The following is a 144,179-nucleotide window of genomic DNA, read 5'->3' as shown; positions in this document are numbered from 1 at the left end:
TGCTTTTCACGTTCCACAATGCTTGCAGAAACCGCCTGCTTGACCTTTGGACCTTCCACTGGTCTCATCCGCATAATCCACCGGAATCTGTCTTCATATGCTGGGATAGACAAATCCCTATCTCACCAAGAGACAAAGACCCAATGGCTACCCTCACCTGATTTAGCCGGCCTGTTGAAACCGTTAACCGGGTTGTGGCCGCTGTCGCATGCAAACAACTATGGGGAGCCACAGTTGAGATCTGAGTGCCAGATGTGGACCAAAGGTGGACGAACCACCTCCTATAAACTAATGAACACAAGTAGCACATATGGCCACAAGCACAGGGGAAGTAATCAAAGGATAATCTGTATTTCAAACTCTGTCTAAATAACTGTTTGATTGGATTCAGCAGACAAGGTACGAGATGCATGCAGAGATTCTAAAGTTGAACAAAATGTTTCCTTATCCATGTTCCCTATCTGTCACTCACTCGACGTTGGTGTCGATGTAGTGACACTAGGGGTCACTCTTGGGAGCCCGAGACACCTCTGGTCTTTGATAAAAGGCCAATGAAAATTGGCGAGTGGTATTTGCATGCCACTCCCCCGAACATACGGGTATAAAAGGAGCTGGTATGCAACCACTCATTCAGATTTTCTCTTCGGAGCCGAACGGTCATGCTCATTGAGCTGAATACTACTGTTCATTCACCTCTGCTGGATCTGACGGCGCATTTCAGCGGCTTCTCCCTCCTCTGCACTGGTGCACTGCAGAGAACGCCCCTGGGCGCTTCGGCAGAAAAACTAGTATATTTTCTGAAAGAGCATTTTTCCCCTCTAAAAGAGTATATATTTCTCTAAAAGAGCGCACACACGGAACGTCTTTTTAAAGACGCGTCTTTTTAAAGATGCTTTTCCAATTGTGTGTTATTCCTGGTTGTGCTCGTTATCTCTCGCCTTCTAACGGTCACGATCACTGTCTTTCGTGTCTGAGCACTGCTCACGCGGAGACAGCGTTCGTGGATGGTCACATTCTCATTGCGAGAATGTGTCCATGGCAACGTTGCGGTCGCGGCTCGCCTTCGTAAGGAAGCGAGCCACCCCAGAGGCTCCCGCCTCGGTCCTTTTACCCACGGGTTTGAGGCCAGCGCGGCTAGCACTGGGGGCGATTTGGGGACCCCAATGGGACCGCCTCCGCCGGGTATCCCCCGCGGAACTCCCATTCCCCAGCACGCTCGTCTGCCCCGATCGGGCTTCCGGGTGAGTCCGCTGGCTCGTCTCACGGCGAGTTCGACCTCTTATTCGGAGCCCGCGAAAGTGATGAGCTCTCGAGCGCAGCATCGGAGAGCGGGCTCGTCCAGTCGGAAGCCTCGGCTGGGCTCCTCCCTTCGGGGTCGATCGCCCAGTCACAGGCTGACGCGGAGATGACGACATGCTTTCCCGGACAGCCGCGAGCGTCGGTTAGAGTGGATTTCACCGCTCTTCCCTGAACCCTCGCGGCTCTGTGATTGGTTCCTGGGCTCGCGGCGCCGCTCAAAGCCACGCCCCGCCCCGTTCCTTTCTTCCCGGAAGTGCATGAAGAGCTGACAAGATCGCGGGAGGCACCTTTTACTGCCCGGTCCCGATCTTTTCAGCTTTCCCGCTCTCACTACCCTCGATGGTGGGGCGGCCAAGGGTTATTCGGCAATCCCCCGGTGGATAAAGGCGCTCGCGGTGCACCTATGCCCGCAGAGTGCCGCCACCTGGCGTGGGTGCCCAAAGCCCCCGTCCAAGGCCTGTAGGTTTACGTCGTCTCTGACGGTCAAAGCCTACGGCGCTGCTGGACAAGCCGCCTCCGCCCTGCACGCCATGGCTCTCCTGCAAGTCTGCCAAGGCGCTAAAGGAACTGCACGAGGGTAGTTCCACCCCGGGATTGATGCAGGAACTGCGCTCGACGACCGACCTCGCTCTCCGAGCGACGGAGGTCACGGCGCGGTCTCCCGGGCGGACGATGGCCACACTAGTGGTCCAGGAGCACCACCTTTGGCTCAACCTGGTCGAGATGGGTGAGGCCGACAGGACACGATTCCTTGCTGCCCCCATTTTCCAGGCTGGCCTATTCGGCGACACTGTCGAGGACTTTGCCCAGCAGTTCTCGATGGTAGAGCAGTAGATGGATGCTAGCCGGCTTGTCCTGCCCCGGCGTGGCTCAAGATCCCCCCATCTACTCATCGCCGAAGGCGTCCCCCTGCGGTGACTGCACCGGCTCCGCCGCAGCCCGCCCCTCCGGCCCGGCCCCGGCGTGGAGCCCACCGCAGGAAGCCGACGCCACCCGTCTCACAGCCGGCACCGAAGAACCCACGGAGGTCTTCGAAGCGCCCCTGAGACGGGCGACCCAGGGACAACGAAACCCGCTGCTCTGGAGCTGGTAAGCAGATCTTCTTTTTGTTACCTTTTGCATTTAATTGCGCTGCATGCCCAAGTGGCTGCAGTACTCAAGAGCTCCGCAAGAGTGGTTTCCTTGTTCCCTGGGTCACATATTCGGTGTGTACGGCTGGCATCACGACCACCGTCCACCACTCCATTTGGCAGGTTGGCGCTCCAGCGGCGGTCTCCCGCCCTGAGCGCCCAGCTGTGGCACAAATCCGCCCCTGATGTGACAGTCTCCACGGGTCATGAGGACAGGCCTCTTCCTCCCCCGTCCCAGGCTGTTCCGGGGGTGGTCACAAGGAGCCAGGTAAGTGCTTCGATGTCCTCGGACTCAGCACGGCCACGATGGGGTGTGGCACCTCAAGCTCCGCCCCGCCGCGAGGCCCCACCCGCCGGTACATCCGATGACGTTGTCCCTTTGGTCCCCCTTGCGCGGAACTCGGGTGCATGGCTTGCGCTTTCCAGTCCGTCGCGAGGGCTGGTCCGGACTGTCCGACTCGGCTGCACGATTCACTTCGCTGGGCATCCGCCCAGGTCCAGCGGTGTCCACTTCACCTTGGTGAAAGATGGAAATGCTGCTACCTTGCGCGGAGATCGCTACCCTCCTACGGAAGGACGCGATAGAACCTGTCCCTCCAGCCGAGATGAAGAGGGGGTTTTACAGCCCCTACTTCATTGTACCGAAAAAAGGCGGTGGGTTGCGGCCAATATTGGACCTGCGAGTACTGAACCGGGCCTTACACAGACTCCCGTTCAAGATGCTGACGCAAAGACGCATTCTAGCGAGCGTCCGGCATCAAGATTGGTTCGCGGCGGTAGACTCGAAGGATGCGTACTTTCACGTCTCGATCCTTCCTCGACACAGACCCTTCCTGCGGTTTGCGTTCGAGGGTCAGGCGTATCGGTACAAGTCCTCCCTTTCGGCCTGTCCCTGTCTCCTCGCGTCTTTACGAAGATCGCAGAAGCTGCCCTTGCCCCGTTAAGGGAGGTGGGCATTCGCATTCTCAACTATCTCGACGACTGGCTAATCCTAGCTCACTCTCGAGACGGGTTATGCGCACACAGGGACCTGGTGCTCTCACACCTCAGCCGACTAGGGCTTCGGGTCAGCTGGGAAAAGAGCAAGCTCCTCCCGGTTCAGAGCATCTCTTTTCTTGGTTTGGAGTTGGACTCAGTCTCCTTGACGGCGCACCTTATGAACGAGCGTGCCCAGTCGGTGCTGGCCTGTTTGAAGGCGTTCAAACAGAAAACAGCGGTTCCACTGAAACATTTTCAGAGGCTCCTGGGGCATATGGCGTCCTCGGCGGTGGCCACCCCGCTCGGGTTGATGCATATGAGGCCGCTTCAGCACTGGCTCCAGGCTCGAGTCCCGAGACAGGCATGGTACCACGGGACACACCGCGTGGCCATTACGTCGGTCTGTCACCGTCTTTCAGCCCTTGGACTGACCTCTCGTTTCCACGAGCAGGTGTTCCGCTAGAACTGGTCTCCAGGCGCGTCGTGGTCACGACAGACGCCTCCAAAATGGGCTGGGGCGCTGTTGGCAACGGGCACGCAGCTGCCGGCCTCTAGACGGGTCCGCAGCTGCGTTGGCACATCAACTGCCTCGAGTTACTGGCAATTCTGCTCGCCCTGCGGAGGTTCCGGCCGTTGATCCAGGGCAAGCACGTGCTAGTTCGGACAGACAGCATGGCAGCGGTAGCATATGTTAACCGCCAAGGCGGTCTGCGCTCCCGCTGTATGTCATAACTCGCCCGCCGTCTCCTCCAACGGAGTTAGCAGCACCAAGTCGCTGCAAGCCACTCACATCCCGGGCAACCTCAACACTTCGGCGGACGTACCGTAACAACAGGTTACCCTCAAGGGAGAGTGGAGACTCCACCTTCAGGTGGTCCAGCTGATTTGGAGTCGATTCAGTCAGGCACAGGTGCACCTGTTCGCCTCCCAAGAATCCTCCCACTGCCCGCTCTGGTACGCCCTCACCGAGGCCTTCCTCGGCATAGATGCGCTGGCACAGCTGGTCCCCTGGCATTCGCAAATATGCGTTTTCCCCAGTGAGCCTGCTCGCACAGACCCTGTGCAAGGTCAGGGAGGACGAGGAGAAGGTCGTCCTGGTAAGCACCCTACTGGCCCGCCCAGACGTGGTGCTCGGACCTCACGCTCCTCGTGACAGCTCCCCCCGGGCAAATTCCCCTGAGAAAGGCCCTTCTTTCTCAGGGAAGGGGCACCATCTGGCACCCGCGCCCAGACCTCTGGATTCTCCATGTCTGGCCCCTGGACGGGACGCGGAAGACCTAAGCCGTCTCCCACCTGCGGTGGTAGACACATTCACTCAGGCTAGGGCTCCCTCTACGAGGCGCCTGTATGCCTTTTAAGTGGTGTCTGTTCGCTAAGTGGTGTTCTTCCCATCAGGAAGACCCCCAGAGGTGGGCAGTCAGATCAGTGCTTTCCTTCCTTCAAGAGAGGTTGGAAGGGAGGCTGTCCCCTTCCACCTTGAAGGTGTACGTTGCTGCCATAGCAGCACACCATGACGCAGTCGACGGTGAGTCCTTAGGGAAGCGTGATCTGATCATCAGGTTCCTAAGAGGCGCCAGGAGGCTGAATCCCTCCAGGCCACGCCTTGTTCCCTCATCGGACCTCTGTAGTTTTTCAGGGTCTACAGAGAGCCCCCTTTGAGTTTTGCAGTCAGCCAGGCTTAAGGCACTCTCCTTGAAGACTGCCCTCCTGACTGCGCTCACTTCCATCAAGAGGGTAGGTGACCTGCAAGCGTTCTCTGTCAGCGAAACGTGCCTGGAGTTCGGTCCGGGCTATTCTCATGTGATCCTGAGACCCCCGACCGGGCTATGTGCCCAAGGTTCCCACCACTCCTTTTAGAGACCAGGTGGTGAACCTGCAAGCACTGCCCCAGGAGGAGGCAGACCCAGCCCTGGCGTTGCTGTGTCCAGTGCGCGCTTTGCGCATCTATTTGGATCGCATGCAGAGCTTTAGACTCTCTGAGCAGCTCTTTGTCTGCTTCGGTGCACAGCGGAAAGGAAGCGCTGTCTCCAAGCAGAGGATCGCCCACTGGCTCATTGACGCCATAACTATGGCATGTCTCGCCCAAAACATGCCGCCCCCGGTAGGGCTACGAGCCCATTCTACTCGTGGTGTAGCGGCTTCTTGGGCCCTGGCCAGAGGTGCCTCTCTAACAGACATTGCAGAGCAGCGGGCTGGGCAACACCCAACACCTTTGCAAGGTTCTACAACCTCTGGGTGGAACCGGTTTCGTCCCAGGTAGTGGCACGCAACACAAGCGGATAAGCCCGGGATAGCCGGCCGGGTGTATCGCTTGCACATAGCGCCTTCCACCTCCTTTTGAGCTGAAGAACGTGCGCTGTTAATTCCCAGTAGTGTTCACAAAGGTTGTTCCCTGGTTGACTTCCTCCGAGCCCTGTGGCAGTCGAGTTTTCGGAGGGACTCGCTGCCGGCCCAGTACACGCGCTCACTAAGAGCCCGGTTCTGGGGTAGGTGCTCCGCATGTGGCGGTTCCCTGTAAGGCTAATCCCATGCAATCTATATCTTCCGCTAGTTCGTTTCCCTGCTGGCAAACTGCGTCTTCCTTGGGCAGAGCCCCTCAGTCTCCATGTTGTAGTAACTCCTCCCCCATTGGGTAGGATCTACCTTGAAGGCTCTCCACATGGTTGGAAAGACCATGTGATGTATTCTTCCACTTAAATATCCCCCCCTCTCTTGGGGCGAGGTGTGGTCTCCGCGGTGTCCTCCCCTTGGGAGGGACACCCCCCGACTAGACCTGGCGGCCCAGTCGGATAATCCCCCTTCTTTTTAGGGAGTGGAAAAAGAGAAGGGGAAAGAGGCCATGACTGGGTTAAGCCTGTCTCTATCTCTGGGTAGTCGACTTGTCCCCAAAAAGGGCCGTTCGACACTCATAACTGTGTTGGGGGAGGTTACGTGTCGACCTGGTGTGCTGGCTATGAGGCACACAGCAAGTCTGCCCACCACACACCGCCAGTTCACGTAACACAGTTCAGCCTTGTGGCGTTTTGTATAGGGACCCCTAGTGTCACTACATCGACACCAACGTCGAGTGAGTGACAGATAGGGAACGTCATGGTTACTGGTGTAACCTCCGTTCCCTGATGGAGGGAACGAGACGTTGGTCCCTCCTGCCACAACGCTGAACTACCCGCTGAAATGGCCGGACCTTATATCGGCTCCTCAGCGTAAAACCTGAATGAGTGGTTGCATACCAGCTCCTTTTATACCCGTATGTTCGGGGGAGTGGCATGCAAATACCACTCGCCAATTTTCATTGGCCTTTTATCAAAGACCAGAGGTGTCTCGGGCTCCCAAGAGTGACCCCTAGTGTCACTACATCGACACCAACGTCTCGTTCCCTCCATCAGGGAACGGAGGTTACACCAGTAACCATGACGTATTTTGTTGTTGTTATTGTAATCAGATTGGAATGTATTTAATTTGAGGCTCACAGGGTGAGCCAAATATGTTTTCATATAATTAATGCAGCTCCTGCCAAGCAGGACAGCACTGTGGATTCCTTATCCAGCTGTCTTTCAATGTGTATCCATCCATGTGTATACCTCTGGGCAAAAAAATAAAATAAAAAAATGCAGGGGATATTTAAGGGACATTGGCATTCCCAACCACTCATCCTTAGCAGAGTCTGAGCTCTGGAACATCCTCTAATTCTATCAAAACCCCAAACCATATGAGCTGCTTCCACACCAAGAATCATCTGGTCTACACGCAAACTACCCTGATGATTTAGCTTAAGTCAAGAGATGTGTATTGCTGTTCAGACTTTCTGTTCACGTGACAGTGCATTTATGTGAATGTTTAAAGACCCCATGAAATCAAAACTGGACTTATATGGCTTTTAGTCCATGTCTGTTAACTTTGAAACCATCTATGTGCTAGTGTACATCTAAATTAACATTTAGTTTAAATAGATAAACGCATTTAAGACCACATCCACACAAATATGTTTTCGTTTGAAAATGCTTCTTTTTCTTTAAGAGACTGCGTTTTTGTCCAGCGAAAACTGAGCTTTTCGAAAACACTCTCCCAAGTGGATAGATTTTAAAATGGCATCTTCGTATTGTAATGTGGACAGGAAAAACAGAGATATTCGAGAACGATGACGTATTTGTTGTCATGTGATCCATTCAACCCAAAATAATCAAGATGGTGGCCCACACTGTAGCACCATTGCCTGTAATCCACTTTGATAGCATTGTTAAAGGTAAATGTTACTTTGTACAAACTTCAAATTGCATTCCTTCGAAGGCGACTGGAGGTTTACTCTGAATTGCTATCTGGTGGCAGAACATGAGGACAATTTTGTTTTCAGACCTTACATGGACATGACCAGTGTTGGGTAAGTTACTCTAAAAAAGTCATTAATTACTAACTACTAATTACATCTTCTACAGTGTAATTAGATTACTGTACTAATTACTCTGTCTGAAAAGTAATTGCATTACTTATTACTAATTACTTTCTAAAAACCTTATCAAACTCGAACAGATGAAAAATACAAGGATAGACATGAAACTGTTCTTTTAATGCTTTCAAATAAATCAAATAAATTAGTCATGAACTGGTCAAAGAATTTAAGGGGGTAGCATTAAATTAGAAAACATATATTTTAACATTAGACATTAAATTTCTATTTTAAATTCACTATTGTTTTATATAGAATTGGTCTATTCAGTATTTAACGCAATTACATCAGAAGTAACTGTAATTACTGAATAATTCAGAGTAATCCCTTTTTTCAATGAAAAATTTATTTAATTACAGTAATTACTTAGTAATGCATTACACCCAACACTGTACAGTAAGGGGATTGAAGCATTTTCATATGGAAAATGTATGAAAATGGCAATGCGGACATAGGACATTTTGAAAACGAAAAGGCTGTTTTCAAATGTTTCAAATTCAAATTTTAAAAAAGAAAGAAAGAAATAAGAAAGAAAGAAGGAGAAGGCTTTCGATATGTCCTGCCCACACTTTCTTTAAATAGGAAATACGTCAACACAGGACAAAAAACTGTACTCATCAAGCGATTTCGTGTGGTCTTTAACAGACATTTTATGGTGTGGATCCTTGAATACAGGAGGAATACTCTAAACAAAGGCGTGTGGTGCATAAACCGGTTACCCCTTCAATCCTTTACAACCTGTCTAATCTATTGAGGCTGTCTATTCTGGACGAATGAAAGTGGATGTTATAAACCGTTCGTTTTTCTGGTCGGAAGAGGAGTATCGCCAGCACATGCAGTGCAAAATGGAATGGGGCATCCATTTACTGGCCGTTGACATGGAAATTATGAGAACAAAGATTCTTTGACATGGCAAAGTTGTCAATTAGTCCGTTTGTTTGAAGAAAATAATGTCATTTGGATTCTTCCCTGTAAATCATCCACGGAGGTAAGACTGCTTGCTCTGCCTGTAGCTGGAACATGTCCCACTGACTTGCGTTCAAAGCATAACACCTTCTCCTTGTAGCTGTGAAGGTGCAGATTGTTGACATCCTGGTTACTGGTGTAACCTCCGTTCCCTGATGGAGGGAACGAGACGTTGTGTCGATGTAGTGACACTAGGGGTCACTCTTGGGAGACCGAGACACCTCTGGTCTTTGATAAAAGGCCAATGAAAATTGGTGAGTGGTATTTGCATGCCACTCCCCCAGACATACGGGTATAAAAGGAGCTGGTATGCAACCACTCATTCAGATTTTATGCTGAGGAGCCGATATAAGGTCCGGCCATTTCAGCGGGTAGTTCCGCGTTGTGGCAGGAGGGACACAACGTCTCGTTCCTTACATCAGGGAATGGAGGTTACACCAGTAACCATGACGTTCCCTATCTGTCACTCACTCGATGTTGGTGTCGATGTAGTGACACTAGGGGTCCCTATACAAAACGCCACAAGGCTGAACTGTGTTACGTGAACTGGCGGTGTGTGGTGGGCAGACTTGCTGTGTGCCTCATAGCCAGCACACCAGGTCAACATGTAACCTCCCCCAACACAGTTATGAGTGTTGAACGGCCCTTTTTGGGGACAAGTCGACTGCCCAAAGATAAAGACAGGCTTAACCCAGTCGTGGCCTCTTTTCCCCTTCTATTTTTCCACTCCCTAAAAAAGAAGGGGGATTATCCGACTGGGCCGCCAGGTCTAGTCGGGGGGGTATCCCTCCCAAGGGGAAGACACCGCGGGGAACACACCTCGCCCCAAGAGAGGGGGGGATATTTAAGTGGAAGAATACGTCACATGGTCTTTCCAACCATGTGGAAAGCCTTCAAGGTAGATCCTGCCCAATGGGGGAGGAGTTACTACAGACATGGAGACTGGGGCAGAGGGGCTCTGTCCAAGGAAGACGCAGTTTGCCAGCAGGGAAACGAACTAGTGGAGGATATAGATCGTATGGGGTTAGCCTTAGAGGGAACCGCCACATGTGGAGCACCTACCCCAGAACCGGGCTCTTAGCGCGTGTACTGGGCTGGCAGTGAGTCTCTCCGAAAACTGGACTGCCACAGGGCTCGGAGGAAGTCAACCAGGGAACAAATTTTGTGAACACTACTGGGAATTAACGGCGCACGTCTTCAGCTCAAAAGGAGGTGGAAGGCGCTATGTGCAAGCGATACACCCAGCCAGCTATCCTGGGCTTATCCGCTTGTGTTGCGTGCCACTACCTGGGATGAAACCGGTTCCACCCGGAGGTTGTAGAACCTTGCTAAGGTGTTGGGTGTTGCCCAGCCCGCTGCTCTGCAATGTCTGTTAGAGAGGCACCTCTGGCCAGGGCCCAAGAAGCCGCTACACAACGGGTAGAATGGGCTCATTTCCCTACTGGGGGCGGCATATTTTTGGGCGAGATATGCCATAGTTATAGCGCCAACGAGCCAGTGGGTTATCCTCTGCTTGGAGACAGCGCTTCCTTTCCACTGTGCACCAAAGCAGACAAAGAGCTGCTCAGAGACTCTAAAGCTCTGCGTGCGATCCAAATAGATGCGTAAAGCACGCACCGGACACAGCAACGACAGGGCTGGGTCTGCCTCCTCCTGGGGCAATGCTTGCAGGTTCACCACCTGGTCCCTAAAAGGGGTGGTGGGAACCTTGGGCACATAGCCCGGTCGGGGTCTCAGGATCACTTGAGAATAACCCGGACCGAACTCCAGGCACGTTTCGCTGACAGAGAACGCTTACAGGTCACCTACCCTCTTGATGGAAGTGAGTGCAGTCAGGAGGGCAGTCTTCAAGGAGAGTGCCTTAAGCTCGGCTGACTGTGAAGGCTCAAAGGGGGCTCTCTATAGACCCTGAAGAACTACAGAGAGATCCATTGAGGGAACGAGGTGCGGTCTAGAGGGATTCAGCCTCCTGGTGCCTCTTAGGAACCCGATGATCAGGTCGTGCTTCCCTAAGGACTTACCGTCAACTGCGTCGTGGTGTGCTGCTATGGCGGCAACGTACACCTTCAAGGTGGAGGGGGACAGCCTCCCTTCCAGCCTCTCCTGCAGGAAGGAAAGCACTGATCCGACTGCGCATCTCTGGGGGTCTTCGTGTCAGGAAGAACACCACTTAGCGAATAGACGCCACTTAAAGGCATACAGGTGCCTCGTAGAGGGGACCCTAGCCTGAGTGATCGTGTCTACCACTGCAGGTGGTAGACCACTTAGGTCTTCCGCGTCCCATCCAGGGACCAGACATGGAGATTCCAGAGGTCTGGGCGTGGGTGCCAGAGGGTGCCCCGTCCCTGAGAAAGAAGGTCCTTCCTCAGGGGAATTCGCCAGGGGGGAGCTGTCGCGAGGAGCGTGAGGTCTGAGAACCACATCTGGGTGGGCCAGCAGGGTGTTACCAGGATGACCTGCTCCTCGTCCTCCCTGACCTTGCATAGAGTCTGTGTAAGTAGGCTCACTGGGGGAAATGCATATTTGCGTAGGCCATGGGGCCCAGCTGTGTGCCAGCGCGTCTATGCTGAGGGGAGCCTCGGTGAGGGCGTACCAGAGCAGGCAGTGGGAGGATTTTTGGGAGGCGAACAGGTCCATCTGTGGCCATCCGAATTGACTCCAAATCAGCTGGACCAACCTGAGGATGGAGTCTCCACTCTCCCCTGAGGGGAAACCTGCCGTGACAGCGCGTCAGCTGTAGTGTTGAGGTTGCCCGGGATGTGAGTGGCTCGCAGCGACTTGAAGTGCTGCTGACTCCAGAGGAGGAGACGGTGGGCGAGTTGTGACATACAGTGAGAGCGCAGACCGCCTTGGCGGTTGACATATGCTACCGCTGCCGTGCTGTCCATCCGAACTAACACATGCTTGCCCTGGATCAACGGCCGGAACCTCCGCAGGGCGAGCAGAATTGCCAGTAACTCGAGGCAGTTGATGTGCCAATGCAGTCGCGGACCTGTCCAGAGGCCGGCGGCTGCATGCCCATTGCAAACAGCGCCCCAACCTGTTTTGGAGGCATCTTTCGTGACCACAACGTGCCTGGAGACCAGTTCTAGGGGAACACTTGTTCGTAGAAACGAGAGGTCGGTCCAAGGGCTGAAAAGATGGTGACAGACCGACGTAATGGCCACGCGGTGTGTCCCGTGGTGCCATGCCGTCTCGGGACTCGAGTCTGGAGCCAGTGCTGAAGCGGCCTCATATGCATCAACCCGAGCGGGGTGGCCACCGCCAAGGATGCCATATGCCCCAGGAGCCTCTGAAAAATTTTCAGTGGAACCACTGTTCCCTGTCTGAACGCCTTCAAACAGGCCAGCACCGACTGGGTGCGCTCGTTCGTAAGGCGCCCCGTCAAGGAGACTGAGTCCAACTCCAAACCGAAAAAAGAGATGCTCTGAACCGGGAGGAGCTTGCTCTTTTCCCAGTTGACCCAAAGCCCTAGTTGGCTGAGGTGTGAGAGCACCAGGTTCCTGTGTGCACATAACACGTCTCGAGAGTGAGCTAGGATTAGCCAGTCGTTGAGATAGTTGAGAATGCGAATGCCCACCTCCCTTAACAGGGCAAGAGCAGCCTCTGCGATCTTCGTAAGACATGAGGAGACAGGGACAGGCCGTAAGGGAGGACTTTGTATTGATACGCCTCACCCTCGAATGCGAACTGCAGGAAGGGTCTGTGTCGAGGAAGGATCGAGATGTGAAAGTACGCATCCTTCAGGTCTACCGCCGCAAACCAATCTTGATGCCTGACGCTCGCCAGAATGCGTCTTTGCGTCAGCATCTTGAACGGGAGTCTGTGTAAAGCCCGGTTCAGTACTTGCAGGTCCAAGATTGGCCGCAATCCACCACCTTTTTTCGTTATGATGAAGTAGGGGCTGTAAAACCCCTTCTTCATCTCGGCTGGAGGGACAGGTTCTATCGCGTCGTTCCGTAGGATGGTAGCGATCTCCGCACGCAGGGTGGCAGCGTTTTAGCCCTTGACCAAGGTAAAGTGAATACCACTGAACCTGGGCAGGCGCCTGGCGAATTGAATCGTGTAGCAGAGTCGGACGGTCCAGCCCAGCCACCATGATGGATTGGAAAGCGCAAGCCACGCGTCCAAATTCCGCGTGAGGGGGACCAAGGGGACAACATCGTCGGACATACCGGCAGGTGGGGCCTCGCGGCGGGGCGGAGCGCTAGGTGCCACAGCACGTCGTGGCCGTGCTGAGTCTAGGGATATCGAAGCACTTACCTGGCTCCTTGTGACCACCCCCGGAACAGCCTGGGATGGGGGAGGAAGAGGCCTGTCCTCGTATCCCGTGGGGGCTGCCACATCGGGGGTGGCTGTGTGCCACAGCTGGGCACTCGGGTGGAAAGGGCACCGCTGGAGCGCCAATCCTGCAAGAAAAAGCCCGTGCACGGTAGTCGTTGTGATGACCGTACACACCGGGTATGTGACCCAGGGAGGAAGGAAGCAGCTCTTTTGCTGAACTATTGTGTACCGCAGCCACTTGGGCATGCAGCGAAATCAAACAAAAAGGCAACAAAAGATTTTCCACCCAGCCCTCCACCGGGGGATGGAGTGGTCTTCCTACCAGCTCCATGTGAGTGGGTTCCCTCGTCCCATCTCAGGGGTGCTTCGAGGACCTCCGTGGGTTCTTCGGCACCGGCTGTGAGACGGGTGGTGTCGGCTTCCTGCGGTGGGCTCCACGCCGGGGCCGGGCCGAAGAGGCGGGCTGCGGCGGAGCCAGTGCAGTCACCGCAGGGGGATGCCCTTGGCGACAAGCAGACGGGGTGCGGGATCTTGAGCAGCGCCGGGGCAAGATGTGCCAGATTGCCTCCGTCTGCTGCTTCACCATCGAGAACTGCTGGACAAGGTCCTCAACGGTGTCGCCGAATAGGCCCGCCTGGGAAATGGGGGCAGCAAGGAACTGTGTCTTGTCGGCCTCGCCCATCTTGACCAGGTTGAGCCACAGGTGGCGCTCCTGGACCACTAGTGTGGCCATTGTCCACCCGAGAGTCCACGCCGTGACCTTCGTCGCCCGGAGGGCGAGGCCGGTCGCCGAGTGCAGTTCGTGCATCAAATCTGGTGCGGAACTACCCTCGTGCAGTTCTTTCAGTGCCTTGGCTTGGTGGACCTGCAGGAGAGCCATGGCATGCAGGGCAGAGGCGGCTTGTCCAGCAGCACTGTAGGCTTTAGCCGTCAGGGACAACGTGAGCCTACAGGGCTTGGACAGGAGCTTAGGGAGTCCACGCCAGGTGGCGGCACTCTGCGGGCATAAGTGCACCGCGAGCGCCTTATCCACTGGGGGAATCACCGTATAGCCCTTGGCCCCCCCGCCATCGAGGGTAGTGAGAGCAGGAGTCGGGGCCGGGCAGTGAAAGGTGCCTCCCACGACTTCGTCAGCTCCTCATGCACTTCTGGGAAGAATGGCACTGGAGTGGGGTGCGGCTGTTTTGAGCGCCGCTGCGAGCCCAGAAACCAATCATCAAGCCACGAGGGTTCAGGGGAGAGCGGAGGGTTCCACTCTAGCCCGACACTCGCGGTCGCCCGGGAAAGCATGTCCATCATTTCGGCATTGGTCTGTGACTGGGCGATCGTCCCCGAAGGGGGAAGCCCAGCTGAGGCTTCTGCGTCCGACTGGACAAGCCCGCTCTCCAATGCTGCACTCGAGAGCTCATCATCTTCACGAGCTCCGAACAAGAAGCCAGACTCGCCATGCGACGAGCCGGCGAACTCATCCGGAAGCCCGACTGGGGCAGACGAGCGTGTTGGGGAATGGGAGGACCGCGGGGGGATACATGGCAGAGACAATCCCATTGGGGTCCCCAAATCGCCCCCAGTGCTAGCTGCACTGGCCTCATACCCGTAGGTAGAAGGACCGAGGCGCGACCGCAACGTTGCCATGGTCATGTTCTCGCAGTGAGAACTTGAACCATTCACAAAAGCTGCCTCCATGTGGGTCGCGCCCAGACACGAAAGACAGCGATCATGACCATCCGAAGTTGAGAGAAAACAACCGCAACCAGGAATAACACACAATCTGAAAGGCATCTTTAGAAAGATGCGTCTTTAAAAAGACGTTTCGTGTGTGCGCTCTTTTAGAGAAATATAATCTTTTAGAGGGGAAAAATGCTCTTTCAGAAAATATACTCTCTAGTTTTTCTGCCGAAGCGCCCAGGGGCGTTCTCTGCAGTGCACCAGTGCAGAGGAGGGAGAAGCTGCTGAAATGCGCCATCAGATCCAGCAGAGGTGAATGAACAGTGATACTCAGCTCAATGAGCATGACCGTTCGACTCTGAAGAGAAAATCTGAATGAGTGGTTGCATACTAGCTCCTTTTATACCCGTATGTCCGGGGGAGTGGCATGCAGTTACCATTCACCAATTTTCATTGGCCTTTTATCAAAGACCAGAGGTGTCTCGGGCTCCCAAGAGTGACCCCTAGTGTCACTACATCGACACAACGTCGAGTGAGTGACAGATAGGGAACAATGTCTGTTTCCCTCATGTTTGCTAGGAGTCTCTCGTTCTTTTCCATGCACTCCTGTCCAGAAAAGTAGGATTATGTCTCCACTGAAGCCAGTAAATTTCTAAATCTCAATTACTGCAGTACTTGGAGATTTATGGGTTTATTTTAATGACACATTAAAATGGAATTAGTATTACTGTCCAGAACAAACTGTGTGCATCCAGTGAAAATCCAGCACTGTAAATGACAGAGCCTCGCTCACTCTACATTGCTGATTGGCTGCTTGGCAGGGTGGATGGTGCTGTGTTTTGCCCGCTGGCTGCAATCAAACAACACTTAATGGCTGATCTCTTAAACCTATCAAGTTTTACTTTTTGGATGTTTTAGTGAGGAGGAGATAAGTTTGAGCCAAACCTAGTTTTTGTCAAGATTTGATTTTAATTTACATCCAATTTCACAGCTCTCTTTTGCTTACTGTAGGACAATATTACTTTTTAATGATTGATATTGAAGAATTAAAAAAATATATATTAGATAAATGTTGAAATACACTTCATAAACATAATAACCCTGCAGCCTTACACTGTGTCCTAACCAGAAATGCTATAAATTTGATTATTTAATTATTTGTATAGGGACAGTAGAACAACAATCTTGTATGCATAGTACATAGAGATCACAGCACATTTTTTTTTTTTTTTTGGCATTTCAGGATCCTAGAAAGCAACCTGGTCTAATAGAATCATGTTACTATACTGAAATTTTTACGTGGTTCATTGTTTTTTTGGTGAAATGAACAGTAGAGGCATGACAACAACAACTATTATTCACTTTCACACAAATCACAAGTAAAACGGCAGATTATCAGTGCATAAACACACTTTTTGCCCTGCTGCTCACACAATGTATCTTATGACATCAAAACACTTTTACTGTAGTGCATGACTTGCAAGGCAATATGTTTTAATGTTTGACTAGATAGAGCATTAACATAAAAAAACTCATCTGTTTGGGAGAAAATTTTAATCACTTTTAGCAACACAGAGTGGATATTTTACCTCGGAACTGCCGCAAGACATGCAAGGAAGCAATGATATCAGGCTGCTAGAAATGCTTTATTTTTATATATTAAAGTGACGAGCGATAAAAGTTTTTTTTTTTTTCATGTAATTCAGCAGTTATGTTGTTTTTGCAAACGAACCATAACTAGGACATTTGTTTTGCTTTGTTTCTATTTCTGCAGCATCACAAGTGTAGCACCGCCCACAGTGAAATTTCAGTGGTCCAAATTCCAGCTTCACACAACTATATTAATTAGTTGTTTTTTTATGATTATTTTGTGTGTGTGTGTGTGTGTGTGTGTGTGTGTGTGTGTGTGTGTGTGTGTGTGTGTGGCTGTTATTGTGTCATGTCATGCAGCAGTTTTGTGTTCAGTGTGGACAAACCAATTCCTTGTCTCTGGAAACTTGTCACATCACACCTGGTTAGCACTTAGAAGAAAAATTCAAAAGAACACACATCTCAATCTCAAACCGATCCATTGCTATTCTTAAACACAGAGGCAGAGATGTCCTTCAGCATTGACCTCTGAAATAGAGGAATTAGCTCTGGTTATGTACGAGGAAACGTTCTCTGACAATACCTCCTGTGACCTACAGATGCCAAACCAATGACTGTCTCTCCGCAGAACGATAGTCATCTTTACATGTGGCAACATACAGAAATAGCTCTGAGATCTGGCGATTGCATTATGAGATGCCCCACAGCATCCTGATTGCTATTCCCGAGCTCCTCTCTGAGAGAGATGAGTTCCCTCAGCGTAAACACAGGACTGCGAAATTAAAGCACGGTATGCAATGCAGAATGCCTTTCATCTCCGACATCTCATTGATTTTGCAATGTAAGAACATGCACGCAAAAATGTTTATGCACAAAAGGCCGGAGGGACTCATGAATGTTGCATTAAAATACATCACAATGATGCAACGATTGCCAAAAACAAATTCTATCCAAAACATGGTTTACTGCTTTTCCAATAATATTTTCTTTAACATTTAGCAGATTTGAATACCTTAGAATATACAGTATATGTAGCATTTTCTTTTACTGTGCAAGCAGAACAGGCACCCGATCTAACTTGAATGAATATAAATGACTGCATAATAAAATTGTCTCACAGTTCTAGTGAACTACTAATTTCTTAAAGGTGTTTATTTTTATTATTATTATTATTTGTCATGTTATATCAAAGGGCACCAAGTGACAGGACTGCCCCAGGTGCCTCCGCCAATGATATATATACATATATAACTGGATCGCTGGCACAACGTTAAACTGCTTGCATGAGGTGAAGCTACCGGAAGTGTTCAAACGGCCATCTTGGTATGCCCAAAATCTCATAGAGCATCACTGACTGACGGTAGAAAACGTCCCCGTTTCACTGTCTCCGACCTGCAGATACGACAGTTGCATTTCGCCCTCTAGTGACAATCAGGTTTAATTTTTAATTTGCTTGTTATGGATAATATTCGTTTCGAAGGGAGAATATATACGCTGATCGCGATGTCGGAGCATTCACCTGCCCCATTGGGCAGTACAGCACAACAATCACCAAAGGAAGCAGCAAAACTGTCCACAAGTTATAACGTAGGAAAATCTGTAATATCTTCTTGTTTAGGGTGACAATACGTCCTTACCTCCAAAAGGAACTTTAAAAAAGTCAGACAGGGATTTATATATTGCCTTAAATGCCCGGGATTTGCTGGTTTTCATGTTAAAGTGCTCTTTGTAGTCATATATGTATACATGACATAAACGTGTTAGTTTGCCATTTAAACCTAGCATATCAGTTTAATTTTAACCAACTTTGCGTGTCTCTCTCTCTCAGCATGCCAGCTGCGCACCTATGATAGAGGGAGAGAATGTGCGCTCTTATTCAAGTCACTTTTTGTTGAAACATAAAACAAGTAACTCTGAACAAACACTTAGATGTTCACAATAAATAAGTCTGAAAATGTCTGTTTGTATCTTTCCTCGGTTTCAGTGAACTGGTTTACATTCATCTGATCTGTTCGCCACTGAAGTTTGTTAGCGGTTGATACTGTTTGATATAGATATACATAACTCACTCAGCTTTCAAGAAACACAAGAAATTCCTGACTTTAAATAAATAAATAAATACATGTGTAGGACATTTGCGTTGTAGGAAAGTAAATGCAGATTTCAGATATTAAATCGGTGAATGAGTGATAATGTTTATGCGCTGAAATGAGTTGATTTCCTATTAATTCAATAGGGACACTAGAATATTTGGGCATAGCAATATAGTGGCGCAGTGGCTATACTGTTATGACCTCATGAGCAATCCAGTTCTATATTATATATCAGTGGCCTCCGCAAGTAGCAAGGTAGTGTTTTTTTAAAACCTCAAGCATGTATGTTTACGTCAGGATGGCTTCTTGGACAGCAAATTGTAAGCTTTTAGCAATTCTCTCTCCCCATCTCACTCTCGTAAACTTATTAACACACGAAGAATATATGGCCGCAAGCGCAGGGAAGTAATCATATGAAAATCTCTGTATTTTAAGGGTTTTATTTTGGCTGGGACACATGCCATGAAGCCTGTCAGTACAATGCAATAAGGAAATATGTTACACTGTGTATTTGTGTCCATGGAGACTGCAAAAAATATTAAATTATGCTTCTCTCTCTTCATGGATTAAATGCGTAGCCTTTGGATCATCTTCTTTATTTAGTGAGAATAGGAAACTATTTCGGCAGCCACTGCACTTCAGCATCATATACAGTATATAGTCATGTGCAACAAATAAGTGGCTGGTTTATTTCAGTGCATAATGAATGTGACAGTAAGTGCGACGCTCGCAACTGTTCAATTATCTCACTCATTTCTTTGAAAGATGTGTGAGTTCTTGATAAATCTCATCTGTAAGTGCTCTGCATACATCAAACTAAAATTCCTCTGTTATAAGAGCTGTGACAAAACCATTTGTATAATTTTCCAGAACATTCCTCCTTGCCATAATGCCTGTGCACGTACCCTGCCTCAACCCTATTTCCAACAGATGTATAATACTCACCACAACAGAATAAACAGCTATCACCAAAATCAAGGTTTCTTCTGAACAATTATTTCTGAATGGAGGCCAAGAGGTTAATTTACTGATCATGCAATCTGCATAAATGGGAGCTGTAATGAATTATGTAAACTGTTGGCGTTGTTCACCAAATTAAGAAAAAGTCTGGGAGGGAATGTTCAAGAGGGAATGTCTACAGTGTAACTGCTAGCCCATATGCATATTTAGACATAAATGTGGAAAATATATAACATAAAACAAGTAGGAGTTGAATTCTTTAAACATAAAATGGGCTCTATTTTCTACGCGTTAGCTCTACATGTAACAACCATGCGCTACGTCTTATCCAATTTTCGTGACAGTGCAAATTCTAAGTGCAATTTTTGTGCCAGTGCAAAGTGCAAGTGGCCGTGGGTGGGAGTGTTTGTGCTAACTGTGGGTGTATGTGCGCAAACTGTGGGTGTATTGCATGTAAATGAATTGGCGCAAAGCGCAATTTGCCATTTTCCTGAGAAATAGGTCACTGTGCTAAGATGTTTCAAAAGCAGGTCTGTTCTCAGTGCAAAGTCTAAATTCAGTTCCTGCATTTGCAGTGTGGAGATTCCAACAGCAGGTGGTAATAAAGTTCATGTCCGTACTCTAACTATATAGTGGAACATCAAATTAAGTTCCTATTTCTGTGTCCATATTTCTATTCTTCTAATTCATTGCATACAGTCCATTTACACTATCAACCTTTTATGAATGTGACGTCTTTGATTATATCGCTGGTGCTTGAGGGAATGGACCATATAATAGGACACAGACACTGCAATAACCAGAGAAGAACCTCCAAATTAAATTGCACTTGACCCAGCCATTAGCACGTTCCAACCCAGTTGCGCCAAGACTTAGCGCATGCTTGCACGAAAATACCAAAACTTCATGGCTGTGCACACTGACTTTGTGCTTATGATTATGGTATAGTGCTGCGCTTAGTGCTAGCACTCTTAAAATAGGACCAATGAGTCACACCCAAAATATAGGCTAAGAATTTGCCTTTTCTAAAATAATGTTATAGCTTTCACGGTTCTAAATACAAAGTGTGTGTAACGGGGGTTAAAATGGGTAGCGAGCCCCACCACCCCTGGCAGCAGCTCCACCGCTCCAGGCGGCCGGCAGCGAGCCCCTCCTCCCCTCACAGACAGCGGCCATTCCTCCGACCCCTCCACGTTCTGGTGGCCGGTAGCGAGCTCCTCCGCCCCTGGCAGCGGCTCCACCGCTCCAGATGGCCGGCAGCGAGCCTCTCCTCCCCTCGCGGATGGCGGCCGTTCCTCTGCATCCAGGTGGCCGGCAGCGACTCCTCTGTCCCCCAGCGGATGGCCGCGGCTCCTCCTTCCCAGGTTTCGGCACCAATGTAACAGAGGGGTTAAAATGGGAAAGGAGGAGGAGGGAACCGGCTGAAAAATAGAGGTAATATTTAATGAAAACTTAAAAAGACACAAACATAAACACACACACAAAGCAGCTGTGTGTGGCTCTCTCTCTTGAACTGTCACAACCGGTTCATTTTTATCCCTTTCCTCGGCTGATTAGCCCGATTGGGGGCCGGGCCGTGAGTGCTCCTCCTCATCACAGCATAGTCATCATTGCTTGATTATTTCTTATCTGTTTCCTCCCAAGGATGCAAGTAGACCATGTTTTCACTGATCAGTTAGATGTACTGTAACTGTATTGCTCAGGTCATGTTTTAATGCTAGACTCAGAACATCATAAGCTTTGTTCAAGGGGGATATTATTTCCCATGATCCTTATCTTAACGTGCAATGCTCCACAGGTAAAGGTGACAGTAAGCTAACCCAGTTTACAATGAACACACTACATAAGTTTAGGAGGGGATATGTACCCCATATATCATCAAGGCAGTTTTTCAAAGGGGACAATACACTAGAGGTCGACTAAGCACAATGCAGGCACGAATGCTCTTTATTTTGATGTGGAAGTTTAGAAACAGAATGTCAGAAAGCCAAACTAAAATGTAATGCAATTCTGGTAAATGCACTTTTTTCTTTGTTTGTTTTCATAGTCTGTAGACCTTTATTAAAAGGACAGTTCATATAAAAATAAAATTTTGTCATCATTCACTCACCTTCACCCTCATTAAATTCCTTGCTTAACTTTTCTTTATTCCATGGAAAACAAGAGGAGACATTTTGAGGGATGTTGACAATTACAATATAAGTGAATGGAGACTGAAGGGGGTCGCACACCGGACGCATCTGGTGGATGACATAACGCGTTCTAAAATTAAAAACAATAGTTTTCTATGAAAGTAAGCACACCGGCGTCGACCCCTCGGCATCTGTCAGCAGCGCCCATCTACGACTAAGGAGGTTGCTCAAATTTCTGCAGCGCCATTGAGCGCAACTCACATATTTTCCATAAAATCTGACCTTGAAAAAACCTTGGTAACTTTGTGTGTACTGTCTGCCACCTGAACCGCATCAAAGTGCCCTGTGTTTGATACCTGTGCCTTGCCCTAGTCGTGACGTGGCACTTCTCGTCCAGTGTGCGACCGCCTCGAGGCTGTCAGTCGCTAATATTTAGCCAAATATCTCCTTTTGTGCCATACACTGATAAATTATTTTTGTACCTATATATTTTTTTGTCTTGTTTTTCCAGTTAAAACATCTAAACATCTTTAAAGCAATATAAAATAACTTAAGAAGCAGAATTACATTAGATATTAAGTCTTGTTTTCAGAGAAATCTAATAAAAATTTGTAGGGTTCATATGCTTAAAAAAAAAAGAAAAATTGCCAAAGGGTAAGAAAACTATACTTGTTTTTCCTTTGAAACAAGTTTTTAATTTCTTACCCCATTGGCATATATTTTGTTATTATTATTATTATTATTATTATTATTGAAATAAGCATAAACGTTACAAAATTTTGTATTTTTGTAAGTAAGAATTTTGTTTTACTCAGTGTATGGGTTTGGAACAGTATGAGGGTGAGTAAATAATGATACAATCTTCATTTTTGGGGGGTTACCTACCCCTTTAAGTATAAAGAGGCTTTCATTATCTTTCAAACCACATGTGTGCTCATTCTCAAAACATTATGACAATAGAACCAGCACAGACATAATGCACACTCACAAAGTAATTCGTTTGGATTTAGATACCTAAGGATAAAATAATTTTTTGCACCGACAACTACAGCTTATCACTTAGTCAAAGCACTCCCTTACCTATTACCTATAACAGGAAAACACTTATTCCTAACAACAATGAGGGCTAAATTTGTAGAATAACACACCAGCCCTGAAAGCTATAATAGTCCTCTCTTGATTTTTGAAGATAGCTCAATTTAGAAGAATTTTATGGCAAATTCCCTCGTGCTGTTGTGGGATTACACATCCTCATACCCCTGGGAGTAATCAATACTTCATCTCTGTTGTTGCCTCTTAGAACTCCACTTCCCTTCTTAAAGTTCAGCTATGTTCCCATTTAAACACATCAGTAACAGACTGGGGCCCAATCAATGGCTTCAGTATCACTACCCCCTACAGAGGCTTCAGGGTATCGACCCATGCTGCTCACCGGGTGGTGAACTGCTACAGCCTCAGTTTTCTCTCTTTTTCTTTCTTCCTCTCTCTCTCTCGCTGTGTCCCACCTCCTCACTCCATCTATCTTTGCTCCTCTCATATCCAAGCCCCCTCAAAACATACTAGCCTAATGACTGCCTCTTATTCATATGAGTGGGTGACTGTACGTTAAGCCTTGATTATTTGCCGCAGTTGAGTTGTTGTCAGCTGGGTTTATCTGAACCTGCCATCTTACCAAAGCATCAGCCAAACATCTGTTACTAACATGACTACTGCCTCGCAGTGCTGCCGTGTAGATGATTCACTGCATATTAGAGAGTTGCAACTTATGTCTCTGTCTTTTTCCTCTGTTACGCATTCAGGCTGATTGTTGTGCGGTTGGCAATGTGTAATTACTGAAATGAGTAAAAACAAGGCAAATTGCACCAGGATAGCAATAGCAATGAGAAACTGTCAAACAGTTCAGTGTTCATGTACCAGATCCTTCTCAGTGCTATTCATGTCTGCTGTTTAGTGGAATGAAATTAATCTGTTTGGGCTTTCATCCATCAAGTTCACATGGATGTTTGGTAAAATTCAAAGAATACGATTGCCAAGCCAGATTTACAATCGAAGGAATTGATTAAAAAAAAACAATCACAGAGTATGTGCTTAGTGCATAATCAGTATTGTGACAAGTGTTTGGTTAAGCTGTTTGGGTTATGCATCAATAGCTGACTGAATGTGTTAACAATTAAAAGCCTGAACATACAGTATGAATGTCAGAATAATGGGGCATGACATTTATTTTGAGTTTACAAGGCTATATATATATATATATATATATATATATATATATATATATATATATATATATATATATTTTTTTTTTTTTTTTTATTGAAATGAATGCAACACAACCTTGTCCACATTCTTGCCTGACTGTGTATACATCTACATATGAAGCTATGTATGTATTCATGGTCACACTTCGTATAACAGTTTTCAAATTACAGTTTAATTGCATTTACTGAGCTGAAAAATATAATAAACAACATTTACGTAATATGTAAATAGTTTGTACAGCAGCTTGTAATTATAAATGTATTATATTGTTATTACAATTGTAATTAAAGCTGAAGTATGTAACATTTTAGTGTTAAAATACTTCTATCCAAGCTCAATATGCAGAGACAACTATAAGTAAGCCATTCATAGGTTCATTTTCTAAAAACAACTGTCAACACTGTCTCTGTGGCACTATAAAAACTGTATGTTTGTTTAGAATTGACCCACTTAGACCCGCCCAAACAACGTTACTCAACCAATGGTGTGAGTTGGGAATATCTGATGGTTCGAACAACAGCAGACGATGGGCGTACTCTGAAAGCTGTTTTGAAAATATTGTTTATTTTTGCAGTTCCATTCGGTGGTGCTAGTGGCGCAGAAATGACATACTTTAAGTTAAATTATATTATTATGTTTACATTTATGCATTTGGCAGATGCTTTTATCCAAAGCGACTTACAGTGCACTTATTACAGGGACAATCCCCCTGGAGCAACCTGGAGTTAAGTGCCTTGCTCAAGGACACAATGGTGATGGCTGTGGGGATTGAACCAGCAGCCTTCTGATTACCAGTTATGTGCTTTAGTCCACTATACCACCACCACACCAGGTTAGGTGTGTAACATGGTGAGCATAATGTAAAGTGTGACCATATTTATTTATTGTCTACATTCTTATTACTGTAACTGGGACCTGTGGTCAGTTGTTTAAATAGTGTGTTTTGGTGATCAGATGGCACTGAGATTGGCAGATTTTCACTATTTCATTTTATATCCCAGATCATCAAAGCCTCTGGGATTCTCCATACTCTGCCCATTATTATGAGTAATATCCCACATCTTTTGTGAGATGAACTGATAATGGTGTCACAATGCTGTTACACATCCTTCCCTGAGCCCTATCCACAATGGGCTATTCTCCCATCTGTTGAGCATTTCGTGCCTTGCATTACTGTCTGGTGAAATCTAAGGCCAGGCAGACACTTGCGTGGCCACTATCTCTGACCCTTCATATTCAGAAAGCCCACGCAGATCCAGCAATTTGACATGTGCATATTGCGAATGTCAGATATTCTAGATTTCTTTTCCTCTCCAACCACTGCTATTTAAAAAAAAAAAAAAAAAAAAATTGTTTTGGAGGATGGGATTTTAAGATGCCATGCATCTATTTTAATGTGCAATTATTAAACCATATTGCACACTTTGATTATCATTTTACTTTGTTTTCTCTTTCTGAAAAGTACTCTAGCTCAGTGGTTCTCAACACAGCACCCAAAGTTGGTTATCGTACAAAGTTGGTTATCGTACAAAAGTCACAGAAATGTCCTTAAAATTTATATGAAATTTAATACACTCTAAAAAGTGGTAACCTGCAAGAGTTACTTTAAGGATCTATTTCTACCTGATCTAACCCTTACAATTATCTTTGCTGGTGTAACATAATGTATTCAGGTAAATTCATTGATGTTTAAAAATATTTTTGACTTGAATAAAATCAGTTAATTTAGATTTTACCACATGAAGCAAATTTTTTTTTTCAAGGGCACAAAGATGTCATAACAGGAAAATTAATAAATAAATGCATAAAGAACAAACACTGGCCTAAATATTGTACTACACTGAAAACTAAAAATCTACTTCATGTGGTAACATCTAAACTGTTTGTAGTCAAGTTACGTTTGGAGGTTACCACTTTTTAGAGTGCCATACTATCAACTGACAGATGAATTTGCACCAAAATACTGTTTGATTGGATTGCACAGCCTTTAAAGTCATCAGTAAAAAAAAATTGCATTTTCTCCACCCTCATAAAAGTTGATATACCTAGTTATTTTTTCTATCCTACACTGGAAAAAAACAAAAACAAAAAAACAACAACAGTTAACTTTAAAAATATGCTTTTGTGATAACATCTAAATTAACTGGTTTGATTCAAGACAGAAATCATATTTAACATCACTGAATCAGTTTGAATACACCAGGTTACATTAACAAAACTAATTTTAAGGGCTAGATCATGTAGAAATAGCTCCTTAAGGTAACAATTTCATGTTACCACTTTTTATCATTAACATTTAATCATTGTTTTTTCCTGCTTTCCACAACCCTCTCAGAACAAAATATTAGGTGGGTCGCACCCTACCAGTTGAGAACCAATAATCTAGCTTTTGTATTAACAGCAGTGTGGTTCAATATACAGGAAAGGACAATAATATTTAATATTTTCACATGAAAATATGTTTCCAAAGTCTAAAATTGACAAGGACCTATTTTGTTTCTTGGTTTTGGAAATGTAATGCTGATCCATTTATCTTTGAAATCCCTTTGGGTCTCAGATGATACAAGTGCCATTGTAATTTTTACTTCCATTCACACCTGCGGTCAATTTACCATTACAAATGAAATCTCTGTCCTTCCAAATATGAGCTGTCTGTTCCACAGGCTGGCTAATGGTGGCAACCTTATTACTCATCCCAATCCTCTGTGCCTTTGAGGTACCCATCATATCTGCCAGATCCATCAGAGATCCACAGGCATCAGGCAGCCTGTGAAATTGATCATCTGCTCAGGAGATGCGAGAGGATGGCAGAGAGGGAATACATATTTTACTGGCTCCTTTAAATACTTAATGTCATAAGGTGCCATGAGGCTGGCCATAAAAAAGGAAATGTGTGGATCCTTGGCACTTAAATCCTTCAGACTGAAATTGTCTTGGTGTAGCAGCGATACGATAAGACCATCTAAAAGGCTTTTAATAAACAATACAATCAGTCCAGTCACGCTATCGCTCTCCATTCACTGTTAAACTCTTGGATATATAAAAGAGTAAAAGCCATAATATTGACTTGAAATTCCACTCGGGGAAACATAGCATTTGCATTTGTAAATGGAGATGTTGGTTATATCTGCGTATGCCTTGAGCTGAGTGTCTTCGTTCAACACATAAGATATATCCTTTCACCATGTTGATATGAATGGCTGATTATTAATGTCATTATAAGAGGAATGCTGAATCCCCTGGCAATGAAAGGACTCTGCTATCATTATTGCATCACAGTGCATGCGGATGGTAATTACACAGAAACTTTTCTGCACCTTTCCAATTATATGGTTCATCACATTCACATGAGTATTGTATAACCAGCAAAGAATGAGTATATTAAAAATTGGGGGAAAAAATAATAAAAGGAGAAAGGACAGTTCACACAATTTATACACATTTATCAAACTGTAGTGTAGCTGGATCTGTTGTATTCCAATGACAATACAATTGCATTCATGAAACTGAATGACCATTGATTAATTTAATTGTTCTCAGTAAAATGTGCAATTAGCTACTCCTAGTATATTACAACTTTAAATGCCTTTGTGTTGTGTTGTAGAGCTAGGTTAGATTGAATCTCTAAGGAAACATTAAGCAGGTTTCATGCTGAGCTATTTTCATTAGTGAAAGCTGACATATGAATGCGTTCAAGTCATGTAGCACTTGCACACCTGACAGTATGAACAGTTTATGACAGCTACCTCATTCATTAATGTCAAACACACACACACACACACACACACCTCATTTCTATGCTCTAGAGCTGTAAGAAGTGTCTAATACATAGCCTCTCATTCTCACCTTTATACAGATGCCAGAACAATGTAATAATGCATACATTGGCAAAAGACCCACAGACCAAGTTTTTAATTAGCACTTTGTTGAAGACACAGAGTGTGATGTGTGATATGTGGGAGAGAATATGGCTCAGACGAGTGTTCAATCTCTGGTAAAGTGAATATATTAATGAAGATTGGACCTGCCACCTGGCAATTTTTTTCACTATCAGAAAAAAATCAGCAGGAGCAAAATAGTACAAAGGACTGTGAAAAACAAAGCAAAAGCTTGTTATCGGAAAACTGTGATCTCTAAAAGCTATTTCCCCCACCCCATTATTGAGTAAATTATTTGTTCAGAAGTCCACTTTTGAAACTATAGCCCATTGTCCAATGGCCCAGTCCCCTCCTACATGAATGACTATACAGATAAATCAAAAAGTAGCGTGCCCAACCAAACTTGCCATTTCCTTAAGAGTCTTGCTTACGCTGTTGTTTTAAACTCCATAGACTTTACAAAGGAAAAGCAGCATTAGTTTCCAGTCAGACTGTACAAACACAGACAGCAGTGTACAAGATAAAGAAATTTGAGACAGACTGTTGTACACTTTGAAGAATGTGAAATTGGACAGAACACAAACAAGAATCCAGATGTGAGACTTAAAGCAACAGCTGGGCAACATCTCGCCTTGACACTCACATGACTTGCTATCAAAAATTGCCTATCAAGTTCCTCCGCTACAGTACATCAAATTGTCCCTTACATGTGGAGTAATTTGCAGAAAATGTCCACAGGTTACCTGGTATTTACCTTGCCAGAGTTCCCCAAATACCCAATCTAATAAACAGCCCAACTGTTATCTAAATCAGGGGTCTGTGATATTTTATTCCGCAGATTGAAAAGAGAAATGAATTAAGGCTTGACAGGGTTTCTAAGTATTTTCCAGACAATTTTAGCTTTAAGAATTATGTCTGATTGTTGAGGGTTTGATTAGATGTACATTGCAGGATAATGATTTGATTGTTCAAGCTTGGGCACATTCAATTTTTTTTTAAGTATGATTTTTTTGAGGATAAATGGCTGTTCACACAAAATGCTTATTGGTTACATTTGCACTGTATTTTTTAAATAGTTTTTCAATGTTAACATGTTCTAGACGGATATCTTTTGCCATTGCATTGCAATTCCTTTTTTTTTTAGAGTCTTGCGTGGGAGCACAGCATTTTTAAGAAATTCAACATTTAAAAACGTGTCTCGAGACACCTGCATTCCATGCCATTCACTGTGTCTCCCTTTTTCAGCGCAAAGATGTGTTTGGCCCCTAAATCTTGATCTGGTGCAGCCTTTCGTTTTGTTCAATGAAGGCAAGAGAAGATCTGGATGTAGAATCTTAAGAGCAAACACTGAACTGAAAATGTCATGGAATCAGTTGCACTGTTTCAAAAGAGTAAACAGCCTGGTAATGCTTGATAGATGAAAGATTAGCCGGGATTAGGGATGGGCTGTTGTCGGAGAAACAGCTCCACTTGTCCTCCCTCTGTTGAAAGTGTAAGAACTTGTACCAAAGACTCTTTGCAACCATGTATACAGTATGTTTAAGCACTGTTTTCCCTTGGCTTTTTGGACAAGATGAGCTCAAGATTCTCTTTGAGTTAATAAAATAAATACCAGAATATCTGCAGAGATATACTCTTCAAGAATCCATTAGGGCCTCTTTGTTTAACTCCCAAAGGGGCCATGGCTTAATTTTCCCCCTATTAGAGACTTTGGGTAATGTCTTTTTTGTGACCTCATCCAGGATCCTGTCATGAGCAGGGTCATCAAACAAATGTCTCTCCCTCTCTTCCTTCATCTTTCTTTTTCCTTTCTGTCTTTTTCTTTTCATTTATGCTTATACACGTGGATCATATACAGTCACAAATATATTATTATGCATTTAACATGCAAACGTGTGAATCCCAAAGTCAATACGTAATATGTGAATATTTAAGTCAGAGAGGTTTTAGCAGGGAAGGAAAAAATCTCTAGTAGTATATTAGCCTTTTGAAATGTTTTTCGGTACTCGTTGAAATCAAATATGGCCCAAAATGTAAAAATGCAGTCTTTACATCATCACTGAGAGCAATTAAAGGCACAGACACAGCTATAGAGATTGCATTATATTTCAAAAAATATATGTACAGTCTATTACAAAGGTTACAAAGAAAAAAAAAGAAAGAAAAAAATGGTAACAAGAAATTGTCTAGGTAAATGACCATATAGTTTCTCAGTTGGGGAAAAATTTTTGACCAACAAATACTTCCATACTCTTGTCACAGAAAAAATAAATAAATAATACATTGAAAAATTCATTTTTACTGTACATTTTCAACTTAAGAGAAAATAGTAAAAAAACAAACAAAAAAAAAAAAAAAAAAAAAACATAATATTCTTAAATGGAAACCTATTAGCTCTCTTTGGTCCTAAATGAGAAAATATGTACAACTGAAATTGTGTCTGCATGTGAGATAGAAAAATATAGTGCATTTTCAATGAGCTCACTACAGAGTGCAAGTGTGAAAAAAAGGAAAGAAACAACAATTATAAATAAAATGTACAAGTTTTACAATTAGAACAAATACAATTGTCTTCTGGTTTTGTGATTACTCTGACACAATCAACAGTGCTGAACTCTTTGGAATATTCCATTTCAGTTTCTTCTAGGTGGGGTCTCTGTATATTCTTACTGTTTTTAAGCCATCAATACGATACCCTGGTGTACCATGAACTCAATCAATCCACAGCACAAACTGTCTTGACAAAAATTCTGCTACTGTCAAACCAGAAAAGTTAAAAATAGCACAAAGCAGAAAAAGAAGGAAAAATTGACAGAATTTCACTGACCCGTATGATGGCCTCTTTGTGGGATTGATTGAATCCAGGCGATAATCTCAAATTGGCTCAAATTGCTATCTCTACAGGGGCCCTGGATCCTAAAGGAGAGGATAAGGGGCTGCATGGGCCCCAGAGAGGCCCGGAGTGTGAGATCAGAGCATGGGGAGAGCGATCTGAGTGGCTGCAGCTACCACTGAAGCTCAGGAGGTTTGTGCTGACCGAGGCCTTTACGCTCGCATTCGATTCAAAGGCCTGGCATGGACTCAATACTGAGGTTAGCAAGATGGATGGAGAGTGGATCGTAGTTAGGTCTCTAACCAGGGTATGATATGATCTGTGAGAGACACACATAAACCAGCTGGTTTCAGACCTTACCACTTGCTCATGACAGCATATTAGATGATGGCTTCTCAGAAGAGCCAAACATTCAGCTAAATCCTCCAGTGACTGTGACAATTTCACAGTATTGACTTTCGTTCTAATCAAGAAAAATGCCACAGGTTGGCATGAAAAGACTGGCATACTCTAGCCAATAATACTGAAAAACATTCCAGTGTGCTCTGTATGTTTAAAATGTGTCACATTTTTATAGTAAAAAACACACTTTTGTGCACCAAGATGAGTAAATAGGAGAATTTAACGTCAGCCCAGCAAATCAAACCTAAAAGTGTCAACAGTATACAACTGAAAGACCAGACGAATTCAATGCAACATTCAGTTGTAAGAGTGGCAGGTTGTTATGGCACTATAAGTTTCGCTTAAACACATATTCGAGGTGGAAAAAAAGCCTGTTTCTCATCTTTGAGCTCAACACAACAGAAGAACAGGTAAAGCTGAAGGTAGAAGAAATACACAAACAGAACAGCCTGGGTGAAGAAAACCTACTGTATATAGGTTCAACATTTCTAACTTGCCAAATTCCACAGCACTGCTGCTGATTAGTAACTTCAAAGCAGTGCATGAGTAAAAGTCTATACAGAACCTCAAATCAATCCCAGCCTTGAGTAATTATTGCTCATATGTGTCAGTCTCTCCTTGACTCAGCCATGATCTCACAAAGAACCTAAGTACCTAAAAATAAGAGCAATAGTTTGCTTTTTTTAAGGCATTATTACTACACCACAACATTATGATTTTAAAAGTCAGTCTTCCACTAGGAATAAACTAACTGATACTAAACAAAAATGAAATAAAATACTAAACTCCTTACTGAAACTGAAAATTTTGGTTCTAAATTAAAATAGCCTAAACATTTTTTGTTTGTTTGTTTGTTTTCATCTGTCTTTATGGAAACATGCGTTTATGGTAAATAAAATCATTATTAAAAAAGGACACATTCAACAACAGCACTGATAAGATCAAATTCATGTGGTAAATATAAACTTATAAAGAATATTGCCACCATAATAATTTTGGTAGTACATAAAAAAAGAATCCACCTGAAGTGGTTCTCAGTTGTCTTTGTACTAATTCATATCTGAATTGTCAAAACACCCACAGGAGCTTCATATAACCATGTGTGTATAAAGTGGTGGTATATTTCTACTTGATATAAAAGACTAGGTCTCACTGCCACTGCTTCCGTCTGGAAAAAGCTTCACGTAAATAGTGCTGGCTGGAGAAGGCAAACCTCCTCTGTTGACATTCAGCCTCTGGTTTTGTCTCTTTCCCTCCACATGAGACAATTTACCCTGCTGTCAATTTCATACCAATCCAGGAACACAAGCGAACACTAATTGAGTAAGAAGAGTAATGCACCACATCAACTTAATGTGGTTATTACAAATCAAAACAAATGTAATCTCTCCAATTGGATTTGCTTATTTTTCTATTCACCCTTTTGATTAAAAAAATAATAAAATAAAATAAAATGTATACCAGCTATGAGCAAATCAACCAATTGTGACAATAAAAGATAGTCCATACAAAGCATAAAAATCCTCTAAAATGCTTCATCTCAATGTGATGTGATGAGTTCGTCAGAGCATTGAGAGTTTACTGTCCATGTAGAATTCTCTCTCGCCTGATCTCTCCATCTCTTGGTTTCCAGCACCTTCACCAGAATCCTTCGCAAAAACAAAGGAATGATTCGCCAGTTCTGGAAGGTTGAGCACACCGAAAGTGTTTTTTCTTTGTTGTTGATTTGTTTTATCATATTTTTGCTGTGGTAATCACTGGTCACACACTTTGCGGTGCTGTCCTGGAGAGTTCGGATTCAATGGATCCGGAGGTCTGTTGACACCCATCATACCTGAACACCCGTTCCATGAAGATGCAGCATCTGGGCTCTCATAGTCTGTATACTGCTCATGATCTTCTTCTGATGGCCCACCAATGAGATTCCCAAACTCATTACATCCCTAAAGGAGAAACACAACGTTCATAAATCACAGCAATGGAGCATGAAGCGCCTGAGAGGTATTTCATTAATGGAGCAAAAGGAAACAGAGAAAAGGCCATATTAACTAAAAACATGACAAGTCTGAGTATGACTCAAAGTGCACTGATTAAAATTCTGTGCATAGTCAGAATCACATTGTGAATGAGCTGAGTGCTGAATTACTCATAGGCGGTTCACTTGAGGTGAGAGAAAGCATGTCTATGGTGCTCCAGTCTGTGCAGGAAAGATCAAAACAATGTTCTCTTACTCGATAGTCATTCTAGCGACTGATTCAAGTGAGCTGTATCCAGCAGCTGTGAAGTTGTCTATGTATCTCTCCATCTTAATGGCTTCCAACCACTCGCTGACCAATCTGAAAGCAGTGAAATCTGGAGAGTTCTGGTCTAGCAGTGGGCTTATGGGTCTGAAGAGCAGGAAGAGACAAATATTAATATATTTTTTTCAGAACAGACTTTCCATTTTTGCAATTAATTTTAACCATCTAGCACCAAGGTCATTCTCTCAAGTTCACACATGTGCCCTACACCTAGCAGAGTAACAGCAGATGTAGTTCATCACATTAACATTATGTGCTATACATTAAGTGTTCATATACTGTATGTCTACTGTTTTATAATTTAAAAACTTACAAGTGTACTTGTGCTACCTTTCTTTAAAATAAATGCCACCTGATTTAATGTGCAATTGGCAATGACATTCATTCATTTCTTAAGGGTGCCTTATGTGTCCAAAATACTTTTTTGGGTCACTGCATTCAAGTGACCCATAACCTTAAGGTCTTGTGTAATCATAGTTTACTTGTTAGTTAGTTAGTTTGAACAAAGGATTGCTCTGGGTTGAATACAGGTTAAGCTGAATTGATATAATTTGTGTCATAATGTTGATCAACGCACACAAAAAAGAAAAATACTCGTCTCTCATTTATATATATAAAAAATACAAATAAAAATAAAAAAGCAGAAAACGTGCTTACAGTAAGGCACTTAGAATGGAAGTAAATGGGGCCAGTCCATAAACATTAAAATATGCACTTTTTCGAGTATAGCCACAAGGTGTACACATTATACATGCTAACATGTTTTTAGTCTGATTAAATAGCTTACTTATCTTTGTAAAGTTATTTCCCATATTACAATTTACTTGTCATGAAGACATAACACAGGTAAAACCTGCAATCTGAATGCAGGTAAATCCCTTTTATCATAGTAAAGTCACAATAACATGTATAATGTTTAGGTCTTGTGGCTATACAACAGTGTGTACTTTAATGTTAATGGACTGGCCTTATTAACTTTCATTCTAAAAGCTTTACTGTAAACATAACTTTTGCTTTTTTTTTTTTTTTTTTCAATAAATGGGGGATGAGTCAAAATCAATTTTTGTGGTAGTCAACATTATGCCACAAATGCTGTCGGTTGAGCTTAACTTGTATTGAACCTGGAACATTGCTTTAAATGGACCAGGGGTCCTTTCCCAAGTTTTAAAAGGTGATATCCTTAATGTGAGACCAGGATCCTTTTGTGACTGTAAGCACACTTTCTTTCACTAATACCACACTAGGGGCTGCAGTTCCCACAAGGCCTTAAAGTCTCAAACACTCATTATAACAATTGATTTAAAGTCCTTGTTATCGAACATGAAGGCTGTTTCGCTTTATTGATTCCCCAGGATTTATCTTTCATCTGTAACCCTAGCGGATAAATCAAGTACAGGACAGATGGAATTGTTCGCAAATTTAATCGTGAACCTATAAAAAGGACCGAAAGAAATTGCAGTCAGGTGCATAGAGCATAAAACATAACAAGCAAACTTCCAAACATCATAAAAGCAAAGCCGGTCTGTAAACAGCCTTGAAATGGATAATGGTGGGCAGTAAAACTTGAATGGGTGCCCTCACCGTGTACACGTTCCCATTGCCGTTTTTAATGTGTTGGGGTTGCGGATCATTTTGTCCAGGATGCCAACGATTTGGTCGAATTTGGGCCGGTCTGCTCTGTCTTTCTGCCAGCAGTCCAGCATGAGCTGATGGAGGCCAGAAGGGCAGTCCATGGGGGCAGGAAGACGATATCCCTCCTCAATAGCCTTTATGACCTACAAGATCAGAGTGAGAGATGGAGAATTAGAAAAGGTGTAATAGAAAAAAAAAATAAGTGGGAAGAGACTGAGATTGAGAGACAGGAAGAGAAAGGACACAAGACAAAACAAAAGAAGAATTTGAAAACTGCTTCCGCTGTTTATTTTCGAGTTTAATTTGATAAAGGTATTACAATATGAAATGAAGCAACAGTGCAAACATGCTAACAAACAAGTGCTGAACGTAATTTGTAACATGCTATTCCTGATCTTGTTGGTCGTTTCTGAGTGCTTAGTTGCGGAGGATGCAAAAGACTCTACTCCAGTGCAATCCAAGAACCTGAATCGTCTCTTTTAATGCCGAAAGTGCGCTTGACTAAACCGCGGTCCGTGGGTCTGGATTTATGCCCAGTTATAACGCTCTTCAATGCAGAAAGCAGGCAATAACAATGCAACGTTAACACTGTATGGAAAATAGCACCGAGTTTTGTGAATAAAGCACAATCTATAATGATCCTAATTTATATTAAAAGGACAGTTTTTATGATGAAAAAAATGATAATGACTCTTATAATATTATAATTAAATTATAATACTTATGGCATTTAATTACTTATTTCAGCACATTTAGCACCTGGACTGTGGGTGTTAAGTCATTAAGACGCAGGTTTTTGAGCTGAAATACAAGCACACTCATCCTAGAGGTTAAAAGATATGTTGAGAGAATACGCGAGATAAAACAAAAGACAGAGAGAACACAAAAAGACAAGAACAATTTCAAACAAGCAGCTTAGCCATTAGTATCCAAAAAAAAAAAAAAAGACATACACAAAGGCACAGCCCTGCCTGCACCTCAAGCTCTCTCTTAATTTCCTCTCTCCATTTGTTCATCCTTTAATCAGGATGCTGTAAACAGCAGCTTTGCTGGCTAAAATTTTTGCGGTTTACCTCCAGCATCACAAGCTTTGACAGAGGAAAGGAAGGTAATCAGATGTGATTATTCTCACACTGGTTATTAGAGATGACTGAGCGCCTGGAAAGGGCACCAAATGCTGAAACTGGATATGAATAAAGACAGCACACTAAAAAGGGTCTGTTCAACAGCTGCCCTTGACTGTCATGCCATTATGAGTCTGTGTAATTAACTAAGCTAACAGGGGTACAGTTTAAACCAAGGATGATCGCATTTTTGCTTGGACATCTATGCAGTTGACTAGCTCCACATGTCTGGGTTTATGAGCGTAGGGGGACCATAAAATAATAAATCCACCTGTTCTCTCACTCAGCATGCTGGGCCTAAACTGACTGAACACCTTGAATCTCAGTCAACTAAATGGAATTGGCTTGTCCAGTGCTAGCATTTTTCTGATATCCTCCCAAGGAATAGTGGAAGCAGACTGTTTGTTTTCTCCAAAACCTCATCTGATATTCTTGCCATGTCTCTCCAAACAAGGCTTGGGATTTGGAAGGCAAAGTGTCAAAATAGAAAGAGTTGAAGAAATGTAAATATTTCCTTCTTTTTTGCAGCCTGCAAGGACATGTTTGCCTCCCCACTGACTGGGTATAAGAACATATGACGATGAAGCCTGACAAGTATCAACACTCCACCAAAGGTAAATCTTAGAACGCAAAATAATAACATTTACAATTGATCCAAGCTAGTTGCTACTGTGGACGGCTAACATTGCTAATGGGTGGGGAATTATAAGTCATCATTAGTCTCACTGATAAGGGTTGTTTACCTTCTCTGAGGATGTTCAAGCTTGTGTAAGTTTGACAAAGAATCTGCCTAACAGTGCAGCGTAAACAAGAAAAGTGCCTATGTACAGCAAGGGATTAACAACACTTCTCTTCATACATATCATTAACTGCTACCATATCTGAATTTCTCGAAAACCCTGAACGGCTGTGAGCAGAATGATGAACAGCACTTTGCTCTCCCAATTTCTCTGAGACAAAAGCTTGGCCCCTGGATCGTTTCAAAGGTTTTGCATGGATAAGCAGATATCTTTGAATTGATTGAGCTTTGCTAATGATAAATTTGGCACACATTATCATTTCTCATTATAAAGGTTGAAAGTGTACTGGAATACAAAAAGGCATTCTACATGCAAAACACATTTTCTGTTGCACAGATCCATTAAACCTTTTTATTCTCGAAATGTATCATTGATACAAGGTTATTCCTGACAATTGTGTTGATATCTACCTTGAAATTTCAAAACGTCAGACCTGCTTGGAAAACTGTCCCAGTACTCAAATACCAATTAATTACTTCCTTGTTAAGGTTTGTGGCCTGTGAAAACACTGTTGTAAGTGATTATAATTTTGATGCGACTAAGTAGAAGCACTAGGGTTTTACAAGACTATAAATTAAGCTGAACCAACAAGAGACTTCACTTATTTGCTAAAATGCCCCTTTTTTGGCAAATAAGGGAAAGGGCCTGGAACAGATTGCAGTTGCCCAGTTTTCTTTGTTTACACAGCATAAGAGATGGAGAGACCACAACTTTAAACTTAGAAAAAATGTATAATTGAACTACAATAAATAAATGTGTATGAATTAATGTAGCAGGAAACCTACATGGGCCTTTCAGTGATGACTCTGATGATTTGGTGAATTGATATAGACCTGATTTGACTGACTTGGAACAAAACTATCAAGACAATAATTACTGCTATATCCCTGATGTAAACTGCATTAATAAGTAAAAATTTGCATAACCCTTCATTTCCACTCTATGCCTACAACTTTCCATTTCCAGAATCACATTTAATCTGTATGTGGCAGTATGAAGACAGTAACTTACATCTTGATTGGACATGTCCCAGTATGGTCGCTCGCCGTAGGACATGACCTCCCACATGACAATCCCGTAGCTCCACACATCACTAGCTGATGTGAATTTACGGTATTGGATGGCTTCCATTGCTGTCCACCGAACTGGGATTTTTCCACCCTGTTCAGTAAAGTGCAGATGAGAGTCTTCAGTAAAAATCCCATTCATTACACCCCGTAGCTTACTCTAAACAAAGATTTTCAAAAGCTCCAGCTATATTTCTGATATATCTATAGATTGTATGATGCTCTGATGGAGTTTATACAGGTAAAATTACTGTCATATAGGGCTTCAACTAATGATTATTTTGATAATCGACTAATCTAACGATTATTAGAACGATTATTCGACTATTCAGGCGATTATTGCAACAATTAATCATTAGCTCTAAACCGACTATTCAGCTTGTGCCCCGACTTAAAAGGTTGTATTAAACGTGCTTGCTAACAATAAAGAGGACAAAATCATCTTTTAAAAATACCTCTAAATGACATTCACTGAATTAAAGGGAAAAAATACTTTTTATTATGTTTAATTCAGTAAAAAATTTCACTACAAAAAAATCCTATTATCAAGTGTATTTGTCTTTTTTTCCATTTAAAATTGTCTAAAAATCCTTAAAACAAGATACATTTACTTGGGAAGTAACATATAAGATATTTAGACTTGCTTTAAGAGAATGTATCTTAAATATAAGTGTATTTTGTATATAAGTGTATTTTTTCACTTGGTTATACTTCTGCGAGTGCAGTAAAGACAAAATATACTTATATTCAAGATCTATTCTCTAAAAGCAAGTCTAAAAATCTTATATGTTGCTGCTCAGGTGAATGCATTTTTTTTTTAAAGGATTTTTAGATATTTTAAAATATTTGTATTTTTAATATTATATTCAACATTCTCAGATAAAAAAAATAAAAATAAAAAAAGATATTCTGCAGTATAGCTGCTAAAGTAAATATACATTGTTTTAAAGGAGTTTTAGATATTTATATAGGAAAACAAGCCAAAACAAAAACAAATAAAAAATATATATTTTTGCAGTGTATAATGGGGCTCACCTTTTTGTTCACTTCAATCCATCTTTAACTCACACAAAAAAAAAAAAAAAAACTCTCTCTTATTAATAAAGCTGCGTTTTGCCAATTGTCTTCACGATAAGAAATGCACAGTGACATATATTATGATTCAATAAGTTGCCATTGCGTTATAATCTATCTGCATTAAGCGCGTGCACTCGAGGGATGAGCGTCCCCGCAACAGTGTACCTCAGCCGGGTGCAGTTTCAATCTTTCCCCCTTAGATCGGGACACTTCGCACAACTCATAGAAGAGGCGCTGACCGCACAGAGAAATGCCAGTTTCCTTATTATTTTAACTTTAATAAAGCTATAACGTATTAAATAGAACTGCATTAAATATGTAACGCCGGGGTGTTTCCTTTAAAGACGCTCGACATGCAAGTTTTGCTTAAGCTGAGCGTCAGCTCCAGCTCTGCTTATTCCACAACAAGAGTGCTTCTGTATTTACTTATTTCGTATTTTTGCATTATAATTCCCTCATACTTTGCGATCTACATCACCTGAAGCTGTTTGGAAAGTTTAGAGTGGGTCTGGACTGTAAGATGTGTTTTCTTCCTCTCCTCAGTCAGGCGCGAGCTACAGTGCTGCTCTTGTGTGCAATCATTAGTTTCATATGATCTTATGTTACGTTAAGATCAAACGACTATTCGACAACGAAAATTTTTGTCGACAATTTTTTATTGTTGCCGTTGTCGATAACGTCGACTAATCGTTTTAGCCCTACTGTCATAGTACTTACACTTTACAAATGTCAGTTGAATGTACATGATTTCAGCATTTATGTGATTTAAGTGTATTCAGTATTGATTTATATGTTGATATTGCAATATTTACAGTTTAAAGGAACCGTTTACTCAAAAATGAAAATGCGTTATTTACTCAACCTCATGTTGTTCCAAACCTGGATGACAATTAAATTGAATGGTGACTGATGCAAACATTCTGCCGAACATCTAGTGTTCCACAGAACAAAGAAAGTCATACGTGTTTAGAACATGAGGAATATTTTGGATGAACTATTCCTATAAGGTCAGTTGCAGAGCATAGTGTATGACCTGCAGTTGTATTACCACGGGAAATCTGGCTCTAAAAGCATCAATCAGAGAAGAGATATTCAATAGCTGTCTAAGCAGATCTACCATCACAGTGCACAAAGAGCTGCCATAGACACGCACAAAGCTGTATCTATATTTGTATCTTCTCTGATGCACGGCTTTATTTGTTTATTCTGACAGCGCCGTGGGTTTCTAAGACAGGTATGGTGAGTCAACAGCAGCTTACTTGACTCACCGTCGTTGTATAGACAGCTTCAGGATCCTCATCAATCACTCTGGACAGGCCGAAGTCGGACACTTTACATACAAGATTGCTGTTGACAAGGATGTTTCGTGCAGCCAGATCGCGGTGAACATAGCCCATGTCTGAAAGGTATCTCATCCCTGCTGCAATACCACGCAACATTCCCACCAGCTGAATCACAGTGAACTGCCCATCATGTTTCTGTGCAAGAACAAACAGAGAAATGCAATTGTCTATCCATCTCCAACGCACACCAGACACGCTCAATCCACCACATGTTGGGGGGGGGGTTGACCGTAATACGACACAAGAATGAGCAATGGAATGGTAAATTGCAGTGGGAACAGAACAGATATTGTATTCACTGACCAGATTTTCAAGGGTGGTTTATACGTACCCTGAGGAAGGCATCTAATGAGCCATTTTCCATGTATTCAATTACTATCATGACTGGTTTTCCTGAAAGAGCAAAGAACAGACTCTATTAAAGTGAAGTGCAGCCAACATACACTGTATGAAAGCAGTAATGAGAAACAATTCACAGACAATTGTACAACAGTGGATTCTTTTTATTCTGAGCTATTCATAAACAGTTCTGGACTTTATAACATAAAAAATAAAAGCCACAAATAATATTATCCTAATTACAAGATGAAATTGTAACAATATGAGTTCCCAAACAGTATTAACTTATAGAAAGTTGTTCACCCAATTTTTGGCCAATAATCATAATATTTTAAGATCTTTGCATTGCTGGTCACAAAAATTACAGCTTTGACACTAAGCAGATGCCTCTGTGAAACCAGCTAAAACTGCAGTCAATCGAACAAACTAACATGCACGCACTTACCTACTTTTCAATAAATCAGTTAAAACTACTGGGCGAATGTTATATCTCCTAATTAATATAATGTTTCCCCTCCAATTTCCGTATTAATTATACACCTCTGTTCACAACTGACCTTAGAATAACTCTCCTGTTTAATGTCAGAGAAAGCCTTGGAAAACAAATACGAACAAACAAAAAAACTGAAGTTATGAACTGCTCACCTCTGGTGACTACACCCTCCAGATGGACCACATTCGGATGATCAAACTGGCCCATTATGCTGGCCTCACACAGGAAGTCCCGCCTTTGTTTCTCAGTGTAGCCTACTTTCAGCGTTTTAATGGCCACTGACACGTCCCTCTTTCCTGGCAGCTTCAGCCGTCCGCTGCACACCTCTCCAAACTCTCCTGTGATGCACACAAACCACCCCCAAGCTAAATTAAAGAGATCCGCACCGAGTTTAACACCATTACCCGTACCTATGGAACTTAATACACATCAGTCATGCTAACAGCAGGATTCAGCATTATATGATGCTATGCATCAGTACACAGGGGAGTGCAACCAAGAGAGCAGATAATTGGATATGCTATATAGATGACACGCTAACACACTTATGTGGTCTGTAACTAAAAGGGATGCGGCGGAAATTCATCAATGGCGATACATTTATGTGCATCCTGGCCATAAGAGAAGACATATTAATTATAAACCAATCCTACAGTAGCACTATCCATAACCAGGGGCCAGAGAGATGTTCTGGCTTCTATCGAGAGTGTAAATATTTGACTGTCATTGTGATAAATGAGAGAGGCGTGTGACTAAAATGAGGCAGGAGAAGAAGACAGGAGAAGTGCTCACCTGCACCGATAACCCTCTCAATCTTAATGCAAGACGCATCCAGCTCCTTGGCAAACTGATGGACAGCCCTGTTTGGATCCTCGTAGGTTTCAGGGTCAATGTAGGTTTTTGTGCCTGGAAATTTAACTGTAGAAGGGTAAGAGAATTACTGTTATGGTTAAATATGCATGCCACACACAAAGAGAGAGCTCTTGATGGACGGATGCGATTACTGGAGGGTAGACACAAGGGTTGTGGGCTAAACAGCCCACTGTGATGGAAGATAGCATGTCAAAAGGTCTCTTTCATCAAATAATAAAACCTATGCTTTTATTTCCCGCACATATTTTATGAAAACAGTATTACATTTTCTTGGTAACCTTCTAATATTAGATCCGAAAAGGTTTTATGCATGTAGCATGGCAGGCAGCATTCGAAGCTATCACTCACTGGATATTGTATTTCATACAGTAAGTCTGAGCTATTGTTTGAATGCAGCAAAAGTTTGATATTTCACTGCAACTCACCATGAGGCAAAGAGCGAGACAAATTGAATACTAATAATATTGTTAAAGGGATAGTTCACCAGAAAATAAAAAATTAGATCTTCATTTACTCACCCTCATGTTCTTCCAAATCCTATTGACTTTCTTCCATGGAACACTCAAGGAGATGTTAAACAGATGTTAGCCTCAGTCACCATTCACTTTAATTGCATCTTTTTCCATACAATGAAAATGAATGGTTTCTGAGGCTAAAATTTTGCCTAACCTTTTCTGTTCTACGGAAGTAAGTCAGTCATATGATGAGGGTGAATAAATGATGACAGAATTTGATAAACCATATGTGGCAATGAGGAGGGTGGGGCCGGGCCGTGATGACGCAAGCCCGGCCCCTAATCAGGCTAATCAAGCCAACGAGAGGGATAAAGGTTCGGGAAAGAGAGAGAGCTACAGGCAGCTGCCCTGTATGTGCACGGTCCGGCCCAGCCCTCCTCCTTGCCACACCATATAGCCCAGGTAGCAATATTTTACTTAATGTTGTCCATATGCAACATCAACACTTTCTATCTCTTTAGCCCCAATTAATGTGTTCACCCAGTCTTACTATGTAATCAAATACAATTACAGTGCTACCTGTCAACTTCAAGATTAAGCTACATTTAATGAGATGCAAAAACGAATAGTCTACATCATGCTGCAATGAAAATGATTAAAATTGACTGTTGTTAACGAGTAATTAAATTACTAATTTGCAACAAAAGCAATGCCGAGGATCAGAGAGTCCCCCAGCTCTTCAAAGCTGTGTTGGCCTACACAATGACATCAGCACACGGACCGCATTGTGCTCAAGCCATACGCAATGGCAGCTGATATTTCCCTTCATCTTGCCTGCCATAATTGCTTCGTCCTTCTAGGCTGTAAATGTGATAGAATATTTTTATCACTGCTTCCCGCACAATACGATTGTCGAATTGGGCTTACAAGGCAGGTGCACGTCTTAACTGCCTTTTGTCAACCTAGCTAGCATCTTGTGGTTGTGTGTTGCAGAGCAGGCTCTCTTCATAAGATTCGACAGATGTTGTCTGGAGCTTTTGGTGCTGTTTTTGGCAGTGTTTTGCGAGGAAATGGCAGTGCTTGTCTTAGCGTGTGGGCCAGCATGCTAGTGAGGTTGAGCTGCCCCAGTACAAGCATGCTGTGCCACCTTGAACCTTTGTTTCCAAATCAGCAGTTTGCCTATGGCACTGATCATTAGCAGAGCAAATCTAGGGAGGCTGTCGCTAGTGCTATCTCCAGGGGCTTCATTAGGGACTGCTGAGAGAAAAACTTCCTACTGGCCGAGAGGCCTGGGAGCAGGGAATCAAAAAGAGTCAAACACCTAGAGGAACATCTTAACGCAGAAAGGTCTGAGAGCTCTCTTTAGCTGAAGATCTGGAGTGAGGTGGGTGTAGTGGTTCAATATCTGTTAATGGCCTGTTTCTATAAGGGTTGTAGCCTAGCTTTTCACCATAGGTGATTCTTGGCCCTATTTAGAAGGACATCAGCCCCCGTGTAAGCCCCCCTAAAAATCTGTGATTATGTAATAGATTGGAACAACTATTATAGCTATATTGGCTGTGTCTCGTTTTGAAGGCAGCACGCTAGCTAGGACGTGTCCTTTGAAGGCTACAGTATATGGAGCGTCCTCCTTTAAACAAGCCTCGTTTAAACGAGACGGCCTTTGTAGGACAAACGGAAACAGAAGTTATCATGGTTGCTATGACAGCATGCCACTCTTTAACAAGCGCGAGCACTTTGAGTAATAAGAGAACAAAGTCCCTTTGGAAGGGAATGTATGAGGTAAATTTTAGGAGAGTTATAATGATGTAGCGAGAAAAGAAAATAGATTTTACAGGTGTACTTTTAGTCTATAATACATTGTTTTAATTATATATTACTATAATTATACATATTATATACTCTGCACTCATCTACTGAGGTACTTCAACTTGGGAATTAACATTAATTGTGTTTGAGCATCATATTTTCGGGCAAATTGGCATAATTTTTTTTTAGACATTTCCGTTGAAGCAAAGAATTGTGGGTTGTGAGTGCCCACGAAGAATACACCTCAAGTATCCTCCGAATTCCCGTGAAAGAAGGTCGCATTCGAAGGCTGCATTCGGAGTGTCCTACTTGCTTTTCTGAAATGAGACAGCCTCGATGATGTATGCGGCTGACAAATGCGACCTCTGGAGGACACAGCCTTCGAAACGAGACACAGCCATTGTCATTGGTTTCTTTAAGGTTCATGGATTTTATGCAATGTTCCAGTAGTTAAACTGGGCCGGAATCGAGTTCCAACACATTCGGTTGAAATATGAAAAAAAAAAAATATTTCTCATAAAAAAATAAATAATTAAAAAAGAATAATAAAGTTGGTTAAATGAAATATTATTCATCCCTCTAATACTAAAGCATAAGCGAGAGCAACACTGCTCTCTAGAGCACAGTTATACAGCAGCTAAATAAAGAAATAATATGCAATCAAATGCTCCCATTCCAGATAAAATATTGCAATTTTGACTGGTTTACTAAAAAATAGATTTTTTTAAGAGGCAAGACTTAAACCTGTAACCTCTCACTCTCAAAGCAAAATAAATACTAACACTACCCATACCTCCAATCCTACACTATACTACACTATACTATTATACTATACATCACACTTTAAAAAGTGGTAACCTGTAAGAAGCTATTTCTACATGATTTAACCTTAAAAATTAGCTTTGTTGGTGTAACCTAATGTATTCAAATTGATTCAGTGATGTAAAATACTATTTTTGACTTGAATTAACCCTCTGGGGTTGACGGACGCGCCGGCGCGTCCTGCTGGATTTTTTCCGCATAACAGCGGAAACAACTACTCCGTCATTTTTGGGCATACAGATAAGTGTAAGACATCATTAGAAACTATAAAGGGTCTACTTTTATTTGTGTACACTCACAATAACAACAAAACCTTGTGCTTTTGTAAAATAAAGAAATTAAACAGGGTGCGCTTTCAGCCGTCTCTGTGTCCGCGAGCATCTTTCTGAAACACGTCACAAAAATGAAGTGAAACTCCGCGAATACTTATCACACAAACATGAAACATATGTCAGAAAGAAAGCTTAAAATGTCTAAACAAAACAATTCAAATTTAAAACAAATATTCTCCTGCAATGTAATCTGTATGAAACAAAGCGATGTACAGTTTCTCCTGGCTCAGCTCATTATCTCTAATGAGATCACACCCACCAGCAGAGCGCACTATTCATATGGTAATGTGCTGAGGCGATCAATGCAAATGGTAAACGCCCCCAAAAATGCCTTAAAACACATCAAGTTCATTCACTTTTCTGTGCGTTTGGAAGATGGCACGCTACACAGGTGAGGAATCTCTACAGATGGTACTGGATAGTGACGAAGAGTCTACATTTTCCTCAGAAGAAGAGCGGGACTCCGACGATGAATGTTTACATTTTGAAGAGCGATTTGATCCTGCCGAGGATACAATTCCGGATGAGTAAGTCATTTAGTTTTACTTACATTAGTTGACATGCTATTTTATATAAACATGTACATATTTTACTAGTTGGACTATTTCCAGACTTGCCAGCCAGTATTCAGAGTATTGACATTTGAACCTAATAGGCAAGTTTTATTTACATTTAAATGTTGTTTCGACTAAAGCAGGTATTTAAATTGTATGCTGTATGATATAAATATGATATGTAATATGATATAAAAATAATATTAATGTTTAGATAATATTTTAACTAGTGTTTATGCTGCCTCATTATCATCAACGAAGCTTGTGCTTGCAAATATCTGTTTGGGTGTAAATGTGTAAAATGTGCTGTAAATATGCCCATATTAGAAAATCAAGCAAAATTCAGCTTTGATCACAGGAATAAATTGCATTTGACAATATATTCAAATAGAAAACAGTTATTTTAAATTGCAAAAATATTTCACAATATCACTGTTTTTGCTGTATTTTGGATCAAATAAATGCAGCCTTGGTGAGCAGAAGAGACTTCTTTTAAAAACATAAAAAAAATCTTTCAGATCTATAAACTTTTAAACGGTAGTGTAGGTCTAAAGTTTTTAAGTGAAGTCTTTATGTAAAGAAAATGTATAGTCAGATCATACATTCAATCATTAAGTCTCCTCACATTCATTCTCTCTCAGGGGAGGGGTCTTTGTCTCCTCAGGTGTGAATCACATCATTATTCATGATCATCCACGCCTCCTCGCATATGGCCTTTCTAACACTATAAGAGTCTTACAAAAGTTAAATGACTATATTGTTTTGTATGAATGAGTGATCAGGATGGTTTCACATCATTTTTGCAGCAAAAACTCTAGGCTACAAGATCCAGTTCTCAAAAGTCTTGCGAACAAATGTTTAGTATGTGTTATATGGCCTTATTTCAGTGACTTACAATTTTTGTTTTTTCAAAAACCACGCATAAATTTTATTTTCTCAAAAAAACAAACATGTACATACATGTTGCTCACATATTATTGTAGCCCAGTTTGTGCTGAAAACAGGGTGCCTGTTCCAACTTCACTGAACTTTTTGTGTGTGAGGATTAAAAGGAAAATGTTTAGATATTCCATCAAACTGTAGCCTTTTTGAGAGTGTACATCTATAATGGCTAACCTGAACATGGTCAATGATGTCTAGCACGTCAGTTCAGTCTTGCTCCAACCTTCCTATAGAGTTTAGTTCCAGCCTTGCCTGTAATTTTTGAGAGTGAGCCCAAAGACCTCGATTAACTGGTTCAGGTGTTTGATTAGAGTTGGAACTAAACTCTGCAGGATGGTCAATCTCCAGGAGCACCACTGAATTGTATGTGTATAATGAGCTGATGAAAGCTGGCACTCACATTGAAAGTAGAGCTCCTCGTCCCCTTCCTGATCTGCCTTACTATAGCCACAGTGCCTACAGAAGAAACAAAGTGAAATTCATTAATGGCATGCAGTGACCAGACATATGATTTCAAGCATCAAAACGCTACGGTGTGCAATGTGTCTCTGCTCAATCTCAACCTGCGAAGAAATCCTGAAAAAATTTGGATTTTACCAGAATACCTTTCTTGACACAGAATAGAAATACCTTGAATTTCTGTTCTGTGTTCCATTCTGTTTCATGCTATGAGCTTTGAGATAAATGAATTACAGTAGATGCCAAATATTTGCATTGCATATGTTGACGCATTGTCTATCAGAAAGGCTTGAATGCAAAGGCTTTGGAAAAATAAACTTCAGGAATCAGTAACATTTGCCTAGAGCTGGAAATTATCCTGCCTTATTGTTGGGAATAACTCAGTAATGAATTTAACTGACATTGAATGCCGAAGCATTTAGAGCATTCAGTGCTGATGGTCATGCAGGGAAGCAATATAGCTTTGTTCACACTGCAGGGGAAATCAGTTTTCTTTTTTCTTAAATCCGATTTTTAGAATTTAGACCAATGTTTTTCTTTCTTTTTTCTTTTTTTTTTTTTTTTTTTTGTCATAGTACACTGAAAAAAATGTCAACCTAAAAAATTTGATTATGTGCATCTAAATTCTATGTTTTAGTGCCACGTCAAAATAAAAATTTATGATTTCAAGGATTAGGTCATAGAGAATAAAGTCGAAAAGTTTTCAGAATAAGTCGTGAGGAAAGTTACATCAAAGTGATGTGGTGGACAACATCAAAGTGGAGCATCTTGGTTTTTACATACAGTAAACACCACTAATGGGTGAAAACATTGGCTGTGCAACTTTGTTGTCAATTTAGCCAAGCTGAATTTGTGGGAAGTCTTTGCGAGCTCTCAGTTCAGGAATGAGGTGTGCATTAGTACAGGAGTTTTCAATCTGTAGACACCTGTCAAGGGAGGTGCAAGGTGCTTACACAAATGAATAAAAGAAATAACGGGAACTGCTGTGAATTATACAGGCCCATTTCAAGACATTACATGTGGTAACATCCTCTCAGTTCTACTATTGTTTTGAGAGCAAAATACAACAAAAAAGCAGAATGCATCACCCATGCCAAGCAGTACTGCACGAATGTCTGGTTCTTTCTCCTAAATAAATGTAATTTCAAATAAAACCGCTGCAGTGTCCGGATACTAATATCTCTGAGCTTATGTGCCAAAAGACCAAGGATTTTTTTATTGCTAAATCCTATCCCAAAGTATGATTTAACTAAATCCTCCACATTCATTTCTTGCATTAACGAAGCTGCTGATTCTATCGTTGTGATAATGACGCACTATTTAATCTTGTGTTTTTTTTTTTTTCTTTTATTCACACAATATGCTACTTTATTCTCATAATTTTGACTTTATGATCAAAATATTAAGACTTTAATCTCATAAAGTTACTTGAAACTTTATGAATTTAGTCTTGTAAAAGGCATGAAATGAGATTATTCTCAAAACATTTTGACTTTATTCTTGTAATACTATGACTTTAGGTGGTAGCTCTTGTAATACTATGACTTTAGGGGGGCAGTGGTAGCTCAGCGGTTAAGGCTCTGGGTTACTGATCAGAAGGTCGGGGGTTCAAGCCCTAGCACTGCCAAGATGCCACTGTTGGGCCCTTGAGCAAGGCCCTTGACCCTATCTGCTCCAGGGGCGCCGTATCATGGCTGACCCTGCACTCTGACCCCAGCTTAGCTGGGATATGTGAAAAAGAAGAATTTCACTGTATATGTGCAAATGTATAATGTGTGATAAATAAAGAAAATTATTATATTATTAAAAAATTTTATTATTATTAATTATTTAAAAAAAAATTATTAATTATTAATTATAATTATTAATAATGGCAGGTTACCACTTTTTACAGAGTAGCCTTTTGAATAGGTTCACCATGCATGAAAATTTAGCAATATGGATGCTTCGCCAGTGATTATGTTTTCATGAGAGCAGTATCAAACAGACAGCATAAAAAAATGGGATAGGGTGATATATGCAATGACATATGACAGAGGTCTTCTTGTTGCAACACCTGACATAACAAACCGTTGCACAACAAATGATGGAACAAAAAAAACCCCACGAGAAATCCGATCTGATCGTTCAGACTGAGACGCATTAACAAAAATCAGATTTTAATCAGATTTCATACCAACAACAAAGATGGTCTGAATCGGGATTGTGAAAATCGGATTCAAGGATTCATGTCAATTAGCATTCTCCAATGATAATAACATAATAACATAATGAGTGATTTTTTTTAGATAGGAAAACACTGACATTTCTGGTTTAGCAATAAGTAACAGGTAAAAAGTTGTGACTTTTCAGAAGGAAGGATTCATAGTTCTGAATTCTATTCTGGGTGTATGCTGTCACGGTACAGCGTAACCACACACAATCCGGTGTAACAGCATGGGCTTGTGACAAGGGGTAATTGCATTTGAGGTCATTCCCACAGTGTACTACATAATGGTGGGTGAGGGTGTGATCACACGCAGGTGGATGAGGGTGTGAGAAGTGAACTTCACAGCTTGTGGCCTTTGAGGGAGACAACAGGCAAACTGAGACAGAGCGTATGAGACTCACAGTAGCGGAGAGTCAATGGGGGCCGCGAGAGCGTACCTTCTCCCTATGATGAAACCAAAAACCATGAAGACCAGGATGATGGTACCAGCCACCGCCACCACCGCAATGATGATGACCGGGTTCTGCTCACTCGAAATGACTGTTGCTGCAAATCAAACACAAATAATCATAGAAGATATTACTGAACAAGAACAAGCTGTCAGCTGAAATCCTATAAACTTAGTTTACAATATGTTTAAAAAAAAGGATACAGCAGGATAGCTGAAAGGGATAGTTCTCCCAAAAATGAAATTTCTGAATTAATTGTTGACAATTAAATGATGACAGAATTTTAAATTTTGGGTGAACTATCCATTTATAGCAAAACTAAAACTATTTTAAATGTGTTGTGCTCAATTGAAAAGAGTAATGTAGCCATTCAAAAAGCATGGGACTGTTTGTAACCCCCTTTTTGAGGGGCTGGCTCTATTTTAGGGTCTTGCTGAGTGGACGGTTCTACTGTTTCTGAAAGTGGGCTTAATAGTTCCAGATGGAAATACACTGCCCTGCATTTGACACAATGACACATTCAGGTAAGTTTTTTTTGTTTGTATCCCAGATTCTAAAATACTGCACTCTTTGACAAACTGCAGAAAGAACAGAACATCTTATCAAATAAAATACAGTGTCTTAGGCAGAGTTTTATCTGGAAGAAAGTGGATATTTGCGCATTTGGAAGACACTTTTTTATCCAAAGCAACTTACAGCGTATTCAAGGTCTTCATCAGTATATGCGTCATTTTGTTATTCAAAATGTTTGTCTTGTTTTCCAGAAAATAAAATATTAAACATCCTTAAAAACGAGGTAAATTTACTTGAGAAGCAAAATGACAAGATATTAAGTCTTGCTTTCAGAGAGATCCAACAAAATGTTTTGATTTTTATTGTGATGTTTAGTGGTGTTTGGTGGTGTTCAGTAGCTGGACGAGCATGGTGTTAGCAATGGCAAAGTATAGTTTTCTTACTAAAGGCATCGATATACTTCCTACGAAATAAAAAAAAACGAATGGGTGTGATGTCATTTAGAACAAAATCTGTCCAAAAAGAGGTTTTTTTTGCGTTCGTTTCGGTGGTTCATAACAGCTCGCTGGGGCAATCTTTTAGGAAAAATTATTATCGGCTGCAAAGCACCTTCTTACTGTCATTGGTCCACATCATTGGTAGGTGTGACCTAGAGCTCCACCTACCTTGAGGCCGAAAGCTCATTCTGTGTGCAGTAGGTCAAAATCAGTCAACAGGAACACATCGGCGTGTAGAGTTATTAGCAAGCTGGTGCGAATTTACCTACATCTGTACGATCGTTTGCTTAGAGACATTTTCCAAGACTGTATCATGCTATTTTTTGTTTTGTTTAATTCGTCTAAAGGAATCAAATCTTCTCAAATACTCTCAAGTGCCCATTCACTCATGTGTCATTTGCAGCGAAAGCCATTCACACATCTGTCTGAAGTAAGATATGCCTCTATCATTATTCTTTTTTCTTTATTCTGCACATTAACACTTTTATACAGTCATATTTGCAGTTGTATCAGTGTCAACATAAATCACAATAACAGAGTTTAACCGGCGCATATTATGGCCACATATAGAGTGTTGGCGCATTAGCGTCATGAATTCATAATACAAAAAAGACAAATTAAACATTTTCTTTTGCATATATATTACTTTAAATCATCATTGAGTGGTTAAAAAAGCTTCTTTTACTGACCTCATGTGAATTCTACTCATAGATTGATAACACATTTTAATGTCTCATTAGTTAGGTTTTACTGAGCGTCCTCATATTTAAATGTACTTCTAAACGCCTCTCACAGCAGTGTGGCAGGTGTCTGAATGTTCGGAAATAGTATATTGTTGCTCGGCCACTTAGAACTTCTTTTTACCCCTAAATGAAGAAAGAATAAGAACTTCTCCGGAAATATATCGGGGCCTTTAGTCTTTTGGTCTTGTTTATTTATTTTTCATTTCATAATTTTACATTTATTTGGCAAGTTTTTTTTTTTTTTTTTTTTTTTTAAGCGTAAACCTTACCACGTTTTGTTAGATTTTTCCTGAAAACAAGACAAGTCTTGCAGTTTACTTCTCAAGTAAATGTATTTTGTTTTAGGGATGTTTAGACATTTCACTGGAAAACAAGTCCAAAATACTGAGTAAGAAAATCATTTTTGCAGAGTGGGAATCTAATCCACAACCTTGGAGCTGTTAGTACCATGTTGAGGTACAGAAACACCATGGCAATTACTTTTAATCGGATGGAATGTAAAGCAAAACCTAACTAAACTGGAGCCAAATTTGCAGAATTAGCGCTTGCTAAATTTTAAGAAAAAATTAAAAAAATAAAATTAAGATAATAATAGCTTCAAAATAGCCGTTTCACATACTGGTTTGCTCACCAGATCCAGTGGATTCTTCCTTGGTGGTGACTTCTAGTCTGGGACAGAATGCGCCGTATCCTGCGGCGGTAAACGCCCGGATTTGAAAGACATACACTGTGCTTGGCTTCAGATTGTTGACTGTGGCTGAAGTCGACTTTGTCTTAATGGTGGAGTAAATGCGATTCTTCTGGTCCTTCAGGTAAAAAAAGAACAAAAAAAATAGCAGTCTTGTCAAAGGCTATCAAAAGCACAACATTTAAAAAAATTTTACAGAGAGGGGTGGTTACGCTCAAGTGTTTGGCAGCCAATACTGGAGCATTTGGCCCTTTTCACATGTAAAGAGTTCAAGCAGAGGCAATATCACAGAATTTTACCCATAACCTAGGTAACCAGAAGCAAGCTGTTTTTGATGAGCGGGCACTTCATTTACAAATGGAATGTCAAAGAGAGCTTTCGAAAAAACACATGCACACCCACACACAGTGTAAGGGGCAGTTCATACCGAACATGCCTGAGCATCTTTCTGCATCCTGCAAGTTATTATTATTATTCTTTTTTTTTTTATGTAAATATACATTAGCTGGATGTTTTAGATTGTTGTGCCACGTTTCACTTGCGCAGCGTCTTGCACAGAAGTGACATTGTTTTAGAAGCCATATCAAGTTAAAAACAGCTTTTAGATTTTAAAAAAAGTGTATAAAGACACCTGTGTCCTGTTCTATTCGTTGCTCGGCATCTAGATTTTTTTGGTGCAAATTCGCATTCAATATGTGCAGTCCCTGGCTTAATCCAAATTCGTATACTATCCATTTTATATTGGCAGGATTAGTGCATCAACAATCATAGCATGTTGAAATTAGTATGTTGTAAATTTTTGGTGGATTTTGGTTGTTAAACTTTTTCATTTGTAAAAAAATGGAGAAGAATGGCAGATAATTTTTCTAAAGTTGGAGTTTTGTGGCTTTTAGTCCATGTCTATTAGATTTGAAGCCATCATCTACATTTAGCAGATATATAAACTTACAATGTACATGCTTAGTTATCTTGAATAAATAACTAAAAATATTGATGACTCATGCTGCACTGCACTGATTTCTGTCTAATCTGCTTTCAAGAATGAGAATGTCCCTCCCGCTAATACCATGTGCAACCAACTAGCAAATAGCAAATCATAGCTCAGTACTGTGATGCAATTAAAAACTATTGGCAATTTAAAAAAGAAAAGGGACGTACCCTTCAATAAACAGTATCTCACCCAAACTTCCTGTTTCAATAGGAAATACATCAACACAGGAAACAAAACTGTGCATATCAAGACATGTAATGCAGTCTTTAAGTGTATGGATTTAGCTGTGTGTTAACACATCTGTGACATCATGACACAACAAAGCTCCATCAGTAACAAATATTTTTCCACAGATCAGTAAATTATTTCTCCTGGACATCAGCAGAAAAAAAGTTGAATTAAATGCCACAGGCTGTTAAGAGTGAAGTCAAGCTTGCTTCTAATTTTCAAACTGGACACACTACATGCAGGGAGAGCTGCTCAGCAGACTGGTCCTGCTTTCACATTGCCTAAGAGACTGGAACCCAACCGGCCAAGCACTGAGGCCCACTAAGCGAATGTACTGGACCTTTCTGCTCATGCTTGGCTAGCTGACATATGAGTTTGAGTGTAGACACTATGAAGCTCTGCTTTATAATGGATTTGAGGGGATTCAGCAAGAGGCGGCCAATGTAGGAGAGCTGGCTGAGGTTAGGTGAAGGAAATTAAATGTGTGTGTGTGTGTTTGGGACTACACTCCTGATTAATGTTTTAGTGACAGAGCGTGCATGCCTGCAAGGGATTGTGGGTTGTTTTTCAATTGAACAGATGCTCAGGTAAAATCTCAGGCATTAAGAAGTTGGTGTGCCTGTTTGCGTGTTTCTGTCTAAAGTGGTCTTAGATGTGCATGAGAGCAGCTGTAGTAATCTAAGCTGAACCTGTATATGTTAATGTATATGTTTGCATGGGCTCAGTGAAAGACCTCAGTCTAATTAAAATCTTATGAGTGTCTAATTCATTATAACAATTAGAGGGTAAGGATCCAGAGCGTTTGACCGCAAGCTATATGCACTGAGAATGCAAATCACCATGCAGGAGAGGACGGGTTGCATGAGTATTGGGATGCTTACAGGCAGGTAGACACACAGTCATTCTCTCTTTACCACCCGTCTCTCAATTTCTGAATCACACACACACACACATACATTCATGAATAGCTTGTGCTCTGGGGCGGGTGGTGTGTACTCACTTTCTCATAGTACTTGATCTCATATTCGGTGATGACGCCATTGGGCTGCTCTGGCTCCTGCCAGGAGAGCTGAACGCTGTGCTGCTGGACTCGCTCCTTTATTACCTCGCTCACCTGAGATGGGGCTAAGAGAAATAAATAATAATTATTACTTTTTTACTCTTTATACTTAATTACTCTTTATAATTACTCTGTGATTTATTACTCTGTCAAGTGACTATATTTTGTATATACCATATTTTGTACATAATTCTCCCCCCATTATATTTTGTTTTCTCATAATGTATTTATTTTTACCTTCCCTTTATTTTCTCTTTTATTTCCTATACGTAGCATTATTTATTTATTTTCGACATATTTCAGCACATTTACTTTAACGGTACAAATGTTTTTGGTAATATTGTCATTCAGAAGTTCGGTCAGAAGTTCTGTTGGAAGGAAGGAAGATTGGAAGAAAGTTTGGAAGGAAGGACATTTGTTTGTTTGTCTGTTTGTGTTTGTTTGTAAGAAAGAAAGATATTGTTTGCATATGTAGAAATATTACAAATAAAAAAGTATGACATGACAGTCAACCCCTTACTGTGCCAACATCTTATATCTTATATATTCATATACACATGAACAAAATACGCTATTCCACTGCATTAATGCAAATTCAGTGCCTGCTTGACAAATACACACAAACACACACTTTTATGTGTCTCAGTCACTACTGCAGCTCTGATGAATATTTACTTGGTGGCTCCTAAATGTTTACACCTCATAATGGAAATTTCAATTACCGAGCAAACAGCGGAAGACAGCCTTATCCCAGTCAGAGTAAAACTGCAACGTCTGGCTTATGAATGTCAGTTAAGTCAAATTAATTCTGCCGACGCAGACGGAAGCGTCTCTTAAATCCCGCAGATGGGTGAGCCCTTCCAAATGCTTTTTAGAGACAAATGTACTTGTAACCCAGCCATCGTGTTCCCCGGCATCTCATTTTTTCCCTCCCTTTAGCGTCACTTCCCAAACAGTCTGTATATTCTTTTTATTTATTTATTTATTTATTTTTTGCCAGTGTGCTGTAATTGTCAATCAATTACAAAGTTATTGTACTCTGTACATTGGCTTGGTATTATATTTCTAACTGCTGTATTAATTTAAAATGAGAAGCTTGTGGGAAGCTGAAATTAAATTTCTTGTTTTTAATAACCTCAGAAATAAGATCCATTAAAATCTCACAAGGTAACCTTTGGCTGAGGACATTTTGGAATATGTGTATGGAAATGTAGCACTGATGCATATAAACCATAATGAGTGTCCACTCTCACTGGACATCTGTTAATGTAGGAAAAGAGAGAATTCCCTTAAGTAGATGGAATGGAAAAAGAGAATTAGTCTTTGAGAGGAATTTGCTGATCCGTGTGTGTGAGCAAAAGAAAGTCAGAGACACAGAGTGATAGATACGGGGATGTCTCCATATCATGCTGCGTGATCTAGGATCACAAAGGATCCAGGGTCACGACCCTGTTTGACCCAGGATTTTGTTTCGAAGCTGACCTCATGATAATGAGTGATTAATGATTAAAACCTCATTACGGGCTATCGCAGTGGCTGATGGTACCATGGATGGAAGCACAGGCCCAAAACTGCAACAGTTAAATTGTGTTTTGACATATATAGTGTAATCCATCTAAAACAATCTAATTTGCCATCGAGAACTGAAGGTAAGCCGTACTAACTCTCTCTCTCTCACACACACTCACACACTCAGAAGTGACTACAGCAGCCAAATTCCTCAGACCTCCCTAAGAGCCTATTCACTGAAAACTATTAGCTACCATTTAACATGCAATCATGGAGATGTATTTAGGAGTCTGTTACATGCACAAAATCTTTTTGAACTCTATTCTGTTGCTCAGTTGGAAACTACTGTATTGGGCTGATGGAGAAACTGGCTATTGTATGGGAGTGATTTCCTATTTTCAGCTGTAGTCAAAGGAGTTTGAATATCTCTGAATATATGTTTGTTTTCCACCTCTGTCCACATTCATTGTATGCAGAGGGTGTCAATTACCCATGAGGAGTGGGGCAATGCAGGCAGAACACAGCCATTTAAAGAGCACACTTGTACACCACAGAACCAGTTGTACTGGAATAATTGGATCTTTTGCCCCTTTTAAGTGACTGCTCTTTCCATAGTGGTTCGTAGGAGATGCTAAACTGTCTCTCGGAGTAATAGCCGCAGCCCTCTTAACATAATATGGGACATAAAAGTTGCTGCTATTTCTATAGTATTACTTCTCCTGTAGAGCCTTGAACATGAAGTGTTTCCTTGTTATTCTAAGACTCTACTAATCAGCACACACTCCTTTTGAATATACACTATATAAACAAACATACACTTCTCTCAGGATCTCTGAGGTACATTTCTGTTGACAAGTAAATCTGTTAGTCACTTGTATTTACTTGTTCTCATGAAAGGACTCAACTCTGGCCATAAGCAAACAAACAAACATTTGCTAGTTTTGACAAGAATGATTGCCACTTGTTAACATGTAATCGATTGTTGTCTTGTTGAAATAAGAGCAGTGAGTCATTGTAACTTCACAAAACCACAAAATCTGATTCAACATTTTCCAGGCTCTGTTCTTTGCTATAAAGAGGCTAAATTTTGAGACACCAAATTCCACTTTTCAGATGTTCCTCAGTTCCTTCTTTAGTACATCAGATGTGTTAGTGTAGAAACCAAAGCAGAAAGAAATTTAAATTACGAGATCGATCTATCTGTCCGTCCATCCATCCATCCGTCCGTCCATCCACCCATCCATCCATCCATCCATCCAAAATGTCACACATGGAAGTGACAATCTAAATATCTAACAACTGATTGAATTAAACTCCTTTTCACATTTGACATCATATATGACAGAGATCAAACTTTCATAATAAACAGCAACCAGGAATGGCCGGCATCCCTTCTCCACTGAGAACTCGCTGGGTAATTGAGAATCGAGCGGGGTGACAGCCCTCATATCGACTCAAATCTGCTAGCTGGAAGAGAGACCCTGAGTTCAGTGTTAATATGGAGGAAATGTGTCCCTCACTGCCTCGCCGTTGCACCTTCCCCGCGGTATGTTTAACCACTGCCCTATAACAATCATTAATGACATGCTTACCTCAGAGCGAGTCAACCCACTCCCCCTTTTATCGCACGTAAGGGCCTAGCGCAGCAGAAAATTTTATAATTGTTTCATCTGTCCTAAAGCGAAAGTGTGAGAGGGAAAATGTTTTGTGTGCAGTGGCTGGGTGACATAAAAGCAGATATTAGTGACCTTCTTCAGATTCATTATGCATAAGTTAATTCAAACAGAAGCAAGCTTCTATCATGTTCTGCATTAGAATACATTAGGGATACATTATGCCTGTATGTTTTTATATACTTTTGGCTCCTTTTATCTCTCTCTCCCTTCCTCTGTTAGCTGGCTGTGGAGCTTCTAGAATACATAAAAGTGAAAAGCACTAGAATGCCATTTCATTATGTAAGAGAAGTTATTTCCCTCTCTGCCTTGCTTGCACAGTTTTAACTTTGAAGTATTTTAATTATCTAGCCACTTAAGTCAAGGCTGACACTCTCACGTCCATGATTTCTTTTCATCCAGCTCAAAACTATCAAAGAACTCAGCTGCTAAGCGCTTATCAAGAGACCCAGAATGAAACGACTCTACAAACATGCTCTGGACTGCTGCATTGCAGTTTTCTTTCTTTGAGGGAATACAGGTGAAGGAAGAACAGAAGTTTCATTTTTGCAATATGATGTGTGAGACTGATTATAGTTTGATGCATGACTAAAGAAAAACTGCACACACCGGGTGGGGCTTTAGGGCGGTGAGTGGGTTGTCCTCTCTGAGGATTCCAGTCTTTAGATGGATTTTTTATATATCTCTCGGCTGGAGCATGGGTCTTTATTAGAGCTGGGCCTCCCGCAGACGGCTTTTCCAGAGGCCTATGAAAACATCACGATCTGCGATAGAGCTCTCGCTGGATGGACACTAACGAGGGCTGACGTAATCGACATTACTTAGTGTGACATTTTGACTCTGAAGAGGAAAAGAAAAAAAGGACCCACATTCAATGTTTGGCATCTCCCAAGAAAGAGAAGGGGTGTGTGTATGAATGGGTGTGAAAATGAATATGTGAAAGGAGAGACAGAAAGTGCTGGAGTTAGATCTGCCTCATTATTGCCCCAGGCTACCACAAAGAGTGTGCACGTTTGAGTGTGTGTGTGTGTGTGTGTGTGTGTGTGAGAGAGAGAGAGAGAGAGAGAGAGAGAGAGAGAGACTGATGCTGCTAGCTTCATAAGCAAGGAGAGGAGAATTCATTCCATCAGCAGAGGCTCAGTGATTCTGAAAATAAAGCAAGCAGAAGATGATGGCCCGCCGTTTTGATGAATGTTGAGGGAACTGGCAGAATTGGCGTGACAAGGTTTTCTCTTATGCTGTCTTGTGCTCTCGCTCTCTCTACCCCTGTCTGTCCCTCGACCCCTGGCCCAGGCATCCTCCCGCTCCACACAACCAAACAGAAATGTGCTTTCCCAACCACCGTTAGTGAGAGCTTTGTCACTTTCAGTTAGAGCGGGACCAGAGGGACGCTCTGATTCGGTGCTCCACACAGGAACCGCTCAAGCTGCTAAGTAAAGCTTTTATTTCTCTCAGGGATCAAAGCCCAAGCATTTTGGCAAACCGTGAGATGATTTAGAAGTGAAAAGGCCAGTGAAACTCACTCTTACAACTAAATGTGAGTCTAGTCTGCTTGGTGTTTCCTTTAAATTAAGTAAATGTTAGTAACAGATACAAATTGTTTGTTTTTGTCCTACAACCTTTTGAAATACTGTGTACAGATTGGCTGTAATATTTGAAGAGCTTAAAAACTCCCATATCTCCAGGGCCGCATTTAAGTACTTCGAGGCCCTAGGGCTTACAGTTTTGCTGGGCCCAGCCAGTCGTCCTGACCATGTGCTACACTGTTGTGCACAGTCTCCATGTTTACATCAGCGTCTCCCTCCAACGACTGTCATTCCTTATGTCCCTTTTGGTCTTCTGCCCATTATGACAACCTTTTAAAAAAGGTGTTTTTGTTATGAGGAAAGTTTTGTCTTAGGATTTTAAACTTTCTTGAAGGGCTTTAGAGAGAAGTAGAATCCACACTTCACAAGCAGCCAGCCAGGCAGAATCTGAGACCAAAATCTGTTCATTCATTGGCAGATCTGATCGATAAAAATAATTAATCTTAATCAATCTTACTGTACGTGAGCCTCTAAAACATGCAAAACACCTCTGTATGATGTGAAAATCATGCCGGCTTCTTTCAATATTGTGACTGCCCACTGATAGCATATCTTCAGCCCCGGGTTCATATAAACAGCCCAGCTGTCCCATGCTGTGAGCTCTGTCATGAGTTTGGAATGGCATTCACTTGTGCAGCCAATGGAATGCCTGGTACCTAATGGGGAGCTGCTGAAGACCCACTCCAGACTTCCTCACACAAATAAGAGTCCAGCGTCGGCAGCCTATTATCATCCATTACTGCTCCCACTGCACCCTCTGACCTATACATGCAGAGCCACGTGACCCTATCAGATCCATTCATTTACTTGCATATAATCATACAGTGTTGCTTTCGCAAAATTGGCACTGTGCATATATCATATTGCCATGGTTCCCAACTGGTTTTGATTTTGACCCAAACAGTCCCAAAACTGTTTATCATACAGAAGTAAACAAAAATGTACTTCAAACACTTTATTAATATATTAGTTAATTTATCGTGATTACTTTTATGGAAATTAACATTTTTATTTAATTAAAATAATGATTTTACTTATTATCTACTAAATTGTCCTTATTTGGAGGTCTTTCTCAGTAAATATTAATAAGTGATTAATTTAATTAATTGGCACATAATGTGACTAATTTGATATCAAATTTTAATTGACTGACTGCCTTAATATTAATCAGTATTACTGTGAGCTGCATACACCTCAAAAATGTTAAACTAAAAATGTTACTTAAAAAAACTTGTGTTTTTTATTCAAATCAAAAACGTTTTTTACATCACTGACACACCAACTGAAGAGAGCAGAATCAAGTAGAAACTTCTTAAGGTAAAAATTGCAGGTTACCACTTTTTACAGTGTATGCCCAACAATATGCAAAATTATTAATGCAACATAGGCATAATAGAAAGGTTTAGTATTTTATTTTATTTTACTTCATATAGTTTTGTTCATTGTTTTCAAGGATGAGGGCATGTCACACAACCTGTCCATGTTAGCAACTGTCAAATGTGGCTAGCTTTCACCAAGTAACAGATTATTCTGCAGCAAATAAAACGTAATGTGCAGCCTTTTGACGTCAACATTTTATTATTTCTATTTAGCATAGTTTTTCCCCTGCTTTTCACGATCCTATCCCATTTTGGGTCTCGATCCCCACTGCTGAGAGACACTGTTAAATAGGATGCATGCAGCACACACTGTATAAAATGCCTGTGGTTTCATGCAGTATGTTGTCTTTGTGATAATTTTTCTACTACATTACAAAGAACATACTTTTTTGTATTACAAACACACAGACATCTGGTCAATAACTTCTAATATTAAAGCAAAAACGATTTGAAGGGTAACATACATAAATATTATGAGAAATCATTCTCAACAAAGAGATGGCAGAATTACGTTCTAATTTTCTAGATGAGGAATCATTAAGGAAGAGAATGAGTGATGTCCTCGCACATCCCTTAGTCTCTGCTGTGGGTAAAGAGAGACGAAATAGAAATTGCGTGATTATGACAAGATTCCCATGTGCTGGATAAGACAGCGTTCTGGATTTTAACAGGCTACTCGGCATCCCCTCCACTCAAGCATGATGGCCTCAGCCATAAGCACCTCATCATCTCCACAATACACACATCAGCACTCCCATGTTCAATTCCCAACTCCACCACAGCATCCATTCGAGAAAACCCTCAGACCACTTCTGATATTATGTGGCCCACCTGCTGCCAAGAGCCGCCCAAGTGACTTGCCAACAAGTCACCAATCAAAATCAATCTTCTGATTAACAACTGGCCAACAGATAAAGAAGCGAATGTAAATTTGCTCTAGATTTGAGAGCGATTTCTGCATGCTCGTTTTGGAAATAAATTACAAGATCTAAAATACGAGACTGAGGCTTGGGGGAAATGTGATTTCTTGAGAATTATTCATGTTTTATTTTAGCTGTACTTCACTGGAAGTTCACTCGTGCTGAGACTGGCCTCTGCTTTGAGTGTGTACACACACATATACACAAATGTGCATGCCTCACTCTAATTACAGACTTTGCAGCGAAACACAGACAACAGTGGTGGGGTTATGGGGTTGTGATGTAATCATAAAAATATGCCAGAGTCCTTCACGACCCCTCTCACTGGCCGTTTTATACAATGACTCCCAAACACACAGACCATTGGAGCGAATACCCAACCCTGAGAGATGCAACTGAAATGAGGGATGAACATCCCGGGATGGAGGCCAATTTTGCCCTATTCTTCCAGCTTATCTGCTGCCAACCTGACTTTTGGCTATACAATAAGCTACAAGACTACAAGACATTCTCTGAGCCACGCAGCGAGCCCACACTTGTTAAAATCCTGTGTGCTTTTTATCGTTCGTCTTAATAAAACAGAGGTTATGTGACGATTCACAATTGAAGCGCTCACTAAACAGGCAGAAGGACCCCAACCTTCTCATCTCAGTGAAATGCCAAAGTAATGCCTGAGGCCCATGCAATTTACACACACACACACACACACACACACACCGGTGCGCTGGTTGCATATCTGAGCCCCAGCAGAACTGAAATGCTAAGATTATTCACAAAACAAGCTGTGCTTTAAACTGATGTTTTTTTTTTTTTTTTCAGGGTCAGAGAAATATTGCAAAAGCTAATATTTTAGATTTTGCATGTGTTCCAAGGCCAATTATCTATCTATCAAGCTGTCTATCTGTCTCGATGTCTCTTGACTCTTTTCTTGTGCTGAATAAATCTTACGTTTGGCACCTGAGTGATGAATATTAAAATCTCAAACTAAAACTGCATGAGCGTTTCCAAGAATGATGGTATCATAAAAAGCCATTTATTATTCCAAAACCTCTGTCATCAAGAATACAATCATATTAATCAGACCTCATATGCTCTTTAATCACAGTCTGGATGCTGTCCACTTTGGTGGAACCCAATCCAGAGACCAAATCTGAGCGGGGGAACCGTGTTTTTTGTATTTTCACTAGTTACATGCTTTCCTTTGATTAGGGCTTGTGTGAGCGCCAAGTTTTAGTCACTCACAGAGAGTTGACTAAACTGAAAATCAGGGTCATTGATCTTTCTTAAAAGAACATGTAGCCTAGAAAGACTTATCACATGAAAAAGTTATCTTATGCATATGGAAATATGACCACATAGGCTGATCAGACCTTTTTGCATTCACAGATTCTTACACTCCCTGATGGGAGGTGGAATTAGAATCACACAAAACAAGCATGTGCAATTATTGGATGGCCTTGCCTGCATGCCTGCTTTCTAAGACAGTGAGTGATGAAGAGAAAGGGAAGAAATGGAAAAGAGAGGTAGGTCTGTATGTGATGTTTTATTTGGCCTAAACACAGCAATCAGAGGCAGAGAGAGGGACACATCTGCAAAGACCTGGGCATGCTCGGTTAAAGCCAAATTGGCATCAAAGGGAGCGAGGTAGGTAGAGAAAATAGGAGAGAGAGACAGATGAGAGATTGAAGGGTAAGAGAGGACTGCTTGTTCAACAAACACTCAAATTCTGCTTGTAGACAGAGAAAATATTAAATGAAAAACAGAGGAGGCTGTCTGGGCCTTAAAACCAAACAAAGAAAATACTTTTTTACTTTCACAAAGCAGGCAAATTTATTTTCCACCCTACGGAGTGGACCCATACTCCTGTCCTCCCTCTCACTTTTTAATGACCTCTTGTTATCCTGCAAGTGATGGAGATATTTTTTTTTTTTTTTTTTTTTTTGCTAAGGTTGTTGTCACGTTTACTTCACACAGATGCATGGTGACACTCACTCAGGTCTCGTGGTTAACATATCTGCTCACGGACATTCAATACAGGCACTCATTCAGGCGAACACACCTGGAAACATATAGATACAGCCACACATCATATGATATTTATGAATTTTGTGCAGGTGTGTGTGTTTCTGGTAAGTAACTGTATGCTACAAGGTGCCCAAGGTTAGTAGTTTTGAATTTTAATTTATATTTTTTAGTTATATTGTCTAGAATCTTTTTTATCCTCGTAGGGAAATTTTCTTTCAGTGGATTTGAGCATGGGCATTCTTTAGAATAGAAAGACATGAAAAAAATGAAAGATCTCAACATCTATGAAATTTCAACAAGAGCACTAAGATATTAGATATGTATATTAGATATGTATTTATAATTTAAAAAATGTATTTTCAAATACACTGAGCTCTATGGAGTGAAGCTTCAGCGCTACCCCCAGCACCGTGTCCCATCAAGCGTTGTAACAGGTGCTCAAAGTTCAAAGAATTTCAACTTTGTATCGTTGCCTTTGGCCTTTAGAAGCGTCAACCAATGGTTAACGGACAATTTACATAATGTACACAAAGTTTGTCTTTGTAATGACAGGTCTGACTATCCGACTAATTTTTACACATGCTTTAACCTCAATGATGATGATTTTTGATGAATACAAAGCAACAAGAAATATTTTAAAACAGCCGAACATTATTAAGAGATATTGAATGTCTCATAATTTATTTCTATTCATTAATAGGCTTTTTATGATATTGTTACAGAGCATCCCAAAACATCTTTAATTACTTTATATCCACCACGAGAATCCCAAGAAGCTCTATAAGTCTGAAGTATGTATATTGCAATGAATGTATCATTTTGTCAGGACTTTTTAGTTTTACACCAAAATACACATTTTCAATGTTTACTCTGTACACCTCCCGCTTTCCTTGCCAAGCCAACTTTTAAAATCACCATTCCGTTACACTATCTGTAACACTTTCATGTGGAGTTCAAAGTGGCCCTTCGGTTTTTCCGGTATATTTAGTTTTTATTTTAGGTTTAGTATTCTTTACGGCTACCAAATTAACATGTTAATTAAGATTATTTAAATATTTATCTAATCTGAAATAATGGCTCAGGAATTCTCAAACTTTTGATCTGAGACCCATTTCTTAGCTTAATTTTTTATGACCCCACAACCCCACCCCACCCACGTAACTTAATTAAGCTTTACACTTTAGACAAACTGCATGCTGTGCTCAGCTGAGTAAACCTTGCTCATATTTGTTCTGGCTATTCCAGCTAACATGCCCAATAAATTCCACAATCACATAAATGTCATGGACATGCATTACAACAAATTTGTAAACTTCACAATGGGCTTGCTTTGTGATGAGTCTGGCTTTGTTCATCCCGGCTGCAGTGAGCAGACTTTGATGGATGGTCATCTTGACAAACGGCAAACTAATTCCAGACATGCTCACAGACCATCTCCCACCAGCTGTTCGTCTACCACTGTGGCTAACGTTGTGCAAGACTTCTGCCTGAGTCAAGCGGATGTGAAATGTGTTTGTTTGCATGTATCTGTCATCGCAGGTGAACAGCCCTATGATTTTTACGTCTCATCTGGACTTGACATCTTCTTTACAAACGCATTGTGACAAAAAACACAGCGTGAAGGAATCACTTCGATGACACACAGCTGTGTATGAAGAGCTGCCACATAGCTCTTTTAACTTTGTTTAGACAAAGCCCTGTCGGTACTTGCAGATGTACTGTCTCTCAGAATTTATTCCAAACGCTCTTGCTTCTGTTGGCCTGTGATATTACTGTGTGCTGATGGTCCATCAGATTACAAATAATGAGGTCCAGAAAGAGCCGCTACTCTGTTCTGTTAGCGCACATAAACTTGCGTTGATTGTGATTAATGTCGAGATGAAATGGAACCAGAAACAGATTTGTTAATGAGACTTCCCACTGAAAAAAAAAAAAAAAAAACGATACAGTGCAACTCTGTGGATTTTCAGTGGTTAGTCCATAGATCGTGATTCCTAAAACAATCTGTTTTGATCGCACCTGTAATGATGATTTGTTATCAATTAACAGGATGTTTATAATACTCTGAATGTGATGATTCATGGCCCAATTAACTTTGGCTCTGGGAAACAGACTTTTTGAGGGAACTGTACAATGTAACGGTCGCTCAAAGTTCAAGCTGATTTCAGTGCCTTTATTCTTCCCTTTGGTTTTGTTCTCGCTGGCCTGAGAATAGGGTGATCAGAATGAGAAAAAGCTGATTATTCTCTCTGAAGAGAGGAAGATTCTCGTATCCATCAGGCTCACTTTAGTGTGAGAACCTGTGAGTTGCTGACGGATCCTCTACAAGCTAAAACAAAGCTCTCTCTCTACTTACTCAACCGTGGTTTATCAAAACACTCCTCTTTCACTCTTTCTCACTAAATGAGTCAAACCAAAAAACATGAGAGCCTTTGCCAACTTTTTACATGTTCTCTCAGCTAACCTGAAACCTGGAACCTGTACTAGTCAGGTCCAGAAGTCAGAGACCACTAGTTAAAATGATTCTATTGTGCATACTCCTAATTTATTATCAATGATAGAATGCACTCAAGCTGGCATGGACTCCACAAGTTTGTGCAAAACCTGTTATGTTTTCCCAGCATGATTTGAGAATGTTCCAAAATACATCTTTTGTACATCAGTGGAAGCAAGGAAACTTAACCTTTCATTCAAAGGAGTTAACATGGTCAATGTCACACATTTGCTATTTGATTAGTGACCTAAAATAGTGTAGAATCTTAAATATTCTTTACTAATTTTACATCATAACATTTCTTTCTTTATTTTTTTTTTATTTTTTTATCCTAAAACATTTTGTTGATTTCTGTGTTACAATTAAGACTCTGAATTCCACATTTTCAATGAGGACTTTTGGACCCAAATGTATAAACCTAAGACCTTTTTCTCTCTCATCCATGTCTCCATGTATTCTCAGCTTTCTAGGCCAAAACATTATGCTAAGAAACTCAAACCTGGCTTACAGTTGACAAACGTCAGAGTAAATTCCCCTGTCTCTCTCTTGATTTCCTCTTTCCCTTCATATCTCCATATCTCGCTTTGTGCGTTGCAGATTCTGTCGACTTAATCGCTACAATTCAAAGTGCCTGTAAGCAATCCAAGCACCCAACACACAGTGCAGAGATAAAAGAGAGGGCCAGTCGACTCTCATCCCTCAGGACAGCTGGTCCCTAATCCTATTTTCTGTACTTTTATGAAATGAGAATAACAATATTCTGATGGATAAAACAGAATGCATTTCATAGCTGTAAGGGGCCACTCTTAAGCTGGTGTGCTCCTGGTGGCCTGAACCCTGACCTATACGTGATAGAAAGCAATAGTCCTGAGGTAAACACATCTGCTTTTTTCAGAAAATGGTTTGAGTTCCAGGGCTGAGAAAAAAATGTTATAAGTAACATTGCTAACACTGTTCTACATTACAGAGAAATATTAAACTGGAACAATGAGCCTTTACAAGCGCATGCACGAAACGAGCTGCAGTGACACCGGGAAAAGCTGTAATGATCCTGAATGTGTCGGAAAAACCAGCAAGGAGACTGTTTGAACATTTTGTTCATTTATAGAGTGAAATGCACATTAGGGTTGTGCCAACAGATGCTGATCTCGGGGATCAACTATGGTCAGAGTGATCGCCAATAGCTGATGCCTTTGATGATGTCAAGACGATATTTGGTTCGTTTTCCCATGTATTACATTTTTATTATTATTATCATTATTATTAGGCTATTATTATCAAATTAATATTACAAATAATTTGCCCGTAGACACACAGACATGTGCTTGAAGAAACACTTTATTATATTATTAAGAAAAGATGACAGAAAAGCCGTCTAAGCGCATGTATGATGCGCTGATACAGAGGTGTTCAGTCTTGTGGAACACACATGTAAAAGGTTCTCACTCTTTGATTCAGTCTTCTGAAAATGTTTTTTACAAGAAAGGTATTGTCTATGAGTGCTGCAAATGACCTCAGACATCTCAGCTCAGGAGGTGCTTTGAGTTCAGTTCCCTTTATTTCCACAGAGCAGTTCATACTCTGCAGCCTATACATCTGTGATTAAAACATAAAATAATAGAAAAACACGTTCACCTCGAACCATGATTTATATTTCAGTGATTATTATCATCATTATAATTATTATTCTTACATTTATAATTGTTTTTATGTCTTCATTTGTGTAAGTAATTTTCCGCCATGATGTTAAGATGGATTCTTGCCTGACGGTAAATGGAATGGTGAATATGGTGGCCTTTAGATAACATGCCTTGTGTCTTTAAGTAATTACTGAGGGTACTTGTTGAAATTGCTCCATTAAATGGATAATGTTTTCTAATTTAGGATCAAATCCAGTCTCTCTTACTGGCCAGTGGAGGATGTTATTGTGTGTTGCTTACAACAGCAAAACTATGAAGTAGCCAAATAAAAATCTGATTGGTGTGTAATATGAATCTAGCTCCCTCACCCATTACCTTATCCCTCTTTCCCTAGCCCCCCTCTCTCTCTTTGCCTTTTTTCTCTAACAGTGTTGATATTGGTAATAAAAACCACAACAAAAACTTTTTTTTACATCTTTAATTTTGTTTAACTGTGTTTTCGGTTTCCTAACGTCATCGTTTTCTAAAGTATGCGGTAAAAGAGAGTGTTTTCTAAATTTAAATGTTGCGAAATTAATGTGTTTTCATAATGTATAAAATGTATTGGTGTATTAGTGCGTAGACGTGGCCTATTATAATTGGAAAAACTAAAATTAAACAAAAAGAAATTTTCAAGACTCCAAAATTATCAAATAAAAATGTTCACTAATGAAATATATTTTTAGTTTATAATACACAGTTTATTATGACATTTTAAACCTCTACAACCTACCTTTTTATGAAACATGTAAATGCCACTAGACAGCCATGAGAAATTTAACAACGTTGAACAAATTGAAAATATATCAGTTAATGCATTACCTTTGGCAACTCCAAAACACTAAAACTAAAATAAAAACTAAATTGAAACTTGAAAACTCTGAAAGATATAAAATTAAACTATAACTAATAATCATAGATTGAAAACTAACAAAACTCAATTGAAATCACAAAGTAAAAAAAAATAGAAATAAAAAAAAATACAATTAATTTAGTTTTTTAATCCAAAGCTACCATATAATATCCCTTCTCTATAGGTCTATAAAAAGGCCAAAGTATACTTCGGATTTCCGTGTGCCGTCATGTCTCGCGCGCAGGGCATGCAACGTGAATTTTGTTATCTGCACAGTATGCACAGACCGTCCACATGTAGCCTTGTTTATCAAGACATGCACACAGTACAGAGTCTTTACGCATCATAGGTGCAGCTTTTAAAGGCTAAACACTTGAACATGTACAAGACAGAATGACACACACACACACACAAAGGTATTCCCTAGTCTCACAGCAAGCGAAAAGTATTGTGATGTGAGGGGGTAGAAATCATAGAGGTCTTACAGATCCTTTGAAGTCCCCTGGCTGATTAAAGTCTGGAGCATAGCCAAATTCAAATGCCCCAATTCAGCTTCATTAAAAATTCAGCTTTTCGTCTAGTTGTCCCTCAGGAAAAGATGGACAATACATAAAAATGCAAACGCTGAGAACACAACACACATAACAAAGATGTCTGCCACTGAATTTTCGGTCAAGTGGACTCTCCATCCATATGGAACTAATCAGTACCCGATGCCTTGAATCACTCTTAATGGCGCTGTCTCCTAAAGTGGCCGGCCTAACACAAGCACCATTAATCAAAGTACACAGCTTTAAAAAATCTGCTCTTGTCTGGTCTTTGTTTATTGGCCTGAATTACTCTAATCCCTCACTATTAAACCAGACCAATAGCCATCCAACTCTATAATCCCTCCCCCTGTTTTAGACTGAGCCAATCCAATCAAGGCACAGGCACAGGCACAGGAGAGTCTATGATGAGAGGAGACCGAACTGAAGACCACCATCACTGTAGCTGGCACAGACACAGGCCTCATAACAATAGACACAGCCTAGATAATGGATCAGGGTAAAAACCCAGTGACAAGCCAAAGATCTTGCCACTTCTTGGCAACAACTAAACAGGTGTTACTATTTTCTCAGTCAGTTGAATAGCTTTTGAGCTTTACTGTAATTGGCGATTTTGCATGTTCAAGTCTAGTCATGAGTGGGGGACCGGGCCACTGTTTGCTTTAAAGGTGCTGAATAAATTGTCACCAAGCCCACCCCTGACTTCACCAAACACAAAGGTCTGTCTTTGGCCTGTCTTTGTGTTCCAGACTTGTTTTCTTAAGGGAACCAAATCCACTTTGTCAGCAGTTAATTAGAGGCTGCTGCTTTTGTATTATGCAAATGCAAAAGTTTTCACTTCATTTAAACTGAGCCAACTCTTCCGTTAGTTAAAAGGTAAAAGAGTAAGGAAAGCCATTCAGTGGCTTCCTCTGTTCCCACACCTGCCCAAAAAGGCATTGTAAATTATATGTCTATTAATGATGCCCAGACTGAGTGGTCACAATGTCTTGTCAGGGTCATGCAGTCATGGTATCCAAGTTGATAAGCTGTTGGAAAGCCATTTTTCTTTTTTTTTTTTTTTGCTATGATGTTAAGAGTTTATTTCCCCTGAAGTGGAGGATGCTAGTTAAGAGAGACATGTTCATAACATCATATGTCATAGGGAGCTTGAGAAAAGTTTCCCATTTTGTTTTCCTTTCTTCAGAGGTGACTTTTAGCTTTTATTATATAGGCCTACTTTCAACTACAAAACAAGAAATCATTTTAAATAATTTATGCAAAGCCTATATTACTTTGAGGGGCAATTCATTAAACAATCAAAACCAATATTCACAGAAAAAAAATATATATATTTAATGTTTGTCACTGTGAGTTGGAGTAATGGCTAAACCTGTTTACAGACTGTGATCTTTCTAAAACAGAAACACACCTGTCTAGACCATGCTCGATCTCACTTTCTCTCTTTTCTACAGAGAGAGGGGAAAGGTCAGCAAAAATAGACAATGCAACACAAAGACAGCAGCTCATATTTTGTTTTGTTTTGTTTTTTTGTTTTAACAGCATGTGAAAGTGGGCACCCACTTTGCTCTAAAGCAGAAACAAAGTACAGTATGCTCTACATTTTCTCAATTTTAGGTTTTTCCTCTGAAATGTCAAAGAAGAAAAATCACATTCTTCCTGCAAAGGAAGGTACAAAGGGAAAGAGTCCTATAAATAAACCAGAATAAAAAGTAGAAACATAACAAAAGAGCAAACAACTGAGCATTCCCATCGGGTCTGAAATGGTTATTTTCCTCAGACATTGTGGTGTTGTCAAAGCTCCTGGCTTGGTACCATTTACAAATTCAAGCATAAGGCTAAATATTTAGGCACAGCTCTCTGGCTTAAGAAAGTACCGGTAATCCAAAAGGACACAAATGGGTAAAAAAAAAAACAAACAAAAAAAAACAAGCAAATGCTTCTCTGCATATATACAGTAGTGACCCCAAATATGTATTTGGACACGTTTAAATTACACTTAAAATGTATGAATGCTTGCAGTTAAGAACATTTCAAGCCAGTCCGCTTCTGCTAAAATATGATGCTAGGCATTTATTCTAACTTTTCTGAGCCTTGTACTTCAATTACTTTTAAAGGGACAGTTCACCCAAAAATGACAATTCTCTTATCATTTACTCACCCTCATGCCATCCCATATGTGTGACTTTCTTCTGCTGAACACAAATTAAGATTTTAAGAATATTTAAGCTCTGTAGGTGCAAGTTGATGGTGAATACCACTTTAAAGCTCCAAAAAGCACAGACAATCATAGTAAAAACAATCCATACGATTCCAGTGGTTAAATTGCTCTCCGATGACCTTCCACGCAAGCATGCTGGCATGTTCAAATGAAAGCAAAAACAGTGAAGCTTGTGAACAGCGTTCTCTTGTAAACAATTTGAGCTGAACTTCCGGTTGAATCACGTCAGTTCTCGCTTGAACATGCCAACGTGCTTACGTCACTTGAGAGGCGGAGGGAACCAAGTCCTGTTGTGGACAGGCATCGGAGACTGATCGGAAGAAAACAATTATAGTGAAAAGGACTTAAATATTTATCTGCTTCTCACCTAAGACATTAAATTAGAAGACATTAATTTAACCATTGGAGTTGTATGGATTGCTTTTACATACAGAGCTCAAATATTCTTCTAAAAATCTTCATTTGTGTTCAGTAGAAAAAGAAAGTCAAAGAAAGTCATACACATCTGGGATGGCATGAGGTTACATGATGGGAGAATTTAAATGTTTGGGTGAACTAACCCTTTAACCCACTTAACTCAAAGTGACAAGTTATTTTACAAGGTTGTAAGTGGAAATAGTATTTTTACACAAATGTCCTATACATTAACCAAAGTTCATATCCTATGGACATGTTAAAGGGTTAGTTCACCCAAAAATGAAAATTCTCTCATCATTTACTACTCTCATGCCATCCAAAATGTGTATGACTTTCCTTCATCTGCTGAACACAAACAAAGATTTTTAGTAGAATATTTCAGCTCTGTAGGTCCCTATAATACAAGTGAATGGGTGCCAAAACTGTGAAGCTCCGAAATCCAAAAAGGCAACATAAAAGTACTCCAGACAACTATGGTGGTTAAATCAATGTCTTCAGAAGCTATATAATAGGTGTGGGTGAAAATCAGATCAATATTTAACTTTTTTACTATAAATTCTCCACCCAGCTCAGTCAATCTCCACTTCCCTTCAACTTTCACATTCTTCTTCTTGTATTTTGGGACCCGTTCACTTGCATTGTATGGACCGACAGAGCTGAAATATTCTTCTAAAAATCTTCATTTGTGTTCTGCAGAAGAAAGTCAGACACATGACAGAAGGGTGAGTAAATTCTGAGAATATGTTAATATTGGGGTGAACTATCAATTTAAATCTTTTAAATTAAAACCATTTATATCTAATATATCTATTTAAATGTTTAGCTTGAAAATTTAACATTTGCTATACTTCAAAATAAATGCCACTTGGTTTGATATTTGTTAAATAATGCAAATATATTTATGCATTTAAGTGTAGCGTAAGTGTCCAAATACTTTTTGGGGCCACTGCATATCATGCGTGACTGATTCATGAGATTAAAGCTAATCAAAGCTTGTCCAAAACAAAAGGCAGCATGTCTTTCCTGTCCACTGCAATGACAGAACACCTGGTGTTGGATAAGACATACATTTTTCAAAGCTGATGGTCACTCTCCGCTGTCCCAGCATCCTCTCTTCCTCCTGTTACCCTTTTACGGTGTCGATTCCAGCTGTGTTTTCCATCTGTCTGCAGAATAGATGTCTCGCTCTCTCTGAGTGTTTGTGTGTGTCTGTGGATGCTGTAATCTTTTTATTGTTGTTTTATACTACAAACATTAAAAGTCAGGAGACCAGATGGCCCTCATATCGTCCAGCAGCTTTGATGAAAAGGCACTGGAGCAAAATGGCTGAAGGCAAGGAATGTGTGTGTGTGCGTTTATGTATGTGTCAGTGTCACGTATAGCTTACGACAACTAGCAGGTGTTTCAGTTGAAAAAAATTTAGGGTCACACTATGTTTATGAAACAGCTAAAAGTTGTCAGAAAAGTTGATAATTCTGTGCAGGTGCCAATCAGGGAGGAGTTTTTTTTTTTTTTTTCTTGTACACTTATTCCCAAGCCAAAAGAAGTTGGACTAAACTCATTAGAATTTCTATGGCTAATGGAGAGAATAGGAGAAGGTGACAACAGGGATGAAGACATAATTAGTTTCCTTCTCCGCAGGAGATGGTGCGTTGATGAGACAATGAACAACAGTATAATGAGAAAAAGGAGAACTTTCCCATCATCTTGTGCCTTTTCATCATGAAACAAAGTACATTGCCCTAAAATAGGGATATTATGATGTTTTGTACCATTATGATGTTTTGGCTTTATGTCAATAACCAAAAGTGTCAAACACACAAACAGTATGACTGGAAGTATAAATAGACCGCCTTACTTCAGTTTCATTCTAGGACATTACTGATGTAAACTTTAAAAAAAGTCATTTTTGATCAAATCTAGACAGTCCCCATTTCCAGCAGCCATCACTCCAACACCTTATCCTTGAGTAATCATGCTAAATTGCTAATTTGGTACTAGAAAATAACTTGCCATTATATCCAACACTGCTGAAAGCTATTTGGTTCGTTAAATAAAGCTTAACATTGTCTTTGTATTTGTTTTTGAGTTGGCACAGTATGCAATAGACTGGCATGTCTTAAGGTCAATATTAGGTCAAAAATGGCAAAAAAGAAACAGCTTTCTCTAGAAACTCATCAGTCAATCATTGTTTTGAGGAATGAAGGTTATAAAATGCTTGAAATTGCCAAAAAAATGAAAATGTAATACAAAGGTGTACACTACAGTCTTCAAAGACAAAGGACAACTGGCTCTAACAAGGACAGAAAGAGATGTGGAAGGCCAGATGTGCAACTAAACAAGAGGATAAGTACATCAGAGTCTCTAGTTTGACAGATTCATTGAATTCTACCCGCTCAACAACAGTTGCATGTACAACAATAAAGAGAAGACTCAGGGGTTCAGGCCTTATGGGAAGAATTGCAAAGAAATAGCCACTTTTGAAACAGAAAAACCAAAAGAAAAGGTTAGAGTGGCCAAAGAAACACAGCTATTGGACAACAGATAATTGGAAATGAGTGTTATTGATCTTAACCCCACTGAGCTTTTGTGGGATCAGCTAGACTGTAAGGTGTGAGAAGTGCCCTACAAGACATTATATATATATTCATTACTTTTTCTTCATTTTGGTTTTAAAAATGATTTCATTTTTAAAGCTAAAACACTAGCTTTTTAAAATATTCATGCATTTGAAAAGTCCATGCATTCCATCAATACATATCATGTTTTAAAATTGCATATATTAACACACACACACACACACACACATATATAGATATATATATACAGTGCTGTTGGTGCTGTTTTGGTATTAGGCTGGTGGTTTTAATACACAATATTAGGCAGGTGGTTTTAATGATGTGGCTGATCGGTGTGTATATATATATACACACACACACACACACATTAGAGCCTGACCGATATGGGATTTGTGAGACCGATACCGATTTTAGAGAGGGAAAATTCACCGATTACCGATATGGTGACCGATATAGCTACTTTTTGAGCTGGGATGAAAACAGACCTTTTCTATGTGGATTGTGCACCGATTTTGCACCGCTATGACTATGCAAAGGTACTCAGAAGGCTGCTTTCTTAAACAAATATTTTTATCAAAGAACATTTGACATTATTTTTATACATTGTCAACAAATTCTAGAAATGAACACTGAGAAAATAAAGAATAAATAAATATACAATAAATAGCTTAATAAACATTAGTACTATATGTTTAGTATCAGTCAAATACTGACCATTAAAATAAAGAATAATAAAAATAAAATAAATAGCTAAATAAACATCAGTAGTACTGTTTAGTATCAGTCAGCTGCTGACCATTTAAATACAGAATAAATTAAAATAAAATAAACAGCTAAATAAACATCAGGGGCCGGTTGCACCAGCTATACGTATGTTACAACTTAGCCTAGTTGTGGCGTAAATGGGCGCTAAGTCACAATTTACTTTCTACTAAATATCTGAGCGTTGCACCATTAAATTTATGTAGAACGTAACCCTACGTATAAACTATATATATATATATATATATATATATATATATATATATATATATATATATATATACACGTATAATATATAACCAGGAGTAACTGATGGAATAAAAAAGCAGACTCACTTCATGACATCAATGAGCTCATGTTTTGCATGACAGGCTTCAATCCTTTCGACATATATGATGATGTTGGCATTTACACTCATTTACATTTACGAGAGGAAAAAAAAAAACTTACTTTTAAGCGGCTCTTCAGTACGAAACCGTTCTAACGGTGCCGTTTTTAGGGTGCGTCGCCCGGTGTCAAGTTTCAACACATTCAAAATATATATATATATAGGATATTAAAATGAATAAATGTCTATTTTTCCAGCCTGCTGTATTAGTATGTATCACCCCTCATTTATTTTAGATACAGTTCCTATATATTATTATTTACACAGGGCAAATATACTATTTATTAAATCTACTTTTATTACGTATCCTATTTTAATGTCTGGAAAACCAGACATTTAAATATTACATTTTATAAATGCAACGACTGGAATTGTTCGGTTGAAGGGGGTCCCAAACTGTGAATCCTGAACAAAACAGTTTGGTGAATACATGTTTACACATTAGCTTCCACTCAGCTGACAAGCAATGAAATTAGCTATGTCATTAGCTGGTTAGCTATAAGCTCATTGCCACGGAGAGTAAAAGATGGACGTTGTTTATTTTACTTTCCAGCATTGTGTCTCACCAATTAGGTAACAGCAAAGCATGAAATCAACACTCACCACACACAATCCACCACCGCACCGTTGTCTGCTGAGCTGCAAAAAGATGCTCTGATGTTTACCTTTCAATCTGCTGCATTACTGACTGCACTGTCAAACTATAGCTGGCTAACATAGCAAACAGATGTGATAAACATGAGCAACATGGTTGTCAGGGACAGGGTTAACGTTATATTAGTTATATAAAACGATGGGGTCATTTTTAAAAAAAAAAAAGTTTTCATATCGGGGGAATATCGGTAAAATATACGCCGATACCGATATATCGGTGAAAGGCTAATATCAGCCGGGCACTAATACACATACATACAGTACATACAGTATCTGTATACATGCCTAATTTGTACTATTTACAAGTATTTACATTAATATTATGTACAACAAGTGCTAAAACGGTACTATCTCTTTAAAACTAGCTGCAAAGGCTTTGACATAAGTTTTGGTGGAATGGCATAACAGCATCCGTGCTATGTGATTAGAAGAATTAAACGTTTAATTTTTTATCAATAACTGGTTGTAATGAACAGAATGGGTATTAAAATAGACATTATTCAATGACAAAAGAATACCATCTTTGGACACACATTGCACGCATTAAACGTTTACTCTCAGCGCACAGTGAAAAGATCTAACTGCTGAACTTCTTGATACTGGTGAGTGAAATATCACATACATTTTAAGTCGCATATGCAAGTGATTTTCAGGACGTGCATTGTAGAGGGTTAGAAAAGAGTTAGCAAAGAGTATAGTATAGTATATAGCATAGTATAAAAGAGTGATCTTGGGATTTTAAGAATCGACATAGAGATTGTTCAAATGAAGATTACGATTATTTAGAAAATCAATATGTTTGCCCAGCCCTCGTGCCAGACACGTGAGAGAGTTCCGGCTTGTCCTCAAGAAAAACTGGCTCAGTTTCAGTCTCTCCCACACCTCATAAAAGTGCCTCTGACAGCACTGAGGAATGGCACTCTGAGTTTGCACCTATTTAGATTACCTTCTTCTTCTTTATTAAAATGCTGGACACACGTAAATAAACAAATAGTTGAACATAAATATTGGTACATGGATCTAAAGTATCAATACAATATTGGGAGAAAAAGTATCACGATATATCGATTTGATTGTATTGACATCCCTATTCCTAACCCGTATGACCTTCTTTCGTGGAACACAAAAAAGATGTTAGGCAGAATTTTACCCTAATTCACTGTCATTGCATGAAAAAAAAATGAAATGAATGTGAATGGTGACTGAGGCTAACTTTCTGCCTTACATCTCCTTTTATGTTTCACAGATGAATGAAAGTCATACAGTTTGGAACAACATGAAGGTGAGAAGATTAAATAATTTTAATTTTAAGCTGAACTATCTCTTTAACACTTTACTTTACTACCTGTGTATGAATGTGTGTGTACAAATCTGATGCCTTCACTTTGAATTTTTCTGAGGTTTGAAAAAGCTGTTATAGAGAAGTACCATATTAGACTGGCCAAACATTAGAAGGCTGGCGATGCTGTTCAGTTTGGCACTTAAATTTGTGCTTGTCACACTGGCAACAGACTGGGTTAAAGAATTCGCTCTACAGCTGTATTTCACATGCATGGCACACACACTCACTCATTTACACACTTTTAAACACATACACACTCCCCTATCCTCTTAACGCACACATGCACAAACAATTTCTCTTTTACACTAAGTGTGAGCTGTCAAGGCGTTGAGTTGGCTCTCGAGTGGGGTAGATGTGGCAGCTGGTCTAGGGCACCAGCGATACATATCTCGATTTAGTCTCACTTTGCCACAGTACCTCCCTCTATTTGAACTCTTCTGCTGCAGGAAATGAAACACTCTAACCCCAGAACGGCAAGCAGGAGAAACATGTTGCATGTAAACATTAAGACCGAGCCGCACAGGTGCATTTGTCTGTATGTGTTCAATGTTCCCCCAAGGATCATAAAACTTAAAACTAGCCAATGGTCCCCACAAGGATAACTGCTTACTAAAGAAAACAAATAATGTCTTAATAAAAATATAAAAAGGCACAATGGTTTGTGTGAAGTAAAGTTAAGGGCAAAATCAGTAGCTCAAAACAATAGAAATCAATAGAAAGTTCCTTCCATGATAGAAAAACAAACATGTAAGCGTGAGCGCCTTTGCAAAAATTTCAAATCATGAATCACATGCTCTGACATGGTCTTGATTTTCATGCAAGCGATGAAAGTTAAAATCCAGCTTGTGTCGGTTCTGTTCCTCCTCTTTTACCGCCACCTCCTGTCTTCTCTCTACTAGGGGTGTATAGTTTAATAAAATAAATAAATAAATAAAAAAAACGATAGATGGACAGAGGGATGGATGGACGGATGGATGGATGGATGGACAGATGGATAGGCTACATATCAAGCCTCTTGTATTCAGTCTCAACACAGGCTAGAAAAAACATTTGTTCTTCTATGGACCATACTGTGCAGTGTCTGATGCAACTGACTGTGTCTGGGTTTAAAAATATCCCCATAACGTCGTTATCAGACTCATTTCCTGCTGAAACAGTTTTCAAAAAGCCTCTATGAATTATCCAGTCAGACTATTCAATTAACGCCTGTCAGTTAGAACTGTCCATTAATAACCACCCACTGTGATGGCAACCAGCATTATGTGAAGCTTTCATTTTTATTCCAATGTACACTACCAGTCAAAAGTTTTGAAACACTTGACTGAAATGCTTCTCATGATCTTAAAAATCTTTTGAGCTGAAGGCGCATGCTTAAATGTTTGAAATTAGTTTTGTAGACAAAAATATAATTGTGCCACCATATTAATTTATTTCATTATAAAACTAAAATTTCATTTAAAAAAATTTTTTTTTGAAATTGATGACTTGGACCAAATAATAAAGAAAAGCAGCCAATAAGTGCCCAACATAGATGGGAACTCCTTCAATACTGTTTAAAAATCATCCCAGGGTGATTTCTCAAGAAGATGGTTGAGAAAATGTCAAGAGTACATGTCTGCAAATTCTAGGCAAAGGGTGACTACTTTGAAGATGCTAAAATATAACACAGTTTTGATTTATTTTGGATTTTGTTTAGTCACAACATAATTCCCATAGTTCCATTTATGTTATTCCATAGTTTTGATGACTTTACTATTATTCTAAAATGTGGGAAAAAAAAAAAAAAAAAAAAAAAATTATAAAGAATGAGTAAGTGTTTCAAAACTTTTGACCGGTAGTGTATGTTTCCTCCCTAACAACAAATCTGTGACAGTTCAGGTGAAAAGATTTGGAAATCAGAAGGTGGTGACAATTACATGGAGACTTTTGTGCCTGATCTGCACCTGTAACAAAAATATTGAATTAAATTTCGATGTATCTGATACTTGCTTTACTAAAAGAGAGACTATGGACTTCATGGCAAAAGCAGAGGGAGAGGAGGTGAGGGGGAAGAACTTTGTCTGCAAACTTTGTTGCTGCCTCACAGGAATCTAAATAATTGAACGAGTTGGTATCCGCTCTTCAGACGGAGAGAAAAGATGAGCTGTAGAGGGGAGGAAGGGGAATGAAACTGAATACTATAAGTGATGCATTTCATACCTGACACAATCCCTGTTGAGCATGACATCATTATTACAGCAGTCACTGCTTTGTACAGTAGATCTGACATACAGTAAAAAAACGAAATACCATTCCTGTCCACAACTTTTCAGCCTCAAGGTGGCTGGTAAGAACTTCTTACTGGGTTCGCATTTATTTTAAACAATTAATTACCTTGACTTCAATATTAATTTTCTAGTCGTTCCTCATAAATGGATTTTTCAATTATTTTATAGAGATAGAAAAAGCAATTTCTATCCGATGAACTATTGTAAAGCTGAGCATAAATAGAAAAAATATATATATTCACTATAGAAATTTCTATTCTTTTTTAAAGATTAAATTTCTGAATCTTTACCAGGCTTGGAAAACACTTTTTTAAATTCCCAGGTATTTCCAGATTTTTTAGTGACTGTAGGATCCCTGAATGTATCTTGAAAGAGACATATTCCCTGCACAAACAAAGGCCACGTCAACAACAATACGCTTTCATTCGAAAACACATGATTTTGCGGCATTTATGCCTCTCATCCACACTGGGAAGGCGTTTTCCTCCATCAAAAATGGACACTTTCGAAAATGTTCTATTGTCACATAATTTTGAAAACAATAATGCTAGGAAACAAACATGAATTAGTATGGATTTGGCCAAATATCTTGAAAGGCACATATACCTGCACATACAAAGGCCACATCAACAATAAAACGTTTACACATGATATCATTACGTTTACACCTTTCATCCACACTGGAACTGCGTTTTTTGTTTTTTAACTGAAAAGCAGATGCTCGGAAACTGTGTCCTAAATGACAGAAATAAAAATTTAGTATAAGCAGTCTGAACATGTAGATTGAACAGGAAAATCTATAAACAGACCATAACTGTGCTTGAATCCACTTGTTGGGCATTGAAAAGTCACGCACACACTCAATCCAACAGGTCAAGGTGGCTGGCAGACTTTCTCCTTCTTGCTCATGCTGAGAGACAAAAGTAGTCCTCTATACCTCTCACTTCCGTGCGGCCAGTTCAAAAGGACACACTGAAGCACTGGCTGCTGGGAGACACTTGACTGCACTCAGTCAAGCAGAGCAGATTCTGGGGGATTTGGGGGGCTTCATTTGCCAGCAATAAAGGGCTTGCAACTGGATCCTCACTGAGATTAATGACATAGATAGGCCACCGCAATGCCACTTAAATGGGAAAGTAATTAAAGTGCACCTTCCATGAAAATTATTCATTGCTGACGGATTGGGTTACGGACGAATCAGGAGGCATTCTGCACAATGCCACAGGTTAAGTGCCCATGGCCGCTGAGGCCAGTGTGAGCCAGACCACCAGCGATTTAACCACATCTGTTGAATTGTGGTGAGTGGTCCAGCTCTTATCAACTTACCACAGATGGAATTACCAAAAGAGGGAAGAGAGAGAGAAAGAGTGGCAAAGGACGAGAAAGAAGAAGGGAGAAAGTGCTCTCAAGTAACATAAAATGGCATACAAGTGCTACAAAAGAGGCTTGAGGGATCCGTTTAACTAGAAAATTACACCACCTTGCACTGGCTGACTGGGAATCGCGGGAAGCAATCAATCCATTCTGTTTAACGTCCCTGCCACAGATTAGGACTTTGCAGAGATCAATCAATGGCTTTATTGTTCCCCAAAGTGCGATTCTTCTCAGGGGTATTGAAAAGGTATCCATTTTACACTGATAACGTGTCGAAAAGTGGCCATATTAATTACAGATGAGTTGCCGGGGGTATAATCTTTAAGTCCGGGGCATGAGAATGGTTTTACGCACTTTAAGATGGTTTGTGCAACACATTTAGACATCGGTTAAAAAATGTTTCATGTGAAATATGAGATTAAATCAGCCACATTTGGATTCTCTGAGCTCAGCTTTATTTAAAACACTGGCATGGATTGACTAGTCCTTGCTAATGTCAACCAGACTTGAACAGGGCCTGAACATGAAAGAACATCCTGTGTGTTATTTACCTCATTCTCACAGCTCAAAGCGCAAAGGTTTTTGAGATCAAAGTACAACGCTCGATCTGAGGCATGCTACAGAGTGAATCTCTCTGAGAGATGAGAGGGAAGAGCCCATGTAAAGTTCTGCATGTCTCAAGCACTTTGAGATAAGCTAAAAATAGTCCTAAATGAATAAATAATTGCCTCATATTTATACCATTGGTACTGATTGAAAAACTGAGCTGAATACAAAGACTTATGTGACCCATTAAAGAATAAAATTTCTTATGTAAAGGGTTAGTTCACCCAAAAATGAAACTTCTGTCGTCATTCACTGACCCTCAGTGCTGTTTTGAAGCTGTATAACAAACTGTTTTTCTGTGGAACATATGGGGAGAAATTTTGAAGAACATTCATGCTGCTCTGTTTTCCATGTAATGAAAGTGAATTGTGACTGAGGCTGACATTCTGCCGAACATCTCCTATTGTGTTCCACGAAAGAAAGACATAAGTCATATACGTGACAGATTTTTTCATTTTTGGGTGAACTATCCCTTTTTTCTCTCTCTTTCTCTTAGGCAGCAGATAAGAGCAGCATGGCAGAGTACTGGGTTAATGTGCTTCCCTATCAAACACTTAATACAACTTTGCAACACTCTGCAACATCCTAGACGGAGCGGTCCACAGTCAGAGGCAGCAATCAGCAGGCAACATGCATATCATGCTCCTATGACATGTAACCTAAGCATTAAAAATCCATTTCCACAGCTTCTCGCCCTCCCTCGCTTTGAATCTGTTTACAGCGCATGCTGTTTGCATCTAAACCACGCATCTCCGCGTACCCAGGCGCTCGCTCACATCTGCCGCTGAATTTGCCGCCATGGCAGGGCTGTTCGGCGCCTGATTCCACACTGTTCTCCTCTGAAGCCCTATCTAGAATAAATATTAATGGTTATTCTGCAAGCTATTTCTGCTCAAGACTATCAGGAAGAACAATAGGTGTTGTTTAGAAAAACAGAGAGAATGATAGAGTGAGAAAGAAGAAGAGAGCAAGAGAGATCCGAGGGCATCTCTACAGAGATGTCAAGTAACAATAGAAGGCTGATTAAAATGCTCTTCACCAAACTTCCCATGCAGTCCTCCAGAAAGAGAAAAAAAAAAAGAATACAAAGATTGTGATTAAAAAAAGGGAGAAAGAGAGAGAGGGGATAATTCACAATCGTCTGCAGGGGGAATGGCAAGGGGCGTCAAAGGAGGAAAAATGTGTGAAAGGAGAAAGAAAAAAGAAATGATGATGATGAACCTGCCGATGCAGAAGCAGTTGCTATTTAAACCCATTTCAAGGAGAACAGGGAAGTAATTAGGCTTTGGAGGAACAATGACTACTTCGAGTAGCTTCTCTCTCATGTGGACAGATCTCTTTGGCTCTTGTTCTTCTGCTCTCTTTTTCCACTTTCTCTCTCTCACTCTCTCTCTCTCTCTCTCTCTCAGTATAATTAAGGAGAGGTGTGAATTCCACATCAGATGCGTAGCCATCTGGATTCGGGTTCCGCACCTTTGCATTCTGCTCTCCTTACTGTTTTCACTCCTACGCTTGGCGCCTGGAGCGCAGACTATTCACATGCAGATGGAGACGAGCGATGAGAGGGTCTCGCTCCCCCTCAATTTCTCTCCCTCTTTCATCCATCCCACTTTTTTCTCACAGCCTTGCCTCCATTTTGCTGCTTTACTGCTGTTAAACGTACTGCATATTTAACAGAACATATCTTCATAGATGGCTAATATTATTATTTTTTAAATAATTTAAATATTTCACTTCCACAATGACATATATTTTAAGACCAAGATATACGTTGGCTTTCCGCCTACCGCCACTTTACGTCTCTCGCAACAGTGCGAGTGAAGCAAATTTCATTATCAGCACAATATACACGTAATGTCCGTGTGCACCCAAATTTTTCTAGACATGTCCTCTGCACATGTGCCTGCCTTTGACTGTACTAAAGTGTACCACAAGTCGTAGTGCGCATTCGGCGAACGTGGTAGTATGGGCTTGTGGTAAAAAAAATATAGAACATTCAAATGTGCACGGGATGTAACAGTACATGGAAAAACAAAGTACTTTATACCCTAGCCTTTGGGGTAAAATAATAATAATAATAATAATTATAATAATAAAAAATAAAAAAAATTATATATATATATAATTATTAATAAAATAAAAAATAATTACCCTTTTCAAACAGGTTTCCCGTACACTCCCCCATCTACCATTTATCATAGTCCCACCCTAAACTCAAGCCTTTTTCTGAACCATTGTTGCTATGTTGAGCTGGTCGGAATGCTCAAACAAACACAGCAATATAGCGCTACAGACCCATACATAGGCTCATTATTAATTTAGTTTTGTCTTGAATTATTTTCCTCATTCCTGACCAGCCGCAAGCTTATTGTTTCAGGAAGCTCCATTCTCACCTATTATGAGGTAGTCAGCCACTGCCGTGGTAACCCAGGAGTAAAACTGTGTCTGTGAGGCTCTGGGCTCTGGTGGGCTGAGAATTGAGCACGCTCAGATAGGGTTACATTGTTCCATCTCTACTCTAAACAAGGAGCTGATTGTCTAGGAGTCCTATCATTTTGTCATCATAGTAGCCTGCTGTATTCAAATTAATCCTGGGCTTAATATTAAAGGTGATTAATTAAACCTAATAGTAACAGAGTGGGCAGCTATTTCATTTTCAAACAAATGTAGATATTTGCAAAGCTAGAATCTGTTCCATGGTCGTTGCCAGAACATATTGAGTGTGTATGTATGTGTGTGTGTGTGTGTGTGTGTGTGTGCAGGGGGGGGGGGGGGGGTGGAGATAGACCAAAACAATGTCCACACCACAATACAAGACAACCCAGTCAGTAGTTATAGTCGAAATAGACCAACATTTATAATAAAACATCAAATAACACCAAAACTCCATACAAAATATTCCAGCCTACAACAATTGTGATAAAACTACACCACAGCCTATCTGCATTTACGTATCAAATAAAACTATACACTTAGTAAACATGCATCGTCACATCAAAAGTTCTTCAATTCCAACAACACAATAATCCATATTCCACAACCAAAATCATGAAACACCAATAAAAACAACACTAATTACAACTCCACTATTGTTAGTATTCGCATACCATTGATGAAGACTTGAGTATTTAACTCGTGTTCTTATATATACGCTGCTACTACTCAGAATCACAGAATGCATTAGTGCGCACTGGAATCACGTGTTACGTAAGGTTTGGACTGCTGTTGTTGATTATGCTTGGGGACTAGTCATTGGCTGTTGAATTCAAATAATTAATGAGGTAGATCTGTGCAAGGTTTGAGGACTATTTTTGGATGCTATTAACTAGGGATGTGCCCAAAGCTGAATACCTTATTCGGAAAGGCACGAATAATGACTTCAAAATGAAAAAAGGTTTCATCCGAATAATATAAAAAATATTTGAATGACTGATTATCCAAAAAGCACAAGGATAAAGAATTTTAAATAAACATATCCAAAATTAGAACAAATTTATGAATCTGTGCAGCCAATATTTCTAAAGTGTAATCCTTATGAATGAAAATGTGCATGTTGTGATTTCAGATCGGATGGGCATGGCCTTGACTCCTTTTGTGGTCTCTGTTAATTGTACGCATCTGGAGCTTGTCAAGTGTTACATTAACTAAGATACGACATTACAGTGCATCTAAGTTAGTCATCTTTTGCTGGAATGGTTTCAGCCGAACTTTTTTCTCCCGAGCTATGAACAGAGAGCAGAGGCTTACTCCCGGTTAGTGGGCAAGTTATCCGTGGACTACTGTGGATAGCGGCCGTAACATTACAGCTTGTAATTATATAATTATATAATCTCTTGAGATCGACCATTTTGTTACACAGTTTTAGGTAAAAGCTGGCCCACAGCTGAATAGTAAACCTTCACAATAGTAAATCTTGAGCAGTATTGTCTGTGGGACAGAATAACTCCCTTTTGCATGGACTTTGTGCTTTATGACTTTGCAGACCTTTTACATGCACAAACAGCTATATTACACACAGAATTAAAGGTAAAATCCCAAAAAGCATAATAGGGCCTCTTTAAGTGTTTCTGAACTCTGGTAAGGTGCTATATAAATGTAAAATTCTATTATTATTATTATTATTATTATTATTATTATTTAACTAAATAATGGTGTCCTATTGTAAAAAAACCTGTTTGTAGGCTATATTGATTTTATTTAAATTTATTTTAATGTTTGAATTTGTATTTATTATTCACTGCAAAATGTGTGCTTGACATCTCACATTTTGCTTGACACCTCCTGCCTCCAGAATAATGTTGTTATACATGCACAGACAAACAAAAATTCTGTTTCATGCAGACATTAATATCTGAAATACCAGGAGAAACCACAACATATTCAACAGTTAATGTAGCCTACAAATTCAGCTTCATCTGGTAAGAAAAAAGAATAATAAATTTATATTTATTATAGGCTTTTATTATGAAAAGGCATATACAAGACATTTTTATTAATATAAACTATAAATGTAAGAGTAACACTTAAAAATGTGTGTTTAATTTACTTTTGATGCACTTCCGGTTGAAACCCCGCCCACACCCGGTTTTATCCAAATACAGAGACAGATACAGATCATTTTGTCATATGAACAGATACAGATACAAATACAGATAATTGCTTCACTACACACCCCTACTATTAACTGCAATGTATATGTAATTTGGGGTTATAAGTCTGTTTTAAGTTCAATTTCATGTTAAATAAGCAGTTTTATGTTAAATGACAATGTATTATTTAAAGTTACTCTTGGAGAGATCAGTGTTCCTTTGAGTTAGGTTTGATCCAGTTGCTGTGCAGTGGTCGTGCTATGAGCAAATACTGACATGACATAGCGGAGAGAGAGAAAATAATTACCAAAGGCTAGTGTGCAAAATGACAATTCTTTGCTTTGGGGGGCACAGTGTGTCAATTGGGGGGGGGGGGTCAAGCCCTAATCCCCGCCCTTGGCAATAGGCCTGATCTGTTCACTCTTGCAAGGGAAATTTTAACCCTACTCTCCATTTGGCCCATTCTGCAATTTAATAGACATGAAAAATGAAACCGGCAACTACTGCCACTACAGAAAACAGGGCTTTACTAATATATTTTCTCAATCTGACAATAACTAATGACTAAATATTGCCCAGGGTGGCTGGTGTAATTGTCTGTTGTCAGTATGCCAGACATAATTACGCTTGGCTCCCACCCTGAGACAAGGGTCTTTTCCCTTCCTTTCCCTGTCCCTTTCTCTCTCTCTTTTGCTCATTCCTAACCTTCTTAGGTATCCGTGTGTCCTTGAGGCTCCTTACTCCAGCGTGTGTCCCTGTCACGATCCCTGTCATGAAACACACATCATCCCCTCTCCCCCCCTTACTCCTCGACTCCATTCCTCCATTTTACTGCTTGCTGGTCATTATCCTGTCTCTCTCCTTGTCTTTTTTCTCAACTCTCTATGAACACATTGATGCTCCTCATGTTATCCTGTCCCTGACCTTTTTTTTCTTTTTTTTTTGCAAACCATTTAAAAACAACAAAAATGCAAATGAGAGTTTGAGGTTTACATGCAGGTTGGGTAATATGTCAGTGAGGGTGGGATCTCTTTTCTAAACAACACGGAACTAGTCAAATAGTGTTTGAGTTTGTGTGTCTGCACGTTAGGGGGGTTATTGCAATATTTCACCTCATAATACTGCACTGGTATTTTAATTCCAAATATCAATATTTTACATTTAATTTTTGACAATATTTTTGGGAAAAAAAGAGACTGGCCGCCACTCAGGACAAGTGTGTGAGAAGGTGAAACATATGGTTATATGGATACAAGTCCAGCCATATTCCTTGACAGACTGCAAAGGCTTCTGTGATATAATAAAAACACTGGAACCAATATGGCTCTACATTGAAACAGGATGTTCTGCACTCAATGCAAAAAGTACCAAAGTCAAAGTTAAATATTGCAATACAGTATACACTGATCAGCAACAACATTAAAACCACCTGCCTAATATTGTGCAGGTCCCCCTCGTGCCGCCAAAATAGCGCCAACAGGCATCTCAGAATAGCATTCTGGGATGCTATTCTTCTCACCACAATTGTACAGAGTGGTTATCTGAGTTACCGTAGACTTTGTCAGACTGAACCAGTCTGGCCATTCTCTGTTGACCTCTCTCATCAACAAGGCATTTCCATGCACAGAACTGCCACTCACTGGATGTTTTTTTTATTTTTTGGACACCATTCAGAGTAAATTCTAGAGATAGTTGTGCATGAAAATCCCAGGAGATCAGCAGTTACAGAAATACACAAACCAGCCCATCTGGCACCAACAATCATGCCATGGTCCAAATCACTGAGATCACATTTTTTCCCCATTCTAATGGTTGATGTGAACATTAACTGAAGCTCCTGACCCGTATCTGCATGACTTTATGCACTGCACTGCTGCCACACGATTGGCTGATTAAATAATCGCATGGATGATTGTTGGTGCCAGGCGGTTTGTAACTGCTGATCTCCTGGGATTTTCACACACAACAGTCTCTAGAAATTACTCAGAATGGTGCCAAAAACAAAACAAAAAACATGCAGTACGGGGTAGTTCTGCGGATGGAAACGCCTTGTTTATGAGAGAGGTCAACAGAGAATGGCCAGACTGGTTTGAACTGACAAAGTTACGGTAACTCAGATACCCACTCTGTACAATTGTGGTGAGAAGAATAGGCGCTGAATAGGATGCGGTTTGGCGCTGTTTTGGCGGCACGACGGGGACCTACACAATATTAGTCAGGTGGTTTTAATGTTGTGGCTGATTGGTGTATATCAAAATTTTGGATCAAAATGGACTAAACTAATTGCAATATTATTAAATAGTGACTCAGAAAAAAATATAATATTGTATTTACAGGCCCCTGCTGATTTCCACCCAAGTGAATGTGCACCAACAATGCATACTAAGCACTAGTTTGCCGAAGCACATTGTTAAGCAATCAGTGTCTGCTAACCTCTTGTTAATGACCATAGCCAGTATGCATTCTAAATCAAATTGTATTTCATGGATGCTTGGGCATGAAAGAGAAATCTTGTTTTGTAGATCCATTAAAATAGTTCATTAAAAGGCAAAAAAAAAGAACTCTCGTGTGGCATTTCTCTGGCATGTACAGTCTCAGAAACAGTTCTTAAATTACAACCAAGTCCCCCGAGAAAGAGCGAGAGAAAGAGAGAAAGGCAAAGACAGACGGAGAGAAAGAGGGACACACTCTATTTCCGACTCTCCAACCACAAGAGAGCTTGTCGAGCTAATAATATTTGCAGCTAAGACTTCAGCACCAATCCAAGTGTTTGCCACCCATTTCATTACTGTGACTCAAGTGATAGCTCATATAATTTATCACAAATGCAACAAAGACTCTTGCAGAAATGTCAACCTTGGCGACTGTAAGTGATATTTAAAGGTGGTGGCTCTCTTGGCAGACAATAAAAATGAAAGGGGAAACACAAAAGGTTCAACACTGTATCACCACCAGCAAACCACAAATTATGAACTGCAGGAAAACTGTTGCCATATAATTTGTTAAATTATCTCAATGGTGGTAAGTAAGTATTTTCTGCTGGAAAATATGCTAGCTCGTAATGAGATTGTTATTCCACCCCAGAAATAAAACATAAAGAAAACATCCTGGTTACTTTCGTAACCTCCGTTCCCTGATGGAGGGAATGAGACATTGTGTCGATGTAGTGACACTAGGGGTCACAGTTGGGAGCCCCAAACACCTCTGCTTTTTTTTTAAAAAGGCCAATGGAATTTGCATGCCACTCCCCCGGACATACGGGAATAAAAGGAGCTGGTATGCAACCACTCATTCAGGTTTTGTGCTGAGGAGCCGAGACCAGGTCCCAGCCATTTCAGCGGGTAGTTCAGCGTTGTGGCAAGAGGGACACAACGTCTTGTTCCCTCCATCAGGGAACGGAGGTTACAAAAGTAACCAGGATGTTCCCTATCTGACACTAGGGGTCCCTATACAAAACACCACAACTAGCTGAACTGTGTTACGTGAACTGGCGGTGTGTGACGGGCAGACTGCTGTGTGCCTTGTAGCCAGCGCACCAGGCCATCACGTAACCTCCCCCAACACTCTCATGAGCGTCGAACGGTCCATCAGGAACAAGTCGACTGCCCAACTACAGGGACAGGCTAGCCCAGCGGATGCCTCTTTTCCCTTTTCAAACTCAACTGCCAGAGGGCTAGGAGGAAAGTCATCCAGGGATCAAAGTCTGTGAACACAAATGGGAGTCAAGAGCACACATCTTCACCTCAAGGGAGGGGAAAGGCACTATGCGCAAGCGGTACACCCGGCCAGTTGTCCCGGAACTTACCTGCTCGTGCCTGCCAATACACGGGATGAGACCGGCTCAACCCGGAGATTGTAGAACCTCGCAAAGGTGTTGTGTGTTGCCCAGCCCGCTGCTCTGCAGATGTCTGCCAAAGAGGTGCCACTGGCCAGGGCCCAGGAGTCCGCCACACTCCTGGTGGATTGGGCTCTTAACCCCGCAGGGGGTGGCACGTCCTGAGTCTGATATGCCATCGTGATGGCGTTGATGACCCAGTGGGCGATCCTCTGTTTGGAGACAGCGCTTCCTTTCCGCTGTCCACCAAAGCAAACAAAGAGCTGTTCGGAGCTTCTAAGGCTCTGCGTGCGATTCAAATAGATGTGTAAAGCTCACACCGGACACAGCAACGCCAAGGCTGGGTCTGCCTCCTCCTGGGGCAGTGCTTGCAGGTTCACCACCTGATCCCTAAAAGGAGTCATGGGAACCTTGGGCACATAGCCCAGTCGGGGTCTCAGGATCATGTGAGAGTAACCCGGACCGAACTCCAGGCACAATTCCCTAACAGAGAACGCCTGCAGGTCCCTTACCCTTTGATGGAAGTGAGCGCAGTCAGGAGGGCAGTCTTCAAAGAGAGTGCCTTAAGATCAGCTGACTCCAAGGGCTCAAAGGGAGCTCCCTGTAGACCCCGAAGGACTACGGAGGGGTCCCATGAGGGGACGAGGCGCAGTATGGAGGGATTCAACCTCCTAGCAGCTCTCAGGAACGTGATGATCAAGTCATGCTTCCCCAAGTACTTACCATCTACTGCATCGTGATGAGCCGAAATAGCGGCTACATACACCTTCAGGGTGGAGGGGGACAGCCGCCCCTCCAGCCTTTCCTGCAGGAAGAAAAGCACTGATCTCTGGGGTCTTCACGTCGGGAAGAACAGCACTTAACGAACAGACGCCACTTCAAGGCATACAGGCGTCTCGTCTTGGGAGCCCTAGCCTGAGTGATCGTGTCTACCACAGCGGGTGGTAGGCCACTTAGGTCTTCCGCGTCCCATCCAGGGGCCAGACGGTGCCCCGTCCCTGAGAAAGAAGGTCCTTTCTCACGTGAGATCCGAGAACCACGTCTGGGTGGGCCAGGAGGGTGCTAGAATGATCTCCCTGACCTTGCACAGGGTCTGTGCAAGTAGGCTCACTGGGGGAAATGTGTATTTGCGTAGTCCAGGAGGTCAGCTGTGTGCCAGTGCATCTATACCAAGGGGTGCTTCGGTCAGGGCGTACCAAAGCGAGCAGAGGGAGGATTCCCGGGAAGCAAACAGGTCTACCTGTGCTCGACCGAATCGACTCCAAATCAGCTGGACCACCTGAGGGTGGAGTCTCCACTCTCCCCTGAGGGTAACCTGACATGACAGGGCATCCGCTGCAGTGCTGAGGTCACCAAGGATGTGAGTGGTTCGTAGCGACTTGAGGCGCTGCTGACTCCAGAGGAGGAGACGGTGGGCGAGTTGTGACATGCAATAGACCGCCTTGGCGGTTGATGTACGCTACCGATACTGTGTTGTCCGTCCAGACCAAAAAGTGCTTGCCCTGGATCAACGACCGAAACCTCCGCAGGGCGAGCAGAACTGCCAACAACTCTAGGCAGTTGATGTGCCAACGCAGCCGCGGGCCAGTCCAGGAGCCGGCGGCTGTGTGCCCATTGCATACGGCGCCCCAGCCCATCTTGGAGGCATCTGTTGTAACCTGGAGACCTGCTCTAGGGAAACCCCTGCCCGTAGAAATGCAAGGTCGGTCCAAGGGCTGAAGAGGTGACAGATTGGCGTGATGGCCACGTGATGTGTCTCGGGACTTGAGTCTGAAGCCAATGCTGAAGTGGTCTCATATGCATCAACCCAAGCAGTGTGGCCACCGCTGAGGATGCCATATGCCCCAGGAGCCTCTGAAAAATTTTCAGTGGAACCACTGTTCTCCATCTGAATGCCTTCAGACAGTTCAGCACCGACTGTGCGCGCTTGTTCGTGAGGCGCGCTGTCATCGAGACTGAGTCCAACTCCAAACCGAGAAAAGAGATGCTCTGAACTGGGGAGAGCTTGCTCTTTTCCCAGTTGACCTGAAGCCCCAGTCGGCTGAGGTGCCGGAGCACAAGGTCCCTGTGTGCGCACAGCAACTCTCGAGAGTGAGCTAGGATTAGCCATTCATCGAGACAGTTGAGGATGCGGACGCCCACTTCCCTTAGCGGGGCAAGGGCAGCCTCTGTGACCTTCGTAAAGACGCGAGGGGACAGGGGCAGGCCGAAGGGGAGGACCTTGTACTGGTACGCCTGGCCTTCGAAGGCAAACTGCAGGAAGGGTCTGTGTCGAGGTAAGACCGAGACGTGAAAGTACGTGTCCTTCAGGTCTACCGCCGCGAACCAATCTTGATACCAGACAATCACTAGAATGCATTTTTGCATCAGCATCTTGAACGGGAGTCTGTGAAAAGCCTGGTTCAGTACTCGCAGGTCTAGGATTGGTCACAACCCACAACCTTTCTTTGGGTTGTAGAACCCTTTCTTCATCTCAGCTGGAGGGACAGGCTCTATTACGCTCTTGCGCAGAAGGGTAGCGATCTCCGCACGCAAGGTAGCGGCGTTCTCGCGCTTCACCGAGGTGAAGCGGACACCGCTGAACCTGGGCAGGCGCCTGGTGAATTGAATCGCGTAGCCGAGTAGGACAGTCCGGGTCAGCCACTGCGATGGGTTGGAAAGCAAGAGCCACGCGCCCAAACTCCAGGCGAGGGGGACCAAGGGAATGATCACGTCAGACCGACGGGTGGGGCCTCACGGCGGGGCGGAGCTTGAGGTGCCACGTCGAGGGGATTCGAGCCCCGTGGCCGTGCTGAGTCCAGGGACATCAAAGCACTTACCTGGCTCCTGCAGCCCACCATAAGATTGGCCGAGGAGGGGGGAGGAGGAGTCTTGTCCCCGTAGTCCACCGGACCAATCCTGTGTGGGCGTGTTTGTGCCACAGCTGGGCGCACAGGGGCGGGGGGACAGCCGCTGGAGTGCCATACCTGCAAAGATGGGACGGTGGACGGTGGTCGTGACAACGGCCATGCGCACTGAATATGTGACCCAGGGAACAAGAAAACCGCTCTTTTGTTGAATTTTTGGGTACCGCAGCCTCTTGGACATGCGGCAAAATTAAATGAAAACTAAACAAAAGATTCTCCTCCCGGCCCTCCACCGGGGGATGGAGTGGTCTGCTCACCAGCTCCGGAGAAGTGGGTCTCCTTTTCGAAGCATTCTTCGGGTTGTTGGCGGCCAGCCTTGAGACGGGTGACGTCTGCTTCCTACGCTTGGCTCCACGCCACGCCACAGGGGCGGGCTGCAGTGAAGCCGGTGTTGTAGTTGCAGGAGGACGCCCTTGGTGACGAGCAGAGCCACGGCGTGCAGGGTGGAGGCGGCTTGTCCAGCGGCACCGTAGGCTCTAGCCGTCAGGGACAACGTGAACCTACAGGCCCTGGACGGGAGTCTCGGGCACCCACGCCAGGTGGTGGTGCTCTACAGACGCAAGTGCCTTATCCACCTGGGGGATCACCGAATACCCCCTAGCCGCTCCGCCATCGAGGGTAGCAAGAGCGGGGGAGCTGAAAGACCGGGACCAGGCAGTAAAAGGTGCCTCCCACAATTCCCACAAGGAATGGGGGCGGTGTCCCCGAGCCCAGGAACAAATCGTTGAGCCGCGAGGGTTCAGGGGAGAGTGGAAGGTTCCACTCTAGCCCGACGCTCGTGGCCACCCGGGAAAGCATGTCCATCATTTCCGCATCGGCCTGGGACTGGGCGACCATTCCCAAAGGAGGAAGCCCAGTCGAAGCCTCTGCACTCTCCGATGCTGCGCTCGATAACTTGTCTTCTTCCCAGGCTCCGAACGAGATGTCGAACTCGCCCTGAGACGAGCCGGTGATCTCGTCCGAGCGCCCAACCGGGGCAAGTGAGCATGCTGGGGAATGGGAGGTCCGTGAGGGGATACCCAGCGGAGGTGGTCCCATTGAGGTCCCCAAATCGCCCCCAGTGCTAACCGGCACGGCCTCATGGGGTGGCTTGCTTTCTTACGAATGCATGCTGTGACTGCAACGTTGCCATGGTCATGTTCTCGCAATGAGGACAAGACCCATCCACGAACAATGTCTCCGCGTGGGCAGCGCCCAGACACGTAAGACAGCGATCGTGGCCGCCAGAAGCGGAGAGATATCGACCAGAACCAGGAATAACACACAAACGGAAAGGCATCTTTAAAAAGACGTTCCGTGTGTGCCGCTCTTTTAGAAAGAAAATATACTCTTTTTAGAATATACTCTTTTAGTTGTTTCTGCCGAAGCGCCCAGGGGTGTTCTCTGCACTCCATGGGTGCAGAGGGGGAGAAGCCGCTGAAATGCGCCGTAGAATCCAGCAGATGAGGTGAATGAACTTCGCGGATGATTTCAGCTTCAATGAATAGAACTGCTCGGCTCGGCTCGGAAAATCTGAATGAGTGGTTGCATACCAGCTCCTTTTATACCCGTATGTCCGGGGGAGTGGCATGCAAATTCCACTCACCAATTCTCATTGGCCTTTTTTCAAAAAAGCAGAGGTGTTTGCGGCTCCCAAGAGTGACCCCTAGTGTCACTACATCGACACAATGTCGAGTGAGTGACAGATTGGGAACCAAAGTATTTACTACATACTGAACTTTGGAAATTCCTTGTAGCCTATAACATGCCTTTAAAGCACATATGTGCAGTGCAGATGATATACAGTAAGTGAAATGCAGTTTTGGCTCTACATGGATAAACCAGATCTCCACTGCCCTACAAAAGCAAAATACATTAACTATGCCAGCACTGAAACTGAGAAGAATGGCTTCAAAGTTTTTTGACTGTCCAGCTAAATGTGGATTATAAAAATGTCACACTCTGTTTTCTCTGAATCCGATCATAGTTGAGCCGAACCCATCTGTCACAGGACAGATCATAGGCTAAGAGACTATTCCATTTAAATTCCTGTCATAATCCAATTTTGACCGAATGTGTAGTAACGTCTTACCTGCTTGGCTCGTGGCGATGCTGACAGCAGCAAACAGTCGCTGGGTACGACTGAGATCGGACACGCCGTTCACGGCCTCCACCTCAAAGGTGTAGTTCGCGTGAGCTAAGAGTTCAGTGATGGTGACGTAGGTGTCCATTAATCCACTCTGCTGTGGCGAGAAGCCAACATTGCTGCCACAAGGGAAGCACTCTTCTGGCTCCCAGGTGCATCGCCGGCATATAATCCTGTATGTCACGTCATTACGACCACCTGTGTCGGCTGGTGGGGTCCATTCCAGGCTGACAATAGTGTGGTTGATGTTGTAAAGCAGGTTCTGAGGAGCTGATGGTGGCCCTGCAGTGGGAAATTAGAATATTGTTAGATAAACATGTGACTAGTACATGAATGTTAATGGCACTCCAGACATTTGTGGATTTTTCCTATTCTTTATTTCCTCAGACAAAAACTCCAAGGGGATACAAGTAATCCAATCCCCTGGAAAATCCTGACATGCAATTTTACTGTAACCTAGATATATAAAGATGTTATGTTCAAGAATGCTGGAGAGTCGAACCTGAGTGCTGCCAAGGTCAGTGTAGACCAGGAAGTGATTTGCCAGTGAAACGATGCAATAATGAACACGGGATACTGTTTAAAACCACAACAAGGTCTTCCTCCTACTGTTGGAAGTCCTCCTACATCTTCAAAGGAGTATTTCATTAGTGGGCCAATGGGTAATGAGTGCCCAAGCAGTGTTATTATCATTAAATTAAAACATTTTCATTAAGTAAAATAAAAATAAAATAAAACTAACAGCTGGAAAAACAGAATCTTAACTAATAGGGGTGTGATAATTTGCTCTGACAACGATTCGATTAAATTATGATTCTCTACCTAATGATTACGATGCAGGAAGATACAATCCAGGTTTTAATCTAGGAGGGTCATAGAATGAAAAACTGTCTGTAAGTAGCATGTAAAGGCAGTAACACTGGATATGTCCTAACCGTGAGTTCCCTATTCATTTTGGGATAGGCCAGGTGGCTAAACGGAAACGCCTCCGCTTGTCAAGCCCGTTTACGAGAATTCAATCGCACTGTCGTGCAGGACTGTTTGCGGCACACACTGCAAAATATATATTTTTTTATCTTTTCATGGCTGCCGTGTGTCATTGACCAATCACAGGTGACTGTAACCAACACCCTTCAGAACAGTCTAAAAAAAATTCAAGCTACGAAAGTTTCAACGAGACACCTTGGATTACAAGGAAAGTAAAGTCTACAAATGGATGTTCAGTACACCCTATAGAAAATATCACAACACAAGATGGGCCGAACATCGCCAATACTCGGAATCGAATTAATCCAATTCATCCATGTCTTCTGCAACAACTACCTCCAGCATTGCTTCCACCTCAAGGAAACCTTTTTTGGAACCGACTCAAAAATCAGACTGTACATAAACAAAGAAAGGAAACCAACTAGAAGAGGGTCATGGGGGCAGAAGATACATCAGGTAAATTCGTGTTGAATTTGTGTAAAAGCATGTTCACTCCTCAAATAACTAATCCCTCGGTTAATACCTTCTGCAGATTGGTGGAAAATTACATGGGGGGATTATTAAAAAGTGGAAACACAAATCAAAGACATGCATTACAAGAGCTAGCTCAAGATGAATCTATTGTTATTCAAAAAGCAGACAAATGAGGGGGTACAGTGATACAAAATAAATACAAATATGTAAGGAAGGTTAAAGGTATGTTAAAGGATGAAAGATGTTACACTAAATTACTGTTCAATCCAACATCGAATTATAAATCAGAACTTGATGCATTATTGAATAAAGCTGTCAAAAATAAATGGATAACCGAGAAGGAATTTAAGTTCTTGATAAATGATCACCCAGTGATACCAGTGTTGTATGCTCTTCCAAAAATCCACAAATGCAATACTGATCCTCCATACCGCTCAATAGTTTCAAGTATTGGTTCTTTAACAGAAAAGGTTTCTCAATTTGTTGATTATCAATTGCAACCTTATGTAAAATGTATTCCATCATTTATAAAAGACACTACTGAATCTTTGACTAAAATACAATCTGTACAGTTAGAAGCAAAAGATTGGCTGGTAACAACAGATATCTCCTCATTATATACATCCATTCCCCATAAAGAAGGTTTGGAATAAATTTAATTCTTTATAACATCTGAAAACTCAGATAGATCAGTAGAGTTCATTACAGAACTAACCAAGTTTGTTTTGACAATTAAATATTTTCTATTTGAAAATGATTTTTATTTACAAATACATGGAACCGCCATGGGAACACTGTTAGCTTCGAATTATGCCCATCTTTTTATGGGAAAATTTGAGTTGAACTGTATGTTCACAACAATAATCCTTTCATAGAAAATATAAAATTATGGATGAGGTACATTGATGATTTCTTCCTAATTTGGACAGGGACAGAGAAGACACTATTTGAATTTGTAGATTTCTTAAATTCAAGACTGGAATCTATTTCGTTTTCTATGGAAAGGGATCAAAATACAATTCATTTCCTTGATGTTAGTTTTAAAGCAGAATAACACATTAAATACCACGTTTTTTTGGAAGTCTACGGACAGAAACACAATACTGTCAGTTGACAGTTATCACCCTCTCTTGTTAAAAAAAGTTTTACCGCTTAGCCAATTCCACCGGCTATGTCGGATCTGTGATTCAGAGGAGAAGTTTGAAGAACAGTCCCACATAGTGTTTAATCAGTTTAAATCAAGGGGATATCCATACAATTGGCTTCAATCGGTGAATAATAAGGTAAAAGGGTTGGATAGGCAACAATTACTAAATCAGAATTATAAAAGAAAGAGTAAATAATTTTCTGTTAATTATGTACTGACAATAAATCTTGTCAGGAAATTAAAAATATTATTCAAAAATATTGGTATATTCTTTCCACAGACCCTTCGTTACAGGACATTTTTAAACATTCTCCCTTATTCATTCACAAATGATCCCGTAATTTAGCAAATAAACTGGTCAAATCTGATGCAGTTACAGAAAAGAAACATGCATTCATGAAAGGTTGCTATCCATGCAAGAACTGTAATCTCTATAAAAAAGAACCAAGGGTGAATTATATGCATCTTATATGATTGTATTAACTCAGTCCTATCTTGTAAACTCTTTATGTGATTCTAGGTGATGATATGGACCTATGAAAGGCACTAGTTGCTAGGGCTGCCCCCTAATAGTCGACCAAACGTTAGTCGATGAGAAGAGTCTTGGTCGACCAAGTTTTGATTGGTCGGTTGGTCGCAGAAAAACAAACTCCACAGGAAGTGGCGAAGTCACGCAGTCACTGACGGTCAGATATGATCGTTTACATGGCTGGTCCATGCGGTAATTAATTATGTTAGGCAGGAAATCCAAAGTGTGGGATAATTTTGAGAGGGCAAAGGATGACCTCAAGAAGGTGACATGCAAACTCTGAGGGCTGACATTCGCCTATCATTCATCAACCTCAAACATGGCTTATTATTTGAAACATGTAAGTAGCCTAACGTTAGCCACCTAGCATGGCCGCTCACTCTAACGTTAGATATCCTAGGTAAATATGCGCTATTAGGCTTATCCAAGTGTTCGTGGGGAGTGGGGAAGCTAAATAAGTACCTTGCTTACTGCATGTTTAACTTAATGTGCATTTCTCTCTATAAATTAACAAAATGTTCAGACAGTCTCCTTGCTGGTTTTTCCGACACATTCAGAATCATTACCGCTTTTGTCGGTGTTGCTGCGGCTCGCTTCGTGTGTGCGCTTGTAAAATTTATATTTTAAAGGCTCATTATTATGGTTTAGTATTTCTCTGTAATGTAGAACAGTGTTAGCAATGTTACTTATAACATTCTTTCTCATTCCTGGAACTCTATTTTCTGATGCCCCCCAAAAAATATATATTTAAGTAATTAAATTAATATCATAAACGTGTGACAACTAGCTTGGTTTAAACTAACGACTACTAGTCGACTAGGAAAATCTTTGGTTGGGGGCAGCCCTACAAGTTGCTTAACATATTGGATCACTTCACACATGCACTAAGATGTCCGCTCTAATTAACGAGCTTGTTAAGTAATTAAGGAGAGAATCATGTTTGTTGAGTGTTCCAATTACCTGTAATTAGAAGTTGATGCCCACACCAGGGAAACCATTGGACTTAATTAAAAAAAAAACTCTGTGCAGTTGTATAATAAAATTACATACTGAAGAAGGCCGTGAGGCCGAAACATCTGAATTCTCCTGTACTGTGAGATATGAATAAAATATAAGAAATTGAGAAAAAGGAGTGTGGATCACACACCCTGAACTGGTAGAGTACAGTGATTCCATTTCTTTGACTTCAGAACAGGCTGCAATCGCTCCCTATTTGTAGTATTCACTATAAAGAGAATTAATTAACGAGTGAGTGTTTTCGTTCACAGCCAATGTCTGCCCACCAGTCACATTTATTTAAGCCAAGTTCTATTTGTGGTTAAACTGTTTTATGGAGAAATTACACATTTTATGTAAGATAAAAAGCAATATTAACATAATATATCATAATCGGGGTAGAAGGCAACAACAAATTGCGTTGGTCAAATGGATGCAAACAGTTTTGAATAATGACACAGAAAGCCGAACTCAGCAGTATGAATCCATCTATCTATCTACCTATCTGTCTATCTATCTTTCCATCCTTCCATCTATCCGTTTTATCCTATGTAGGTTCACGGGGTGAACTCGGCTGCATAAAAATTTCAAAGTGCGCTTTCTTTCCCTTTAATCTCACATGCTCCGCTACGTGTCTGCTGTGTGAAGGTTCGATTAATATGAGACTTACACATTTGGTATTAAAAAATAATGATAAACATTTCATAATCGATACATAAAAATGTCTTTGATAGATCGATGCACTGAGATGCACTGATGCATTTTTCCACCCCTATTAACTAAAACTAACTAAAATACTAAGAAATTTAACTAAAATATACAACCTCGAAGTAATTATATTTTTCATGTTTTTAAACACACTATATTATAAAATTTGAAACCTTTTCAACCAATGTTTATAAAACACAAATATGCTGCTAGATAAGAATGCTGAATGCTGAACCTAAGAATGCTGTTCAACATACTAAACTGAAGCTAGAAAATACTGGAAAAAACTAAAACGAACAGTGAAAACTAACGAAAATTGAACTAATTGGAATGGCATTTTGAAAATAAAATATAAATAAAACAAAATTAAAAATTCTAAACTAGAATAACCCTGCCAGGTGTCTGAGCCACTTCCAGAATTTAAGAGTCAGATCATGAACGTGTTATCGCCCCTGACAATAGCAACAGCACAGAATTCCACTCAGCCTACAATAACCAGCTCACAGATGGATGACCAAAGTGGAAAACAACCCATCATCCCCTAATCCCCGCCAGTGCCAAAGAATCTGGCGCGTCTCATAAAGCAGTGATTTATACTTTGCTACTTTTATCCAACCACCAAGCCCTTACTTTTATCATCCCTAATGTTTTTATAACAGCACCAATGCCTGTGCAATATCCCTTTTATTACAACTCGTCTTTGGGGTGGTCTTGCATCACGGGTTTGCTGGTTTGGAGAGGTTTGATTTTTGTCCCTCAAAATGAAATAACTAACCACAAGTGTCCATTGGTGTGGAATCAGTGGAGCTGAGTGGACATTTTCGGGGCATTTTAAGAGGCAAAATATACTGTATGGCAGCCAATTGCTTTGAGGTAAAGGCAGTGATTTTCCCAACTATAATCGCACATATATAGCCTATGTGATGATTTTATTGATCGTGCATTAAAAGCAATCATTGTCCATACTAAAGACTACACTGCTGTACACTGCTGTACCCCCAAAGTCGCAGATCTCAGAGTGGTATTTGGTCAGATTTCTTCAACGCCAGTGGATACGGAAGGTAAAGCGTTTTCTCTCCTGAGCCGTGTGTGAACAGTGCAGCCATTCTGCTAAACTGGAGACATTTACGAACAAAACACTCAATGAATATGCAATGAGGGGAAAGAGTAGGCATTATAATTTTGCGAATGGTTAATGTGACACTTAAAGTGTGCTCCTCATTAAGGTTAATGGCACACACATCCATCCATATTCATCAGAGTAGGAGGGGAACGAGTGAACATTGGAGATGAAAGGGCCACCTGTGGCAGGTGAAGAGATGTGGTCCATCTCTCTCCTCTCCGTATATATCTCTGAAGCTAGAAGCACAACTTCGCCTACAGATGCTAATGATGTCCCTCCTACTCCATTCCCCTCTGGGAGAGCCTCTCTCTCTCTCTCTCTCTCTCACAGACACATACACACACGTATCCTCCTGGGGTTTTAGCATTCTATTTCCATGGCTACCTTTAAGGATAATAATAAAAACACTAATGGCTCCATTTGGCAGCCCCATCTCATTCTACTCTTTTCTTGAGTGGCAAAGATCAAGGGTTTGTTTATTTTAAAATTCACAGTTGAGACAGAGAGGGACTCAAGTCAAGCTGTCATTGAGCATATCTATTCAGACTGAGGTAGCAATGAAATGAATCACTCTTTAATGCTCACTCTGTCGAGGGTCTATTGATTAAATTATTGCAAAACATTAAATAAAAGCATAAAATCTAAATAAAAACATCAAATCTAATAACAATTTACTATGTTATTGCAATTCCATGAATAGCTACATTTAATATAGTAAAATGCTCTTGAAGACGCATAAAACGTTCTCACACATTTATCTATCTATCTATCCATCCATCCATCCATCTTTCCTAAGGCCAACAGAAGTCTGTGATTTTTGCATACATGCGATTTGACTATGTTCTAAATGTAATCCAAAATTTTGAGAGAAAAAAAAATTAACTGCTTATGGATTGATAAATTAGGATTGCTGTGTTAAAACAGCACACAGGTTTTTGACGCACGGTGAGCAAATTACACTCGTGCCTAAAGTTAGACTTTCCTGTCCAGTAAACATCTGGCATGTGGAGATTTGTGCAGTTCAGAGTTTTTATTTTTGTATGCTGTTGTAGACGTCATCATCTGCTGGTTAACAACAAATACTCTGTAGGTTTACTACACCGATCAGCCACAACATTAAAACCACCTGCCTAATACTGTGTAGGTCCCCCTCCTGCCACTAAAACAGCGCCAACCAGCATCTCAGAATAGCATTCTGAGACGCTATTCTTCTCACCACAATTGTACAGAGCAGTTATCTGAGTTACCGTAGACTTTGTAGGTTCGAACCAGTCTGGCCATTCGCTGTTGACCTCTTTCGTTAACAAGGCATTTCCATCTGCAGAACTGCAGCTCACTGGATGTTTTTATTTTTGTTTTGTTTGTTTTTTGGCACCATTCTGAGTAAATTCTAGAGACTGTTGTGCGTGAAAATCCCAGGAGATCAGCAGTTACAAAAATACTCAAACCAGCCCATCTGGCACCAACAATCATCCATGCGATTATCTAATCAGCCAATCGTGTGGCAGCAGTGCAGTGCATAAAATCATGTGGATACGGGTCAGGAGCATCAGTTAATGTTCACATCAACCAACATAAATCATTTCAGTGATTTTGACCGTGGCATGATTGATGGTGCCAAAAGGGCTGGTTTAAATATTTCTGTAACTGCTGATCTCCTGGGATTTTCACACACAACAGTCTCTAGAATTTACTCCAAATGGTGCCAAAAACAAAAAACATCCAGTGAGCAGCAGTTCTGTGGAAGGAAATGCCTTGTTGATGAGAGAGGTCAACAGAGAATGGCCAGACTGGTTCAAACAGACATAATCTACAGCAACTCAAATAAACGCTCTGTACAATTGTGGTGAGAAGAACAGCACATTTCTTTAAGGCCATCACTCTATAGATTGTATAGTGAAACATAACCTATTTTTCTATGCAATGCAAGATAATACAACGATCTTTGAAATCAGGGAAATGTGATCACGATTCTTACAGCACCACTACCCTTGCAGTTTTCCAGTGAGAGAATGTTAACTGGGTCAACCTGCTGATCTTGCTGTATGTGTGTGAGTGGGTGTGTGTAAAGCCTAAAGCCTGGTTTATACTCAAAGCATCCGCAACAGTGCACGGCAAAAAATGATGTCATCGCGGAGTGGGCGGTCGTGCGCGTTGAGTGCGCTAGACCTTATTTCTTGTGGCAGTGCACATGGCATTTTTTTAACTGTGCGCACGACTCCACATCCGAAAATGTACGACTTCGAGGCGACTCTGCCCGAACAGGTATGTCTGTACAGGCATCTCTATGATCCATCCATGCAGGACCATAGAGACAGCCAGATGGCACAGAATTCCTGGAACGAAACCCTTCGCTGGCCATGGCAGAACATTGGCATTCCTGTCTTGCAGGAAATGATGCACAGAATGAGCAGTATGGCTGGTGGCATTGTCATGCTGATAGTCATGTCAGGATGAGCCTGCAGGAAGGGTACCACATGAGGGAGGATGTCTTCCTTGTAACGCACAGCGTTGAGATTGCCTGCAATGACAACAAGCTCAGTCCGATGATGCTGTGACACACTGCCCCAGACCACGACGGACCCTCCACCTCCAAATCGATCCCGCTCCAGAGTACAGGCCTCGGTGTAATGCTCATTCCTTCGACGATAAACGCGAGTCCGACCATCACCCCTGTTGAGACAAAACCACGACTCATCAGTGAAGAGCACTTTTTGCCAGTCCCGTCTGGTCCAGCGAAGGTGGGTTTGTGCCCATAGGCGACGTTGTTGCCAGTGATATCTGGTAAGGACCTGCCTTACAACAGGCCTACAAGCCCTCAGTCCAGCCTCTTTCAGCCTATTGAGGACAGTCTGAGCACTGATGGAGGGATTGTGCGTTTCTGGTGTAACTCCGGCAGTTGTTGTTGCCATCCTGTACCTGTACTGCAGGTGTGATATTCGGATGTACCGATCCTGTGCAGGTGTTGTTACACGTGGTCTCCCTTTTTTTATTTTTTATTAAGACTACAGATTTGCTGTAGTTATGGCTGACATGCTGGACTCAAAGAAGAAGTCTGATGTGAAGTTCAAACTCCATCAGGTGCTTTCTGAGGCTTTGAGGGACGACAAAGCATAGACTCTTTATTCTACACTTTTTAAGTACTTTTTAAATGTTTTTAATTAATTTAAATTATTATTATTATTTTATGGAAAATGTATTAGTTAAAATAAGAACTCATTTACATAGGATTTAAAAAAATATTGGCTTAGATTTGTTTTGTACATACTGTTGGAAGAGGAATAAATCCAAAAGCTGAAGATTTTTTTGGGGGGGTGGTGTACAATGTTTTCATTCATCAGTGTCTTCACAAATATACAAAGTCACTACACTACACTGATGGCGATAGACAGTAATTAACCCCGTTCTGTTGTCTCTACACATAAAGAGACATTTATATTGATGGGCGGCCATACAGAGCGATCATTCTGTAAAAACATTATTTTTTCTCTATACATAAAGAGACATTTGCATTGCTGGGAGAACATAATCGCCTGATTTTGTAAATGTGAGCAATTACATTTGCAGTAAGCACCAACTTTGTGCTAATGTCTAAAGTAATTGCTTGAATTACTTCTCACAGCTACTTCCTGTTGGTTTAGAGGACGATTACTCCGAGTCACCCCCTTTAGATTCAAAGAATAGTACAATGGCGAGCGCGTCAAGTATAAATGCCTCGTCCGTTTGGGGAGGTGTGTGCGCAGTCAGCGGTGCAGTGCCAGGTGAAAGTATAAACAAGGCTTAAATTCTCAGGCCAAGCTGTACTGGAGCTTAACTCAGGAATCCAGTTCTCATCTGCACTTTGAGCAGCTCTTGGCTGTCTTAGCGCTCCTCCACTTATTAGGACTCAACCCACTAATGAGGCAGATTCAGAAGGGCCGCCGCTTGTGAACCATGTTCAAACTGTCCAGCCACTAATCCCTAATCTACAAACATGGTGCCTGAACTTTGGCCACACTTGTAGCAAGAGCCAAGGACAGAATGAGGGACAGTGCCATAGAGCAGTGGACGAGAGAGGCTGGTTTCACTACTATACTCCCATCCCATAGTAACAATGGGAAGACAGGAAGTCTCACACTCAGGGGCACGTCAACAAATGGAGGTGATGATTCCAGGTGGTTGGATGAGTTGGAGGTAGTATGTGGGCTATTTGCTCTCACTTTCTCTTTTTACATTTTGCTTACCTTCTTTTTCTTTCCCCCCTCTCTCTTTCTCTCTCTCTCTCTTTCTCTCTCCATCTTCCTCTTTTTCTCTCTGTCACAAAGCCCCACCCTCCCCCTGCCCCATTCCAGACCCTCGCTAGCACCGACACCATGCACAGCTGGTGTAATTGATGTCAACTCTGAAACCTGTCAAGTACTCCATTCTTACGTTCTATTTCAGGAGAAAAAAATAACTTCCCGAAAGCTTCCCTCATGCACAGCAGGGTCGCCTAAGTATCACCCATTTATCTTAACGGCTCACAGGTTGTGGTAAATCGGGTGAATTAATGTCATGCCATTGGGATTATTTTGTGCTGTACTGAAATACTCACATAACTGAGTGTCTCGGAACAACCGCACTGTTTTTTTTGTTTTTGTTTGTTTGTTTCCAACACTGACAGAGCTCTCTTCAGAACACTACAAGTGAATATTAATTCCTTTCACTCTTGAAATGTGAATTTCATTAAGGCCGTTCTTAATCCATGTTCTGAGGAGTGCATATTGACAGATCTTAAGATTCTGTAGGTTTACACTTCGCTCATTTAAAAAGCTGTCCATCAAGGTGTTTATTAACTGAATGTAAATTCACCCCCAATTACCATTCAGTTCCATGCGGCTGTAAATCCCAAAAAGAAATCTTCATCCCAGACACTTCAGATGGCCACAATAACTTAATCCTGAGATAATTAAGACAAGTCTGGAGAGGACAGTATTTCCAAAGCACTTTCTCTGTGGCACAACTTCAAAAGCGATGCAATTTATGTTTGTTAGGAGGTTTTTTTTTTTTTTTACCCCCTCAAAGCACTTAATCTCTTTGTTTTGATTGACATTTTTACTCCTTTCACATCGTAGTTATCCTGAACTTCTAACACTGTTTTACCTCTGTGACTCACTGACTATGTTTACATGGACACCAGAAAGCCGTTTATTGCTAAAAAGCTGCTTAACATGAGCTCGATTAGTGGCTTTCTTTTCACTCCCGTACACATGCGGCTTGATCAGTAAGCAGCTTTCTCCACAGCACCGTAATTTTCCAGCGACGCTTGTGTAAATAACAAACATGAAATCCGAGGAGGACTTCGCTATTTTATTCTCTGTTTGTTTTTGTTTTTTTGTTTTTTGTTTTTTGCTTTACTTCCAGATATTCCAGAATTGTTCCTGTGTTTGTTTCCTTCACTTTCTATCTTGGCCTGCTGCAGATTGTGCTGCAATAGTGGGGTTTCCCTCATATGTAAAACTCCAGGATTCCCCCAATGTACAAGCACATATGTACTCCCAGAAATGTTGAATTCTTTCCACAGTGTTGACATGTTGTTTGGCTCCATCTTATGACGTTTGTTATCCAGTTTGTTCACGAATATGCACACTCCTTGACCGGTTAGAACACTACTTATGCGTTTACATGGTTTACACGCGTTCTCCAGGAGGAACCTAGGTGTGTTAAACCTCTTTTTCTTAATCCTTTAAACGGTGTAAGGAAACTTGCATTCTAGTTTACATGACGTTTCAGAACACAGGGCAAAAACCCTGAAATAAACCGTTTTCTTAAGTGTATGTAAATGTGGTCATTATGATTTAGAATCTCCCCTTTAAGGGATAGTTCACCCAAAAATGGAAATGCTGTCATCATTTAGCGGACAAAAGAAGACATAAGGCAGAATGAAAGTCACCATTCACTTTCATTGTATGGAATAAATATGCAATGGAAATGATTTGGTGACTGAGGCTGTCATTCTGCTTAACATATCTTGTTGTGTTCTGAGGAAGAACTAAAAGGTTTGGGACATGAGGGGGAGTAAATGAGGACACAATTTTCATTTCTGGGTGAGTTATCCCATGTACTTCATTGTGTATCGGTGTTTCCTCTTTAACTTCAATTCATGCACACACACACATACACACACAACAAATCTAGATGTATTTCTGGAGGCAGTACTTCTGCATCACCTCTGTTGTACATCATCTCCACAACACTTTGTGTTTCTGAATCACCTTAGTAATAAGGCCTATTGTTTCTACATTCTATAACTCTATAACATGACTTCACAATTACTTGCCCCCTGGAAGCCAGGGAGTGAAACAAGATGATTCTTAAATCCTCTCTACTGTGTGTATTCTGCCCTTTATCAACAAAAGATTCAATTGTGGAGCATTATTGTCAACTTTTTTATGCCCAAAAAGATTAACCACAGCCAGACCGTGGTCAGATTAGTAACAGATCTGTTGTGTACTTGCAAGGAGAAAGAAAGCAAAGGAGAGGTGTATTCAAGGCCTGTGTTTTCTCTGATTGAGAGCATTGGGCAACAATTATATTAAATCACTTGTGGTGGGATCATCTCTTTTGGAAGAGAGTGGGGAGGCTCGTTTCGAGGAGTTACTGTAATGGAATAGAGAAGAAGGAGGGAATAGGGGTGGAGGCAAAATGGAAAGTATAGGTAGTATAAAGATTAATTCATGTCATATGTGTCATCACAGGATAGCCTGTTCATTGGTAGGCAGTTCATTTTGGCTGCTCCACAAACAACAGTACAGCTATGGTTTAATGTAACTGCCACAGATTCTTCCATGCCTTTCCATATCTATTAATTTCTCAAATTCATTTTCATGCCATGTTGTTAATCACTGCAACATAGCTATGCTAATATGGCATTATGCTGATTGTTAAACCGCAAAAGGACACCGAACACCTTCTCGGTAAGTGTTCTGAATTCAGTTCACCTCAGCTCCATATATTGTGTATTACTGTGTGAACACAAAACAATTCAAGTTCACTTTTCCACGTTCACTTAATTCCAGACATTTTTTGCTGCAACAAGTCCCCACATATTTGGAATGAGGAGCACATTAAAAAACTACTGTCAACAACACAAGAACTCTCAAAAGGGACTCAAGGGTTTAACTAGCCAATGCTACATAAATTATGCCAAAATGCATTACAATTGTAAAATAAACTCTGAATCTAATTATAATATGAATAATTGTGCAAAGACAATGCACAGTGCTGTATGTATACAGTATATATACAGTATATAATTATTTTGCAGTAATTTAAATTGGCAGCAGAGCCTGGGCAAAATATCACTTACTTTGTAGTTACAAGCTCTTTTGTAAATTTGCACACCCTGTTGAACATTACAGTTGCTGTTTAAATGTGATGTTATGCCTTTTTTTTAAGAAAGTATGATTATATGAGGTGTTAAACGTTTTATAACATCACACCTCAAATCACAATATTCGTCAAAACAATCACTATATGATTTTTTATATTTTTATCCTTACTTTTCCTGAATGTATTTCATAGGCAATGCTCTTTCCTTCTCCTTTTCTTCTCACTCTTTAAGAAAAAGTACAATTTCTGGGATTCTGCTTGATTGAACATGTCCTTGAGCATATTTCCAGGTATATCAACCCCACCCTCCCTGCCTCATTTCACCCTTGTCTGGCCTGTCTAAATAAGTCATCAATGGCTCAAGCATAACTGTGATATTCAAAGGGAGATGGCCGATGACAGGAGATGAATGGAGAGGAATAGAGAGGAGGAAATTATAAGGGAGGGGAGGGGAGGAGAACATACAGTAAAAGGACAGAGAGGAGGAGAGGAAATAACTGCTGGGACTTGCTTCCGTTACTTCTGACTGTAATTATAAACTCATTTGACAGGAAACAGACAATTGCTTGGCTGATCATGAGCTTCTAGTGAGAGGGAATGAGACATGCCAGTGTGCAATCATAACGACATAAAGAGGAGGGAAGGAGGGGGAACAGAAAGAAGCAGTTGGAATGGGAAGGCAAGAGAAGGGTTTTAAAGCACAAACAGCTCACTCACTTGTGCAGGCGACAGAAGGGGGGTCCAAGAGGGCTCTGTAGTAGCCGTCCTCACAGTCACATCTCCACGAGCCCTCTCTGTCATTATAACTGTGTGCAGGACAACGGGAACACTGAAGATCCTGAGATGAAGACTTGTAGAATCCACGACCACATGCTGCATGGAGAGAGAAACAAAGAGCAGATTAATAACTACAAAACTAGAAAAAACTTGACTTTTTAGATTTTATAAAATTCTCTGGTTTTCTATGACCACGGGAATCCTGATAAAATAGAGGACAATGGTGAACATAGCACTGAAGGAATGTTCACATTTTGTACACCTGGTGTTTGGATCAAACACGCACAAACATACATATGCACGCAGTCATATATTGCATCAAGCAGAGACATGATTCAAATATGTATGCTTAGGTCTAATTTTCCTGATCTCCACAAAAGCTCTAGCACGCCTGCCTTCACACCACCTCTAGCACTCAGAGATGTCCTAGAGGCAAGGTTACAGTGGAAAATAGGAAACTTAAATGGATTATTTCAGTATTTCACCTTTTATGAGGGGAAAAAAGGACATCCCACAGGCAGCCAGGGATCAGAGACAAAGTAGAAATTAGGGCCAGATCGCTCTAGGCTATGCACAAGAATCACCCTCACACGTTCCAATGACAACGAGTCATTCACTCCCACACATTATTTCATCTGCCCATATGGGCTGAATTTCCAATAAAGCACCATGATCGTATATTACTATCTGCATTATAATTAGACAATAACAAACTCATAATTCATTGGTAGTACGCCTGTCACAATTATTAAATAATCATCTGATCATTGGGCATTCAAATTCCAATCAGATTTTAATGCCCAAATAAGGGAATTTTAAGCAAATATACTGTATAAATGCCATGAACGGCGCGTTTGTGTTTCATTCAGTTGAGCTCCGAGTCCGAGTGTCACTGAGCCGCACGTGAAGCGCTCCGATGCTGTCAGAGGCTCACGCCAAACTCCCGCGAAAATATAAACAAACAAGTATAAACTTTGACAGTGAACGCAAAGAGCTCCGGCTTCACTTTAAATGATTGTGTAAAGGCAAAAGTTAATGACATGCAGTGCCACAGAGAAGGAGACGCACACTTACTCTATTTCTGTGGAGTGATAAAATGATGAAACGAAATACCAAAGGTTTTGTTTCATGAGAAATAAGGGCTCGTGGGTTTAACCAAAGAGTATTAAAATTACATGTGAAAGTTAAGAAATTAGGAAAGAAATATTTTACTATTGCATAATATAATATAAATATAATAAAATATATATAAAAAAAATTAAATTTTATTTTGTATTATAAAATTAAATAAAATATGAGTTAAAAAACAAGTGTAAATGTAAAATTGGCCAAAACTAAAGTTGAACAAAATGGGAGACAGTATTTTGAAATATTTTGATATTTAAAAACATTATTTTTCATGCCATTCAATACATTTTTAAAGCCTTAAAAGGAAAGCATAGTTTATTCCTATTTTATTTATTTTTTAATACACTGGCAGCCAAAGGTTTTGAATAATGTACAGATTTTGCTCTTATGGAAAGAAATTGGTACTTTTATTCACCAAAGTGGTATTCAACTGATCACAATGTATAGTCAGGACATTAATAACGTGAAAAATTACTATTACAATTTGAAAAAAAAAAAAAATCAGACCTTCTTAAACTGCTTCAAAGAGTTCTCATCAAAAAATCCTGCATGTGCAGCAATGACAGCTTTGCAGATCCTTGGCATTCTAGCTGTCAGTTTGTCCAGATACTCAGGTGACATTTCACCCCATGCTTCCTGTAGCACTTGCCATAGATGTGTCTTGTCGGGCACTTCTCACGCACCTTACAGTCTAGCTGATCCCACAAAAGCTCAATGGGGTTAAGATCAATAACACTCTTTTCCAATTATCTGTTGTCCAATGTCTGTGTTTCTTTGCCTACTCTAACTTTTTTGTTTTCTGTTTCAAAAGTGGCTTTTTCTTTGCAATTCTTCCCATAAGGCCTGAACCCCTGAGTCTTCTCTTTACTGATGTACATGAAACTGGTGTTGAGTGGGTAGAATTCAATAAAGCTGTCAGCTGAGGACATGTGAGGCATCTATTTCTCACACTAGAGACTCTGATGTACTTATCTTCTTGTTTAGTTGAACATCTGGCCTTCCCCATTCCACCTTTGTATGAAATCTTCAGTTTTTTGGCAATTTCAAGCATTGTATAGCCTTCATTCCTCAAAACAATGATTGACTGATGAGTTTCTAGAGAAGCTGTTTCTTTTTTGCCATTTTTTAACTAATATTGACCTTAAGACATGCCAGTCTATTGCATACTGTGGAAACTAAAAAACAAACACAAAGACAATGTTAAGCTTCATTTAATGAACCAAATAGCTTTCAACTGTGCTTGATATAATGGCAAGTGATTTTTTTAGTACCAAATTAGCAATTTAGCATGATTACTCAAGGAGAAGGTGTTGGAGTGATGGCTGCTGGAAATGGGGACGGTCTAGATTTGATCAAAATGACTTTCAAAATGTGATGGTGCTGTTTTTCACATCAGTAATGTCCTGACTATACTTTGTGATCAGTTGAATGCCACTTTGGTGAATTAAAGTACCAATTTCCTTCCAAAACAGAAAAATCTGTACATTATTCCAAACTTTTGGCCGGCAGTGCATATTTGAATTTAAATATGTAAAAATTACTTATTAAGGTGTATGAAGCAGAAAAAAAGCACACCTTAAAAAATATGACAATTAATATGACAATTAATCATGAAAGCCCTTAATGAGACAATTAATTATCACAGCCCTAAAACAGACAATTAATCGTCATAATCGCAATTACTAGTTTGGCAATTACTCATCAGCCAAATTTCATAATCATGACAGCCCTAATTGGTAGTAACTTTTGTTTTAATTAACCTTGTAGAAAACAAAGAAATTGCAGAAAAGATGGTATTAAAGGAATAGTGCACCCTGAAAATGAAAATTCTGTCATAATTTATTCATTTCTATGAGAGAAGCTCGTTCACAGTCCTCAAAACAAAACATTCTCACATGAACACTTGAATGAGCCTCTCTCATAGTGCTCATGAATGTGCAACGGACATCAAGATGTTCACTACAAAATGACTTAAACTGTATGTTGTTTCTCACCAAAACCTATCACATATCTTTGGAATATGATGCAGGAGTCGCATGGACTACTTTTAAAATACTTTTGCATCATTTTTAAGCTTGTATGGAAAAGACAACCCACAGATTCACTGAAACATCACCTTTTGCAATCTACATAAGAAAAATGTCATATGGGTTTAGAACAACATTAGGGTGAGTAAACTGTGACAGAATTTTCATTTGTGGGTGAACTATTCCTTTAAAACAAGTTTTGGGTGATACGATAAGCAGAGTTATTTTTCTGTTTCATGCTAAGTCTGTAAGCATGAGAGAAATAAGCTATTTTAGGTTTGGCCTTTTGGTCTGCACTTCTGAGAGACACTAATCCACACTTAGCAGCTGTTTGCTTAAAACCCCCTTCAGCCTAAAGAGGGAATCAGGCCCACATGATTTTTCTTAAACCCTAACCACGCCCGCATCCCCAGGATAAATATTACTTTGTTCACTGCAATGCATTTTAATGATTATTACCAGGGACACAACACCACTGATTTTCAATTCCAGTCCCAGTTTTTCGATCTCAGTCATTCCAGCATTGTTGCAGGGCCTTCAAAAGGAAAAAATACGGCAGTTTTACGTGACAAGACTAAAATGGAGATCGCACAGGAGGTCGCCGGTTTACTCATTTTAAACACCACCTTGTTGAGATGGGGGGTGGCTAAAGGATATGGTATCCCCATTTCAGCTACATGAAAGCCCTGTCACTGTTTATTTAGCTCAGAATACTGGCATGGTAGAGCCATGTGATGCAAAGAACAAGAGCCTTCTGAGGCTGGGAAGAGGAGGAAAGGGATATGATTTTATCTAGGATCCTTTTCTACCAGTGAGGACTTGTAATTGAAGGCAGCAAGTCTGGTTCTTGTTGTAATTTCGCACAAAAGAGCTGGTGCTAGCAAAGTGTATAACAGCCATGGTTCAGAAAACGAAAAAGGATAAAGGATATAGACACAAACACACACACACACACACACACACACACACATATACATATATATATATATATATATATATCATAGTATATTTAGGATGTATTTAATTGTTATACATTTAAGGATTTATTTAATTGTTATACTTTTTTTATGGTGTAAATTAAGTCTTTAAACATACTGTTACAAAAAAATAAATAATGAACATTCAACATGTAGAGGGAAAACATTTGTTAATTTTGATAATAAAACAGCATGGTAATCATTACATATGTTTATGCTTTGATGTCGCTGAACAGGAGGTTCAAACTGTATTTTAAAGATAAAAGAAAAGAAAAAAGAAAAAGATAAAAGAAACAACAAGAAAAACAGAAAACATTTCCCTGGTAAGCTGGTCTGTCTGTTAGTTTTAGTGTTGGGCTCTGAGCCTATCTGTATCGGGAAAAGATCCCGCCTGAACCTGAGAGCTCAAGACCTGGCCACAAGCTTTCAGCGGCTCTCTCGTGAACACTAAGATTAGCACTATCACAAATCACCAAAACTGGAGGACTCGCGACTGCCGACATACTGGCTTTTTAAGTCTCTGAAGAAGGGATGGTTTATTTTTACATCTGTGTGATCTGGATTTGTTTATCATGGTGTCTGAGAAGCCCAAGCATCCCTCAGTTGTTTACACTAGCAACCAACCAGCAAATTAGGCCTCAAATCAAATGTAGCGCTGACACGGGGGGCCTGTTTGAGAACCTGTCTCTTCTCCACCTCTCTGGTTTTACCATGAGTGACATGCACAAACACAGCCATTTTGGGGGCACAAATTCTTGCCCTCCCGACACAAACGTGCAAATACTAGTGCTGAACAAGCCAAAAAAATAAAAATGTGCTAGCGTCAAGCTAACGCGCTAACCCGCAACAGAGGAGAAAAATTATAACTTTGTTTTCCACTTCCTGACAGCTATATTTCTGTGGGAGGAAAAAGAAGAGGCTTGCCCAATTATGCCTCATTCTGCCATGCTGCATAATGTCTGCTAGCATGTAATCATGACTGAATTAGCGCTACATGACCCCGTGTGCCAGCAGCTCTTGAGAGCATGCTAACCAATCTATGAAACTGACACTGAGACAATATCCTCCACTTAACTGCCCATTTCTGTTCCCAATTCAAAGCATGTCCTGCCAACATAACTGCTTCGCTGCTAAATTGCAAAGAGGAAAGAAAAAGCACTAGCTTAGGCTGTTTAAAACGGTTGCGTAAGCGCTTGTTGAGAGCAAGCTTTATTTGAGCTGCCACTAGCATGAAGTCAAGCTAATGGGATGTGCTTGTTGACATGGGCACAGAGAGCAGGCAACACCAACCTCGTTTACTGCACAAAGAAATTAGTCAGCACCTAATTCACCGAAACACAGGTTGAGGTTAAACAGAACAACAGAGACAGAGATTAAAACAGCCTGACATTCTGCTCAGACTCTTTAGCAGGCAGCAACTGCTAGCGTCAGTAATTTATTTTTCGGTGGTCAAACCCTCTGTTTCAGCGAGAGAGAAAAAAACAGGCCTCTAAGTCAGCGTTTCTTATATGCCATTGATAATGTAGGAGGACTCTGCCAGGGAATAGCAAGACTTGGCTCTTTAAACATCATAATCTGTATTCTGTGCAAGCCAATCACACAAAAACCATTACTGCATCTAGACACTCAACAACAGAAAACTCTGAAGGGTTTAGATACTGTTTAGATACAGAGTTTTCTTTCTCTTTTAGTTTACGTCCAGCTAGCTGACATTTTTTAGTTGTGTCATTGCAAGATCTGACAATGTTTGATGGCTTATTTTCTTCTTATTATTTTGGTGTCCAAGGTTGAGGTGGCTATATAGTTTGTTTTCAAGAATGAAAGAATTAAAATTTTCATAATTTATTCATGCTCAATTTTCCATACAATGAATCTAAAAGGTGACTAAGGCTAACATTCTGCCTAACATCTCCACTTGTGTTCCACAGAAGAAAGAAGTTAAACATGTTTGAAACAGTAATGATGACAGAATTTTTATTTTTTCATTTAAAATTTATCTTTGTTACATTATGGGTCATCCAAAACATTTCAGTTTTTGGGTTCTTTAAAACCACACAAACTTAATTGTGGAACTTTGTGGAAGTCTGTAAAACCACTTGGGCTCCAATAAACATTTATTTGTAGAGATAAAGGAATAGTTCACCCAAACATTCTCTCATTATTTACTCATCCTCATGATATCACAGGTGTGTATGACTTACTTTCTTCACCAAAACACATTTGAAGAAAAATTTCTCAGCTCAGTAGGTCCTTAAAATGCAAGTGAATGGCGAATTCTTTTTTGAAGGTCCAAAAATCACAGACAGTCAGCATAAACTTCATCCATACGACGATACGAATCCAGCTGTTAAATGTAGTCTTCTAAAGCGACACGAATGCTTTTGGTGCGAAAAAGATAAATATATAAGAACTCTAAATCATGCTTCCGGACTGCAGCAGTATGCGCTTGTGACATAATCGCATTGGCATTTGAAACATGAGATCTGACGCACGTGCGTCACTGCCGGAAGAGCAGCGCTGTTTACAAATGAGGAGGAGGAATGCTGTACTGTACCTTGGTTGATTTTGGTTTAAATCTGTTATTATCTGTTTTGTTTACTCACAATGGTTTGTTTGTGTGCTTATCTTGGATGTCTCAACCGAGTGGAGAATGTGAGATTACCTCGGTATCCATGGCAACACGAACACGTCACACGAGAGACCACTTGGACTTCACCCTCTCCTGAAGTGTTGGATTATAGTTAAAAAGTAGTTATCTTTTTCGCACCAAAAGCGATCATATTGCTTTAGAAGATATTAATTTAACCGCTGGAGTCGTTTGTATTATGTTTATGCTGACTGTCTGTGATTTTTGGACCTCCAAAAGAGAAATCACCATTCACTTGCATTTTTGAGGACCTACTGAGCTAAGAAAATTTTCAATTTTTCTTCAAATGTGTTCTGGTGAAGAAAGAGAGTCATACACAACTTGGATACCATGAGGGTGAGTGAATAATGAGATAATTTTCATTTCTGGATGAATTATCCCTTTAAGGACAGTAAAATAAGATAAAAAATCCAAAACAAACCGAAAGTACTGATAAGTTTGATGTTGCCTGGAGTGATTGTCATGACAAGATGTTTCTTGCATCTGTTGTTGAATAATAATTTCTGAATGTTTATGTGATGTACCATTTCCTCACAGATAATACAAACATCAGTTTTAGCATTACCTTCTGCTTTTGCAACCGCAAATCCCTCTTTATTTTGTCAAGAAATAATCAAACGGTACCCAACATCCCAGATATGTCCATAAATACATAGGCTGCTGACTTGTCTACAATTAGAGTATTGAATAAAGCAATCTCTATCATAAAAGTCCTCCGTGCAGGGTGGATGAGGAAATGTCATAATCACAACCTTTGCTAAAACAAGTGCTGGTTTTTCAGCAGTCTTGTGCTCTGTTTTTTTTTTTTTTTTTTTTTGGATGAATTTCCAAATGCTTTTTGCCAATGTAAATTGCCATGAACTTTTCTGTGGCTCACACTGTAAAAAAGGAATAAAAATAAATAAATAAAAACATGTTCTCCTCACATTTGTGTACATGTAGTGGCCTCTTCAGCACTCTATATTTCTTCTGTACTTTCTGGCTGTAAAAAAAAAATGGATATCTATTGATGAAAGTAGTACGAGAGAACCCCAAACCCCTCAAACTTGCACTGCATATAAAGCCTGTTTCCATGCTGTCAGCCCTTGAGCGTCAAGTATTTTAATCTTTCCTCTAAAGAGGGTGAGAAATCTACCCAACTCCAGGAAACACAGAGGGCACAAAGGAAGGGGGGAAGAATCAAAAGGCAGAAAGAAAGCAACACACCAGGATGGGGTCCAGTTTTGGGCCCTTTGCAATTTCTTAAACAGCTGCTGGACTGAGAAGAAGCGCCGTAAATGTTACAGAAAAAACGGATTAGTGAGTTGTGAAAATGTCAGATTAAAATGTCAAAAGAAGGATCTTGTTCTAAAATGTTCACATAGTGCCCCACGCATTATTCAAAGCAAACATGTTGGATTAGGGGTGTGTTCTTTACATGCAGACAAGAATCTCATTCATGTCAGCTACCTGTGTGGAGGACAGATAAGTAGCATTCCATCAGAAACAAAGTGAAGATTAGCATTCTCTTACACTGTGCTGAAGGACACCCCAGGATGCCATTTGAAGCCCTCAGAAAGAACAAGACTTGTGAAGAAAGAGCAGATCAAAGCCTGTCAGAGCCCTATCCTAAATATAGTTAAAATGTTAACATCATGAATCATGCCAAAAACCAGCTGTTAACCTGCAACAATGAAAAAGCGGTGCCAGTTACACTCTTTGCAAAAATTTGAATCTATGTTTTCGCAAATGCGCCAATGGAGTTTCCAGGAAATGTACGTATACGAATGGACTAACAAAAAAGCTAATTGCGAAAGGTATTGGTTATAAAGAAAAAAAAAACACCAGTGTTAGTAAAAAGAAAACACTGAGAAAATGTTGCAGTGGCATAGTCAAACCAAAACCCTTTAGGAAAAGCAGCTGTTAAAGTAATTTGCATGTAGCTAAGCTAAATACATTTCAATGAAATAAAGCAAATTTCTAATGGGATCTATTGTGCACTGAACAATGGCAAACTTTTGGTCCTCTTTTGCATGTACATTTTAAACAAAAGCAGAGAATAGCAATATTATATCTAATGCAATTGCAATTACTGCTGAACGCATTATGCTTTCACAGTCGCATTTGTGTTGGCTGGAGATGGTCTACATCGATGCCAAGAACAGATTTTTCAACTTGCTCCTCATTTCTCAAATGAAGCAGATTGCACAGAAATCTGATTATGGTAAAATGTTGAAAATAGCTGGCAATTACTCACAAATATTGGATGGACATGAAATTGTTGCAAAATTCTGAAAAGGGATCCGTAAAAATGTTATTGCTGTTGAACAGACCAAAAAAGATCTAGATCTGTTAAATACAGCAGTGGCTCACAGCATCTGCCCAGATGGCTAGCTTGGCACATGAGATGTTCTGTGATGGCAGGAAAAAAGAAATATAAAATGCCACTTTTACAGAGAAAACAAACACTTTTAGAACAAAGCACCCTTTTAAAAGCGAAAGGTTTTGTGCTTTCACCGGAATTGCAAATGCCTTAGGTGAAATGCTTCCTTCCCAGTGTAACTGCTGGCCTGTTGTTTGCGACTGATTGCGAATAGAAAAATAATCATATCCTGAGGCACCTGCACTTCATTTTCCACATTGTGCAACCTGATTTATTGCATGGATTTGCAAATGGAAAACAAAGAAGATTTTAACATTAAATAAATGACACCGCATATCATTTATAGCAGGGGTCGGCAACTTATGGCACACGTGCCAGCATTGGCACGCGGAGGGGTAATCACTGGCACACCAGCAACGGCGAGAGTGGAATAGACTATTTTATTTATATAAATTCCGCACCTGCATTCCAAACTACATCTTGATGTAATCCCTCCTCATGATCACACAGCGTGTTTTTAAAGTTTTAGGATTTTGCAGGTGCGATTAACTGAAAAGGGCTAAATAGTTGATCAGCTTGTGATGCGCGAATGGCTTGCACGTGCAGTGCGAGTCTCGTCACTCCTTAATAGTGTTTAGCCTCCCATTCAACTGATGAAAACATGCTGCATGATCATGAGGAAGAATTAGGCTACATCAAGATGTAGATTGGAATGCAGGTGCAAAAAACATCATATAAATAAAATAGCCTGCTTCTCTCTCACTGTGCTTGCATGCTAGTGATTAAATGATTATAGTGACATAATCTAAGAAATATTTACGATTCCACACAATTTCGTGATCAGTCATCAAATAAGCAAATTTGTTCGTGGATGGTTCATGTCTGCACTGCGAGAGCATGACCATGGCCACGTTGCAATCGCGGCTTTCCTTCCTCAGAGGAAAAGCCACTCCAGCTGCTCCCCGCCCGCGGGCACATTTAGCGGTTTACGACGTTAAGCGCCGGGGGCGATTTGGGGACTTCAATGGGAGTAACTCCGCCGGGTGAATCCCCACGGACCGGAAGTCACAGAGGCAGCCCTTGCCCCGCTAAGGGAAGTGGGCATCCGCATCCTCAATGTCTCGATGACTGGCTGGCTCTAGCTCACTCTCGAGACGTGTTGTGTGCGCACAGGGACCTGGTGCTCAGGCACCTCAGCCAGTTGGGGCTTCGGGTCAACTGGGGAAAGAGCAGTTCTCCCCAGTACAGAGCATCTCTTTTCTCGGGCTGGAGTTAGACTCAGTCTCTATGATGGTGCGCCTCACGAGCGAGCACACACAGTCAGTGCTGAACTGCTGAAGTTGTTCAGGCAGAGCATGGCGATCCCACTGAAGCATTTTCAGAGGCTCCTGGGGCATATGGCATCCTCGACGGTGTTCACGCCGCTCGGGTCGATGCATATGAGACCGCTTCAGCACTGGCATCAGACTCGAGTCGCGAGATGGGCATTGTACTGCGGCACACATCACGTGGTCATCACGGCAATCTGCCGCTACTTTTTCAGCCCTTGGACGGGCCTTGCATTCCTGCAGCCAGGAGTCCCCTTAGTGCAAGTACCCCAGGCGCATCGTGGTTACGACAGATGCCTCCGAGCATGGCTGGGGCGCCGTGTGCAACAGGCACGCAGCCGCGGGATCCTGGACAGGGCCGCGACTGCGTTGGCATATCAACTGCCGAGTTGCTGGCAGTGTTGCTCGCCCTGCGGAGGCTTCGGCCGTTGATCCAGGGCAAGCACGTGTTGGTCCGAACGGACATGGCGACGGCAGCGTACATTATCCATCGCAACTCATTCGCCGCCTTCTCCTCTGGAGTCAGCAGTGATGAGCCACTCACATCCCGGGCGACCTCAAAAGTGCGCCAGACGCACTGTCGCGACAGGTCACGCTCAGGGGAGAGAGGAGACTCCACCCCCAGGTGGTCCAGCTGGTTTGGAGTCGATTCGGTCAAGCGCAGGTAGGCCTGTTCGCTTCCCGGGAATCCTCCCACTGCCCGCTCTGGTACGCCCTGACCGAGGCTTCCCTCGGCACAGATGCGCTGGTACACAGCTGGCTCTGGGGGCCGTGCTAGTATGCGTTCCCCCCAGTGAGCCTACTTGCACAGACCCTGTGCAAGGTCAGGGAGGACGAGGAGCAGGTCATCCTAGTGGCACCCTACTGGCCCACCCTGACTTGGGTCTCAGACCTCACACTCCTCACAACAGCCCCTCCCTGGCGAATTCCTCTGAGGAGGTTTCTCCTCTCTCAGGGACGGGGCACCATCTGGCACCCGTGACCAGACCTCTGGAATGTCCATGTCTGGCTCTAGGACAGGACGCGGAAGACCTAAGTGGCCTATCACCCGCGGTGGTAGACACAATCACTCTATGAGGTGCCTGTATGCCATGCAGTGGCATCTGTTCGCTAAGTGGTGTTCTTCCCGACGCGAAGACCTCCAGAGGTGCGCAGTCGGGTTGCTGCTTTCCTTCCTGCTGGAGAGGCTGGTGGGGCGGCTGTTTCCCCCACCTTGAGGGTGTACGCGACAGTTATGGCGGCGCACCACAATGCAGTTGATGGTAGGTCTCTCGGGAAGCACGACCTAATCATCAGGTTCCTTAGAGGTGCGAGGAGGCTGAGTCCTCCCAGACCGCGCCTCATTCCCTCATGGGATCTCTCCGTGGTCCTGCGGGGCCTGCGGGGAGCCCCATCTGAGCCCTGGAGTCAGTTGAGCTAAAGGCGGTCTCTTGAAGACTGCCCTCCTGACTGAGCTCACATCCATATAGAGGGTAGGGGACCTGCAGGCATTCTCTGCCAGTGACACGTGCCTGGAGTTCGGTCTGGAATACACTCACATGGTCCTGATGCCTCGACCGAGCTATATGCCAATGGTTCCCACGACCCGTTAAGGGATCAGGTGGTGAACCTGCAAGCGAAGCTGCCCCAAGAGGAGGCAGAATCAGCCTTTTCATTGCTGTGTCCGGTGCGTGCTTTGCGCATCTACTTGGATCACACGCAGAGCTTTAGACGCTCTGAGCAACTCTTTGTTTGACACTGCCGATAAGACTCGGTAAGACCATGTGACATATTTCCACACAATCGCCTCCCCTTCGGGCAGGGTGTGGTCTTTGCGGTGTCTTCCCCTTGGGAAAGGTCATCCCCCCGATGCAGACACTTTTGGCCCCCAGCTGAACGATTTCCACTCTTTTTTGGGGAGAAAAAAGAAGAGAAGAAACCATGGCTGGGGCGGCCTGTCCCCAGTTTTTGCAGTCGATTTGTCCCCGAGGTGTGGGGGACCGTATGGCACTCGTAGGAGCATTGGGGGAGGTTATGTGATGGCCAGGTACGCTGGCTACGAGGCACGCAATGGTTTGCCCGTCTCGCACCGCCAGTCCACATAACACAGTTCAGCTAGTTGTGGCGTTTTGTATAGGGACCCCTAGTGTCACTACATCGACACAACGTCGAGTGAGTGACAGATAGGGAATGTCCTGTTTACTTTCGTAACCTCCGTTCCCTGATGGAGGGAATGAGACGTTGTGTCCCTCCTGCCACAACACTGAACTACCCGCTGAAATGGCCGGGACCCTGTCTCGGCTCCTCAGCACAAAACCTGAATGAGTGGTTGCGAGCCAGCTCCTTTTATACCCGTATGTCCGGGGGAATGGCATGCAAATTCCACTCGCCAATTCCCATTGGCCTTTTCTCAAAGATCTTGGTGTTTGGGGCTCCCAAGGGCGACCCCTAGTGTCACTACATCGACACAACGTCTCGTTCCCTCCATCAGGGAACAGTGGTTAGGAAAGTAACCAGGATGTTTTCTTTCATTAAAGCACTTTAGATGTTCTGTGAAAATTCACATGCATGATCATGATTATATCATAATCATCGGGTTTTGCACAAAACTTTCACTCAAACTGTTTAATATCATTTGTAATAAAAAATAAACGATTAAATTAGAAAAATGCTAAATAGAAACATTTTCATAATGGGAAAATCGCACACATTTGCATGTGTTTGGGGGGGGGGGGGTTGTTGGCACAGCCATTGACCAGGAAAATAAAAAATGGCACTCCATGTCAAAAATATTGCCTGATTTATAGCATCGCTCTGCCTCGGCAGATAACACTTCTGTCTGGATGCAAAGTAGTATAAAATGTGGGTTCAGCTATTAAAATGACATTTACAATGACCATTTATCATCCTGGGTTAACTTTTAACACATATTTTGTGTGTGTTTACTAGAAGTACTGAAAGAAGCACAACTGTTACCTTGAATGCGGAGATAGATGATAAAAGTCTAAAATTCTGAGAAGGGGAATGCTTTTTCGGGAAGATAACAGATCAAATCTCCTAAAGAGCCCTCAACAACCACAACTAATCAGATCTAAAGAAATCCTCCACCATCAGCAAGTTATCTCTCTCACATACACATACACATACACATACATTGGATGACTTTGCAGCTGTGACAGAGGTGACTAAGTGAAAGCACAATGGCAAACCAGGAGAGGTCCCTAAATATAAAGCCTAGCTCAGCCATGACTAGTTTGAACATGCATGAACGCACACCCATTTGAACAAACGCACTCTCACGCACACCAATAGCCACCCACACTCGCTCTAATACCCGTCTATATCCATGTATGGGGCCTGAAGACTAATACAGCACTCAATCAAGTCCTGGCATCACCGTTGGTGATCCATGAAAAACTAACATTCATCACACATTTATAGCTTTCAATCATCAACTCTGTACAAAAATGTAGAAAAATCATTACTTTCTAATTTTATTGATTCTTCTTTGGCACAATGCATTCATTTCAAGTTACATTCAGTAATAACTTGGCAGAGAGACAACAGTGTGTGTGTGTGTGTGTGTGTGTGTGTGTGTGTGTGTGTGTGTGTGACATTTCTTCTCCATAATCTCATTTTATGAGGAGAATTCTGTCTGCTTCTCATTTACAAACTGCATCTCTGCCCCCACAAAGCCAACAGAGCACGGCAAATGTAGAACGATCCAGAAAGTGAATTGTGAATTTGGTAAGCTTCAATAAATAAGCAATTTGTTTAAATGTTGGATCCAGGAGGATTCTATTGTAAAAATACACTGCGACTTCCGAAAATATGAAATCAGGTACATGCAGACAAAACGTTTCCTTGGACACAAAAACGGCCTTCCACACAAACATTGTTCATGTTTATTTTATGATTTTATGGGAAAATTTAAAACACTCGTTTCCAAGGGTACTTTTGATCCAATAGTAAACTGAAATCAATAATTAAATGACTTAAATTAAATACATTTAAGAATTTAAAAAAATATATATATTTAAGCAAAAGTACATGGTCATTTGCTAAATGTGTTTTTAAATGCCCACACTTCTGGTGTAATTTAACGAGTAAACAAGATTTCTCATCACAAGAAATTTAGGCTAAATCTTTATTATAAACTTTTATTTTCTTAAGTAAAATACACCAAGTTTAAGCCTAGGAAATTGAATTCATCTAACGTCTTTAGAATGCTGAAACTAAGTCTTATTTACATAATTGCAAAACATTAGATAACAAATAAACATTCACTTTCTGCTTTAAATACACAAACACTATATTGCCTTTCGCCTGGGAAATCATAAAATACTCTCTGCACAAACTCACTCACTCCGGCTGTTGTCAACATTGGTAATACACAATTTCTGTCACGTTCAATGTAGAAATTAAGTGCACAAAACTACTAATCTGGACTAAAAAAACAAAAGGCTGTATGTGACTCAGCAGAGAAATACAGCAATAGATCAAACAGGCATACTTTGACAACATAAAAACATTGTGTCATGTTTAATGCCAAAATAAATTGCACCAATCTACTAACGTGAACTACTAAAAACACAACAAAGTCTAAAGTGACTTAGCAGAGAAATGCAGCATTAGATCAAACACACATATTTTGAACGTTCTGTCATGTTCAATGCAGAAATAAAATTCACCAATTTACTAATGTGAACTAAAAACAAAAAGCCAAATGTGACTCAACAGAGAAATCCGCCATTAGATCAAGCAACGTATTTTGACAGCGCAAACAAAAACACTGAAGCTATGTGAAATAAATAGCCGATGAGAACAGAGAGGAATCTTTGTCGTTTTGTTTGTAATTGCGTGATTTCTGTGGTGTCACCAGGTTAGCTCCCGGGCTGAGCACGAGGTCAGTGAATATTAACTTCATTTACACATGGCTGCAAACAGAGCAGCTTGCACAATGCAGGCCTGCCTGCTCTGCTTAGTAACGTGAACAGCCGGACTGACAGGTCACTGCCAGGCTGGAAGATGGATGAGCCAAGTAGTTGACCGTTGGCTTGCTTGAGGAGCCACCTCTATGGCTTCTTTCCCCTCCAAACAAAGACCCCCTACCAGCAACCGCCCAGCTCGCAACTCCAGCAGCACTAACAGGTCCCGACATCTCCATCAACCCTCACTCACACACATACACACACAGATTTTGGGCTTAGACTTTTTAGCTGGAGAAAAGCCAGACACACCCAGCAAAACGCTCTTTTATCCACAAATACGCACATATGCAGCCATACTATGGAAGGCTTCCCCTCTTTAGCTGCCTAAATGCTGGCACACACATTTCTCTTTTCAAATTGCTCTCTGTTCATCCATACTAATGGATGCAATTGGACAAGCGGACGCTGTGTTAAAAGCAACAAAGCAACCGTATGTGTGTGTGTGTGTATCTGCGTGTGCGTGCACGCATGCATGCATGCTTGCTTGTGTGTGTGTGTGTTGGTGCAGCTTTGGCCCGAGGCGACCGGGTGAAAGTGATATGTGACCAGGTTGAAGGCCTTAACACTCAGTGCGCATCAGGGAGGGTCGTGTTGCCAGAGTGACTCTCCTCTGGGAAACCGGCAAAGCAAGAGACTCAGCAGCTCAATCTCTTCCTAAGAGCAAAATCAATAACTTATTACATAACTGCACACTTTTATCCTTTACAGAGAGAGAGAGAAAAGGAGAGAGAGAGAAGGAAGTCTTTGGAGGCTTGTTCTTGTATGAAAATGTCCTTTTCTATTCTGTTCAAATTACGTTTAAATGGCTTAAATGTACAAAGAATATCTAGTGACTGTTTAATGTTTACATTAAAGAGTTAATTAATGTTAAAATTTTAAATATTACATAATTTAAGTCGTTACTCACTGATAATATTCACTTGTGCCAAAGCTCATGTCTGTTTTTGAATACTGGAAATGAACCTGTGTGAGACGCAAGCTTTGGAGGAGGAAACAATTATTTGTGAATAAAGACACAGGGCCTAAATTTCGGTCTGATAAATCTATCAAATGGCTTTAGAAGTCTTGGAATATCATGCATTAGTCATATTGACTTATTGGCGTTGATGTGCTTTTTTGGAACTTGTCAGCTATGTAAAATAAATTCTACTTATTGGTTCCTAAAAATGTAAATTATATTTGTAGGTGAATTATTACTTCAGTTATGTAGGACAAAGGGTACTGTTAAATATTCTTAATTTTACCTAAGAATTATTATTATTATTTTTATTTATTTTTTATTTTTTTTGAGAAACAGGATCTATTAAAACAACAGGAAATTGTGATTTTGAACATGAAGCAACTACAACACATCAATAACTGGACTGTCGCCAACTGACAGCCCTGCTTCAGCTGATTGACAATACAACACAATGACAGCTGCACTCTTGTGTTCAAAACGACCTTCCATCTGACAAAACTAAGGGGGAGAAACAAACAGTGCTCTCCGAGACCCTGACCATTATCCATCAGCGCATGATTCTAACCCTGACAGCTTCGGACCCAAAGGGTTTCCCAGAGGAACTCACCTCCGTTTGAATAATTAAGCTCATTTACAGTTCTCTAACGGATGACCGTGTGTAGCCTTTACTTTCACACCTTATCAATCACTTATGTGTCAGGGCTCTATGCATTCCGTCCACTCCCAACTCCTGGTGGCATCATTTGAAATGCAAAGCACGGCCTTCCCTGAGCCTGTGCCTTGCTCTGGGGCCAGCCTGCCAGCTAGCTTCCCTCCACCCTGGCTACTTTTGTAGCTTGTCTCCACAGCTAGCGCCCTCCTTCTGTGTTCTGGCAATCTGTCAGGATTTGACTAACTTCTGTCCAACTATTTGACATCTGGGAGATGGATAGTGTCAGCCCCTGCCATTGCCAGTAGCTCTGCCTGTAAGCATGCTAGCCAAGGCTAGCGAGGAATATTGGCTCATTTAAGTATTATTATTTTTATTTATTTTTTTGTCCGAATAATAAACACAGAGGCTTGCCATGTAAATGGCACAAACTGGAGGAGTGGTTCAACTATCTGTTAATATTAAGCATTTCTTTGGTTGAGATATGGTTAGTAATGTGATTTGTTAAACTTGAGCAACATACATTCCACGGATTGCTGGGAAAAGTTTTATGAAAACAAAGCGATCAAGGTCTGTCTACAAGGACTCTTTTTCTGCCTTCTAAAGGACATAGTGTCTCCATTTTCTCTGAGTAGCCACTGTTGAACAGAGCTTCGCAAATTAATAGCCACTATTTTTACATGAGCTCCATGCAAATAAACTCTGGCATGCTGCTGAACAATTCAGATTGTTGTTTTTTTTTTCAGCAGCCATAACAATTATTCTGTGGAACAGATCGCTGGAAAAGTTAGCCCTGGCATTGAGGTCAGCACATGTGTCATGCAATAAGTAAAAAAAACCAGGACACGTTCTGGGTTAAAAAAAAAAAGAAAAAAAAAAAGGCTGGACCGAGAGCAACGGAAAGGAACAAACACCAAGTGTCTTGAGAAACATTTTTAAAAGTTAAAAAAGACGATTCAAAGATGTCCATCTAGCGCATATTTCTATAGAAAAGTAATTGAAAAACAGCGCAGTCGGACACAAGAACATATCCTGTGTAAACAGCCCCATAGAAGAAGAAGAAGAAAGAAAAAGGAGAAAAATATGAAAGATACGCCTCCATCAGACATCTGATGAATGAGACCATCAAAACAAACATTTTGGTGGCCCTTGTTAAGTTTCCCCACTAAAGTTTTAATGTAAGATATTTTAGACTTTATTCTGTATGCATGAGTGTCTGTTTGTGTGTACATCTGCATATAAATAGTACAAATTTTATTGCAGAACACACCAAGATGGTGTAAACGAAAAAAAAAAAAACTGAGCTTTGGAAGAAATTAGGGTCACAGTGTCTTGGACGGTGCCTTGAGGGAGGGAGAGAGAGAGAGAGAGAGAGAGAGAGAGAGAGAGATGTAACATGATCTGTATACTCCAGGTAAGATCAGTTCTCCATATTAAAAAGACCCCTGTCACTCACAGGCCCTCAACCCCAGATACTGTGCACTGCACCACTGTTTCTCTGACAGAAGGGGAAAAAACACCAGTATTTTTCAGTCTGGTTGGTGCTCGGGGGGAAACTCAGAACAGGCAATTTAATATTGCGAGGATCTCTAAGAGGAAGTGCTGATGCTGCAGTCTCATGCTCATTTTATTTAGATTAACTACAGCAGTAATATCACAGCCACTCATGCCAGGAGCGACGAACAACTCATAAAGTGACGAAGGGGACGGAATCTAAATGGGTGACAGTATTTGTTTGTTTCTGAGGAATGCGAAATGGCTTCGTAAACAGCAAATAATTCTCTGATGAAGTATTTGAAACTTTCTGAGTGTTCGGAATGGGACATGTCCTGTGTTGCTGAAAGTTGCATGCAAGTCTAACTGTTTAAAATAATACTGATGTTATTTTATGGTATTTTATGAGTGAGTAAAAATTCCATGTGCAGTAGGTTAAAAAAAAAAAAAAAAATTCCTTTGTAATGTGTGCCAAATAACCTACATTACTTTATATAGAAGCACCATCAACTTTCTCCTTTGCTCCCTTTCTGGCTTTCGAAATGGATTTAAGCTTTGCAACAACCTCTCAGCATGGAGAAGCCACGCCGGATGGCTTGCCTATTTTAGCTTTTGATAACATAATAGTGTTTTGAAGCACCCTTCACATGATAACTTAATGATGTAGATGAGTATGCGCACAGCATAAAAGCTATCCAAACCTTCAGAAGCACATTCTGATAAAATCATTGCTGGTCTGCAATTTGATAATCTATAAAGGTAAAGGTGACCCAGAATAGGGTGGACGACTAAGCCAGGCCACTTAAACCATGCAAAAAAAACAAAACAAGTGATCCTCTCACCAGATCCTAATCACAAGAGCCAGGTGACTGCCAAAAAACAACTCTTATCACCATTAGTGAAGTTGATAGGACTGAGCATGTTTTAGCCTTAACTGCAGGTGGACGAAGCAAAAAGTATTTCAGAGGCAACTGTAATTGTGTTTCCTTTTTGGACTCTTCGCAAATATCCCCTGGCCTAAATGTAACTGAATGTCTGCTGTTTGTATTCTTGATTTATTATTTTTAATTTTTAATTTTTTTTGTCAGGGTCATTTCAAAGGTCCGGAGAGAGAACGCGCAATGGGCTGAACCTTCTCCATACTTAAGTGTCATTTGCGAATGACTGGCTTGGCCTAATGCCAAATGAAAAGAGAAGACGAGAGATGAAGAAAGGGAGCGAGAAGGAGTGGGGCTCTTTTTGAAGAGCAGTGAGCTAGGCTGAAGTGCTAGTTATCATTTAAATCCAGTGTCAATTCAACTATGGCAATGAATTAAGAACCCACAAATCAAATGATTAACAGGGATCCCAATTATTGTGCCAAGGATTTTTGCCCCCACATTTAATCAAGCATTATTATCTCCACCCAATGAGCATGCCTTATTTAATTTTTCTTAGCTTTTCTTTTTCATTCATTCTTTTGGTGTATTTTTCAGCATTGTTTGTTTTTGTAACTGTATTGGTTTGGTTTATTCATATTAATTACTTAACAATGGAATAATTCCATACTTGGGCACCCAGTCAAACAACTGGAACAAGGATTGTCTTGGTAAATGGACACAAAATTGTGTCCTAAACATAATAACCTAATACTTAATAATCATGCAATGGTCCTCCCTTCTCAGTCATGCATAAGGTTAATCAATGGCACTTTTTTGAATGCATTTTCATACATATGTAGTGTGTAGAAACAGCAAATGAAAATATAGACAACTCACGTTCACATGCATCTCCCTTCTGGTGAAATCCAGCTTTGCATATACATTTCCCAATGGGTACCAGCCACTCTCCTTCTGCGCTGCAATGCATTTTGGGAGAGTTGTCTGCCTCCTCCTCAGCATCGTTGACGCATGTGCCCTCCACTTCCACCAGTGATGAAAACTCTGACCCTGTCACTGTATCTGGGAACGTGGCCAGGTTTTCAATAATTGACCAACACTTCTTGTAATAAACTTTGACGGAGACCAAAGCAATACAGGCCCCCACATCCTGAAAAGCAAGGTAGAAGCCTCGGCGGGAGAGAGGTCCGATTATCCGCACCTCCGTGTTCAGCTTCATCTTTCTTTCCCCCAAGTCGCCCTGAGTGAAACTCTCGTCTGCAGCTATGGTGTCAATTTTCACATATTGACTCTCCCTTATATTCCTGCCGACCTCCATATCGGTTTCCTGGTAGTACAAGTTGAATGTCTCCTTGCAAGAGCCCACAACCCCTGGAAGACTGTTACAATCCCTCAAGGTAAACTTCAGCTCCACAAAAATCCTCTGGGCATCACCCTTTTCAATCCAGTTAGTCCGAAGCCAGTTGTTCTGATTTGGCTCCATGACCTGGCAAACCTGGTATGTGCGAATGGGTGTGTAGTTTTCATCCAAGCCGCTGATCTCTTCCCACTGAAAGCAAGAAAAATTCAGTTAATCACCAAGATTATACTGTGTCTTACGCTAAAATGCTCAAAACTAACCTCAAGGGAGAATGTTACAGCATGTCAAAACTGGTCTCTGTGTGAACAAATACACAACTCTCAAAAGCTGCATGATTTTTACATCCTTTGCATGAATTCACAAACTACATTATTAACAAAACAAAACAAAAAAATTGTGATTTGCTATTGTGTGTGCAGTTCTGCAGTCTGTAGGTATCAGTCACTTTCAATGTTAACACAATAAATTAGAAGTATACACAAGTAGGCCTGTCATTTACTAAAAATGATCTCACTATTGTAGTGCATAAATTAATGCATGCCCAATAATAATACTGAATGTAATTAGTGAAGTTATGTTATGAATTATTAAGTAAATGAGTTATTAATATTTATTGTACAGTAGGCTACCTGATAAACAAAAAGTCTGCAATGCAAAATTCTAAAGTGACTGCTATTCTGGTTTTGACTTTTCGGTACGTTTCTAATAACAGCTGTAAAAAAATAAAATAAATAAAAATAAATTCTAAGACCTTCGGAACAAAACAAAAGCAGTACAATCGGAAGAACATAACGCGCTAATTTGGCAAAAATAAATTTGGCGCACTTCCGGAGAAAAAAAAACGGTTATATTCAGGACCTAGTTCGCAACAAAAGCACGCGTATTTTACATGCCATATGCTACTTTCCTTAAACCGGTAAAAATGAGTTCAAGATGCAAAAACAACTTTAAAAAACAACCAAACCTCAATAAAAAGTCAAACCTATTCATAGCTCAGTTTTTTAAAGAAACATACGACGCTCTGAAGTGGTATAAACACTGACAAATGAACAGAAACAATACATTAGACAACCACATAATTTTAGGTTACATTTAAAATAAAACAAGTGGTGAAACTAAATGTTTGTGTGTAAAGAAAGAAGTTTACAGCTTACCCCACTTGGAGGAGACGATATCCATTCCAATTCTGTCTGCTGCGCCTTTGAATCCAAAAGGATCACTGCCGACGAGATATAAAGCGCATACTTGAAATAATGCACCTTTAATTATGATTAATGTTTGTAACCTCTGGCACACATCTCACTCACATTCTGGTAGAATTTTAAATTGCTCAAGATGGAGCACAAACAGTCTAAATGTGAGAGCGCGACTTTGACCCATTTTCACGAGACAGCGGTGAAGATTTATGACAATAAACACCTCGCGCACCTCTGAAACCTGCGCGCGACACCTGTTAGTGTCACAGTAACTGACGGACACGTGCTGTTTGATGAGATCGTTTTCGGTGGAATGTGATCAAGAAAAGGCTAAAAGTGCATTTGTTTGCCCCGTTGAGAATAATACACGGAATCACGGATACGGGTTAAGACACACGTGTGAAGTTAACAGCTGCATTTCTATTTAGATGCATTTCATTAAATGGTCAACTGATTTCGCACGATCCCACGATTAAAATAGAGCTGACAAGACAGGCCTTTGATCGCCGTTAAAAAATAATTCGATGACACACTATTAGCTTATTAATAACTCTCAAAAGGGAATTTGCGAAGCACAGCGTGTTAATTAGAAGAGGAAGAAGCAAATAAAGAAACTACCTTTTAAAAAAATAATAATTTCTACATTGCGCGTTGATCTGAGTAGGCTAATCGATGGGCATCAGACTGAACTACAGCAAACAGCCATACGATCAACTGGACTCATTCGCTATGAAATCTTATAGGTATTGGACGAAATTTTATGTCAGTTCTATTTCATATCTTAATCATATCTTAATTGTATTTTTTCCTTTTTTTTTTTTTTTTTTTTTCAAATCTTTCCTGTAAGGATACATTTAGATTTTTGTTAATGTGTGATATATAGAGATTTGCAGTAGCCTACATAAGTACGGCTCTAACAGTTGGTAGCCTATTCCACAATCTGTAGTCGATAACTTGATAAGTATACAGAAGCACTTGAATTGCTTACTGGTTGAATGCGGTTTTCATCCAGGACGATTCCTTTACTACTTGACTGAAGCCGAACGTTCTCTGGAGTATTATTATTGGAGTATATGTTGTAACAGCATATGGCAAAAATTCAGTAGCCGAATTTACTCTGTTTCCCCGTTGGTTATCAAAGCACATCGAGTTATTCTTTTCAAGTTTGGTGTTACATTTGTCCAAACGCGTCGTCGGTTGTTTTTCCCTCATTGCCGTGAATAGAAATCACGAAATGCTTTTTACGATTAGACAAGAACATTATAACTAGCTAATACTAGATAGAGTTATGGAGGTTGAGCTTAACTCGATAAATATCGAGAGGGGGTATTAACATGTTAATACCGCTACTGTAAATATTTGTTACCACATCCTTCTGCTTAGTTGCTGTCTGCAGTTTTAAATCAGCCATCTGTGCGTCAAACTAATCACTCATATATGAGATCAGACACGTTCGGGATTGAGTACAAGATCCGTATCTAATGTGTGATAAAAACTGGTGGAGCGCCGTGACTGTTTGTCTGACGTTGCGCACTGAAGTAACAGACTGCACTGTTTTTGGCGATATTTTATCTGCTGTAGTCGTGTATTATCGCATGACAACAATGTTTCGCTTCTTCAATTTTTACTACTAATTTGCTCGTTACTTCTAATCAGCTCGCGCTCCGCTGTCAGGATGCAGTGGTCGCATGGCAATGAAGGAAACTTTACCACTTACCCTCTCTTGTGTTCTGTGCTATTGCAGTGTTTACACAAAAACATAAATGAAGGCAAAATATAGTCCACAAACACGAAACTGAAGTGCAAACCATGGTGCAGTTGAAAGTTGGCTAAACACTGAGCGTTTTTGTTTCCAATGCGGTGTTCCTTTCTCATTGACGACGCTCCGGCATCAGCTCTAGGTGAATAAAACAGCCGTCTCTTACTCAAATAGCATCGGCAGCTGGGGGCGGGGCATGGTGCATTCAGGGTGTCAGTCATTTTGACTGACCGAGAGCACACCCACATTAGACGCGCGAAAAGCTCTCAGTGTACATGAACGGACGAATCATTCTGCAGAGAAGGCGGATCTTCAGTTTAGAAATCAGAAGTGAGGAAACAGAGACTTTCGGATTTCATGCTGTTATTAATGTACTGCTGTTATTACCTTGTCGTACAATGTTACAAAATGCAAATGTACAGTTTTTGTACGGGGGGCGGGGTTATCTCTCCATATTTTGCTTTTAGAAATATTGTTGTTTGTTACAATAAAAATAAGGAACATAATAATTCAATGTACAACCTTGCGAGTGAAGTGAAAAGTGAAATAATTATATGAAAACAAACTGTGAGAGAGAATGGGAGAACTTTTCCTTCAAAAACACTTGCTTAATTTCAAAAGCCTGCTCTATCAAGATAAGACTTGAACCTTGGGCAGGGCACTCAAGCATGTCACGACATCCAAGGAAAATGTTTATATTTTCCCCAAGTCATGTACATCATAAGCGCATAAACTCTTAGCAGTCTTTAATATCATAGGACTACCTGTCTTGCCTGGCAGCTGTTTATGAAACAATACTTAGAGTAATGCTTGAATTCAGACAATACACAGAATAGAAAAGCAAAATCTTGACAGACTACATAAAAGCAGAAAACATGATGAATTTTTGAACGTCTCATTTAAAGCGTAACTATTTTTACACCGATAAAAATGTTATATGGGTTTTATCTCTAGTCTCTCACTATTAAAAATGTCTTGTTAGTCGGGAAATCACAACAAACCAGGCCTTCTGTTTACATGTATTCCAATGGGACAAATATTAATATATATATATATATATATATATATATATATATATATATATATATATATATATATATATATATATATACAATTGTTCAGCTATTTTAAACTTTTTGTTTCACATACATTTGTGTATTGCATGACACTTGAGATGGGTAGACCATATTGTTAATAAATAATAGTGTTTTAAAACTGTCAGGAGTTCAGTTGTGTAGTTATACAGACATACAGACACAGATAAACATTGACTGCTGCATTTTTTGGAAGGTCACCTAATGAAGGAAAGTACCCTGCTGATTCTGGGCAATTGGGTGTGAATGTGTTGATTCATTGTATGCGTTGCTGCTCAAGAAACTTACACTATAAAGATTGAGCTGCTAGGGTTTTAAGCATTGGCAAGAAATCGAGATAAACACAAAACACAATTAAAAAGTGTAAAGTTAATTTCCTGCTGCTCAGATGACTTGCTAAATCACTGATAAATGAAAGCATGAAAGGGACCTCATTAGCCCCTGAATGTATAATGCATTTGTTACAGGTCACTTATGAATCTTCATTTCCTAGAACAAGTAAAACAACTGTAATTAAGGCCCACAGATATTGATTAATAAACTCAGTACATCACAAATGGAAGGAGGCAGACAAGGACTTATTTCAAGGTTTATTTACCTCTGTTTTCTTATGTAGTTATTTTCATTTTTTGTTGTTGTTTGGCCTGTTTATCATGCAAATGATTTCTAATCCTCTTTAGCCTTGATACATGCTCTTGTGTTGCATATTTCCTTAGTGCTCATTATTAGCGTAGTAAACTAACTGTGGGCTACCTTCAATTAGTAATGTTATTATTTAGTAACCTATCTTAAATAAGCCTCCAACTGGGCTCACATGGGTGTAAATAGTTTGATGGGTGAAAGCTTTGCAACAAGGTATTTAGCATTTATTTTGCTCATGTGAATATCATTGTCAGATCTGGATTAAACAGAGCCATGTAAGCATGTATGAATTAATGTTTGAATATTTATAAACAACAAAATGTTCATTAACATTCTGAGTCTCAAATGATAGCAAGGCTTTCCAGGTCCTGTCTTGCAATAGTTCACATAATAATTGCTTTTCTCTAGAAAAATATCCCCAAATCTTCATGTTAAAAACCTCAATACACATTTAGCTGCCAGAGATACTTGCACATTTGTGGGACCGCATCAGCTTAATGTTGCCATGGCATCAATTAATTGAATATTTTTGTTCAAATCGGGATTGCAATGTAGTAGTCATGTGGAGATGACAGTTTGTATAAGGGAAGTTGTACATGACACTACAGCCCTTACAAAGAGCTAATCATTTAAAGGATACTTTATTCTGAGTAGGTCTTTAGTGTGTCTCCCCTGAGAACAATTACTATCCTTCACAGAACACGCTAAGAGTTTTTGTCACTTTAGCTAAATGTATTTTAAATGAAATGGGAGTGAAGTTTACTAGGGAACTATAGCAATATCTAAAAAAAAAATTAGCAATATTGTTTAAAGTGATGATCATGCACAAGAGGTTATACAAATGCTTATTAAGGACTACAAGTGTGACTCCTAAGGGTTAACACTTAAAACGAGTGAACTGACCATGCTTGCAAATGTCTGCGTACATTCAAGTGCCTGTAACTAACACAGAAGACATGAAGAAAGTAGGATATGACTTGTTCAATGTGTTCTTATTATGTCTGATTGTTCTGGCAGTCTTTGGATTAGATCTCTTAATCAGCAGGCAAAAACATGACTTTCTATTCTGAGGGTATTTTCCCTCAGAACTGCAGGTTTTTTTTTTTTTTTTCCAAATGTTTTTTTCTTCCTATATTCTCACTCACTCTGAAGCAGCTAAACAACAAAGCTGGAATGAATAGAGGGATAGGCCAAAAGTACTTTTAAAAACTATAATGCATTTTTCTTTTTCCACCCTCATTCATTCATAATGAGAGCGATGATGAACCTTCTGAACAGCAGGCTGTTGGCCTGATCCCTCTGCTTAGGGTGGTGCAGAGCCAGGCTGTCTGAATTCTTTGAAGGCCTGAAGGGAAAACACCCAGCTAGATTGAATATCCAGCAAGACTGAAAGCCTGGTGGACGGCTAGAAAAACATGGGTTTGGTGAGCACACGCAGGGAATTTTTAGTCTTTTATATAGTACGGTAATACAGCGTCCCAACATCCACCAGGGATTGTCAGAAGAGCAGGTTCTAAAATAAAAAAATAATGATAATAAAAATGTTAATTATAGATAGACCTGGCTGCAAATTAATGCAAATGTTGATATTCATACTTATGTAATTTATAAAACTTATTAAAAAAAAAAAAAAGTTATCTACTAAAGGAAGGACCTGTCTTCAAAGTTTAAACTGTAATATTATAAACAAGGCCAGTTTCATACCAAAGATTATCTTTGCATTATTGCACATATGAACAAGGGGAAGTTATATACAGTATATATATAGACTGAACTGTGCTCTTAGGACAGGTGTATTTTTGTTTATTTATTTATTTTTAAAATGGCAGGTGGCGATGAGCAAGTTGTCACATGTATTTTTAGAAGCTGTAATTTTTATATTATATTTTATTAGAACATTGTTGGCTAAAACAATATTTTGCTATTTTGGATATTATAATGAACTGTTTGATGCTTCCTAATTGTTTATCTGTTTAATTTGGCTGAAAAGCCTATGATAGACTGTTTAATAGCAGGTTCCCATTATGATTTCATACCAGGGTTGAGGCGCATGTAATACATGTAACAGCATACATATTGAAAATTAAAGACAGACAGGCAGACAGGCAGACAGACAGACAGACAGACAGACAGACAGACAGACAGACAGACAGATAGATAGATAGATAGATAGATAGATAGAAAGAATCCTAGTCTAAAGACAATGAAAATTCATTTGTGTGCTGTGAAGGCATGTTGCAGTGATCTGTCAGTTTAGACAGCAGGACTGTTTAACTCCCACTAATTGTCAGAGTAACATGAAAAATAAAGCTCTTTTTATCTGTAATGTAATTATGTACAGAACAACAGTCACCATGCAGTACAAATCATAGACAGAAGAGGGACTGTCTGAATATTGAGCTATGTGAGTGTGTCACTTGAGGCGGCAATAAACTCCATGCATTGACTGATCTGCCCTCATTAAAGGGAAAAAATAAAGCCCTCTCATGTCTCTTATGTGAGCATTATTATTAGTCAAACAAAACTGATTTGAGCTCTTAACCACAGCTTGCATTGTATTCAAAAGTTGTGTGAAATTTTCAAACCAACAGTTTGTATACATCATGGGAGAAATGCAAGGGTTTTTGTCATTTAGAAAATCCAACTTTTGTCAGTCACTATTTGACTAACCCTAACCCAAATTATTTTATTTAAGCTTCCTAGTCAAGTTTGAAACTCATGTACTGCATCAGTGTAACTGTAGATTCATGATTTAAAAGCAATGTGTGCTATGGATAACTGTTTAAAAAAAAAAAAAAACTTTTTTTTTTATAGGGAACTGTTCAATATAACCTTAAATGAAATATCTGTTAATAAAAATATTGAAAATAAGAAATAAAACTGCATTAATAGAATACAATGGTCTGGCTTCAGAAGTAAAAATCCCTTTCCTTTGCTCCATGGGGGTTAGATTTGTAATGATAACTTATGAACTTTTAAAGACAGACCTACTGTGAGCTCAGAGGTTGTTAATCGATGGTATATGCTTCTGCTGAAGTCTCTGTTATTTCATCTTCATTATAAAAAAAAAAAAAAAAAAAAAAATCATGTTTAATAGTGGAATTTTGGTGAACAACTATACTACCCATGATCCTGACTGAAAAACGATTCAAGTCAGAGAATCATGGCTAACATACAGTACATAGTGCACCAAGAGACTCAGCAGTAACCGTCTGCTCCCTGTTAATGACGCAATCAAGTCAATCTCCCTACACTCTTAAACTACATATATATTTGTATATATCTGAATATTCTGCAATAAAATCAAAACATAGGCCTATTGTTTATATATTTAACAAAAGCTATTTTTAATCAATAGTTTTATATTTTCTGATTTTGAATACATCATTTGCAATGCTTTGTGGGACTGTTGTTCATTCCCTCATTAAAGATGTTAAGTTCACAGTATTGTACTATTTGCCAGGATTCCAAATACTGTTTGCTTCAAATTAAAGTTTGTAATGTTGGGATTCACCTCTGAGCTGGTTAATTTAGTTTGTGTCTTAGAACTCTTTTATGAAGGATTTTATGAAATCCCTATGGAAAAAAATGAATGGGAAAAATACTTCCAGAACCAAGATGACTGAAAAAGTGGGCGGGCTCAGTTGTGCTTTATTATACAGTACAATTCAACAGAGACCACACACTTGAGATTCATGTCAAAAACATGACTATCTTTATTTCCCTATGTGTCATTTTCCTGGTTTGTATATGGGCTACAGGGACACTTGTGAAAAGTGTAAAGACCCTGCTGACCTGTGTAAGTATCAGTCACTTCTCTCCTCTTTTTCTGGTAGAGTTTCTGCTGCTAAAATTTATTATTACCAGGACTAGATCAGTAACACTTCAGATTCCCGTAAACTATTTTCAACTTTCTCATCTCTTCTCTATCCTCCTTCACCACATCCTACTACTTTGCCACATTTTTTACTAACAAGGCAGTGAGCATCAGCAGCCAGTTCTCTATACCTATCACCCACAGCTACTCTCTTCCAACATTCCATCCTCTGTTTTCCTCTTTCTCTCCTCTCTCCAAGACTGAGGTCTCCAAGGTGCTTGTTTCTAACCGTCCTACCACCTGTCCACTTGACCCTATCCCCTACCATCTTATGCAAGCTACCTCTCCATCGATCTTACCCGCACTCACACACATTATCAACACATCTCTCACAACTGGAAACTTTCCCAATATATTCAAGCAGGCTCAAGTAACCCCATTGCTTAAAAAACCAACACATAACCCCACAGTAGATGACAACTACAGACCGGTGTCTATCCTACTCTTCCTGTCTAAAACTCTTGAGAGGGTCGTATTCAACCAGTTGTCTGCTTTTCTCTCACAGAACAACCTACCTGACAGACATCAGTCTGGCTTCAAAAAAGGACACTCAACAGAGACTGCCCTCTTGTCAGTAGCTGAAACCCTGGGACTGGCGAGAGCTAACTCCAAATCATCCATCTTCATCCTCCTTGAATTATCTGCTGCCTTTGACACAGTGAACCACAAGATCCTCCTGACCACCCTCTCTGACTTGGGCATCGCAGGAATTGCACTTGGATGGTTTGAGTCATATCTCACTGGCAGATCGTTCAAGGTCTCCTGGAGAGGAGAGGTGTCCAAGACACACCAGCTGACCACTGGGGTTCTTCAAGGATCAGTACTTGGACCCCTCCTCTTCTCGATGTACACAACATCACTGGGACCAGTCATTGAGGCACATGGCTTTTCCTACAACTGCTATGCTGATGATATGCAGCTCTACCTGTCGTTCCAGCCTGATGACCCTACTGTCTCTGCATGTATCTCTGCCTGCCTTTCGGACATTTCAGCCTGGATGAAGGAACGACACCTTCAGCTCAACCTTGCCAAGACAGGACTCCTTGTGATCCCAGCCAACCCATCTGTTGACCACAACCTCACTTTTCATCTTGGTTCAACTACACTAACACCAACCACAACAGCCCAGAACCTGGGAGAGGTCGTAGATAACAGCTTAATTTCACTGCACACTTCTCATCAACCGCCCGGTCTTGCAGATTTGCGCTTTACAACATCAGGAAAATTAGACCTTTCCTGTCTGAAAATGCTACACAGCTCCTGGTCCATCCTCTGATCATTTCAAGACTGGACTACTGCAATGCTCTGTTGGCTGGCCTTCCAGCTAACACAATTAAGCCACTGCAGATGGTCCAGAATGCAGCAGCATGTCTGGTCTTCAATCAGCCAAAAAGAGCTCATGTCACCCCACTCTTGATTTCACTCCACTGGTAACCTGTAGCTGCCTGCATCAAACTTAAGGCTTTGACTCTGACTTCCAGGACAGCCAATGGAACTGCACCCTTTTACTTCAATTCACTTCTTCAGGTCTATGCTCCAATTCGCTCTCTGCGGCCTATGAACGAGCGACGCCTGGTGGTCCCATCACAAAGAGGCTCAAAGTCTATTTCACGATCGTTCATTTTCTCTGCTCCTCTGTGGTGGAATGAACTTCAAAACTCCACTGGATCTGCTGTTACCTTCTCAACATTCAAGAACCAGCTGAAAACACATCTGTTCCATGAGCACTTAACCAACCCACACTAATTGTACTTACCACTGCAATCAACATGCACTTAATGTACAAAAAAAAATTAAAAACCTTTACTACTCCAGTCACTGTGAGAACATGGCAGTTCTATACTGCAGATTGTGTTAAACTTTGTATGACAAATTGCTTGCTATGTGTCTCATTTGTAAGTCACTTTGGATAAAAGCGTTTGCTAAATGACAATGTAAATGTAAATGCAGTCACACTAGCCTGCTAGTGCAGCATGTAGGACTAAGCAGGGACATTTGACGATGTCTGTATATGTTTGGCCTGATTAAAATAGGCCTTAAACATTTCCTTGTGATTCTACAAGCATTGTGTGCTACGTTACCACTTAGTACCAGGAAAAACAGACAAATCGTGTTTTAAAACAAAGTGCGGGGGCGTCTGACACGCACATCTGGAGATGAATAGTTGTAAAGCTCGTGTGAAAGCAAGTCAGTAGGGCTTTCAAAATCGCAGGCAGAAATCTGGACTTTCATCAAGGTGACTGCACAGATTTTACTCCCACCTATGTGTCTTGTCTTGCTCCCTTCACGATCAATGGAGATGAAAGAGAGGAATGGAAAATAAAATTGGCTGAGTGATTTACAGTTGATCAGATATGAGACCTCTCTCACATATATCATTCCATGTAGATCTATGTAAAAATTCCTTATAAGGTTAAAGGTAATACCTAGGTAGACTGATGCTAAAGGGAGAATAACTCGGCCAGTTTAATAGTATAATGGAGAGGACTGACAAACAACCTGATGGCTCATTCATTTTCTGCACAAATCAGATTAATTACCTCTTATACATAATTCTCTTAGGATGGCAAACCACATCCACAACCATCGTAACTAGTGTCAGAAATATGATGTATTTTGTTTTTAGAGCAACTAAATATCTCATCACTGCTGCTGTGATGTTAGCTTGCCATAAATTAAACTATTAAATGTTGTCACAAAGGTTAATTTGCATTCATTCAAGCTTCCATTGATGTTATTCAGATCTTTAAACACAATGCAGCTGTTTGCCATATAGAGCAAATTTTGCTTGACTGCCAAAAATAAGGCGCTTTTCAGTCAACTCTCCTGTCCAGGTATACAGCAGATAGGCATGCTCTAAATGTAGCAACAGTCTAACAATACTCAGCCAACACTTATAAATCAACCAGCCATGAGAGAAAGAAAGAGAGAGAGAAAACTGCCTGTGTGGGTTTTCCATGGTGTGAAATAGTACAAAGTGGCCCCTTTCTGAATGTGAAGGATGGCTAGCAGAAAGGTGGATAATTTCAGTGTTACCCCAGCTGCCTCGGGCAACCCTTAAATGCTGACAGTACTCATTTTGTCAATCCGTGACCCACCAGCCGACACTGCATCTTCACATCATGCTACCATGCTTGTGTGTGTGTGTGTGTGTTACCCATCACTCCCTTGGAATTAATGTTAGTTTGTTTGTAAAAATATAATAAATGATAAGACTTTAAACTCACTTATAGTTTCACTTCATGACTACAATTATTACCTAAATTTATTCTGAACTTCAAATTGTGTAATAACAACAGCTGTCATTATAAGGTAGAAAGGAAAAATACAGTTTAGGTGTGAATTTGTTGTCCTTGAGGCAGATAGCATATATGAAGCATATTGGTTTTTAATTTCACAAAAGCACAAGCAATAGTGATCCAGAAACCTTCAGCGATTATTGTTCAATAAGGAGGCTAATGACATAAAACACAGGCCCAAATGAACTCACTTTAGGGAAAGCCATTGAACACAAACACAAATACACTTTAATGGCATCCACTGAAGCATCTGTGAGGATGAAGGCAAACAACATGCAACTGATTCCCAGCAAGCCAGGTCTCGGAGACTGCCTGCTACATTAAAAAACAGCCATTACGCTCATTTGGGCTCATTATCTGTCAATGCATTGCTTTGGTTGTGTCGTCATGCATTTTGGACCAATGTGCATTGGCATATAGTTGATTGGAGCTGGTATAGCATTTAGCATAAGTGAAATTGGTGCTGATAAATCACAAAACAAGATATCATACAAACCTTCAGCTCTCAGTTCTTCTGAAGAGCACTGTCAGTTGTACGGTCAGTTTGATGGTTAAAGGACAAATGTTAACGTGCAAATGGAATATAATGGGCATTATGTGGGTGCCACTGGCTGTATGTTTTCAGTAATGAAATAATTCAAAAAATGTCAGTGTGTGACATGTCTTGTTGTATGTCATGCTTGCAACACTAAGGATGACAGGCCCTAGTATCTTTTTCAAAATAAAAAAAAAAAAAACAGTGATTAGAAAAGACCCTCAAAACTCCCTCCTTAACTGACCATTCCATTTCATTATTAAATTCTGAAAATTTTTACAATTTGTCATTTTACTTAATATAACAATTGATTTACTATTTTCTCAGATAAGAAAATACATTTTGAATTTGTGGTATGACCACACTGTAGTGTAAATATATACAATATGTGGAAAAGTTGTCCTATTTTCCCGAGGAATGCAATAATGACTCCCGTTTTGTGAAACTGCATGAAGTCTCATCAAATATACATTTACTTCTCTTCATCTGCACAAAGTGTTGTGGTGCTGCCAAAAATAAAATTCAAAATATTTTTCATTCTTCATTCTTTGTAGCTGTTAATACATTCATAAGATGACAGAACCAGATGTTTCCACAACATTTGAGGTGGTTCAGAATGACCATATCCTGTCATGGAGAGCTGTGTACAACTTCTTCTTCAAAAGCAGTAAGCCAGGAGAAGCTGTGCATTACAGTGATTTTACCACATGTAAGTGGTGTTCTTAGGCACCAGGGACTAAAAACAAAATGTTTTGCATTTTGGTTTGTTCTGAGCAAAAACTGTATTTTTACATTCCGTTTCAGAAGTTCAGCCTCCTTTCCAAATGGTAACCGGTTAGAACATAATAAAAGAATGGTTAATAATGTTCTTTTTAAAATGACAGAACTCTGCGATAATGGGTGGGTGAAATACCAAGCAGTGTTGCCAGATCTTGCAAAAGAAACAAGTAACATGGTCTGGAAAAACAAGCCCAAAATAAGCCACTTGCCTCACCAAAATTAGCAAAAATAAGCAATTCTTTTAAAAAAATTTTTTTTTTACTGTATGGTGGATTTATCGGCATAGAAATCATAACAAGCAGTTAATTGACAGTTAAGTATAATTTTAATTACAGATCTGCTTCTGAGTCAAAAACTGGCTGCATCAAATCTGTATTAATGCATCATATCTAACAATAATTCAGTGAAGACTTGGAAACCACTGAGAAATGTACTTGTTACCTCTAATAATGTTTTCCTTGTACCTGGATTAGCTGTGCATGTACAGTGCATATGTAGAAATTATTCATAGTTGTTAAAAAGGTCTTCAGCCACAGAATGTGACATCCACAATGGGCAATTAGGCAAAGAAATGTGTGATGCAGCAGTTTCTTTCAGGATTAAAGCACGTTTCATTTTTTCGGGCTACATGAAGTTGTGTAGTTCCAAAACTTTACTGTGATAAACCCTTTGGCCT

At 40.8% G+C, this 144,179-nt stretch overlaps 1 protein-coding gene across 1 annotated transcript; it reads right to left on the bottom strand.

Annotated features, from left to right (window-relative positions):
- Positions 1 to 29,814: 29,814 nt before the first annotated feature.
- Positions 29,815 to 133,399, bottom strand: LOC127415932 (ephrin type-A receptor 7-like). The gene is made up of 17 exons (XM_051654949.1): positions 133,235 to 133,399; positions 131,476 to 131,540; positions 129,841 to 130,510; positions 109,481 to 109,636; positions 95,396 to 95,731; positions 54,659 to 54,783; positions 52,383 to 52,557; positions 49,987 to 50,095; positions 47,282 to 47,337; positions 41,887 to 42,012; positions 41,247 to 41,432; positions 40,594 to 40,655; positions 40,188 to 40,397; positions 37,787 to 37,936; positions 34,801 to 34,994; positions 33,151 to 33,306; positions 29,815 to 32,862 (listed from the first exon to the last, which is right to left on the bottom strand). The coding sequence occupies exons 1-17, from the start codon at positions 133,326 to 133,328 to the stop codon at positions 32,748 to 32,750; spliced, it is 2,985 nt and encodes a 994-aa protein (XP_051510909.1). The 5' UTR covers positions 133,329 to 133,399; the 3' UTR covers positions 29,815 to 32,747.
- Between the last annotated feature and the right edge of the window lie 10,780 nt (positions 133,400 to 144,179).

This window comes from Myxocyprinus asiaticus, chromosome 25 (assembly GCF_019703515.2).
Source record: "Myxocyprinus asiaticus isolate MX2 ecotype Aquarium Trade chromosome 25, UBuf_Myxa_2, whole genome shotgun sequence".
Lineage (NCBI taxonomy): Eukaryota > Metazoa > Chordata > Actinopteri > Cypriniformes > Catostomidae > Myxocyprinus > Myxocyprinus asiaticus.
The sequence above is the reverse complement of the archived record's forward strand: the minus strand, read 5'-3'. Positions and strand labels throughout refer to the sequence as shown.

What these genes read in the sequence shown, in the direction of transcription:
- LOC127415932 (XM_051654949.1), bottom strand. Translation starts at nt 133,328, where the DNA reads ATGGTTTGCACTTCAGTTTCGTGTTTGTGGACTATATTTTGCCTTCAT. An exon ending in CGAGGAGCTCTACTTTCAAT is followed by an intron (nt 42,013 to 47,281) that starts GTGAGTGCCAGC and finishes ACCCTTCTACAG; the next exon opens with TTAAATTTCCAGGCACAAAA. An exon ending in TGAGAGGGTTATCGGTGCAG is followed by an intron (nt 41,433 to 41,886) that starts GTGAGCACTTCT and finishes TGTGCATCACAG; the next exon opens with GAGAGTTTGGAGAGGTGTGC.